Here is a 135,689-nt window from a genome sequence, read left to right on the forward strand (position 1 = left end):
CCTCGCGGGACTGGCGCCTGGAGCGTCCCCACTGCGCCCGCGTCCTCCATCACTAAAACAGGCACCTGGTCTGGTGTGTGGGAGAGGGGAGGGACTCCAGGTTCCCAGCGAGCGCCGAATCTCTCCAGTTCGGCTGAGGCTTTCTACTAGGCTGGGGTCCTGCCCCTCTTTCTCCCCCAGCAGGCTCAGCGACAAGAGCTGGTGCCTCCGGCCGCTTTAAAAAAAAATTTTTTTTTTTTAAATTTTCCCTTAATGCCCTTACCTCTAACTCGCACCTCACGGAAGCGAGGGTCTCCAGGAGACCTAGGGCTACCGCCCACAGGATCCGGGGACTTTCGCACCCGGCTCTGCAGCGCGGGTCTCGGGTACAGGCCCGGTCCGCGCGCGCCCCCTGCTGGGACCGCGTGCGGGACGCCGAGGCGGGGCAGTGGGGCGCTGAGCGTGGCCGCCGGGTTCCCGTGGGGCGCGCAGAGCCACGGTCCAGGAGTCTGCAACCTCGCACCCCATAGACTTCTCGGAGCCCCTGAATTCTCCCTGAGCCCTAGTCCTTTGCGGGATTCAGTGAGTTCAGTATATGGGAAACTTCCCATATACCTGTCCAGGTGGCAGGTGCGCCTGCCCTTCTAAACCTCACAGCTTCGTCAGGGGCCTATAAAATGTCCCAAACCTGATAAAGAAAATGTGTTGGCAGGCCGGCATCATGGCGGCTTGGGACGCCCGCATCACCTATCAGAGTGCCTGGCTCCTTCCAGTGCAGCTTCCTACATCCTGGAGGCAGAAGGAGGTGGCTCAGGTCCTTGGTCCTCACCCCCTCACCTGGGAGGTCAAATACAGCTCCCAGCTGCTGCCTGGCCCAGCCCTGGCTGCTGTGGGCATTTGGGGAGTGACCCTGTAGATGGAGGATCTCTGTGTCCTCTCTCTCTCTCTCTCTCTCTCTCTCTGCCTCTCCTTCTCTCTCTGTCACTCTGCCTTTCAAATACATACATACATACATACATACATCTTTAGAAGCAATGACTTGGAGCTGGCACTGTGGCATAGTGGATAAAGCCACTGCCTGCAGTGCCAGCATCCCACACGGGCACCAGTTCAAGTCCTGGCTGGCCCACTTGATTCAGCTCTCCACTGTGGCCTGGAAAAGCAGCAGAAGATGGTCCAAGTGCTTGGGACCCTGCACCTACGTGGGAGACCTGGAGGAAGTTCCTGGCTTTGGACTGGCACAGCTCCAGCCGTTGCAGCCAACTGGAGAGTGAACCAGAGGATGGAAGACCTCTCTCTCTCTCTCTCTCTCTCTCTCTCTCTCTCTCTCTCTCTCTGCCTCTCCTTCTCTCTCTGTGACTCCGACTTTCAAATACATAAATCTTTTAAAAAATAAAATAAAAGCAGTGAGCGCATGGACACAAAGCACTGGGCCTGGTGCCCAGTAAAGAGCTGTTGTTCTCCCGGTAATAACTGAATAGGATTGTCTGCTCGGATGGCCTTACCGAGTGTGGGGCAGCTCTGATGGCCAGGTCTGCCTGAGGCCGGCTCTGGGGGGAGGCCCTCGGCCCGTCCCACGCCCACCCAGAGCCCCCATCTCCAGCGGCAGCAGTCAGATTCCTGTCGTTATGACTTGGAAAGGCGTCCGGTTCAGATCCTAGTGCTGCTGGCTGGCAGCTGCAGGCGTGGGGGAAGGTTTTTAATTAGAACTGCATCCCGTGTAAGTATTTATTGGGCTCCGTGACTTTAATTATTTTCTAGGGAAAAACAAAAAACCCACACTTGCCTATGGGAAGATGGCTGGTTGCAGCCACCTGTGGCGGCGAGCTGACGGCAACAGCGGAGGGTTTCCTGAATGGCCCGGATGGAGTCGGCGTCATTAATAATTAATATTAATAATCCGGGACCCGGCCCACCACCTTCCTGCCAGCGCCGCCACAAAATCAGCTTAGCGCACTGGCGCATGCGTTCACGGCCATCGGAGTTCACGCCGGCTCTCCCAGCAGGGGCTCCTCTCCTGGGGCTGCCCTGCTCTGTGCTCGTCCTGCTGCAGAGGGGACGCCTGTCTGGGGGAGGCGCCACGCCCGCTCAGCTGGCCACCCCAGCTGGGGCTGGACCTGAGGCTGCCAGCCTGCCCGCTCCACGGCCGGCACAGCCAGGGCCTCCGCGCTTTCTGTCTCTCTCCAGTGCTGCCCTTAAGAAGCCTGTGGCCTCAGGCTGTGTCCTTGGTGGTGCCGTGGGAGGGCCTGGGCCACAGAGGGGTCAGCACGCTTGCTTTGACAGACGTGTGGGATGGGCAGACTGGATTCTCTCTCCTGCAGCCACATTCCCTTCACATCTTTGTTGGCACACTGGCTTGGGCCCCCACCTCTGAGCCCATCACTGGCCAAACAGATGCAATGGATGGACTTGGAGCAAGTGCACTTCCCTGGCCTCCCCACCAGTGAGAGGGGCAGGACGAGTGTGTGTTCACGGACATGAGTGACTGCAGTTACAAAGAACCACGTAAGATGCTTCCTTAAAAAAAAAGATTTGTTTATTTAATTAAAGGGCAGAGTGACAAAGAGAGAGAGGAAGAGACAGAGAAAGAGGGATCTTCCATCCACTGGTTCACTCCCCAGAGAGCCTCAGTGGCCCGGCTGGGCCAGGAATTCCAGCCCGGTCTCCCACATGGGTGGCAGGGCTCCAAGCACTTGGGCATCTTCCGCTGCTGCTTTCCCAGATGCGTTAGCAGGGAGCTGGATGGAAATGGAGCAGCCGGGACTTGAACCAGCACTCCCACATGGGATGCTGGCGTCACAGGCCGTGGCTTAACCCCCTACGCCAGCATGCTGGCTCCAGGCGCTTCCTCCTCTGGTGCCTCTGAGCAGCGTCCAGGCTGGGCTGGGCTGGGCTGGTGGGAGCAGGTTCAGGGCCTCTCTCTCTCTCTCTCTCTCTCTCGGGATGCTCTGCTTTCTCAGAATTCTTGAAAGGATACCAATCTGTTCTTGGAAATGGCGGTGCTGGCTCCGCCGCTATTTTGGGAGCAGCAGGGCTGCGCATGAGCAGGGGCCGTTGGTGAACTTGGAGCTGTTCCCTCGTGACTGCCGACAGGAGGCTGAGACAGGCCCTCCACCGCCCAGGCGGGGAACGGGAGCAAGCAGCCCACGGGGCCCTGGGCCTCTGTGGGGTCTCGGGCGGCCCCGTGCCCGCTCCCTCCTAAGTGTCCACTCTTGCTACGGCCGGGGACACACTGGATGCACCCAGAGCCGCTGCCCTCCGACAGCCCAGTCCTTGGGGTGCTGGGGCTGTAACAGGAGCCAGTGGCAAATCCACGGGGGCGGGGGTCCTGCAGGAGGTGTCCTGGCCGAGTGTGCAGCCACTCCCCCCACCTCTCTGCAGCCTGCCCTGTCTCGGAGCCCATCAGCACTTCAGGACCCCAGGAGCTAAGCCCCTGCCCCAAGCACTGTGCACTGCTCTGAGGGCCCTTGGCACAGCAGGAGTCCAGGGGGCAGCGTTAACAGAGAGTAGGGCACAGCAGGGGGACATCTGCACAGGAGGCCTGGAGGTCCGGCAGCCTACCCTGACTTCATTGGAGGTGGGGGGGGGGAGAAGAGGCCCGGGGAGAGGTCACAGCTGGGGAGCTGGGAGGCCAGGAATGGCCGTAGCCTAGCTGAGACCCTCCCAGGGCATGGAGGGGTCAAGGACCCCCTCCCTGGTGAGCTTGCTGGGGAGGAGCCCTGGAGACGCTCAGCCTCTCCAAGGGGGCAGTCAGATGTTTCCCCGGGTGACACAGGTGGCCCAGCATCAGGCCTCCCCTTGTGAACCCCTGGAGCTCGTGGGCCCCTGCCCCACAGCCGGGAGAGCGGAGGTTGTGCCCACACTTGGAGGCGGCACCTCCAGGCAGGCAGCCCGGGCTGCACCCCAGGTGGGCCTGCACCCATTGTCCGGGAACTTCCCACACTGCACCTGCTCTAGGGGCTCGGGTCTGCCACGGGCTTGTCCTGAGCCTACCAAGTCGCAGAGGGTCCCTCAGCACAGAGCCACCCCCGCCGCCGAGGCAGACCCCCGACCCCCCCCCACCCAGCGGAGAGGACGGGCTGGGAAGGGCACTGCTCGGCAGGGCTCAGCCGCGTCTCCCAGGCCTTATCTGCGCGCCCAGCTGGGGACTTGATGTATTTATTTGCTTCTGCCGGCCCCTCTGTGCGGCTCCACAAGTCTGCCGGGGCAGCAGCACAGGCAGCCCGGCGGGGACATGGAGGAGGGGCCGCCATAAATCCCTGTGTCCTCAGCAGCCAGGGGACAGAGGGGACAGAGGAGGAGGCTGGCGGGAACCAGGAGGAGGAGCTGGGGACAGGGCTGCCTGGACCCTGCCTGTCCTAGGAGGGAGAGGGGCAGGGCGGGCGGGAGACGCTCTGGAGTCGCCGCAGTGCCCGCTGCTCTGGGCGCCCGCTGGTTTGCTGAGGGGCAAAGTTCACACAGCAGAGCTGGGGTTTGCACCCTGGAGAGGGGGTGGGTTTCCCCCAAACCCTTATCTGCCACGCACACCCTCGGCGCCCTGCTCGCAAGCTGCCTCCAGGGGGCAGCACCACGGGCCCGGCAGAACTTCCTGGGAACTGGGTGGCCCCAGATGTCCCCGCCCCTGCCCCAGCCCGTCCCCTGCCCCCCCCCCCCCCCCCCGACAGTCTGCTCTGCGCGCAGCCCGAGCCGGCCCCGCGTGCGATTTCACAACCCTTCCTGTCGTGCCGGCGTTCCAGAAAATGTCTGCGGTTCCCCCACTGCTTTTGCCCTGCAGCGCGGGGTGCTTATCGTGTTTATCTGCCGGCGTGCGCTCCAGGCAGCTGGTCCTGCACAGAATTCCGTTGGGCTGAGTGGAGGAATTGATCTGAGCCGAGGAGGCCGGCGTCTCCCCCTCCAGCGACTGCACAGCTCGGAGGGTGGGTGGGTGGAGACCGCTCAGCTTCCTGGTTGTCCTGGCTCCAGGATGGGGTGGGGTCGGGGAAGATTCTAGACCCTTCTCTCCACCGGCGCCACGGGCAAGCGCTGGTCTTCCTCCCGACGGAGGGGGTGGCGCCCCACAGGCACTGCGTCATTGCAGGCCAATGGGACTTAGGGGTGCAGTGCCATCAGGAGAAATGGGGTCTCAAAAAGCTCCTTCGTGGCTGGCGCCGCGGCTCACTAGGCTAATCCTCCACCTGCGGTGCTGGCACCCCGGGTTCTAGTCCCGGTTGGGGCGCCAGATTCTGTCCCGGTTGCTCCTCTTCCAGGCCAGCTCTCTGCTATGGCCCGGGAAGGCAGTGGAGGATGGCCCAGGTCCTTGGGCCCTGCACCTGCATGGGAGACCAGGAGAAGCACCTGGCTCCTGGCTTCGAATCGGCGCAGCGCTGGCTGTAGCAGCCATTTGGGGGGTGAACCAACAGAAGACCTTTCTCTCTGTCTCTCTCTCTCACTGTCCGCTCTGCCTGTCAAAAAAAAAAAAAAAAAAAAAAAAAAAAAAAAGCTCCTTCCTGGGGCATAGCAATCTTGAAAAAATAGGTTGAGAAAGATCGCCCTGCAAGAAAGAATGAGGGTCACTTTAAGCATGGGCATGGGGGTCACTCTCGGGGAGTGCATCACCCGAGGGTGGCAGACAGGAGAGGGAGAGCAGGAGACCTGCGCACCCCGAGAGGCGTGGGCTGCCGTGACTCTGCCCCCTGACCTGGCCCCGCGCTCAGCCGTCCTGCCCTGTGGTCACCTGGGGAGCGAGGGCTCGGGCTCTGACCACTCGGGCAGCTCAGGAGGCTCAGCCAGGTCACCTGTGCCCAAGGTTGGCCAGCACCCAGCAGGGAGCCGGTTCTGCCGTGCTGGCTGGCAGCCTGAGCACCGGAGCTGGCGGCTGTCGCTCCCGCAGCGCCTCGCCCACTCCTCCAGGCCGCCAGTCTGGCTTCTCTGCGGCTGGTGCAGGCCCACAGCCTGCAGCCCGGCTCTCTGCTCCTGCTGGACGCCCGCCCCCGTCGGTCCCGACTGCGTTAACAGTCTCCGTTGCCAAGGGAACCCTGAACCTTGAGCCTCACCCTGACTTTACCCGGACTCCCAACCCCACCCCATCTGTACTCCGACTCTCACCTGGGCTCTCGCCTCGGCTCCCCCACCTGTGACCCTCACCCATTCCAGTCACGAGTGTCTCCACACCTGCGTCCCTCCCGAGCTCATGCCCACTACTTGTCCTAAGTGGATCTTAAAAGACTCCACTTATGGGGCTGGCGCCATGGCATAGTGGGTAAAGCCACCGCCTGCAGTGCTGGCATCCCATATGAGCGCTGGTTCTAGTCCCAGCTGCTCCTCTTCCGATCCAGCTCTCTGCTGTGGCCTGGGAAAGCAGTAGAAGATGGCCCAGGTGCTTGGGCCCCTGCACCCACATGGGAGACCTGGAAGAAGCTCCTGGCTCCTGGCTTTGGATTGATGCAATGCTGGCCATTGTGGCCATCTGGGGAGTGAACCAACGGATGGAAGACCTCTCTTTCTCTCTCTCTCTCTCTGCCTCTTTATAACTCTGCCTTTCAAATAAATAAATAAACCTTTAAAAAAAAAAAAAGACTCCACTTACAGGGTGGGCATTTGGCCTGGTGGTTAAAATGTCATGTGAGACTCCTATATTGGAGTCCGTGGGTTCGAGTCCCAGCTCTGCGTCTGCTCCAGCACCCTGGGAGGCAGCAGGTGATGGCCCAAGTACACGGGTTCCTACCACCCACGTGGGAGCCCCACGGTGGAGCTCCAGGCTCCTGGATGCAGCCTGGCTCGGCCCTGCCTGATGTGGACATTTGGGGACTGAACCAGCAAATGGGGCCTCACTGTCTGTGTCTCTGATTCTCAAACAAAATTGAAAAAAAAAAAAAAAAGAATCCCACTAAAACATCAGTCTGAGCAGCTGGTGGGGCAGTAGTAGCCACAGTGGCCCAGTGTGGCTACAGCGCCCCCTGCTGGCCATGTCTGGAGCAGCCCTCGAGGTAGGCAGAGGGGGGAAGGAACCCCTCAGAGGAGGGGTGGCAGAGGCTGGGAGCAGTCAGGCTGTGGGGAGGATGTGGGAATGGGGCCTGTGGGGCACAGAGCCAGGCTGGACTTGAAGTGTGAGAGCAGGTGGGGCTGGGAAGAAGATGCAGGCCGAGCCCCACTTGCCCGTGTTAGGAAGTCAGAAAGTTGCCAGGGGCCCAGTGAAAACGCACCCCTGGGAGGGAACACAGCAGCCACGGAGGCAGCCCAGTATCCTACACTGCAAGTCCTGCCCACATCCCGTAACCTTACGGGGGTCCCAGCCTCCCCCCAGGGGGAGCCCAGGAGAACCCTCTCTGCCCAGACCAGGTGGGCTACCCCGCCGGACAGCAGTGGGCAGTGAAACCTCAGGAGGAATCTCACGTGTTGCACCCCCAGCAAACCCTGTGTCCAGGAGAAGAGGGTGGGGAAGGAGAAACGGCGGAGAGACCCAGACCCCGTTCCCTTATAAGCCCTGGTCTGAATGCAGACTGCACGCTCAGCTCGTCCCGAGACACCGGCCTGTCCTGCCGGGTGCATTTCGGCCCCCAGCCCTTCCCCTAGCCGCCGGCCTGGCCCGGCACTGCCGCCATCAGACTGTGTGACCTTGCTGTCCCAGTCTGCCAGGCTGGGCGCCGTCTCAGATTCCGTCTGAGGGGAGGGGCCGCCCGTCCTGACAGATCCCTGGACACGAGATCCTATGCTTTTTTTTTTTTTTTTTGCTAAGACCTAACATCCGCTTATTTTTCCATAACGTACACTGTACATTTGTGTGGCTCCTTATAGGCTGCAAAGCAATCTTCCTACACGTCGTCTCCCTGGTTTGCAGAGGTCCTGTGCAGTTCTTGTGACCCGTATGAGCCCCCTTCACAGAGCCGAATTTGCCAGATCAGGACCACAGGCTGCTGAGTGAGGTCTGAACTCAGGCCCCTGGCTTCCAGCCCACCCCTGAGACCTCCTGGTTAGGGAGCGTGGAACCTGCAGATGAGGGACCCATGCTGTGGCGTAGCAGGTAAAGCCACTGCCTGTGATGCCAGCATCCCATGTGGGCGCCAGTTCGCGTCCCAGCTGATCCACTTCCAATCCTACTCCCTGCTCAGGGCCTGGGAAAGCAGCAGCAGATGGCCCAAGTGCTTGGGCCCCTACCACCCACATGGGAGACCCGGATGAAGCTCTGGGCTCCTGGCTTCAGCCTGGCTCCACACTGGCCATTGTGGCCATCTGGGGAGTGAACCAGTGGACGGAAGAGCTTTTTCTCTCTCTCACTCTGACCTTCTAACTATGTAAGCAAATCTTTAAAACAAACAAAAACTCCTGGAGACAAGGCACAGGTGGCACATGAGGTCTCTGACCCTTTGGTCAAAGGGCCGAGCTGAGGAGTGCAGGTGCCTTGGGCAGGTCAGTGGGGTGAAGGGTGGCGGCAGTGGGCAGTTCCATTAGCTGGCTGCCCACACAGGCCGGGGTGCAGTCCCCAGCACTGGTGCCACAGGAGTGCCTGCAGGTACCTACCTGGGAGGCTGCCTCTGTGACGTCCCACACGCGCATCACGCACCATCACCAGCGTCCCTGGCCTCCCTGTCTGCCGAACGTGGGACGCAGAAGAGGAGAGCCCCCTCCCGCACCAGGCAAGAGGCCTCTCGTTGGCTCCTGCGGGGTGGCCCGAGCAGAGTCTATGAGTGGAGCCTCAGAAATTCAACTAAAACGCACAGCTTTATTAACGCATAAAACCCATCACCAGCCTTGCCTGGGGACAGCCGGCATGGGGACAGTTCCTCAGGAGCCCCCAGTGGGTCCCCAGGGCACCTGCGGTGTGGGAGCGGAGGTTCCGGGCCCGCGGCACTGGGCTGTGTGTGCAGTGGGGGACATTTCCGGGTTGGTCCTTGGGGGAAGAGGGTGGAAGGCTCTGGGGGCCCAAGACTGAGGACGAAGCCTGGGTGTGTGGGGGGTGGGGAGGCATTTGTGTGGCTGGGACAAGGTGAGCAAGCTTCTCCCAGGAGCTCACAGTGGTGGTGGGGGAGCAGCGGCTCCCGTCTGCTGGATGGGTGCTCGAGGGGTTAGGAGATCTGGCCTCAGCCCGTCCAAGGCTGGGAGAACCCAGGCTCCGGGGGCAGGTGGCTGTGAAAGGCACTTTGGGTACACGTGGGACTGCAGGTGCTGCCCATGGGAGCAGCGAGCAGTCCCCTGGGGCGATGGCGTGGGGGTGGGAGAGGAGTGCAAGGACTCCTGTGGGAGTGGCAGGTGGGGCAGCCGGGGCCACTCAGAGCCCCCCTGGGGGGGTGGCCTTGGACCCTGCATTGTCAGGTGTTTAGGAAGGGGTCCCAGATTTTGGACCTAAGGACACCTGAGCCCTGGGGGCAGGGCGCTGGGAATGTGAGATGGGTGGGGCCTGGCCCAGGGAGTCTCCCCTTCTCTGGCCACCTCTGTCCCCATCGCCCACCGCCTCCTCTCAGCTCTGCTGGGCGGCGCCTTGTTCCAGGCTGTGGCCAGCGACAGAGGCAGACGTGCCCTCCGACAGGTGCTGGAAGTAGGCGCTCAGAGCCTGCAGCCTGGGAGTGGGCAGGGCCGGGGCCGGCGCCTCAGCTCGCAGGCCCAGGGAGCGGCAGTACTTCTCCAAGCCCTGCTGCGCGTCGCCGCGGTGCGCGCCCAGAAGCTCCTGGAAGCTTGCCTTGTGCAGGGCCAGCAAGCGGGCCTCGGCCCGGGACAGGACGGCCGCCTGCACCAGCGGCTGCAGGGAGGCAAAGCACTGGAGGCTACGGAAGGAGTGCACGTGCCGGGCCAGCTGCCGGCTGGGGGAGACCTCCAGCAGGAGGCACAGGTCACGCATGGCCAGCACGGCTGCCAGGGCGCTGCCCTCGCTCATGCTTCTCGCCAGGTAGGTCTCGGCCAGGCTCTTGAGCTTGAAGCTGCTGGCGCCGGGCACGAGTTCGCGCACGAGGGGCAGGAGAGCCAGGAAGCCCGACACGGCCTCCTGGAAGGCCCCCAGCTTGTTCATGTCTTCCAGGGCCCGGAGGAAGACGGGGAGGCTGGGGCCCCATAGCGAGTAGCAGGCCAGGACGGGGCGGCGCATGGCGCCCAGGAAGCCAAGGAAGTGCTGCAGCCCCACCTCCAGGGACACCGCCTTGGAGCAGACGCTGAAGGCTCCAGGCTGGATGAGCACCCGGAACTTGGTCTCGCGGTTCACGGCCGCCAGCTGGCTAATCTTCTGGGCTGGGCAGGAGAGAAGGGGAAGGTGAGGCCCCAGCTCAGGGGCGCCGCCCAGCGCGTGATCCCACCGCGGCGCCTGCTGGGAGGGACCAAATGCGGCCTGGATACCAGCTCTGACGGCCCTGGGGTAGGAAGAGGGCAGGGGCAGGCTGCCCCACCCAACAGACCCGTCAGCCTTCACCCAGCCACGCGGAGACCCCAGACTGCTCCTGCATGGCCCTCCGCACCCTGGCCTCCGGTCCCAGAGTCAGTAAGCTCAGGCCGCCAACCCTGCCGGGAATGGGAATGCCAGACCTGCCCGGACTGCGCCACCCACAGAGCCAGCGCTGAGGTCCGCGGAAGCGCCTGCCCCTTCTGTCCAGCGAGGCTACCCCTCATGTTGGACCTGCAGGGCTTGCGGCTCAGGGCGGGGCGTGGTGAGGCCACAGCAAGCTCGGGGAGGGGTGTCGTGGGGCCCTCCCACACCCGGGTGCAGGTCACAGACGGGACCCCAGGTGAGGGGGTGTCCCGCCCACTCAGCCAGAGCTCCGGCCATCCTGCCCCTGGCGGTGGCTCGGAGGCTAAGCTAGGAAGGGGCGGTCCCCGGAGAACGCACTTTCACTGTCGATCTTGAGGTCAAAGAAGACCAGGGGCCTGTCTTCTGCGTGGGGGTCAGCGAGGGTCACGTCCGGGGCCCGCGGGGAGCTGAGGCCCTCCAGCTGGAGGTCACTGGACTCGCTGCTGCTGTTGGCCTGCTTTCGGCGGGGCTGCAACACAGAACAACCAACGGGTCAGGGGGCGTGCCTGGGGCACACGGCACACGCGTGTGGGTGCGGGGCGTCGGGAGCCAGCTGGCACAGCAGGGGCCTCTGTGTGCCTGGGAGAGAGGGTACGTCCCTGGGTGCACGAGCCGGTGTGTCGCGTGTGAGGACTCGCGTGTAAGCCAGGCACGCACGCCTCCGAGTAGGGGTGAGGGGGGAGACGGTGCAGGTCGGTGCAGGTGTGGGTGTGCCTGTGCGTGCAATGAGGCGTGAACCTGTGTGGACACCTGCAGGCAGACGCGTGAGTGGACCTATGTAGCGAGCAGGTGCAAGGTCGAGGCTTGGGGACTGCTATGCTGAGTGGGGACCATGGGCAGAGCCTCCCATGGAGCCCCAGCCAGCAGCTTTCCTGGTCCCCAAAGCCAGCTCAGGCCCAGTGCCCTGCAGAAGCAGAGGCTGGGGGAGGACTTCCCGCACCCCCCATGCCACACCCAGGTGGGCACACAGGTCTCGGAGATGGTTGTATGGTCGCACCCTCGCCAGTCCAGTGTGACATTTCTTTCCCACAAAACGTCAGTGAAGTCACGACCGCCCCCAGTGAGCACAAAGTGGGGAGGGGGCCTCGCGGGAGCTGTTCATGGTCACGGACGGACGGACAGACAGACACTGCAGGTCTCTGCAGAGCTGCCCCGCCTCTATACACATGGAGCTAGCAAAGAGTCTGCCCAGGCCTTGCGTGTCCTTGTGCTTGGCTGGGCCATGCCGGCAGAGGCGGCCTGCACACATCTCACTCCCCAGGCTGGCGTGGCTGCCTCACCTTCCTGGCTTGTGTCCTACCCAACGGGGCCTTCTCAGGAGGCTCGGGCACCACTGCTGGCTGGGGGCGGCAGACTCCTCTGCTTCTATCCCCAGGCTCCCAATGCCTGTCCCAGTCGCCAGGCCCGGTGCGCTTGGCTCGGGCTGGGGTCCCTCCTGCCAACAGCCCCGGAGTGGCCTCCTCCGCCTGTCCATCCTTCCTTGTCTCCGTCCTCGCGCTTGCTCCAAGCGAAGCCTCTCCTGCAGGCCTTGTCCCTTCGGGGCCCCATCTCCTGCAGGCCTTGTCCCTTCGGGGCCCCGTCTCCTGCAGGCCTTGTCCCTTCGGGGCCCCGTGGCGGGTCTCACGCGCAGATCTGCCCCTGCCACGCGCTCTTCTCATCTTTGCGCTACGGCTCTTCATGGCAGCCACGAGAGCCTCATTTTCGGAGCCTGCCGTCGCCCCGCCTGGAAGTGACCTTGGTCCTGGAGCCGTGTCTCTGATGGGCCCCTTCTTTGGGTGGGGTGTGCGCCCCCTTCCCGTGGAGCTCAGCGCAGAAGGGGCTGGGGCCCTCCCTGACTCCTCTTCCTTCAGGCCTTCTCAGCGTGGGCCACCCCTTCTGTGAATGCAGCCAGTGGTACCCTCACAACACCCGGCCCCCATCCCCTACTCCCAGCAAGGCCCCAGGGGAGCCCTGAGGCATGGACACGAGACTTTACTCAAGGGGCCGGCACGGTGGCATAGCAGGTAAAACCGCTGCCTGCAGTGCCGGCATCCCATAGGGGTGCCAGTTCGAGACCTGGCTGCTCCACTACAGATCCAGCTCTCTGCTATGGCCTGGGAAAGCAGTAGAAGATGGCCCGAGTCCTTGGGCGCCTGCACCCACATGGGAGACCCGGAAGAGGCTCCTGGCTCCTGGCTTCAGATCGGTGCAGCTCCAGCCATTGCAGCCATTTGGGGAGTGACCCAGCGGATGGAAGACCTCTCTCTGTGTTTCTCTCTCTCTTTCTCTCTGCCTCTCCTTCTCTCTCTGTGTAACTCTTTCAAATAAATAAATAAATCTTAAAAAAAAAAAAAAAGACTTCACCCAAGGACAGTAGGCGCTTGGGCCATCTGGCACCTCCCACTCTACAGATTGAGGTCACCGGGTGTGGGCGGGGCACAGAGCCCGGTGGGCATAAAGGGCTGAGGTTTGCCTGGAAGGGCAGCGGAGTGGTGGTGCAGAGGGGCCAGCCCATGTGTGGGCAGGGGAAGGCTCTGTGGGCGGTACAGGGGGAGAGGCTGAGAGTTCAGCGAGAGAGGCCAGTGGGGTCATGAGCTGTAAGATGCGAGCAGGTGCAGGATTTTCTCCCACTCTATGGCCTGGGGATGCTGTGGGCAGGAAAAACAGCTCAGCCACGGCCCCCGGGTGCCTTCAAGTCAGCTGTGAGGGGACTTCCAAAACCTCGTGGGAAATGGAGTCCAGAGACACGAATTCGGGGCCGACGCCGCTGGCCTCTACGCCCAGTGTTTCAGCGCACACGTTTCCCACGCGCTCCCTGTGGTCCTCTCGTGCATCCATCACACTCTTCCTCCCCAGAGGTCTCATAGCCTCGGCAGGCCGCCAGTGCCCCTGTGCCGCTCTGTCACCTTCCAGAAGCCAAGAAGGCTTGTCTGGGGAGCCCCCCGCCGGCATTGTGGCCCGGATGCACACGTCAGCTCCAGTCCAGGCTGAGTCACCGACAAACGTTGTGCACAGGGACACCCCTGCACCCCCACTCTGGTTCGGTGGTCCAAATGCAAGGCACAAGCAACCTCAGAAACTCTCAGCCCAGCTCATGTGGAGTCTCCACAGGTGGGAGCCACAGCGCGGACTCTGACATCCCCTATGGACACTGGTTCGAGTCCCAGCTGCTCCACTTCCCACCCAGCTCCCTGCTAATGCGCCTGGGAAGGCAGCAGAAGGTGGCCCGAGTGCTTGGGCCCCTGCACCCATATGGGAGGCCTGGAAGAAGCTCCTGGGTCCTGGTTTCAGCCTGGCCCAGCCCTGCCCATTGTAGCCACTTAGGGAGTGAACCAGCAGATGGAAGATCTGTCTGTCTCTCTGTAACGCTGCTTTTTAAGTAAGCAGCCGAATCTTTAAAAAAAAAATGTACGAGGGGGAATCTCATCTTGTTTTTGTCTTTTAATGCTTTTTCTTAAAACACTGGGGCTGCTGTCACGGTTAATTTATCAGATATATACACCCAAAGACCACACAGACCAAAGTCGCGGGCTAGGGCTTGCTCTCCCACCCCCACCAGGCCCGCGCTCTCTGGCTTGTCTCCATCACCTGACATGTGTGTGTGCAGCTCCCACTGTGCCCTCTGCCGGCTCCCTGGATACTGCCGGCCTGGGGGCCCCGCCGGGCGCTGCCCTGCGACTGCGGTCATCCCAGCCTCTCTCTCCGCCCCTGCTTCCCAGCTCCCAACTTGGTGCCCAGATTCAGAGGGGTTGGACCACGGGTGCCTCCGCTGGCTAAAACAGGAGGGCGCTCCACCTGGGGCCGGGCCTCAGCTTCATGCCAATGGCGACAGTGGGGGGAAGAGGAAGAGACGGCGGGTCTGGGGCCCCCAGGGGGGCTGCGGGGAGGTCACTGGCAGGGGGGATACATGGATAAAGAGCAGAGGGCCCAGGACCAAAGCAGGAAGATCGGCAGCATTCGAGGGGCCACAGAGACCGAGCACGAGGAGGGGACCCCGAGCTGAGGTGCTGGTCGGAGTTCTAAGGATGGCCGGGACCCGGGGCGCCTGCCCGTGCTGCTGCCGCGCAGGGAACGTGCAGTGGAGCACACAGGAGGACTGCGCACGGGCTGCGTGCGGGGTGGGGGACGAGGAGTGAGGCTGGCGCAGGGCTGGGTGTTAAAGCAGGCAGATGCCCCCTCTGCCCTCCCAAAAGCAGTGGGCAGGGAGGTCTGCAGTCAGGTGTCAGCCACTCCCAGGCCATCGAGGGCCCCAGCTGATGGCGAGGGTGGGACCAGAGCGGGGAGTGAGCCGTGGACTCTCGGGTGTGTTTCTCGCAGCACAGCTCCACCTGCAGGTGGCAGCACAGAGCAGCTGGCCACCGATTCCCTGTGCCTGCCAGGGCCTCACCTGGAGACAGGTGGGCAGGGCCGGGGTGGTGCCGCTGGAGGGAGGCGCAGGAGGAGGGCTGAGCTCGGGAGGGGCTGCGGTCAGTCTCAGGGGGCGGCTCTGAGGCGGGTACTTCCTGGTGAGGGTGAGGCGCAGGGCGTGGCCACGGGGCTGGCAGCGGGCCTGGTCGGGACGGAGGGTGTTGAGGTCACCCAGGAAGGCAGGACCTGGGTGGGAGAAGCAGTCCAGGAAGGAGGCGGTGGGCACGGGTGACCTGGGGCACACCCGAGAGCGAGCCCCTCAAAGCACCAGGGTGTGACCCAGCAGCAGCACAGCAGGTGCAGAGGGCCCACCTGGCGCGGGAAGAGGGGACACAGCGCCCCCAGAGAGAAGCAGGTGTCGGTGCAGGGAGGGCTCAGAATGAGGATTCTCCAGGGTGACCATTCAACAAGTATTTATTGATGAGCCGTGGGCTGCCAGGTGGTGTGGGAGTCACGGGCCTTGTGCCAGGGCAGGGACGTGGGGCAGGGGGCAGCCAGGCTGCTGGTGGGGGCTTGGGCACAGTACAGTACCAAGGGCAGGGGTGCTTGCTTCTTGGACCAAGAGGCTAGGAAGCAGGGCCCTCAGTGTCCCCACCCAGCCCAGGGGTCTACGCAGCCAGAGGCCTTGACCAACAGGAGACAGGGACAGGAGTGTTTGATTGGAAGGTTCCAGGAGGGGCAGCACTTGGGGCGCTCAGAGGCCCATTTGAGAGGGGGGTCAGGGCCTGGGCTGCTGGGGGGTCGTGGGGAGAAGGGAACGCAACTGGGGAAACTTCCGGGGGGACCTGGACTTGGGTAACCCCCCAGAGTCGGGGCTGGAATCCTTAGGGGAATTCTGACAAGAGGCTGGGATGCTCCCCCTTGGAGCAGGCTTCTCCCTGGGCAGCCAAGGGAGGTGGGCAGACCATTTCCTGAACCCCTTGGCTAAGCGGGAAGAGCCCGGGGAGGGAGCGGCTGCGGGATCACCAGGCCCTGTGCACACAGGGGTGCGGACCGATAGCCCCTTCCAGGCCGACAGCAGGCTCCTGCGCTCGGGTGGGCAGGCGGGGTTACCTGGCAACGCCAGGGGTGGTGGCCTGATGAAGCGCCGTTCAAGTGGGCGGATACAATTGGGGGACACGTGGAGGCCAATGCCAGGGCCAAGGTGGAGGCGTGATAGGAAGCTGATCCCGCGGAGGCTGAGGCTGGCGGCGGCGGGTGGGCGGGGAGGCTCAGCTTCCTGGAGGGCAGCATGGCGAGGGGGAGCCCCCACCGGAGGATGGTGTGCGGCCAGGGCCGGCAGGGGGTGTGGCGTGGAGGTCCCCGGGGGCTCCAGGCCCTTTCCAACAAAGAACCCTAGCCTGAGGACTGGCCCAGGGCCACCCAGGCCCCTCAGAGTCCCACTCTGTGCCAGACATGGTGGCAGCCCAGGCTCCGGCTTCACAGTCCCGGGGACAGCAGGGTCACCGGCCGCCGGCGGTGCGATGGCTGGTCTGGGCCCTGGGCAGGGCTGCCGCGGGGGCCTCACACCCCTTCAGGGGCCCCCCCAGCTGCCATTTACCAGGGAGGGGGGTCTTGTCCAGCCTGCCTCGTAGCGGACGCAAGACGCTGCACAAGGAGGTGGCACAGAGCAGGCACGGCCTCCCAGCAAGGGCTTGCAAGGCGGCACCCACCAGCAATTCGGGAGGAACAGAGGCTGCCGGGTGACCCTGGGTGGTCGGGGAACTCCCCATGCACGAAGCGAGTCTGGGGGTCACCTGCCATGGCTGTGCCCCCTGGGACCTGGACCGGGGGAAGGCAGGAGCCCCAGGCCACTCACCAAGATCTCAGTGTCATCGGAGTCCTCTGAGCTGCTGATCACCACCACGCGCTCTTCTGAAGGGGGCAAGGAGCCAGCGTTAGGTTCTGCCAGGGCTGGCGGCACCCTCCCGGGCCAGGCCAGGGGGGCGAGAGTGCGCCCCGCGTGTGTGCGTGCCCGTGGAGACCACTGAGTCACATCGGCCTGTGCACACAGCGCCTCGTGTGGCTTCTCACGAGCGTGGTCTAAGGAGCCGTTGGTCCTGGGTTCACAACTGGCTCCCTGCGAGGGACGCCTGACCGCGCCCCCAAGCCCACTCCGGAACCTTCTGCAATCCTAAAGAACGAAGCACCCCAGGGGCCTGCAGTGCCAGCCTCTCACATGGGCGCCAGTTCAAGTCCTGGCTGCTCCTTTTCCAATCCAGCTCTCTGCTGTGGCCTGGGAAAGCAGTGGAGGATGGCCCAAGTGCTTGGGCCCCTGCACCCGCGTGGGAGACCCGGAAGAAGCTCCTGGCTCCTGGCTTCGGATCCTTGTGGCCATTTGGCGTGAACTAGCGGATGGAAGATCCTCTCTCTCTCTCTCTCCTTCTCTCTCTCTCTGCCTCTCTCCCTGTAACTCTGCCTTTCAAATAAATACATAAATCTTAAAAAAGAATGAAAAGGTCAGTGCCCCATCCCCACCCCCAGCCCTGTGCCCTGGGTGTGTAGAGTTAAAAGGAAGTCTCCCACAGGCTCCGGCCATGGCAGAGAGCGGAGGACCCGGAATTGGTGGGCATGACCTCAACTCCTGCCCAGGGACTCCGTCTCCCTGTATCCACTGGTGTCCAGCAAAGACAGCTCAGACCAAGGATATGCTCAGGTGGGCGGCTTTGCCGGAGGAGATAACGGGTAGGGACTTCATCCAAGTCCTCCCCGGGGGCAGGGGTCCAGGCACTGACCAATGTCTCCTGCGGGTCCCCGGGACAAGCTGTGTGTTTCAGCTCCTCAACCTCCCCACACTGGAATCGCCACCAACTGTGCCAAGTGTGATGGCCTGGCCAGCTGTGGGCCCTCCCCGCGCAGCTCTGTGTAGCTCAAAGCGGTCTGGTCCCATGAGGACCTCCCCCGCTGCCCTCCCCCCACTCACCTGCCTCCTCGGGGTCATCGCCAGCCACGTGGTTGCTGTTGGCCGGGTCGACCTCTTCTCCGACATTGGGGCTCCCGGGGCTGGGGGTCCCGTCCAGTTGGGGCGGTGACACTGCCTTGGAGGTGCTGGGTCTGGGCTGCTCCGGGGAGCTCTGGGCCGGCCTCTCCTTCTCCTCCGACTCCAGCTTGATGATCTTTTGCGGGCACTGGGTGTAGCAGGACTTCCTCTTCCGGCCCACGACGGTGCCCGAGTCCTCCTGCGCAGGGGCTGGGGTCAGGGGCCTGCGGCCACCTCTGCTTTTGCCCTCCCCCCCGGCTCTCCAGACAGGGGCTCTGGCTGCGGCCACCGCCAGCTGGCCTGTCGTGGTCTGGGAGCAGCTCCCACTCAAAGGAGGCCCTGAGGGTACAGGCCCAGGCAGGTGTGTAGCTGGCCAGGGCCTGGGTTCTGATCCCGCCCCCCGCCCCGCCTTGCTGCCTTGTCGGAGAGTGCCCTGGGCCTTGGGGGTGGGGGCGGGGCAGGGGAGGCCTCACCTCTGCACTGGAGGTGTCTCTGATGGAGAAGGCGTGCAGGGGCACAGGGTGGGCCCCGGGCACCGACTGCACCACGGCTATGGGCGGCGCCTGCATCTTCTGTGCCTGCTCGGGCTGCAGAGTTGGGAGACGCCGAGTCAGAAATGAGCTGCCCTCGGCCCCAGCACAGAGCAGGCTCCCTGCGCCCTCCCTGAACTCACCGTGGCCACCCTTCCACCTTGGCCCTGAGCAGCCGAGGGTCCCGGGACCATTTGGGCTCTTTGTGTCCTGGGAGGGCTCTGGGCCCACCAGGGATGCTGCGCTCACCGCTGAGTCCTGACCAGGAGGAAGCCCCCAGCGCCCCCCACCCCCCTAGTCAGACCTGGCCCCCTGGGAATTTCGCCCTGCCCCTGGCCAGCCGTTAGCCACGTGGGGCCTCAGTCGGCCTCTATAGATGCGGAGTGGCTCAGGCACCTCACACGGGCACGTGGACGACAGCGCTACCGTGGGCAAAGAAAGGCCACTCCGAGGGGTGGGTGTCCGGCCCCGCGTTCACCCGCTGGTCAAGACGCCTGCGCCCCCCAACAGAGAGCCTGGATTCAGTTCCTGCCTCTGGCCCCCGACTCCAGCTTCCTGCCCATGGGCACCCTGGGAGGCAGCAGCCATGGCTCAAGTGCCTGGGCCCTGCCACTCCTGGGGCCCGTGCACAGAGAGCAACACACACGGACAGCCTTGACCAGGCTGCGCTCGGGGAGAGCAGCCCTAACAAAGCCAGCTGGGGAGGCCAGGACAGCTCGGCCCCTGCAGGCAGGAAGCTGAGCTATGTGAGGGGTGCGTGGGGCCTGGCTTCTCGGGTGGGGGATTTCCTGGGAGGGGGTGGAAACATTCCAGAAGCACACAGATGGCATGGCTGTTCAGGCTTGTCAGTGCACGGTAAGTTTCAGGCTACATGGATTCCACCACCATTTTTTTTTTTAAGATTTTATTTATTTATCTGAGAGGTAGAGTTACAGACAGAGGGAGAGACAGGAGCAGCCAGGACTAGAACCGGCGCCCATAGGGGATGCCGGCGATGCAGGCGGAGGATTCACCTACTGTGCCACGGCACTGGCCCCACACCACACTTTTTTTTTTTTTTTTTTTTTTGACAGGCAGAGTGGACAGTGAGAGAGAGAGACAGAGAGAAAGGTCTTCCTTTTGCCGTTGGTTCACCCTCCAATGGCCGCCGCGGTAGGCGCGCTGCGGCCGGCACACCACGCTGATCCGAAGCCAGGAGCCAGGTGCTTCTCCCGGTCTCCCATGGGGTGCAGGGCCCAAGCACTTGGGCCATCCTCCACTGCACTCCCGGGCCACAGCAGAGAGCTGGCCTGGAAGAGGGGCAACCGGGACAGAATCCGGCACCCCAACCGGGACTAGAACCCGGTGTGCCGGCGCCGCAAGGCGGAGGATTAGCCTGTTGAGCCGCGGCGCCGGCCTCCCACACCACACTTTTCAAATTATAGAGGAAAACACAGGCAACCTGCTCTCATTATTGCCATCTGAGGCTCACAGAAAGGGGGCACCGTGGAGGTGACACATGGAATGGGGCTGGGGGGGCCCCCGGCCAGGTGAGGAGCCAGGGTTTCCTCACGGAAGCTCCCGTCCCTGTCAGCTTTCCTGGGTCCCTGCGCCTGTCCGCCTGACCCCAGGCCTCCGCAGGAAACTGCTGAGCGTGGGGGGCTGGTAAGTGGCGGGGGCTCCTGAGCCAGTGCCCCCTGCCAGCTGCCTGGGGTGGTGGTGGCTAGCTCGCGGCTGTTTTTTCTTTTTTCTTTTTTAAGATATTCTTTGTTTCTTTGCAAGTCAGAGTCACTGGCAGTGGGGAGAGGTCTTCCATCTGCTGCTTCACCCCCCAGAAGTCCCCAACAGTCAGCACCGGGCCAGGCCAAAGCCAGGAGTCAGGAGCTCCAGCAGGTCTCCCACGTGGGCTCAGGGGCCAAGCACTTGGGCCACCCTCCACTGCTTTCCCAGGCCACAGCAGAGATCTGGATGGGAAGTGGAGCAGCCGGGACAGGAACCAGCGCCCATACGGGATGGCAGCACCGCAGGTGGCGGCTTTACCGGCTGTGCCACAACACCAGCCACAACACCAGGCTGCTTTGTAGCTTTAAACAGTCTGTGTTAACGTCTGTCTCTCTGTTCCACTTCTGTGCCGCCACAACAGGCAGAGGGAGGCAGGGCAAGGAGACCACGAGCCGCTGCCTGTCCCCGCTCTCCTGGTGGGGGGACTCTCGGGGTCCTCCTGGGGGTCTGTCTGCCACCTTGGGCCCACAGTCCCAACACAAGCAACACCAAGCCAGCCCGTTCTAGCGGGTGGAGCCAGAACCCAACTTCCGCCTCCTAAGGCGGGCACGCAGCTCCTGCTGCCTGGGGCCGCCCGCCGGCCCGGCGCCTGCCTGCCTTGCCCGCCCTTGTGCTCACTCAGTCACCCGCATCCACCTGCAGGCGGCTGCTCCTTAGGGCAAAGCAAGAGGCCTTGCAAAGACAGCCCCGCCTGTCGCTGCCGGCTCGGCCTGCATCACATCCGCCAGAGGCCATCTCAGCCCACGCCCGCCCCCGAGACGGCCGCTCGCCCAACAGCAAGGGGGAAGACAGCTGAGCAGGGGCACCCAGGCCCGCCCCTCCTGTTACTGCTCCATGGCGCTTCCCGGCAAATCTGTCGACCTGAGCCTGCAGGGGCAGGGAGCCGGCACGTGACGCACACCACGCACTGGCCAAGAGCGATCCCAACACTGAGCCCCGACCAGACACAAGGCTGGAGGAGGGCCCAGGGCACTGCACGTGGGTATGGGACAACGAGAGTGGGTGCAAAACCAGGGAGGGAGAACCAGTTTCTGCCGTCTGCTTGCTCACAGGGACGTGAGGAGCTTCCAGAGGGCACAGAGAAAACGACTAAAGAGGGGAAGAGGGGCACGGGCACAAGTGGGGGCCGGGTGGGTGACACCCGGGGTCCGCGGTCTCATTGCTGACCACACGATCGTATCAAAAACAAAACAGGGAGCTGGCATCACAGCACAGAGGGCTGAACACCTGGCATCCCGTATGGGCGCTGGTTCGAGTCCCGGCTGCTCCTCTTCTGATCCAGCTCTCTGCTGTGGTCTGGGAAAGCAGTGGAGAGTGGCCCAAGTGCTTGGGCCCCTGCACCCATGTGGGAGACCCGGATGGAGCCCCTGGCTCCTGGCTTCAGCCTGGCCCAGCCCTGGCTGTTGTGGCCATTTGGGAAGTGAACCAGTGGATGGAAGACCTCTCTCTCTCTCTCTCTGTTGCTCTGCCTTTCAAATAAATCAATCTTTAAAATAAATACCTTAAAGAAGAAATAAAACGCCCTCTTTCCCTACTTTTGAAATGGTGCACACGGGGCTGCAGGACCAAGGTGCTCAAGGGTTTGCCTTTTGCCCCATCCCCAAGTAGCCAGGTGGGGCCAGGGTCCACCACAGCCCCCTCTGGGCCTCACTTCAGCCTCTGTGAAGGAGGCAGTTAGAGTCCACCCTCTCTGCTCGCTCTAAAACTTTCAGAGGCCAGGCGCTTCCTCCTCCAGGAAGCCTCTCCAGATTGCCTCAGCCGATAGCCATGCCCCTGATCCTGCCCGCCGACCAGAGGAACTGCCCTCCACGGAGGACTGGCCAGCCCCAGGCTGGCACGGCTAGCTCCGGTCCAGCCACCTGCTGTGCCTCCCTGCAGGCCTTCAGCAAACCTGAGTGCAAGGCTGGGAGGACCGAAGGCAATTTCCTGCACAGGGGACGAGTCCCAGGGACGCTGGGGCCTTCCCATCAGGTAGGGGTGTTTGTGTGGGGGCAGCTGAGATGCAGAGGCTTCCCGTGCCCGGAGGTGCAGGTGTGTGGGGCAGGGCAGCACCTCCAGACTCCGCAGAGGGAGGGGCAGGGGGCGGCCGGCCCCCGAGGCCCCGGAATCAGCCGGGAAGACTCCAGCCGCCGGGACGGAGACAGGACACCTGCCCCACTCTGAATGTCCCCAAGAGCCACGTGTGGGGGAAGAGGAGGAGGAGGCTCTGAGTCTGCGTAGGAGACCCTAGGAGAAGGCTCCCATGTGGAGGTGGGGCGTAGGGGGGCACCTGCCCCATGTGTCGGGGCGTGGCCCTGGCTACTTCCTGCTCCACCTGTTCTACACACACACAGCTCTCAATTCGTCGGGGGCCCAATCCCCCCTGATGCCACCCTGGCCACCAGGTGGGACCCACGGCAGCCCCAAGGGTCCCTGAGCAGCAGACCCCCATGTAAGGGCTTCCCGCACCACCCCTCCCACGCACAGCCCGGTGCAGCCCCTCTCTCCTTAGACATGGGGCCAGCAGCCTCCCGCCCGCCAGACCGCGGGCCCCTCACCAGGTCCACGTGCAGCAGGTCGCCGGGGGTACTGGCAGACGGCGGGCTGGCTCTCCTGGACAGAATTGTGTCTGGGGAACACAGAGAAGATGATGGGCAGGTGAGGGGCACCGCGGGCTGGGGCAGAGAGAACGTGTCTGATGCTCTTTCCAGACACTTATCCGTCTCCCCGGCGCCTCCACGGAGGCAAGCCCTCCCGACCGCAGTGGGCACGAGCGCAGGCAGAGGCAGAGGGAGCCGGCGTCAGAGGGCACCTGCCTGTGGCTTGGAACCCCCAGGGCACCCCTGCCCGTCTCCGGGCCGTCAGCAGGGCAGAGGGTGGGCGGCCCTGAAGCCGCTGGCTCTGCACTGCCCAGCAGCCGGTGGACAAAGCCCAACCACGATCCCTTGGGCTTCGGAAGAGTGAAGCCTGCTCCCCGCCACCGCCCAGCCACAACGCCAGGCAGCTGTCCAAACCCTGTGGGGTCACTTCCTGGACATGGGGTTGGCCACTCCCTGCCTGGGTGGTGGGGGCACAAGCCCACGTCCTCCTGTCGGCTCCGGCAGAAGAGAGCAAGCCCTGGTGCCCTGGCACCTGCCTGGGTGCCTCCAGAGCCCGCAGCCTCTCTTCTGTTCCCCTCCCCCAGCTGCTCGGGCTCAAGTCAAAGAGCCCTGGGACCCCTCGTGCAGTCCCCCTGCCCCCTGCCTCCCTCCCCACCGGAGTCTCAGGCTCACAGAGCTGCTGTGGCTCGGGTCTGCGCTGCACAGCCACGAGCTGCCACTTCCTCCCCAGAGCCTCGGCACCCAGCCTCCCAGGGAGATTTGCTCCGCTCCCTTCTGCCCTGACCCCGACCACAGGGGTCCTCGCTGCTCTTGCACACAGGGGGGCTGGCCCCTCAAGGGCTAACATGAGCCCGTGCCCCGACCAAACCCCAGGGAGCTGCGGCGAGGGTGGCCCTGGTGCTCACCTGTCGCCTGGGAGACGCGCGCGACGAGGTCCTGCAGGCGCACCTTGAACTCGTCAAAGCCCTCGGCGCGCACGGCGGCCTGCAGGCTCTGGGGCTCCTCCTGGCGCAGGCGGCAGAGAGCCTCGTGCAGGAAGCCATACATGTCCAGCACCTCCTGGTCCGAGGCGTAGCGCTTCATCCTCCGCACGAGCGCGCCGCCCGTGCGCATACGCTGCAGCACGGCTTCCAGGCGGCGCAGCCGGGCCGCCAGCTCCTCATAGTCGCGCTGGTAGCACGCGTGCACCTGCTGCAGCAGCTCGCTCTCCTGCGCCTGCACGTGTGCCACCACCTGGCGCACGCGCTCGCGGATCAGCTCCTCGGCGTCGGCGCGCTCGCGGCCCAGCTGCCCGATGGCCGAGCGCACCTGCGCGAGCGCCGCCCCGAAGGCGCCGCCGCGCTCCCGCAGCGCGCGCGCCGTGGCGTCCAGCTCCTCCTGTCGCTGCTGCACCTCGGCGCTCAGGTCGCACTTGAGTTCGCTGTGGCTGCTGTCCAGGAGCGCACACGAGCAGCACAGCGGCTTGCGGCAGCCCCGGCAGTAGATGCTGCGGGAGAACCGTCTGGGTTAGGGCTCGCCGGCCCCTTCCCGAACTGCCAGACCCCACCGGCGTTTGGTGCACCTGTTGGGACCCCCCACACCCCCCACATCCCATATCCGAGTGCCCGAGTTCCAGTCCCAACTCGGCTCCCATCCAGCCTCCTGCTGAGGCGCACCCTGGGAGGTCGCAGGGGCAGGCTCAGGTCCTCGGGTCCCTGCCACCCTCGGGGGTATCCGGGCAGTTTGCAGGCCTGGCTGTTTAGGGGCTTTTGGAAGCAGACGGAAGATTCCCCCCCCCCCCATCTGCCTGTCTGACCGCCATTCAAATGAAAAAAAAAATCCCCCATATAAAAGTGCCAGAGTTTGAGTCATAGGACATGTGCAGGGTCACGCTTTCCAACTCAGCGTTCATGGCGATGGGGACAGGGCCCAGACCACCACACGTAAAGCTACAGCGGCCTGTGGTTCCAACTGCAGAACACGGAGAGAATGCGTACGAAAGGAACTCGCGGAATGGACGTTTCCTTTATAAAATAAACTTATTTTTAAGGGTTTATTTGTTTGAAAGGCAGAGTAATAGAGGGAGAGAGGGAGTCTTCCATCTGCTGGTTCACTCCCCAGATGGCCTCAATGGCCAGGGCTGGCAGGCCAAAGCCGGGAGCCAGGAGCTTCCTCTGCGCTTCCCAGCCCCCTGGGGCCCCTCTCCCATCTTCACTCTCCCCCTACCCCACTCCCCACTGAAAAAAACCTCCAAAAATCATTTGTTCTCAAGAACAAAGTGTTTTTAAAAAACCAGGTTCATTGCAGCCTCAATAGGCTGGGAGTCTCCACGTGAACCAACACGCCAACCCCGCCCGCTGGTGAGGTGCAGGGACCCCAGAGCAGCCTGGCGCCCCCCAGCCCCCCGATAGTGAGGTGCAGGGACCCCAGAGCAGCCTGGCGCCCCCCAGCCCCCCTCTGACCACCGTCCATCATCCATGGGAACAGCCTGCTCCCCGCTCAGCAGAGCCGGGGCCCCGCCCTCCTTGCTGCACACCTCAGAGGGAGGGGGCATCTGGCCCGGACCCCTCCTCCCTCCTCTCCTGGGGGCTCTCGGCCTGCGGGGCTGGGGAGCCAGGTGGAAGCAGCTCCCGGGGACTGTGCTGTCACTGCCTGCAGGAGGTCACCGTGCGCTCCCTGGGGGCTGGGACACAGGCAGGCAGGCCCTGTGCGAGGACTGGCCTGTCCCCCTCGGCCCAGCCCCTCACAGCGCTCACCCCATCCCCATTCCCTGTCCCCTTCTCAGGCGGCTCAGGGCCACCTCTGCTTCTCTCAGGGGAAATCCTGCCTGTGGCATGGGGGATACAGCACCCCCTCCCTGCCCCGAGTGTCCCCCAGGAGCCCGGCGCACGGACACACTGCCCCCCCCCGCCCGATGTGACCAGTGCCCCCAGCTGATGCAGGAGTGGGGAAGGGTGGGCGGTGCAGACCACACAGGCGCCTCCTGGACTGCAGGGCCAGGGTCCCGGGTGACGGTCACTGCCACTCAGCTCTGGGTCCTCACAGCACTTGGGCGGAATCCCCACACAGACCCCACAGACCTGCCTCCTCCCAGACCCCAAATGCCGAGAGAGAGAGAAAGAGAGAGAGAGAGCGAGCGAGATGGAGAGAGAGAGGGAGATAGATGGAGAGAGAGAGGGGGAGAGAGAGACGGAGAGAGGGAGAGAGAGATGAGAGAGATGAGAGAGAGGGAGAGATAGAGAGACATGGAGAGAGAGGGAGAGGGAGAGAAAGAGAGGGAAAGGGAGAGGAAGAGGGAGAAGGAAAGGAGGACGGGGGGGAGAGAGAGAGAGAGAGAGAGAGAGAGAGATGGAGAGAGAGAGGGAGAGAGAGAGAGAGAGAGAGAGAGAGAGAGAGAGAGAGAGAGAGAGAGATGGAGATGGAGATGGAGAGAGAGACTCAGCCTGAAGCCAGGACGGCTGGGGTCTCTGTGGGAGCTGCACGGCCAAGCAGGCAGGGGACCCCGGGAAGCCCAGAGCAGCGAGCAGCAGAGGTCCTGCAGCCCCCACAGCCCCAGTGGGGAGGGCGGTGGGGCACGCGCAGGAGGAGCGCACCCTGCAGACCCTGGTGCTGGGTGGAGGCCTGGAGAGGGGCCCGAGCTGGCTTTGCCCAGGGTAGGGTGGGCTGGGGAGGGGGCTCCTCCCTGAATCCGTCTCCCCCATGACGAGCACCCTGTCCCCTGTGAGGGTGGACACGAGGGTGGACCCCGATATCCACAGAAAAAAGAGGGAGAGACGGCCACAGTTGTGACCTGGAGTTGTGACCACGGGCTGGCTCGTCCCTGCATGAAGACAACAGAACATTCCAGAACGCAGGATGCAGGCCACGTGTGGTTCCACCTTCCACGGGGGAATAAGTGCTCAGAGATGCGCTCTTAGCAAGCAACCGGGAAGAAAAATCAGAACACAGAGTAGGAAAAGACAGCGGCGGCAGCTGGTGTGCAGACTGGAGGGAGTGTCAAGGACCCGCTATGCCCGCCGTCACCCAGGGCACAGCCAGGGCCCAGTCGGGAGACAGAAACCACGCCAGGCCCTGCCCACGGCATCCATCATGCCGGCTGCTGGCCCAGCTCTGACCGTGGGAGGCACAGGCAGGGACGGAGGAGGGCTGAGGGAGGCCGGGGCATCCCGCCTGCCATGTGCCCTCACGGTACCCTCTGCGGTCCCAGCTGTCGCCTGGACCCTGACCCCAACACGGCCCACAGGAACCGCATACAAAGGCTGGCACGTGGCACGAAGACAGAGTGGGGGCCCGAGTCCCCACACACCCGGCTCCTCTACAAGCCCGAGCCAAGCCCGGCCGGAGGAGGCGCAGTGGTGAGCGGGATCCCCTCTCGGCCAGCATCCCGCCGGCTCAGGCCACTCTGCACCAGAGCTGCAGGAAGCTGACCCGCAGAGCACCGGGCACAGGGGGACGTGGGCGCTTCCACACTGCACAGGGGCTGGGACATTTCAGTGTCTTCCCTGAGTCTGGGCAGGCCCAGCGCCGTGGCACAGCAGGGAAAGCTGCCGTCTGCGCAGCAGCCCCCACGGGGCGCCGGTTCAAGTCCCGGCTGCTCCTCTTCTGACCAGCTCCCTGCTACGGCCGGGGAAAGCAGCAGAGGACGGCCCACGTGAAGGGTCCCTGCACCCGCGTGGGAGACCCGGAAGAAGCTCCCGGCCTCCTTGGCCTGGCCCAGCCCTGGCTGTTGCAGCCATCTGGGGAGTGAACCAGTGGCTGGTAGATCTCTCTCTTTCTCTCTCTCTAATAAATAAAAATAAATCCTTTACAATTTTTGAAAACAATTTAAACATGGCTAGCAAGCTAGAAATCAGAGTCTAAAAGATAAAGACGGACACATCTCACACCAGAGCCAAGGCCAGGAGGGTGACATGCACTAAGTGTTCTCGTTAAATCTGAGACCAGGACAATGGTTTCTGCTATCTTGTTACTCAGCATTGTTTAAAGACCCTTCTCATGGAATTAGAGGAAGAAACTTCAGAAACGAGTGACCTGTAGTTATTGAAAATATGGCTGTGTTCTCAGAAAGGCTAAGAAAAGAAAACGATGAGAACAGATCGTTTAAGGATGTGGCAGGTGTAAAAGACCAACATGAAGTTAACAGCTTTTCCATCTCCTAGTAGCGCTGGACAACAGAACGCCAGAGAGCGCTGCATGGTTACCATTGCTGACGGACAATTTACCCCCCGGCTGCATGGTCTAAAGCCGCTGTCGGGCTGGTGAGGTGGCATGAAGGGTTAACTGCCACCTGCAGAGCCAGCACCCCATGTGGGTACAGAGCCAGCACCCCACGTATGCTGGTTCAAGACCCGGCTGCTCCTCTCCCCATCCAGCTCCCTGCTCATGGACTGGGCAGAGCATCGGAAGACGGCCAGAGCGCTTGTGCCCCTGCCACCCACATGAGAGACCTGGAGAAGCTCTGGGCTCCTGGCTCCGGCCTGGCCCTGCCCTGGCCACTGTGGCCATCTGGGGAGTGAACCAGTGGATGGCGGACCCCTCTGCCTCTCTCCCTTCCTGTCTGTCACTCTGCCTTTCAGATAAATAAATAAATAAATGTTTTGCAAACAGAAACCAGCAGCACACCTATCTCAGTAGCCATGGGTCAGGAATCCGGGTGTTCTCTCCCAGGCTGTAGTCCCTGTGCCAGCCAAGGCTGTGACGCCATCGGCAGGCTTGGTGGCCGGGGTGGGGGGACTTCACTCCAAGTTCACTCAAAGGGCCGGGGATTCAGTAGCCGAGGCCTGGGGTCCTCACCCCCGGACTCCCCCAGGGCAGCGGAAACCTGGCCGCTGCTGTCACCAACGCAGCAGAGAAGCTGAGGCCCAGGTGGGTCTTCTGCACCTGCCCACCACTGCCAAGGTCCCTGGGCCCACCCAGCGCACCGCACGGGATGCCCAGGTGGGTCTTCTGCACCTGCCCACCACTGCCAAGGTCCCTGGGCCCACCCAGCGCATGGCACGGGACTACATGGGGGACTTCAGGAAGTTCCTGGAAACACGGAGTGGAAAGATGAGTTTGTTTTGGTGCAGAAATTCTGACACCGGGGTCTGCGTGGTGGCCCACGGTGTGAAGCCACCGCCCGCAAGGCCGGCGTCCCATATCTGAGCACAGGTTCGCGTCCCGGCTGCTCCACTCCTCATCCAGCTCCCTGCTGATGGCCTGGGAAAGCAGCAGTGGATGGCCCAAGTGCTTGGGCCCCTGCACCCAGGTGGGAGACCCAGATGAATCTCTTGGCTCCTGGCTTAGGCCTGGCCCAACCCTAGCCACTGTGGCCATTTGGAGAGTAAATCGGCAGATGGAAGATCCCTCTTTCTCTCTTTCTCTCTCTCGCTCTATCTCTCTCTCTCACCCTGCTTTTCAAATAAATATTTTTTAAAAAGTTACTTTACACAATCAGCTTAAAAATATAGAGGTGGGTGTCTGGTGCCACAGTCAAGACCCTACTTGGGACGCCCTCTTCCCCCGTCACAGTGCCTGGGTTCGAATCCTGGCTCTAGCTCTCATTCCAGCTCTCTGCTGAGCAATCAGAGAGACAGCAGATGGCCCAGGAGACTGGGCCCTGTCACCCACGCCAGAGACCTGGATGGAGCTCCAGGCTCCTGGCTTCCAGGCCCAGCCCTGGCTGTGTGAGCATTTTTGGGAAGTGTGTGTGTGTGTGTGTATGTGGGGATGGAAGATTGCTCTGTGTCTCTCTGCCTTTCAAATAAATAAATAAATCTTAAAAAAAAAAAAAAAAAAGACTACACCAGTGGCTCTCAGACATAAAAGCCACTGAGCCACATTCATGCAGAGTAGCAGGGGTCAGACCCCACCTGAGTGCGCGTGTCCCCTGTGAGGGAGGCAAGTGTGGGAGCTGGATGGAGCCCCACACAGCTACCAGGAGTGAGGACAGCGATGCACTAAGGTTGCACAGGGCCCAGCCCCAGCTGCTGTGGCCATTTGGGGAGTGAACAGGCAAATGGGAGAACCATCTCTCTCTGATCTCTGCCTTTAAAATAAATACATAAATAAATATTTTTTTAAATTAAAGAAAAGAAATCATAAAAATTTTTAAAGAAAAATTTAAGAAAAAAAGATAAAATCAATTTGAAGCCAGTCTGCTGTGGGTCTCTTGGCTGAAAAGCTAGGTGATGGAGGAGCTGGGAGGCTGAGCGGCCAGGAGGCTGAGGGGCCGGGAGGCTAGGGCCGGAGGCTGAGGGCTGGAACCTGAGGGCCGGGAGACTGAGGACCGGGAGGCTGAGGGCAGGGAGGCTGAGGGCTGGGAGGCTGAGGGGGCGGAGGCTGAGGGCTGGGAGGCTGAGGGGCCGGAGACCAGGGACCAGGAGGCTGAGGGCAGGGAGGCAGAGGGCAGGGAGGCTGAGGGCCGGAGGCTGAGTGGGGGGAGAGGCTGAGGGGGGGAGGCCGAGGGGGTGGAGGCTGAGGGCCGGAGGCTGAGAGCCGGGAGGCTGAGGGCCGGGAGGCTGGGGGGCCAGGAGGCTGAGGGCTGGAACCTGAGGGCCGGGAGACTGAGGGCCGGGAGGCTGGGGGGCCGGGAGGCTGAGAGCCGGGAGGCTGAGGACCGGAAGCTGAGGACCGGGAGGCGGAGGGCTGGGAGGCTGAGGGGCCGGGAGGTTGAGGGGGCAGAGGCTGAGGGCTGGGAGGCTGAGGGGCCGGAGACCAGAGACCGGGAGGCTGAGGGCAGGGAGGCTGAGGGCTGGGAGGCTGAGGGGGCGGAGGCTGAGTGGGGGGAGAGGCTGAGGGGGGGAGGCTGAGGGGGCGGAGGCTGAGGGCTGGGAGGCTGAGGGGCCGGAGACCAGGGACCAGGAGGCTGAGGGCAGGGAGGCAGAGGGCAGGGAGGCTGAGGGCCGGAGGCTGAGTGGGGGGAGAGGCTGAGGGGGGGAGGCCGAGGGGGTGGAGGCTGAGGGCCGGAGGCTGGGGGGGGAGGCCGAGGGGCCGGAAGCTGAGGACCGGGAGGCAGAGGAGATGGGAGGCCGGGGACCGGGAGGCTGAGAGCCGGGAGGCTGAGGACCGGAGGCTGAGGGCCGGGAGGCTGAGGACCAGAGGCTGAGGACCGGGAATCCAAGGGGCCGGAAGCTGAGGACCGGGAGGCAGAGGAGATGGGAGGCCGGGGACCGGGAGGCGGAGCAGTCGGTCAGCTCTGGGGTTTGGTGACAGAGTTGGGTGGCCGCGGGTGCAGGTGGAGGCCGACCTGGGTTTTGGTCCTGACTCGGGTGCGGGCATCGCCTGCCACAAAGCTGATAGAGAAGAGGGCAGCTCAGGAGCTCGTGGCCCGTGGAGCCAGTGTAGCTTCCATGGTAAACGTTTCCCATGAACGAGCGGCCCACGGGGACTGACGCTTACGTGTTTATTTCAACAGCAGCAGAGGGAGATCTCCCACCTGCTGGGCTCTCCCCAGAGGCCACGCGGTTGGGGCTGGATGGGCCGGAAGCCAGCAGCCAGGACTCCATCCAGGTCTCCCGTGGGTGACAGGGCCCAGGCACTTGAGCCACCACGGCTGCTCCCTGGGCCTGCGCGAGCAGGAAGCTGGAGTCAGGAGCAGAGCTGGGGTTTGAACCCAGGCGCTCTGATGTGGGACACGGGCGCCTTAATTACTAGACCAAATCCCACCCCCCCCACATTACTATTATTGTTTTAAAGATTTTTATTTTATTTTTTTTTAAATTATTTGAAAGGCAGAGTTATATAGAAAGGGGTATCTTCCATCTGCTGGTTCACTCCCCAAATGGCCTCAACAGCCGGAGATGGGCCAGGTCATAGCCAGCAGGCAGGGGCTTCTTCCAGGTCTCCCAAATGGGTGCAGGGTCAGAACTGGAGCAGCGAGGACTGGAACTGGCACCCGGGTGGGATGCCGGTGCCACCCCTTCTATTTATTTATTTATTTATTTGAAAGGAAGAGCATCAGAAAGAGTGGGAGTAGACGTGCTGTTCATTTCCCAATGCCTGCATCAGCCAGGACCGGGCTTGGAGCCTGGGACTCCATCCGGGTCTCCCACGTGGGAGCAGGGGCCCAGCCACTGGGCCATCCTCTGCTGCTTTCCCAGGCCACAGCAGAGAGCTGGATCAGAAGAGGAGCAACCGGGACTAGAACCGGTGCCCTCGTGGGACGCTGGCATCGGAGGCGGCAGCTTTACCTGCTACACCACGACACCATGTTTCTGTTCCAAGGAAATACAGCACAGGCCATAGAAATGCTAGATCGCACGGCATGTGCTTCTACTTTAATTGCACAGCTGTTTACTTATTTTCATTTTACTTGAGAGATAGACAGCTGGAGAGAGCTCTTTCCACTGCTAACCTCCCTCGAATGCCCACAGCAGCCAGGACGAAGCCAGGAGGCCAGAATTCAGTCCAGGCCTCCCCTGGGGGCGGCGGGGACCCACCCAGCTGAGCCATCACCTGCTGCTTCGGCAGCCGGAATTGGAAGCAGAGCAGGCAGGACTTGAACCAGCACCCTGGTTTGGGATGCAGAAGTCCCGAGTGGCGTCTTAGTCACTGCCCCTGCTGTCGGATCCCCGCCCCCCAAACAAATTGTTGCACCAAAATAAACTTATTTAATTCCATTTTCCCACAAACTCTCTGACGGCCCCCTGGGTATACTTGCTCTAAGACCCTAACTCTGTGGCTATCAGGAAAAATAGGAAAACCCATGCAGGCGGGCGGGCTCTGAGCATCCTCCATCCGCTGGCTCACTCCCCAAATGCCCACAACAGCTGCGGCTGTGCCAGGCCTGGGAGGGCCCACGGGGACGGCTGGCTAGACAGGAGATCAGGACCAAAGCTGCGGCGGGGTCCTAATTTTAAGACCCCTGGGCTGGCGCCGCGGCTCACTAGGCTAATCCTCCCCCTGCGGCGCCGGCACACCGGGTTCTAGTCCCAGTCGGGGCACCAGATTCTGTCCCGGTTGCCCCTCTTCCAGTCCAGCTCTCTGCTGTGGCCCGTGAGTGCAGTGGAGGATGGCCCAAGTGCTTGGGCCCTGCACCCGCATGGGAGACCAGGAGGAAGCACCTGGCTCCTGCCTTCGGATCGGCACAGCGCCGGTTGTAGCGGCCATTTGGGGGATGAACCAACGGAAGGAGGACCTTTCTCTCTGTCTCTCTCTCTCTCTCACTATCTAACTCTGCCTGTCAAAAAAAAAAAAAAAAAAGACCCCTGGCCCTGAATGGGGTCCCCCGGGGAACCTGCCCTCCCTCTGGAATGGACAGCAGGCCTGGAGCTGCCCAGCCTGAATCAGGCGCCCTGTCAGAGCCCCCAGCCGTCTGCTAAGACAGCCCAGACCCTGAATGGAGCGGAGTGACCCTCGAGGGGCGCCACCCAGGCCAGGAATGGCCTCCAGGGACATTCACTGAGCACCTGCTGTGTGCCTGGCACCTGGGGGCGGAGCCCGGTGACCCAGACACAGGAGCTGTCCCACGCGTGCCGCTGGGATACTCCACGGGAACCTGCTCCGCAAAGGGGCAGGACCGCCTCCGGACGGAGGGAGTAAAACAGCTCCGCTCTCCCCGCAGAGCAAGTGAGGAGGACCGCGGGGCGGGGGAAGAGGCAGCACACTCCATTCACAGCAGCAACTCACAAAACCTATGAAATACCGACACCGCCCCCACAAGCAAGCCGGGGGATTTCTAGGAAGGGAGCGATGAAGCCTGCCACACAGAAAAGTGTAGGAAAAGGGTCATTCCCTTCAGGTTAATGTCAGGATTTAAAGCAATTTGCATCAGATTATGATTTTTTTTTTTTATTCTTGGAACAAAGAGAAAGAGAGATCTTCATCCACTGGTTCACTCCACAGATGACCCCAATGGCCAGGGCTGGGCCAGGCCAAAGCCAGGAGCTAGGCGCTCCATTCAGTTCTCCTGCGTGGGTGCAGGGGCCCAAGCACTACTTAGGCCATCTTCCCTGCTTTTCCAGGTGTATCAGCAGGGAGCTGGATCAGAAGTGGAGCAGCCGGGACTTGAACCGGCACCCACATGGGAAGTGGCATCCCAGGCAGCTGCTTCACTCGCTGTGCCACAGCGCCAGCCCAGTGAATGAGATTTTGAAATATAACCAAGTCATTTTAAGTTGCATGCGAAAGAATAAACTGATCAGGGCTAGTGCTGTGGTGTAGTGGGTTCAGCAGCTGCCTGCAGTGCCGGCATCCCATATGGACGCCAGTTAAAGTCCCAGCTGCTCCACTTCCAATGCAGCTCTCTGCTATGGCCTGGGACAGCAGTGGAAGATGGCCCATGTTCTTGGGTCCCTGCACCTGCGTGGGAGACCTGGAAGAAGCTCCTGGCTCCTGGCTTCAGATCAGCGCAGCTCCAGCCATTGCAGCCAATTGAATAGTGAACCAGCGGAAGGAAGACCCCCGCCACCCCGCCTCTCCTTCTCTCTCTGTGTAACTCTTTCAAATAAAATAAATAAATCTTAATAAAAAGAAAAGAATAAACTGATCAAATGGAGAAAGGTTTCTTTGAAAAGTCAGCAAATACGGAAGGGAGAATTTCTCCTTGGCAGATGTCACATTACAGAGCAGCCACCATTGACAGTAGGGCTGAGGGGCCGGCAGTGGGCCCAAGCCCACCCTATTCCGAAGAGCTTCCGTAAACACGTGTATAAAATTATTTTCATAGAGCTTTGAACACATAGAATGGTTCTAGTCTTGGTTACTCATTCAATAGTTATTTAATAAATTGACCCTCCCCCCAATTGTAGAAATACTATTAGATTACTAAGCCAAAAACATCTAAAATGAGTAAATTATAAATTGCAATGCAAGTGGCGACAGCAAGAAGAAGAGGAAATGAGAAAGAAGAAAAAGGAGATGGAGGAGGAGGGGAGGAGGAGGAGGAGGAAGAGACAATTTCTTGCTGTGACCACGCCGGGCCCCAGAGGCACTGACACCCAGACGGTGTGGGCAACAAGTAAACTTCGAGAATAAGAACTCCCCTTAGGCATCAAGACAGAAAACGCCAATCGCTCTGGCCCAAGTCCGTCCCTCATGCTAGGAGATAGTGCCTGAAGTCTAGAAGGTTCTGAAGGGAAGAGGCGTGGCCCAGGAATACTGCCCTGCCCTGGGTCATCCCACTACGTGGGAGCAGCACCAACAGACTCACAGAACTGAGAACACGCGAGTCCTTCCTAGAAAACAAATCCTCTTATTGACGACAGAACTCAATCCAAACACAGACTTTGGCAAAAGTGATGTCCAAATCAAAGCAGCAGTGCTGGGCACCGGGACCGAAGCCAGGAGGGTGGAGGCCACGAGCCGAGGTTCACAGCGGGAGTCAGCTCCCCTCCTTCGAAACAGCTCTTCAATAAAAACAACCGACAACGATGCCCACCCCTCCGTGGGCAGTGAGAGAGAGAGAGAGAGAGAGAGATCTTCCACCTGCTGGTTCACTCCCCAAATGACTGCAACGGCCAGGGCTGGGCCAAGCCGAAGCCAGGAGCCAGGAGCTTCTGCGTCTCCCACGTGGGTGCAGGGGCCCAAGCACTTGGGCCGTCTTCTGTTGCTTCCAGGTGTGTTAGCTGGAAGCAGAGTGGGGAGGGGCACAGCAGGGACCCTCACACGGGATGCCAGCGTTACAAGCAGCGGCTTGGCCTGCAGCACCACGACCCCTCCCTCCTCCTCCTCCTCATGTCTTCGTCATTTTTGTTTTATACTTACTCCTGCAAGATACTGTAAGAGGAGGAAATGTTTCTTTGAGGTTTAACAAATCTCATTTCACTGTGGCTCCCTGTTCTTCCTTGAAAGTCAAGGACGATGACGTTTAACGAGCACAGCAGGTCTGCATTTGGTAAGAGGAAGCTAAGAGATGGGATACGCAGCAGCCCTTCTGTAATGCCAGCCGGATGCCTGGGCGTGGGGAGGGGGCAGGCTGCTCAGCTCCCACCATCGCTGCCTCATTTGCACAGGGGAACAGTTCTGGGATGCCCAGGACCTTTGGGGGAGGGGGCAGGAGCCCAGGCAGAACACGTGCTACCCAGGGTGGGATAATCCAACCCAGACAGGGCCCCCCCCCGGGGGCACTGACCTGCAAACTTGTGCCCTGCACCCGGGCCTCTGTCCAGCCACCCTCCACACGCCTGGACTGAGCGTCCATCTTTGCTTGCACCTGCTGTGGGGACGGGACCTGTTCCTGAGGTGCGGTAAAGGTCCTTGGCCCGTGACCTCCAGGGAGCATGTGACCCTGCGGCCCTCAGCCTGGGGCCCCGGGAGCTTCTCACTCCCTCACCCCCGGACTCGAGGCAGTGGCTGCTGGAGCGCTCCGATCACATGGGGACCGCGAGGGGAAAGCGCTGGTGCGCATGGAGCAGCCAGGTCGCAGAGAAAGTTCCCCCTGGCATCTCTGATCTGTCAGGCAAAGGCTGGCCTTGCTCCTACTTATTATGCAAGTCACCGTTTGTTTGGTTGGTTGGTTTTTCCTGAAGCCACCTAAAAACTTGTCACTAACGCACTGGATTTTTTGGTAGAAACTGACAGAAACAGAGCAGCATCTTCTAAGCAGAGCTCAAGTGTGGCCCCAGACCCAGGTTCCCCCCTCCCACTTACACTTCCCCTTCAAACAGCCACAGCACTGGATCTGAGGGTCCCTGCGTGGAGGCCAGCACCCCCCCACACACACATGTGCACACACATACACACACACACGCACCAGATTCACAGACAGAAACTCCCAGTGGGGCCAGACCTCAAGGCCAGCGAACCGTATGCACCTGCCAACAGCTGTCAGTCACAACACACACCATGGAGTCAATGCTGCGTGTCACGGCCTGAGTGGCTCTGTCACTCCAGCCTCTGGTCCTGGGGACTCCTCCCCCCAGATCGTGCCCTCAGCCCTTGGAAAACGTAGCAGGGAAGTCTTCTGTTCTGTCTATGCAGCTACCACTGGGCTCTTTCTGTCGCAGGCTTGGTGATGGCCCTGGGTGAACTCCCCTCTCCCCAGCCTGCCGTGCTGGATCCAGCACCCCGACCCCCACCTGCAGGCCGCACCTTCCCTCGGGGATGCAAAGCCCCCACGCTGTGGCGCTCCTCCAGGCTGGACAGGCCCAGGAGCTGTGAGGCCTGCGCCTCCTCCCTGCCTCTCCACCTCCGCGCCTTCTTGTAGGTCCCAGCCTCCCTACGGGGCCCCCTTTCCCCCACCCAGGTTCTCTGCTTCTGTTCCTGTGGGCCTGTTCCCAGTGTGCTGCTGGCAGATGCCCTCAGGCAAAAAGTAACAACAGAAAGGTGGGTCCCCTGCTCCCAAAGCCACCCACTGTGTCAGAGTCCCGGGGAGAGACGGGGACCTCATCGGTCTCACCCCTGCTGTAACACCCATCACTGGGTTTCCAGCAGAGCCCTTTCCCACTGGATTCTACGGTATGGGAACTGGGGCACGCAGGAGCAACTGAATGATGGAATGTTCTAGAAATCACTCCAAGCCCCCCCCCCCAACACACACAGCCCCTCCTCTCCATGGCCTTTCTTCTAACCCCTGTCCTAGGAAGGGTGGCAGTCTCTAGGGAGCTGCCTGCTCCACCAACCCGGGCTGCACAGGTGGCCCTGTCTGAGACCACAGCCTGTGTGCCCGCCCTCCCTCTTCTCTCTGCCCCTGCACAGCCAGCTGTGCACACCCTGCTGTGCCCCGTGCCGGGCAGTGCAGTGCAGAAGACGGTGGGCCTAGGGCGCGTGGAGCCGGGCCCATGGTATGGCGGTCAAGACGCAGCTCGGGATGCCCGCTTCCCATATCGCAGTGCCAGCGCCACTCCCCATCCCAGCTCCCTGCTAATGCACACCATGGGAAGCAGCAGGTGCCGGCTCAAGTCCTTGGGTCCCTGCCACCCATGTGCGAGACCCACTTGGAGTTCCAGGCTCCCAGCTTCAACCTCAACCCAGCCCCGGCTGTTGCAGGCATTTGGGGAGTGAACCAGCAGATGGAAGATCTCTGGCTGGCTGGCTCGCTCTCCTTCTCTCTGCTTTTCAAGTAAAACTGAAAAACAAAAATCCACGCACCCAGGGGCAGGTATCTGGCAGAGCGGTGAAGACGCCACACCTGGACTCCGGCTCCTGGCTCCAGCTCCCTGCTCGTGCGGGCCCAGGGAGGCAGCAGGGATGGCTCCAGGCACTGCCTTTTTGTCACCCACCTAGGCGACCTGGACTGAATTCCTGACTCTCGGCTTCAGCCCTGACCCAGCCCCAGCTGTGCTAGCATGTGGGGAATGAATGAGGGGATGGGAGCGCTCTCTTTCTCTGCCTTTCAAATAAACAAACCATCACACAAATAAAACCACACACACGGCAGCGAGCACAGAGACGCGGTTTTCCTCCACTGTGGAGCCTTCCATAACGTGGGTTGGGACCTCCCACACACAGCTGCACCCCCAAAGCCCCCAGGGCAGACGCCCCCAGGCTGCCTGCCCTCCGCCGCTCCCCGTGGGCGAGTTCTAAATCTACAGAGCACCAAGGGCAGCTGCACTGTTACTGACTCGTGACCAGAAGGAAGTGGAGGGTTATTTATGGGACAGAGGTTCTAGGCAGAAAACGAAACCCCAGTTTTTCTAGTAACCATGGGTGAACTGTGATGCAATGCGCAGCATAGTGAGTGGCCTGACTTTGGAGCGACACGGTCACTCACCCTGCCATGGCACGGGAATGCTGCCCTCTTGCTGGCTGGAGCAGCCATGCCCCCCGTGGCGGTGCAGGGGGGTCCAAATCATGCCGCTTGGGCGTGGACTATTTAGGGCCGGAGGCAAGTGCGAATCTGTCACGCACAAAGACGTCTTCTCAGAGCTTCCCTTGTTTGATGGAAAGCAGGAGAGAGACGGACAGAGCTCGCCCACCTGCTGGTTCACTTCCCCGAATGCCACAACAGCCAGGCCAAAGCCAAGGGCCCAGCGCTCCACTGGAGTCTCCCAGGGGTGTGGCAGGGACCCAAGGGCGTGAGCCATCCTCACCCACCCCCAAGGTGCACATCAGCAGGAAGTGGGAAACCAGAATGGAGCCTGACTCAGACCAGGCGAGGAGCCGAACGCCAGCCTCAGCAGCCGCGTTCTTAATGAGGTTTTGAAAACTGACCTGGGGAAATCAAGGGACATTATGCCTGAGAAACGTGAGCACCTCTCTCATGACAGACAGGGACGAAAGTCGCTTTTCCAACCACTCGTACCCAGTATTGTTCTTGAAGGTTTGGATCCCGGAACAAAGCTATACAAAGTGGCAACACGTATAAGCACCGGATTTCAGATGGTACAGCTGCTTACCCAGAAAATCTAAACAAACCTAGGGGCGACTTTAACTAGGACCAGGGACAGTGGTGGCGACTTTAACTAGGACCAGGGACAGTGGTGGCGACTTTAACTAGGACCAGGGACAGTGGTGGCACAGCGGCGAAGCTCTGCTTGCCATTTGAGTCCTGGCCGAGCCGCTTCCGATCAGCTCCCTACTAATACACCTGGGAAGGTAGTGGATATTCCAAGTCCCAGGGCCCCTGCCACTCTCGTGGGAGACCTGGATGGCGTTCCAGGCTCCAGGCTTTGGCCTGGCCCAGCCCAGGCTGCTGTAGCCTTTGGGGGATGAACCGGTGGATGGAAGATCTCTGTCTCTTCCTCCGTCTGGTGCTCTGCCTTCTAAATAAATAGATAAATCTTTTTTTTTTTTTCTTAAAGATTTATTTATTTATTTGAAAGTCAGAGTTACACAGAGAGAAGGAGGGGCAGAGAGAGAGAGAGAGAGAAAGAGAGAGAGAGAGAAAGAGAGAAGTCTTCCATCTGCTGGTTCACTCCCAATTGGCCAAAACGGCCAGAGCTGTGCCGATCCAAAGCCAGGAGCCAGGAGCTTCTTCTTGTCTCCCATGAGGGTGTAGGGGCTCACGGACTTGGGCCATCTTCTACTGCTTTCCCAGGCCATAGCAGAGAGCTGGATGGGAAGTGCAGAGGCCAGGACTTGAACCGGCGCCCACATGGGATGCCAGCACTGCAGGCTTTGCCCACTACACCACAGCACCAGCCCCTCTTTTATTTTTTAAAGAGAAAACTGTACTAGGACTAATAAGAATCTCAACAAGAGGGTGAATAACACGAACATACACAATTAGCTTTAGCGACTGCTCATGGTAATCACAAATCACCACTAAAAAGGTCCCATTCTCAATCATTTTGGGAGTTTAATATGAGTCCGAGACCCATCTGAATACAGCTACAAAATCCAAAAGATGGAACAAGAGATGAAACCAATTCTGCCAGATTTATTGCAATTTCAAACCAAAATCTCAATGAATATGCGAGTTTGTAAAACCCTCATCAATCATAGTAGTCAAAGAAAAGCAAACCTTTTTTTTTTTTTTTTTTTTTTTTGGAAGAATGGGGGACAGCTCCTGAAACCCTGGTAGCAGGACCGATTGGAGCAGGCGTGGGCAGCTCAGCGCAGACACACCCATGGCTGCACACACCAGGCAAAGGGCAAAGGTCAGCATCGGAACACACAGGTGCACAGAGTCAGCGCTACACTCACTCTTCGAAAGAAAAAGAAAAACAAACAAACCCAAGTGCAGCTCCTAGTAACCCACCAAGGAAGAGACACAACAGCCACTAAGCACCAAGCCCCTCAAAAGAAACGAAAGAAACCGCAATCAGTGACAGCAGGTGGTGACGGAGGGGGACGGAAGCGGGGACTCGGCCGCTGATGCAGAAGTCTCTCTGGAGGCAGAGCCCAGCCCCTGGCAGTCAGCAGGTGCACAGCTCTACACTGCGGGGCGAGGAGGAGCCCCGTCCCGTGCACACGGACCCCTCAGAGACTTCTCTCATCTGCATGCGTGAGGGGGGCTCTCCGAACGCGCCTGGGACACGGGCGTTAAAAAAGACACGCTTCTGTTGGCGCGAACATTTCGGGAGTCCTCGCACAGCCTTCTCACAGCCCCCATTTTCTGTGAACATGTTACAAATCTCTGGTCTCCACGGAAACTGAAATACTCAAACTCATCAGCACAGTTCCCCCAGCAGATGAGGGAAGCACAGAGACTCTGCACTCTCTCTCTCTCTCTCTCTTAAATAAATCTCATTGGCAATGCATAGGAATGGTTACATGCGTAAAAACAGAATGGAGCCTGCTGGTTAATACAATAGTTACGACCTGACTTGGTCGTCTTTGCTGCGGCGGTCTGCCCTGGCTGCCGGTGCTCCGGCTCTGACCGCTGCACCTGCTCCTGGAATCCAGCGCCTCTAGCAGTCTGGTGACAGGTGTCTCCCACTGGGGTCACCACCACGGACCCACCGACCTGCAGACCCCAGGTCCCCAGCAGCTCCTGCTCCCCCCACAGCACCCATGCCCGGCCTGGGCCACTCACCTGGTCAGCATGGGGGAGCGGTGGTTGGGGTTGGAGCAGAAGATGTTGTTGGACTTGCGTGTGCTCTCCAGGAACTCCAGCACCGACTGGCTGCGCAGCTCGGCCAGCGGCCGCGCCTCGTGCTTCAGGAACCACTGGTGCGCCTCGAAGCACTTGGAGCACAGCAGCTGCTCGCACTCGAAGCACCAGAAGTCGGCGGGCTCCTTGCAGCGCGTGCAGGCGGCCTGCATGTCCACCACCTGCCGGTGCACGGCCAGGCGCCGCTGCAGACTCTCGAAGAAGATGTTGTCCAGGACGGGCGCCCCGTCTGGGGCCCGGGGCCCCTGGCAGATGGGGCAGTGCAGGCCCGGCGCCTCCAGGCACCCCGAGCACAGCGTGTGCAGGCACGGCAGCAGCTTGGGGCACTTAGCTTGGGTGTGGCAGCCCTGGCAGTGCAGGAACTGGAAGTCTTCCTCCTCGGCCTGCCGGGGGAGGGAGGACAACAGGGAGGAGGTGAGGCCTGGAAAAGTCCCAGGAGTCCCCACTCTGCAGCCGCCCATCCGTCCCTGTGGCTGAGGGGGGGACCGGACCATCCCCTGCCACCCCGTCACTGCTCCACGCAGGACCCAAGTGCCCCATCTATTCAGCATGTGCTCACTGAGACGCAGCGGTAACCCGGGACGCATCTCTGCCTCCACGGAGCTCAGCCTAGATGGTAGGTGAGCCGGGCACCCCCTTCTACACAGATAGGGGGGTTCCCCCCAAAGCTGCTAAGCATTGAGCCACCTTAGCTCCCCTACTTCCCATCCCTAACTATCAAACCCTGAAAACAGAGACCCACCAGCCCCATGGGACGCCAGGGCATGCACACAGCAGCACCATCCCCAGCAGCCAGGTGTGCGAACCCAGGCCTCGCTCGACCCAGAGCGGGGGCAGTGCAATGCGTTCTGCACGTGAAGGGACTGTCCCTCACGCAGCCCCGGGCCAGAACGAACTCTGGACGCCTGAAGCTTGAAGACGTCACGCCAGACACGCAGAGAAACCCCCACACGGGCCCGCTTACAGAAACCGCCCAGACGGGCACGTTCACGGTGGGAAAGTGGGTTAGAGGTGACCCGGGAGCCAGGCACTACTGCATGCAGGGCACAGTTTCCCGGGTGACCACAAAGCTGGACTTTGGGGGCGGGGTGGCCGAGGGCGAAATGTGCTCACTTAGGAAAGAGTCACTGGTCACTTCTTCCTGATGTCTCTCTTGCCCAGCCCCGGAAGTACTTCATCTATTACCTGGCACTAGGCAGTGCTAACTAGTCGGTGCTAACGGTGCTAACTTAGTGCTAACTAGTACTGCTAAGCCACGGATTCTTAGCTGTAATAACGCAGGGTGGTGCAAGCCAACTACACAGTGCCTGTGGGTGTGTGGGGGAGGTCCGGCCAGGAGCTGGGGGGGGGGGGGGGCGCAGGCGGGAAGGGGGTTCCCAGCAGGTCACCCGGAGGCTTCCGGAAAGAGACCACAGAAGCGCACGGCCCCTGCCCAGACACCTGTTCCAGGCGCCCACCCGGCAGCTTCCACCTCCAACTTGGGAACTTGGGGTTGCTCGTCCCCTCCCTTTCCCACGCGGACCCCAGCCGAGAGGCCGGGCACCTCTTTCTGTGCCTGGCCCTTTGTCCTGGTGCACTCTTTGAGGTACTTGGCCAAGTCTCCCGTTACACCCCCCTCCTCCCACCTATCCCCCCTCCCCCCCATGTGAGCGCAGTACCTCTGCGGGGCTGGGGCTACGCGGGGCCCCTTCGGAGCTCAACCCCGGGGACGCCATGGTGGGGGTGCGGGTCGGGCCGACGTCGCGCTGGGGGCCCGGGGACCCGGCGGGCGCGGGATCCTCCTGCATGGGCCCGGCTCACTTTCGATTCTCCGTCCGCATCGGGGAAGGCGGGAGAAACGGCACGGGAGGCTGAGTCAGGCCAAAGGGGAGGCGCCGGCCAGGGCCCGCCTCTCGGGAGGAAGTGACTTGGGGCGCGGGGAGGGGGCGCGCCGACCCGGGGTCGCGATTGGGGCTGGGGGACTTTTCGCTTTGATCACAGCTCCTGCAGCTCTGGCCCAGCCCCAGCAGGGGGATCGGGGACACAGGGCAGCCAGGAGCTGACCATGTCCTCGGAGACCCCAGGCTGGAGCCCCGGCTGGGCTGGGGGGGGGGGGGGCGGTCACGGAGACTCAGGGCTCGGAGAGCTCCGAACGCCCTTTGATGTCGGTCTATGGGGTCCCGGCCTGCACTTCCTCTCGGCGCCCCCAGCTCTCCCGCCTTTGGCGTCTGGGATGCATCTCTGCCCCCTGTTTGATCCCGCGCCCCTGTAGCTGCCATCCCGGGAGCGGACCCGGCTGGGACAGAGGTGCTTCTCCCAGAAAGGACTCGGGCGTGAGACAGAGGGGTGGGCAGCAAGGCAGCAAGGCATCGGTCGGGACCGACAGGCCCCTCTGCAGATGGCGCCTGGCCGCTCGGACCACCGGGGCCAGCAAGGTCACACAGCCTGACGGAGGCCGTGCACCTGCCGGGCCAGGGGGAGGCTCAGGAGACGCTGAGCGGTCAGTGCTTGGAAGGGCATGGGGTCCAGATCTTCCTCCCCCCACTCTCTTCTCCTGCTCAGTGTAAAATAGTAAAATAGTGAAATTTCTCCCAAGCTTTCAGACTGGGCAAGAGAGGATTCTCCTAGGGCGTCTTCCTTAGGGGGCGAGGGGAGGCTGGGGCCACCTAGGAGTGGGCAGGACTCTGCAGTGTAGAATACTGAGGGAATACAAGGCCGCCGGAGCCTGCAGGTGCTGTCTTCCTTGGCCCCTCTGACACGCAGAGGCTAGTTTTTTTTATCTTCCTGCCCAAGTGGAGCACCCTATCACTGACCAATGAAAGAAAGGCCACACAGCAGCTGACCACAGGCTGCTCGGCCCCAGGACGCAGTGCCCCCACACCTGAGTGGCAGCCACCGGCTCCCTGCTCTGCACACAATGTCTACTTTGTTCCACCAGCCCCAGGCCAGCGACTGGCATTCTGTGCATGGAGCAAGGGGCTCTCAGTTCTGGGGTTCTACAGCAGCTCCTCCAGCCGGGACTTGTCTACGCCACCACCCACCCCGAGCCAGCCGGGCTGTGTGGACACCTCGAGGAGCGTCCATCTAAGGCCAAGTACCATCTAGGAGCAGGAGCTGGAGCCACAGGAGCAGGCCACACCCCCGCGGCCCGGCCGCAGTTCGGTCCTCCCAGCGCTGGGTGGCGCCGTGCGACGGCGGGAGCAGCCCGGGCTGCCTCCCCTCCGGCCACGGCCGGGGAGGCGCAAGGGAAGCCGGAAGCGGCGGCCGCAGGGGGCGGGGCCTGAGGGCTGGGGCCGGCGGTCAGCGGCGCCGGCCGCGCCCCCCTGTCAGGAGCCATGCTCGGCAGGTCTGGGTACCGGGCGCTGCCGCTCGGGGACTTTGACCGCTTCCAGCAGTCGAGCTTCGGCTTTCTGGGCTCGCAGAAGGGCTGCTGGTCCCCGGAGCGGGGCGGCGTGGGGCCGGGGGCTGGTGAGTGGCCGCCCACGCCCCAGCCCCCCGAAGGAGAGACCCCGCTGCCCCCAGAGCGTCGGCTCTTACCCGGGCCCGTCTTGCTGCAGAGCCCTTTGTGGCTCCCCGGGCCGCTGGGGCCGGGTGCCCGCCGCTCAGCCTGACCACAGCCCTGGGGCGGGGGGAGTGCGGCGCCCCCCGGGCCGTCCTGTGCTGACCACGGCCCCCGCGTGAGGACGCCTGCCCTGGCTGCCGTGCAGACCCCAGAGATCAGCGGCTGCCCGGGAGGGGGAAGGGCAGGAAGTGACCCCGTGCCGGAGGCCAGGGCTGGGCCGAGACCCCTGACTCCCAGAGCCTGGGCTTCTGGGATGGAACTGAAATGGCCCTTGGGGCATTCGAATAGAGCGAGGACCAGGAAGGGACAGGCGGCCCGACGGTTGTAGCCACAAGAGGCAGTGCTGCCCCGGCGCCCGGCTCTGAGCCCGCTGTGACAGGTGGACAGGTGGACAGTGATGCGCACTGGGCAAGGGGTTGGCCCCGCCGAGAAGGAGGTCTTGCCAGGGCTGCTGGGCTGGGCCTGGGCCTGGGGCTGGGCCTGGGCCTGGGGCTGGGGCTGGGCCTGGGCCTGGGCCTGGGCACAGGGGCCGGCCCGGGTGCCCTTGGCCGAGCGCTCCGTGACGGCCTCTTCCCTCGGCCCCAGACGCACCCCAGAGCTGGCCCTCCTGCGTCTGCCACGGCCTGGTCAGTTTCCTGGGCTTCCTGCTGCTGCTGCTCACCTTCCCCATCTCCGGCTGGTTCGCCCTGAAGGTGAGGCCCAGCCCCACCCCCCACGAGGCCAGGGTGTCCATCCGCGCCTCCAGGTGAGGACCTGGAGGCGCACTGGGAGCCAGGCAGAGGGAGAGACGAACCCTCCCAGGTCCCCGGGTCTGGACGCGAGCGGTGGAGTGAGAGGGACTGGCTGGCCGAGGCGAGGGCTGGGGGCTGGGAGTGCGTCCCTGGCCGGCCCTGGGCTGACCGCCTCCCACGCCGTGCGCGGCCGCCCTGCACAGATTGTGCCCACCTACGAGCGGATGGTGGTGTTCCGGCTGGGCCGCATCCGGACGCCCCAGGGGCCGGGCATGGTCCTGCTCCTGCCGTTCATCGACTCCTTCCAGAGGGTGGACCTGCGGACCCGCGCCTTCAGCGTCCCGCCCTGCAAGGTCAGGGGCTCCCCGGCCGCGTGGGTGGGGGGCCCGTGGTGTGAGAGTAGCCGCCAGCGCGCGGCGGGAGGAGGGTGCTCCCCAGAGGAGCTGGCCGTCAGGCGAGGGGGCGGGGGTCACGCAGGGTGGTCCCCGCGGCCCATCCCCTCCAGTGTCGCCTCCCATGTGGCCTCCCCCACAGCTGGCCTCCAAGGACGGGGCCGTGCTGTCCGTGGGGGCCGACGTGCAGTTCCGCATCTGGGACCCGGTGCTGTCGGTGATGACGGTGAGGGACCTGAACGCGGCCACGCGGCTGACGGCCCAGAGCGCCATGACCAAGGCCCTGCTCAAGCGGCCGCTGCGCGAGATCCAGACGGAGAAGCTCAAGATCAGCGACCAGCTCCTGGTAGGCCGTGCCCGCGTGCCGGCGTGTCACCGGAGCATGGCTGCCTGTGAGGAGTCGGGGTGGGGCCGAGGCGGGCGGGGCGGACCAATGGGCGGAAATCCCCAGGTCCCCGCGGCTCTCAGGGGCAGCCCCGGCCCCGCTGGGGTCCCTGTGGGGTCCCCGTGCTCACAGCCAGCACGGGCGTCTCTGTGTTCCGTCTGCTTGGTTTCATTTTTCTTTTTCCCACTTGAAAAGCAGACAGAGATCATCCACTTTCTGGCTCCCTCCCCAGACGTCCACAACAGCCAGGGCTCTGAAGCCGGGAGGCCAGGAGCTCCGTCCGGGTCTCCCACGCGGGTGGCGGGGCCCAGTCCTGAGCCCTCACCTGCTGCCTCCCTGCCTCACCTGCGGAGGAACCAGGACTTGAACCTAGGCACTCTGCGTCCCGAGCAGGGACTTATCCCGCCGCCCACGCAGAGCGAAGGTTCTGCTCCTCTCCATGTGTGTGGAGGCAGCGTTGGACTCCCCCGCGGTCACTGCCCGGCCCTGCTGCCCTGCTGCCCTCGGGGGCCCGGGCTCTCTTCCCACCTGTGCCCTCGCCCCCTCTGCCCCCTGGAGCCCTGCTGAGCTGAGCGCATCCCAGCCGCACAGCCCCTCACCCCCAGTTTGTCCTCCTTGGTCCCCATGCCCCCAGGGCTGCACGGCCACCTGGAGGGCCTCACTGCGGGGCCAGCTGGCCGTGTCCTCTCTCTGGGGCCTCAGAAGAGCAGAGACGGCCGAGCGCAGTCCTCCGGCCACCAGCCAAGTGGCTCAAGGCTCACTGGCTATCCGGGCTCTCCCGTGGGGCCATCCTGCTCTCTGGAGCGTCCCTGCTCCTGCCGGCATTACCCCTGCTGGGTGCTCAGCGCCCCAGTCCTGCCACAGCTGGGTCACCCCTGCCCTCCGCCTGGGTCCCGGCGGGAGTGTCTCACGGCAGGTGCAGCCCCGCCCTGGCCCCAGGTGCTGAGGAGAGCGCGGCTGAGTGGCTGCCTTCTCCCCACGCCCCCCAGCTGGAGATGAATGACGTGACCAGGGCCTGGGGCCTGGAGGTGGACCGTGTGGAGCTGGCGCTGGAGTCCGTGCTGCCGCCGCCCCAGGACGGCCCGGCCGCGCCCAGCCTGGACAGCACCCTCCAGCAGCTGGCCCTGCACATCCTGGGGGGAGGCGCCCCGCCCCCGGGGCCAGGTGAGGAGGTGGGGCAGGGGAGGGGAGGCACTGCGGGCACCCTGAGGTCCAGCAGGGGCCACTCTGCAGGGAGGAGCCGGCGGGAGCTGAGGCCACATGCAGAGGCCTTTGGCGGCCCCGTGGGAGGCAGCGACAGTCCCCACGGCGTAGCTGGAAGGAGCCTCATCTCCAGGGCTGGGATGGCCTAGCCATGGGGTTTGGGGTTTAGGCAGAAAAGTCAGGGGCAGTGGAGGAGGAAGAAGTCGACAGAGGCCTGAAGGGGGTGGAAGAGGAGGCTGCCCCCAAAGGTCCTGAGGCCACAGGGACCCTGACCTTGACTAGGCGTGACCCAGCGTTCCCTGCCTGGCTCCCCAGCAGACACCCTGGAGATGCTGAGTGAGGTGGAGCCGCCTGCCGCGCAGGCTGCAGCCGGGCCCAGCCCGAAGGAGCCTGTGGCCGAGGGGCTGCTCACTGCCCTGCAGCCCTTCCTGTCCGAGGCCCTGGTCAGCCAGGTCGGTGCCTGCTACCAGTTCAACATCGGCCTGCCCGGCGGCACCCAGAGCATCTACTTCCTGGACCTCAGCGCAGGTACAGCTGCCCTCCCCTGCCCCCACCACCATGTGGGGACCCAGCCCCTGCCCGCAGTTTGGGGTGAATCCAGGGCAGCCGGGCTCAGACCCCGCTCCCGAGCCTCGGTCTCCCCGTGGTCCGTGGGACGCTCACAGGCCGGGCCTCCCGTACCGAGAGCCCGCGACGTGCCGGCCTCGCACCCGCTGCTCCCCGTGAGCCTGTAGGGGGAGGATTGTCTTCCCGCCCACTCCAGCTAGGCAGGCCACGACACCGAGCGGTCACGCAGCCAACAGAACGCGAGCCCGGGGTGTTAGAGCGGTGCTGCCCCGTGGTGCCTACTCAGGCCCCGCCCTCCCCCGCAGGCCCAGGGAAGGTGGGGCGTGGTGTGCCCGAGAGCGTGCCCGACGTGGTGGTGGAGATGGCGGAGGCGGACCTGCGGGCCCTGCTGTGCAGGGAGCTGAGGCCCCTGGGGGCCTACATGAGCGGGCGGCTGAAGGTGAAAGGCGACCTGGCCGTGGCCATGAAGCTGGAGGCGGTGCTCAGGGCCCTGAAGTAGCACCGTGGCGGACACCCGTGGCCCAGGCTGGGCTGGCAGCAAGCCGGGGGCCTCTTGGAGGAAGCGGCAGCTTCGGCATGGGAGAAGCGAGGCCCAAGAAGCATCAGGGAGCCCGAGGCTGGGGCCCTTGGGTGGAGCCCATGCTTCTCACCGATGGTGGTTCTTGGGACCAGCTTTCGCCAGTGCCCAGCCCTGTGCTGGCTGTAGGGCCCAGCGGGAGAACCTGCATCTGACTGGACAGGCAGGTTGCACGGACACATGGTCAGGCCCTGTGCTCTGAGGAGTGCTGGGGGACGGGGAGGGCCCCTGCGGTCAGGCCCCGGCCGGTGGGGTGGCCCTGAGGCTCCTGGCCCCGTCCCCAGCCTTGCATGCTGGACAGGCTGGCCAGGGCAGCATGTGGGAGGGCCCTGGGTTCTTGGAAGCCCCAGACAAATAAATGTGGTGTTGACAGCGCGTGGGAGAGGAGGAGGAGGAGGTGGGAAGAGCAGGCTGTGGGGCCTGGGTGGGAGAGGAGGAGGAGGTGGGAAGAGCAGGCTGTGGGGCCTGGGGCAGGCCAGGGGTCCGCTGGTTTCAGCAGGGCAGGGGCAGGCCAGAGCTGGGCTCCCACAGGACCCGGCTCACATTCGGGAGAGGGCTCGGGGCGAGAACCAGCTTCACCTGCAGCTGTGCCTGGGCCAGCACAGGGGTGTGGGACAGCTGCCCATGACGCCTCCTTCCTGGAGAGACTTGGGGGGAACTCCACAGCCACGAAGAGGAGTCACCCCTCTGAGGAGCAGCCGGTGCCAGGCTCCCCACGGGTCCTCCCCCTCCGTCCCTGCGGGGCTGGAAATGCCCTGACCCTTCTGTAGGCCCTGTCCCTGGCCAGGCCGCAGCCCAGGTGCCTCTCTCCAGCCTAGCACAGGCCCTGCTGCCGTCATCAAGGCCCCCTGGCTCCCGGGCTGCTGCACCTGCCGCAGCCCTCCCGCAGCTTCTCCTGGGTGCCCTCTGCCCAGAGGCCTCGCTGCTGGCCACTGCGAGCACCATGCTTCAGCCCAGGATCCCCTCCAAGCTGCTCCACACCAGGCTCGGGGAGCCCCAGGCGCCCCCAGTGAGAGCTGGCGCCGAGGTCACGACCTGGGGGAGAGGGAACTCTGCATGGGGCTGGGAAGAGCAAAGCATGCTGGGGCTGTGGGTGGAGAGCAAGGCCTCAGCCAGCCACCCCCACCTGTGGAGCAGCGTGGTCACCTTGAGTCGCAGGGAGGGCGGGCCGTGCGCCTGTCACTCAGAAGGCAGCTGTAGGAGCCGGGGGCCTGCGCCCCAGCTGTGTGGAAAGGCACTCAGAGAGGAGGCCCTGCCAGGTCCAGCAGCGGGCAGCCAGGCCCCTCTGGGCGGGGGAGTGGACCAGAAATGTTGGGGGGAGGGGACAGCCTGCCTGTCAATAAACCAACTTTCAAAAGACATCAATACAAGAATACACACACACACACACACGTGCTTGGGAGGCCTCATGCCATTCAAGTTCTGGTTACTGTGCTCCCACTTCCAGCTGCCTGCTGATGTGTACCCCCCGGGAGGTAGCGGAGGGTGGCCCAAGCACTTGGGTCCCTGCCACCCACGTAGGAGACCTGGATGGAGTTCCTGGCTCCTGGCTTGGGGGGTGAGCCAGCAGGTGGAACATCTCTGTCTCTCTGCCTCTCAAATAATAAAACTTTTCTTAGAAAAAAGAAGTACTCATCATTATTGTGTGCTACATGTGTTCTTGTACTGGACTAGAGAGTTCCTACAGGTAACCGTGTTCGGGGCGGGGCTTGCTGGGTCCAGTCCTGGCTGCTCCAGCTCCCTGCTGATGCGCCTGGGAGGCATGAGGTGATGGCCCAGGTGCCTGGATCCCTGCCATGCGTGTGGGAGACCAGGATGGGGTTCCACTCCTGGCTTCCGCCTGGCCCAGCCCTGGCTATTGTAGCTATTTGGGGAGGGAACCAGCGGATGGAAGATCTCTCTCTCTCGCTCTCTCTCTCTCATTCTGTCCCTCTGCCTTTCAAATAAATGCCTCTTCAAAAATGATTTGGTAAATAATAATATAAATGCATTATTTTGATGTTTTAAAATGTTTGAATAGCTAATGCCTTGTTTAAAAAATTTAAAACTTTTTAAAAGATTTTATTTGACAGATGCAGGCAGTGAGAAGGGACTAGAGGTCTTCCATCCGCTGGTTTACTCCCCAAATGGGTGCAATGGCCAGAGCTGGGCCAATCTGAAGCCAGGAGCCTCTTCCAGGTCTCCCACATGGGTGCAGGGGCCCAAGCACTGCTTCCCCAGGCCACAGCAGAGAGCTGGATCGGAAGAGGAGTAGCCGGGATTAGAACTGGTGCCCATATGGAATGCCGGTGCCACCGGTGGAGGATTAACCTGTGCCCCAGCACCGGCCCCAAAGGCACACTATGGACACTGTCCCCATTCTCCTGACCTTATCTGTGGCTCCCACGCCTTCACAGGTGTCTCTTGCTGTTGGTGTCTTGGCTGCTTTTCAGGAAGTTTGTATAAAATAGATGTATTTAGTTTTTTGAGAGCCAGTGCTGTCTGTTGGTTCACTCTCCACATCCCCGCAACAGCCAAGGCTGGGCCCGGCACGGCTGAGAGCCCAGAACTCCATCCTGCTCTCGCACGTGGCTGGCGGGGACCCGAGGACTTGAGCCCTCGCCTGCTGCCTCCCGGGGTGTGCGTGGGCAGGAAGCTGGAGTCCTCAGTGGAGCTGGGACTTGAACCCAGGCCCTCCCGCATGGGATGTGAGCGGCCTGAACAGTGTCGCTCCTCTGCCAGAAACTCGATGCCCCCCACCGTACAGTGTACCAGACACAGGAAGATACATACACAGGGCTGCTTCAAAGCGTTCGTGGAAAGTTGAATGGAAAACTTTATTTTAATGAAAGTGCTTGGGTCTGTGCGGAGATCTTGCGTCACGCATCTTTCCCAGGAATAATTTTTAAAAGAGTGTCGATGTGTTTGAAAGGCAGAGTTACAGACACAGAGATCTTCCATCCACTGGGTCACCCCCAAAATGGCTGCGATGACTGGGGCTGGGCCAGGAGCCAGGGGCTTCCTCCAGGTCTCCCATGTGGGTGCAGGGGCCCAAGGACGTGGGCCATCTTCCGCTGCTTTCCCAGGCCACAGCAGGGAGCTGGATGGGAGGTGGAGCAGCCGGGACTGGAAGCAGCGCCCATGTGGGCTGCGGGCGCCGCAGGGCCATTTACACTTGGACAGTCCTGGAGCCCCTAAGAATTACACCGACTCCCCCTGCTCCGCAGAAGACGTACGCTAATTGTTTTTTGAAAAAAATTATTTACTTGAAAGGCAGAGTGACAGGGAAAGAGAGAGGTCTTCCACCTGCTGGGTCACTCCCCAAATGGCCGCAACAGCCAGGGCTGGGCCGGTTCCGGGGCTTCCAGGTGCCCACTCAGCCTGACTGCACTGTGGGGCAGGGGGCGCAGCCTGCAGCCTTACTGCTCAGGGCAGAGCAGCGGGGGCAGACGGAGCCCAAGAGGAGGGAGAGACAAGAAGAGAGGGGCGCCATCAGCTTCCCTGGGGCCGGAGCCCACAGCCCGGGCAGCACCAGCCCTGGTGTTGGACAGGAAATAGAGAAGCCTTGGGTGTGTTGAGGAGGGAGACGGAGACAGAAATGGGGTGGGGGGTAGAGCCAGAGGGGGGTGGGGTGGCGAAGGGCTCTGCCCCCACCCCATCCTTGGCACTGGGGTGAGGGGAGTGGCCCAGGAGAGTCCTGGGGCTCCCATACCACGGAGCCTGCCACGGTGTGGACAGTAGAGCCGTGGGCCACCCTGCAGGGGCCGAGGTCACGCCTGACGGGGGAGTGGGCGTGGCAGCAGCCCGGGGAGGGCACCCAGGGGTCTCAGACTCCCAGACCCGAAGGGACCTCAGCCCAGGCCTGGACTTGTGGCGCCATCTAGTGGTCACAGAGGGCATGGCTGTCCTGGAGGCAGAGATGAGGGGGGCGAGAGGAGGGAGGCCTTGCCGGGCCGCTGCCTGCGCCGCCCCCGGGCAGCCTGTTGAAGCCCGAGTGGGCTTGGTGGGAGCGGGAAGGAGACCTGGGGAGGGGGCGCTGACCGGTGTGGGCAAGAAGCTGCAGGCGCTCCAGCCAGGCTGTGGGAGGGCCGCCCGGGGATGGGCCTCCTCCGCAGGGCTCAGCGCAGGGAATTCCCGCGTCGGAGACGGCGCCGCGCGGTGCGGTAGCTGTGCCGTGGTCACTACCGGGCCACGAGCCACTTGCTTCCGGCCTAGCCCCCGCGGGCTCTCGGCCCTCGCCCTCAGCCGGATCCCGGCGTCATCCGCGCGAGGAGATGGCCGCACACAGCCCGAGTGACCGGAAAGCCGGCGGGCGACCCGCAGCACGGACTCGCGATGAACCGTCACCGAGTGAACCGCCCGGCAGCTTCCTGCCTTTTGGAGCCCAGACTTCTCCCAGGATTGGAACATTGACAGATGCCCTGGGCCCTGGGCACACCCCTGGGGGCCACCTCACCTGGAGGAGAAGTGGCCGGAAGCTGCCCGCCCGCGGGAGCGCAAGGACAGTGAGGAGGGCATCCAAGGAGTTCTGCCGCCCCGCCCCCTCCCCAGTGCGGCCCAGCCCCCACCCCCAGTGTGGTCCAGCCCCCTGCCCAGTGCAGTCCAGCCCCCACCCCCAGTGCGGCACAATCCCCTCCCCAGTGCGGCCCAACCTCCTCCCCAGTGCCGCCCCACCCCCTCCCCACTGCGGCCCAGCCCCCACCCCCAGTGCGGCCCAGCCCCCTCCCCCAGTGCCGCCCCGCCCCCTCCCCAGTGCGGCCCCGCCCCCTCCCCAGTGCCGCCCCGCCCCCTGCCCAGTGCCACCCCGCCCCCACCCCCAGTTCGGTCCAGTCCTCATCCCCAGTGCGGCACAGCCCCCTCCCCAGTGCGGCCCAGCCCCCTCCCCAGTGCCGCCCCGCCCCCACCCCCAGTGTGGCCCAGCCCCCTCCCCCAGTGCTGCCCGTCCCCTGCCCAGTGCTGCCCCGCCCCCACCCCAGCTGGCTTCTGCTGCTGTGGGGTTGGAGTGTTTGGTATTACAGTGGTCACCGGGCGTTGTGAAGAGATGTACAGAAAGCCAGTGTCCCACGGAGACCCAGAGCGACCTGCAAGCAAGCGGCGGCCTGTGGCCAAACACCGGCGTCCACGCAGCTGCCAGTGGTCACGCGCGGGCTGCTCTGCGCAGCTCTGGGCAGCGAGTCGGCCCCTGCGCTTAAGGAAACCACAGGCGTCCGAGCCTTAAGCTGCACGATGGTGCCACAGCGAGGGGCGTGCAGCGGGCAGCGAGTGTGAATGGCCGCGGTGCGTCCGTCTGCGGGATCCTCCCGCAATGGCTCAGCTCCCGGCCAGGGCCTCGCCGCCCACGCGCTCGGGGCTGGGGGCGGCGGCTCCGAGCTGTGGCCCGGGCAGAGCTGGGAGTGGGTCTGCTGGCTGTCACCCTGCGCAGGTGGAGGAGCTCTGTGTCTTTGTTCCTGGCTCCTGGCACAGAATTGCAGAAGCCTCCTCTGGTTTCCTGCGTGGTAGGCGTGTCTTTGCTCTCTCACAACAAGCCCCCATGGGCCCATCCCCCCCTGAGTTTATGCCGATGGGGTGGGTGCTAGCAGGACCAAGACGGCAGCGAGCCACAGGATGGGTGTCCAGTGTAGGGGTACGGACGCCCACGTCCTGAATCCCAGGACTCGGGTTTGCCCCTGGCTCCTGGCTCCACTCCCAGCCCCGGCTTCCCACCAGTGCTCCCTCAGAGGCAGCAGGGGGTGGCTTCAGTGGCCAGGGGCAGCAGGGGGTGGCTTCAGTGGCCGGGGGCAGCAGGGGGTGGCTTCGGTGGCCAGGGGCAGCAGGGGGTGGCTTCGGTGGCCGGGGGCAGCAGGGGGTGGCTTCGGTGGCCGGGGGCAGCAGGGGGTGGCTTCGGCGGCCGGGGGCAGCAGGGGGTGGCTTCGGCGGCCGGGGGCAGCAGGGGGTGGCTTCAGTGGCCGGGCCCCTGCTACCCACACGGGAGACCTGCATGGAGCTCCTGGCTTCTGCTCTGGGCCTGGCCCAGCCCTGGCTGTTGTGGGCATCTGGGGAGTGGACCAGCGGCTGGGAGGTCTCTGTCTCTGCCTTTCAGAAAGGGAGGGAGGGAGGGAGGAAGGAGGGAGGGAGAGTGGAGGGAGGGAGAGCGGAGGGAGGGAGAGCGGAGGGAGAGCTGGCTAGCGATTACACGGATTCGCTGCTTTGGTTGGCATCCCGGTGTCAAAAGCCCCTGTTTTTCTCAATAAATTGCTTTTTCTAGAAAAAAATGTTTGCTTATCTATTTGAAAGGCAAATCTGCGGGGGGGGGGGGGTCTTCCATCTGTTGATTCACCCCTCAAAAGCCGGCAGCAGCCAGGCTGGGCCAGGCTGAAGCCAGGAGCCAGGAGCTCCATCCAGGTCTCCCATGTGGGTGCTGGGACCCACTTTCTTCAGTCTGCACCTGTTGCCCCCCAGGGTCTGCGTTAGCGAGAGGCTGGAATTGGGAGTGGCCCAGGATGTGGACCTAGACGCCGCAGTGCAGAGCGACCGCTCTACACAGACCATGCGGATCCGGTCCGGTCGCTGCTTGTGCCAGCAACAAGCTGATTCCGAGAGAGAGAGAGAGAGAGAGAGAGAGAGAGAGAGAGAGAGAGAGAGAGGCATGTATTTTTTTATTTGAAAGGGAGAGCGACAGATCAGGAGGAAGTGCTTCATCCACTCTTCAAATGTCCACAACAGATGGGGCTGAGCCAGGAACTCCATCCAGGCTCGTGGGTGGGTGGCAGGGGCTAAGTCCGCGGGCCATCCTCCACTGGCTCCCAGGACACGAGCAGGGAGCTGGACGGGAAGCAGACTAACCCTAGTGGGCACTCTGATGTGGGATGTGGAGGGTTTGCTGGCTGTGCCACAACACTGAGCCCCGGGGGTGATGCGTCTGGACCCCCCCACCGCCGCAGCCTAGCCTCCCGCTCCCTGAGCCTCCAGCCTAGAGTTTCAGCCTCCCGGCCCCCAGCCTCCTGGCCCCCAGCCTCCCAGTCCTCAGCCTCCCGGCCCCCAGCCTCCCGGCCCCCAACCTCCCAGTCCTCAGCCTCCCGGCCCCCAGCCTCCCGGCCCCTCAGGCTCCCGGGCCCTCAGCCTCCCGGCCCCCAGCCTCCCGGCCCCCAGCCTCCCAGTCCTCAGCCTCCCCGCCCCCAGCCTCCCGGCCCCCAGCCTCCCAGTCCTCAGCCTCCCTGCCCCCAGCCTCCCGGCCCCCAGCCTCCCGGCCCCCAGCCTCCTGGCGCCCCCTGACATGGCGGCCCTCTGTGAGTGAGCCAGTAGATGGAAGATCTCTCTCTGTCTCTCTCCCCACCTGTCTCTGTAACTCAGCTTTTTCCATAAATAAACCTTTAATTGAAAAGAAAGCAAGCAAGCAAGCAAGCAAGCCCCAGTGTGGGTGAGGGTGGAGGCCGTTGGCCTGGGTCAGAGACTTTCCAGGGACGGGGCAGGGCTTTGCTGGGAGCGCCCCAGGGCTCAGACAGGCGGTCCCGGCTCCATCCCCGCCGGCCTGCTCGCCCCACCCAGCAACAGCAGAGCCTCCTCCCTTCTCCAGGGTGTGTGCAGCTTCCCCGGGACAAGCTGCGCTCTAGGCCCCGAATCAAATCTTCACGAATTGAAGAATCCTTGAAATCATGCAAAGTGTGTCCTCATCAGAATAGCATCAAACCATAAACCCATCTGGACGAATCCCCAAGTATTTTGGAAATCAAACAGCATGCTCTTCAGGACCTTACGCTTCCTGGAAGAAACCAGGGCAATTAGAACATCTCCGGGGCCGGCGCTGTGGCACAGCTGGTAAAGCCCTGGCCTGCAGCGCCAGCATCCCATATGGGCACCTGTTCGAGACCCAGCTGCTCCACTTCCGATCCAGCTCTCTGCTATGGCCTGGGAGAGCAGTAGAAGATGGCCCAAGTGCTTGGGCCCTTCACCCGCATGGGAGACCCAGTGGAGTTCCAGGCTCCCGGCTTCAGCCTGGCCAGCCCCGGCTGTTGGCGTATGGGGACTGAACCAAAGGGTGGAAGATTTCTCTTCTGTTGCTCCTTCCCCGTCACTTTGCCTCTCAAATACATAAATGCATCTTTAAAAAAAAATCACCAAGAAGGTAAATTTCAGATGTTCTTTCCATGAAAAATCGGGTATTTGAGAGGATGGATCTGCTTATTCTCCCAGTGGAATTATTTCACCTCCCACATGGGAGACCCAGAAGCAGCTCCTGGCTCCTGGCTTTGGCCTGGCTCAGCCCTGACCACTGCTGCCATCTGGGGAGTGAACCAGCGCATGGAAGACTCTCTCTCTCTCTCTCTCTCTCTGTAACTCTGCCTTGCAAATAAATAATCCACAAGGCTAAGTGAAAGAGGGCTACTCGCAGATGAGCCTGCTCCCACAGAGATCCGGGGAGGTGACTTGCTGCAGGGGGTGGGGTGCGGTTGCGTGCGGTTTGACCACAGAACGCATCCAACCGTCCACACAGAAAGGGCGAATCCTGCTGTGTGCAAGGCAGCCCCCGAGAGCCCACAGAGGACGGCCAGGAGGCCAGCGCTGTGAATCTGAAACCCAGGGTGGGCTGGGGCCGCTGGGGCCACAAAGGCGGTAACAGGGGCTTCTCCTGGAGCAACACCCCCTCCTGCTCCCCCTGGTGGCCGCCCCGTGCAGTGACAGGCAGAGAGGCCAGCTCCCTTCTGCGGGGTCGGGAGCCTGGGGGCCGGGCACCGTGGGATTTGCTTCTCCCGGGGTCTGCTTATTTACTTAGATGTTTCTGAGCCCTGCAGGGAGCAGCAAACTGTGACCTCCGAAAACAAAATGAGGCAGACGCCACAGCTTCTCCAAGAGGAAAAGGCCAATTACCAGCTGGCTAACCGCAAGTTCCCGGCACGCAGCAGGCCCCTGACCCTTGGCCTTTGTGTGTTTCGCAAGCCGCTGCACACTCCCACCCCCTCCCCGTGCCCCGTCCCTGTCTTCCTCTCTCTCTGCTCCCTCAGAGGGGCACGGAGACCCCCACGAAGTGGGCACACAGCTGCACCCGGCTGTAGGATTCCAGTTTTGCCCTGGATCAGACCTGGGGTGCAGGGGCCAGGCTGTCATGAGGGACTGGCCGGGGGGGGGGGTCCCTGAGCTGGTGACTATCTGGGACAGCCAGCAACGCCAGGTGTGGCTTTGTCAGGGTGTGTTCTCCCCATCCCCACCCCCTCTGTTCCAGGAAAGTTAAAATCACACAGCAACGACCTTTTCTTCAGTCTGGAAGAACCTACACTCGGCTTCATTAGAAATAACGGCTCTGGGGGCCGGCACTGTGGCGGAGCAGGTTAAGCCGCCACCTGTAGCACTGGCATCCCATATGGGTTACAGACACAGAGAGAGAGATGGAGAAAGAGAGAGAGACAGAGAGAGAGAGAGAGAGAGAGGTCTTCCATCCACTGCTTCACTCTGCAGAAGTGAGCTGATCCAAAGTGGCCATTGCTGGGCTGATCCGAAGCCAGGAGCCAGGAGCTTCCTCCGGGTCTCCCACATGGATGCAGGGGCCCAAGCACTTGGGCCATCTTCCGCCGCTTTCCCAGGTGCATTAGCAGGGAGCTAGATCGGAAGTGGGGCAGCCAGGACTCGAACTGGCGTCCATGTGGGATGCTGGTGTTGCCCATGGAGGCTTCACCCGCTGCACCACACACTGGCCCCATGTTTCTGCCTCTTAAATACCCAGGAGTCAGTGCTGCCCCACATCCCCGGTGTTTGCTGGGCTGGCCCTCTCCCGCCTGGAGCCAGAGGGGCAGGGGGCAGGCAGGGGGAGTCTGAGAGAGCCCCCATCCCATCCCGGCTCCAATCCTCACCCTTGCTCCTCCCGGAGAGGGCTATGGGGCCAGGCCACACTGTGAGCTGCACTGAGATGGGTCTGCCAGGTCCCCCACAGTGTGGCTGTCACCCCCTCTCTGGGTGGAAGCCTCCTCGGCCCCTTCCCAGAGCTCCCGTCCTAGAGGGTCCCGCCAGCGTGCGGGCCCTGGACCCGCATGTCAGGTGAGCAGGCTTGTGATGGGCGTCACCCTGTCCTGTTTCCCTGCCCAGCCCCGTAGCCACCTCTAACTCAACCTACGGCCTTGGTTTTCCCACCTAGCAGCTGGGTCCTGGACCCCACCCCATAGGGTGCTCTGAGCACGTGTCTGACCCCTGTCCACTCCTGGGGCACCTTGGGGCAAGGCAGTGGCAGAACGGGGACCCCCGGCCCCAGGCTTGAGCTCCGGCTGTCACTCAGCCCATCTGGTGGTGGTCCAGGTGGATAGCAGCAGGGGCAGCACCTGCCCCAGGTCCCCAATCCCCCTCCAGAGGGTGCTGGGTGAGGGGGCTGCAGCCTGAGCTGGTGAGAGGCCCACGGATCACTCCAACGGGCAGTTCAGAGCACGCGGAGCGGAACCGGCCCTGCCCCGAGCCCTGGTTACCCTCTCCCACCAGGTTGCCCTGAGGGGAGAGAGGGAGCTGGTGGGAGGCAGGTGGGTGCCAAGGCACCCTGAGGGCTTGCGAGTGAGGGTCCATCCTCCTCCCCCTCTTCCTGGCCCAGCCCAGAGCCCAGGACCCGGGACACCAAGGCAGGCGCAGGAGAGGGAACGCGGCAGCCCCAGGCGCCCTCCCTCTCCCACTCCCACCACCTGCCTTTGCTCCATGCTGTTCCCCCACCTCCCGGAAGGAGGCCCCCCAGGGGAGGCCCCCAGGGACACAACGCCCACCTAGCGTGTGCCATTCTGCAGCTCACACAGCAGCAAGGGAGCAGGTGGATGGCGGAGGGAGGGGCTGCGTGGGGGTCCAGGGGTGTAGTCAGTGGCAGGGGTGAGGCTGAGCAAGAGGGAGGGGGGGAAAAGTGCAGGGGCAAGGGCATGGGGGCTGTCCACCCCTCCTCAGAGCCAAGGCCATGGGGGCTGTCCATCCCTCCTCAGGGCCAAGGGCGGGGGGCTGTCCACCCTCCTCAGAGCCATGGGGGCTGTCCACCCCTCCTCAGAGCCATGGGGGCTGTCCACCCCTCCTCAGGGCCATGGGGGCTGTCCACCCCTCCTCAGAGCCATGGGGGCTGTCCACCCCTCCTCAGAGCCATGGGGGCTGTCCACTCCTCCTCAGAGCCATGGGGGCTGTCCACCCTCCTCAGAGCCATGGGGGCTGTCCACCCCTCCTCAGAGCCATGGGGGCTGTCCACTCCTCCTCAGAGCCATGGGGGCTGTCCACCCTCCTCAGAGCCATGGGGGCTGTCCACCCCTCCTCAGAGCCATGGGGGCTGTCCACCCTCCTCAGAGCCATGGGGGCTGTCCACCCCTCCTCAGAGCCATGGGGGCTGTCCACCCCTCCTCAGAGCCATGGGGGCTGTCCACCCCTCCTCAGGGCCATGGGGGCTGTCCACCCCTCCTCAGAGCCATGGGGGCTGTCCACCCCTCCTCAGGGGCAAGGGGGCTGTCCACCCCTCCTCAGAGCCATGGGGGCTGTCCACCCCTCCTCAGAGCCATGGGGGCTGTCCACCCCTCCTCAGGGCCATGGGGGCTGTCCACCCCTCCTCAGAGCCATGGGGGCTGTCCACCCCTCCTCAGAGCCATGGGGGCTGTCCACCCCTCCTCAGAGCCATGGGGGCTGTCCACCCCTCCTCAGGGCCATGGGGGCTGTCCACCCCTCCTCAGGGCCATGGGGGCTGTCCACCCCTCCTCAGAGCCATGGGGGCTGTCCACCCCTCCTCAGAGCCAAGGCCATGGTGGCTGTCCACCCCTCCTCAGGGCCATGGGGGCTGTCCACTCCTCCTCAGAGCCATGGGGGCTGTCCACCCTCCTCAGAGCCATGGGGGCTGTCCACCCCTCCTCAGAGCCATGGGGGCTGTCCACCCCTCCTCAGAGCCATGGGGGCTGTCCACCCTCCTCAGAGCCATGGGGGCTGTCCACTCCTCCTCAGAGCCATGGGGGCTGTCCACCCTCCTCAGAGCCATGGGGGCTGTCCACCCCTCCTCAGAGCCATGGGGGCTGTCCACCCCTCCTCAGAGCCATGGGGGCTGTCCACCCTCCTCAGGGCCATGGGGGCTGTCCACCCCTCCTCAGGGCCATGGGGGCTGTCCACTCCTCCTCAGGGCCATGGGGGCTGTCCACCCTCCTCAGAGCCATGGGGGCTGTCCACCCCTCCTCAGGGCCATGGGGGCTGTCCACCCCTCCTCAGAGCCATGGGGGCTGTCCACCCCTCCTCAGAGCCATGGGGGCTGTCCACCCTCCTCAGAGCCATGGGGGCTGTCCACCCCTCCTCAGGGCCATGGGGGCTGTCCACCCCTCCTCAGAGCCATGGGGGCTGTCCACTCCTCCTCAGGGCCATGGGGGCTGTCCACCCCTCCTCAGAGCCATGGGGGCTGTCCACCCCTCCTCAGAGCCATGGGGACTGTCCACCCTCCTCAGGGCCATGGGGGCTGTCCACCCCTCCTCAGAGCCATGGGGGCTGTCCACCCTCCTCAGAGCCATGGGGGCTGTCCACCCTCCTCAGGGCCATGGGGGCTGTCCACCCCTCCTCAGAGCCATGGGGGCTGTCCACCCCTCCTCAGAGCCATGGGGGCTGTCCACCCCTCCTCAGAGCCATGGGGGCTGTCCACTCCTCCTCAGAGCCATGGGGGCTGTCCACCCCTCCTCAGGGCCATGGGGGCTGTCCACCCTCCTCAGAGCCATGGGGGCTGTCCACCCCTCCTCAGGGGCAAGGGCGGGGGGCTGTCCACCCCTCCTCAGGGCCATGGGGGCTGTCCACCCCTCCTCAGAGCCATGGGGGCTGTCCACCCCTCCTCAGAGCCATGGGGGCTGTCCACCCCTCCTCAGAGCCATGGGGGCTGTCCACCCCTCCTCAGGGCCATGGGGGCTGTCCACCCTCCTCAGAGCCATGGGGGCTGTCCACCCCTCCTCAGGGCCATGGGGGCTGTCCACCCCTCCTCAGAGCCATGGGGGCTGTCCACTCCTCCTCAGGGCCATGGGGGCTGTCCACCCCTCCTCAGAGCCATGGGGGCTGTCCACCCCTCCTCAGAGCCATGGGGACTGTCCACCCTCCTCAGAGCCATGGGGGCTGTCCACCCCTCCTCAGAGCCATGGGGGCTGTCCACCCTCCTCAGAGCCATGGGGGCTGTCCACCCTCCTCAGGGCCATGGGGGCTGTCCACCCCTCCTCAGAGCCATGGGGGCTGTCCACCCCTCCTCAGAGCCATGGGGGCTGTCCACCCCTCCTCAGAGCCATGGGGGCTGTCCACTCCTCCTCAGAGCCATGGGGGCTGTCCACCCCTCCTCAGGGCCATGGGGGCTGTCCACCCTCCTCAGAGCCATGGGGGCTGTCCACCCCTCCTCAGGGGCAAGGGCGGGGGGCTGTCCACCCCTCCTCAGGGCCATGGGGGCTGTCCACCCCTCCTCAGAGCCATGGGGGCTGTCCACCCCTCCTCAGAGCCATGGGGGCTGTCCACCCCTCCTCAGAGCCATGGGGGCTGTCCACCCCTCCTCAGAGCCATGGGGGCTGTCCACCCTCCTCAGAGCCATGGGGGCTGTCCACCCTCCTCAGAGCCATGGGGGCTGTCCACTCCTCCTCAGAGCCATGGGGGCTGTCCACCCCTCCTCAGAGCCATGGGGGCTGTCCACCCCTCCTCAGGGGCAAGGGCGGGGGGCTGTCCACCCCTCCTCAGGGCCATGGGGGCTGTCCACCCTCCTCAGAGCCATGGGGGCTGTCCACTCCTCCTCAGAGCCATGGGGGCTGTCCACTCCTCCTCAGAGCCATGGGGGCTGTCCACCCTCCTCAGAGCCATGGGGGCTGTCCACCCTCCTCAGGGCCATGGGGGCTGTCCACCCTCCTCAGGGCCATGGGGGCTGTCCACCCCTCCTCAGAGCCATGGGGGCTGTCCACCCTCCTCAGGGCCATGGGGGCTGTCCACCCTCCTCAGGGCCATGGGGGCTGTCCACCCTCCTCAGGGCCATGGGGGCTGTCCACCCCTCCTCAGAGCCAGGGGGGCTGTCCACCCCTCCTGTCCTTTCCCAAAGCTGCCGTCTTAGTCCTGGGCCCCTGGAGGTGGCTGTGGAGCTACGGCCAAAGGTGAGGCGGGTCTCTGAGCCCACCAGGAAGCCTGGCTAACCCCGCCCACCTGGGGACCACGTGCAGGGCCACGGAATAGAAAACCCTCGTTTTATTCAGCACGAACCCGGGGCCCAAACATAAAAAAAAAATAAAAACAAAAACCAACAACCGACAAACGACGTGGCAGAGAGAAGGGCAGAACAGGGCCTGGCGGTCTGGGTGTGCCCGCGGCCTTGGCCCTCGGTGACCCTTTGCCCCTGCAGGAAGGGGCGCCCCCACCCCAGCGCCAGCTGCAGCCCGCTCGTGGGTTGGGGTCCGGGCCCCTCAGCGGACGCTGCCTGGGAGTAGGGCCTCCTGGGACGGGGAGAGATCGGCCTCCGTCCCTCTGAGATCAGGATCTGTGGAGACAAGATGCAGGTGGAGGGCAGGTCAAGGGCGGGCTGCGAGGTCAGGGTCGTAGACCTTCCTGGCCCTGCGTGGGGGCCCGGGCAGCGCTGCCATATAGGAGGGTGTCGGGGAGCCCCTGCTGCCCAGGGCAGGGTCCCCGCACGCCCGCCCAGCGCCGGCCCTCCACTGTGTCCTGGGCATTTCATGGCCCTGCAGCAGTCTGGAAATGCATTCTTCCTTATTATTATTATTTTTTTTTCCTTAAGCCTCCTTCTTCCTGCTCAGAAGCGCGATGGAAACCCACAGGCGTCAGTCGTTTCTGGGAACGCCGCGTCCGGCTTCCTGTGCACGCTGGCCCAGCCGGCCGCCTGCGGTCAGGGTCACGGGGCCGCTCTAATGAGACTCGGCCTTGCCAAGCACTTATGTAAAGAGCTCTGGGGGGGAGGGGTGCGGGGACGAGGAGGGGGCGGGGGGAGGCATCGCTGCTGCTCCTCCCTCCGCCCAAGCAAGCGGGCCTGGGGCCGCGGGGGACCCTGCTCACAGGAGCCCCCCTCCCGCCTTCCCAGGACCACTTCCTGGGAAGCCTCCCCCACCTGGGCATGGCGAATGTCTGACACGGGCTGCAGGCCTGTGGGGGATGGGGCGCGCTCTCTGTGCCCTGGACAACCCTGTCCGAGCCCCACTGGAGAACCACCAGCAGGAGGCCTGGGTGTGGGTTGCCAGGGTGCAGGATGGGAGCCCCCAAGAACACTGGGGATGGAGGGGAAGGCCAAGGGACAGTGGGGCTGCTCACCCATCCTGGGGACGCCCTGACCCTGACCCTGACCCTGGTCCCACACTGAGCCTGGCTCTCATCACAGGCATCACCTCTGTCCACTATAAGCATACACTCAGGAGTCCACGGTGGCCTCTGAGTCTGTCCCGCTTGTCCCCAGCTGTGCACCAGAGCTTGGAGCTCTCGGACGCCACTGCTCTGAATCGGCCAAGTGTGGCTTTCGTTTGATCAAACATCTGACATCCGCAGGGAGCAGCCTGGGCCTCCTGGAAGCTGGGGTCAGTGCGCACAGCGCTTGTGCGGGGAGCCGTGAGAGGGGCTGATGAGAGCCAGCTGGGGACGGTCGCTGAGCACGGCCAGCAGGGAGGGCTCATTCCAGCCAGAGCCACTTCCGGCCCCCCTGAGTCCCGCCATGAGCCCTCCACTGGGGGCAGCACAGACACAAGCTCTTTCTGCTGGGCCCTGGGGTGACCCGAAGCGCGGGTGTCTCCCGTACTGCTGCCGAGGCAGGGCGGGCACTGGGGCAGGAAGGGGCTGGGCAGGCTCTTACTGGACAATTTTGCAGTTTGTTGTGGAGACGTAGCGACCCGTGTAGTGGATGTTGCATCTCACCACGTTGTTGGTGAAATCCGACTCCAAGACCATGTACTTGGGGTTCACGTGCACCTGCAGAGAGAGGACAGGAGGGAGGAAGGGAAGGGGGACGGGTGAGGGGGCTGTATTTCACCTGCTCACCAGGGACATTGGCGGAGGGGCTGACGGCAGATGGACACTGAGTGGCGGGGCGGGAGGCGGGAGATGGAGAGGGTGCGGCTGAGACAGCCCCGCTCCGCCCTCTTCCGGGTGCTGGCAGAAGGGGTCCCGCCCCTACTGGGTGCCTGCAGGGAGGGGTTGAGGTTGCCTTTCCCAGGTGAGGCCACACTCACAGATGTGCTGTGTCTTTAGCTCACTCCTCAGCAAGGGAGGGCGGGACAAGGCGAGTCAGGGGGGCGGGAAGGGGCTCTCAGCCACGGGAGCCCTCAGCTGTGCAGGGGACCCTGTAGGAGTTGCGGCTGGCCCTCCCCTCCCCTCCTCCCCTAGATGGCACGAAACCCCCTCTGTCCGTGGACCACATGGCCTGTGGGGCCCCTGATCACAGGTCCTCTGTCACAACTGCTGATGGGCCCTAGGGGTCGTCATGGACACAAGGCAGCGCCCATCCCAGACTTCAGCTTCAGATGGACGCAGAGCTGGGTCCCCGGGGACCGCCTCTGGGCCAGGTGTGTGCGTGGGAGGGGGGCAGGGGTAGCCCAGACCAGGAGCCCCACCTTGAGGATGTAGTTCCCCGGCTGCACATCGGTGATGTCGATCCACTGGCAGTCGATGTCGGCGTTGTAGGTGTCGTAGCAGCCTGGGCTCAGGCCCTAGGAAAGGAGGAGGCGGCTGAGGGCTGCTCAGAGCCGCCCCCGAGGCCTGCCACAACCCTGCCCTGTCCGGGGCAGCTGCTGAGGGTGGCCACTGGACAGGAACCCCAGAGAGTGGAGGGCAAACTGGCCAGAGGGGCCGGAAGCAGCGCAGGGAGATGCTTGGGGGAGGCGGAGGGAGGAATGGGCAGCAGGCGGGCAGCGGGGGTCCTGGGCGGTCGGAGAGGCCATGCTTCCGACTGGACCTGGCTCCCCCAACTCACGCAGGTGTCTACCCCAAAGTCTTAGGTGTTTGGAGTTAAATGTTGAGGGTGGAGGGCTGATCTCTTTGCGGGGTGCAGCAGGGAGGTCTGTCGGCAGTGGAGGGGTCTCCCCAGAAGAGGGGGTTCAGCAGAGCCTGGCCCAGCTTCTCCCCGCTCGTTGCGGGCTTTTCCTCCATGCACCAGCCTCAATGACCGCCTGACTCTGAGCAGCGAGGAACCCCTCTTCCTTCCTACGTGTCTGCCCTGGCCATCTTGGTTAGAGTAAGGGGAGGCGACACAGTCCGAGACGCACCTGCGTCAGACAGACAGCTGGGCGTGTGCCACCCAGGCGCCAGCCCTAGGAGGGGACCTGGGCAGGACCTGGGCAGGACCTGGGCAGGACTTGGGTAGGACCTGTGTCCTGGGGAGAGGAGAGGGGGCCCTGCCTCTGACGGGAGCCGAGCAGTGAGCCCGCCTCAGCTGGCCTTGCCCCCCTGCCACCAGCTTGGGCCCGATCCTGGCACTCTGTGCTCTGGGCCGGTGGCGACAGCCCAACCTGCGTGTGGGAGGTGCACGCGTAGCGCTTGAGGTTGCCGAAGTCACAGGTGCTGTCTTCCAGGCAGAAGCTGGCCTTGTGGCCCTCGGCCACCTTCTTGCCCGTGGCAGCGTCCAGCAGGTCATAGTGGCTGAACTCGTCCATGCTGTGGTAGTGTCTGGGGGCAGAGGCGAGAGGAGAGGAGAGGAGAGGGAGGGCCTTGTCTCCCTCCCCCCCCAGCCCCCCTCCCCCGAGTCTGCTCCTGTCCCCTGAGACAAGCCCCAGGTGACCTCGCGGTGACCGCCAGGGCCTTTACGGTTGTCTGTCTGGCAGACAGCGTCTCTCGCTCCCTCCCCCCCCCCCCCCCCCGCCTGGGCCCTCTGAGCTTCCTCATCAGGTCCCTCCAGTGGGACCGCCCCCACCCCCACCCCACCCCCACCGGAGCTTTGGCTAAGGCTCCCCTGCAGACCTGCCCGGGGGGGGCCCCCCCGCAGCCAGCCACGGCTGCCGCACTCACTGGTGGCAGCTGTGCCACTCCCAGGTGTGCCGCGGGCGGTTGGGCAGGAAGTCCGCGGTGCCCTGGTTCTTCACGCGCTGGGGGAAGCGCAGCAGCACCCGCATGTCGTAGTCGGTGGCCTCGGGGGCGTAGGCTGTGCTGAGGGACGGGCGGGGAGACCCCAATGGGTCACAGACGCCCCCGCCCCGGCCCCCTCCCACCCCTCCTTCTTCCTCTCTCTCTCCTGGCCCGGCCCCGGCAGCTGCCAGGTGACCTCGCCAGGGCTGGCTCCTGGCAGGGAGGAGACACAGATCCAGGGGGCTCCACCATCCTGTGGAGGCTCTGCGAGGGCCCCCCAAGTCCCAGGGAAGGGGGTGGAGCCTCTGCACTGTCCTGGTTCCATTTGCCTTCCCACCCTCAGGTTCAAGCGAACACATTTAGCTCTTTCCCTAATCCACGTGTTGGCCCATGCAAACTCCAGGCCACTTCCAGCCTCCTCCTCCAGCGAGTCTGCCATGATTGCTCCACTGAGAGGCCTCTGACTGCCTGTGAACGCCAACAGCACAGCCTGCAGCATGCCGTGACGCCACGTGTGCCAGCGCCAGGCTGGGTGTCCCCAGTGCATGGCCCATGGCCAGTGGTCTGACCTGTTCGTTCACAGCACATCTGCTGAACCCCATGCACAGGCAAGTCCAGCCTCCGGCCTTTGGGGAGACACGGGGCACACAGTGCGCGCCCACCCGAGCAGCTGTGACGGGAGGGCTGACGGAGGCCCCTCCCTCCCCCGCAGACCGCGGACAGCTGTCCTGGCTGGCCTCAGGGGCGCGTCTCTGGCAGTCACGGAGGTCTGGGACGTGAGGTGGCCAGTGGAGGCTCAGCTCTGGGGAGGATGTCTGGACGGCAGGCAGGGGCTCCCGTCTGCCAGGCCGTGTCTGGGAATCCGTCTGGGTCTGGGCTGTGTCTGCTCGTGGCGCCCTGCCCGCTGCTCACCGTGGGAAAACGCCCTGCCGAGGAGCGGGACCCTGGCCACAGGGAGCGTGGCGTGAGCAGGCCCGCACGGGAGAGGACTGCGCTGGGTCTGCCACCCCCGTGCCACCCCCCTCCCCGGTCTGACCTCGCACAGCCTCTGGCCTGGGAACACTCATTCTGGCTCCTAGCCGCTGCTGCGGCTTGTCTCCGTCCTCAGGGGGCGAGTGAGGAGCCCTTATCTGCAGCCAGCCTAGGAGGTCCCGAGGGGGACAGGCAGGGCAGGCCGCCTCCACCTCCTCCCTCCCACCCTGGGCACGTGCGACGCCCCGGGGGGCCGCAGGTGACAGCTGAGGCTGGGGCAGGTCAGGACGGGGAAGGGGCAGGGCCCTGGAGCAGTGCGCGGCAGTAGCCCCCGCGGTGGCACCGTGCACCGTCGTCACCAGGAGGTAAACCAGCCCTGTTTAGTCCCGGATGCTGCTCTTTCTATAAGCCAGACTGGGCCGAGTTCCCTCCTGGTGAGTTCCCTGCCTTGTCCCTCACGGGCAGGGGTGTGTGGCCGCCATGCTGAGTGCCCGTGAACCAGAAGTTCTAGAAACAAGAAAATGTTGGGGCTCCAAAAGTTTCCTCGGTGTCGAAGTAAAGCAAAGAGGAAGTTCAAAGGCCAAAAACAAAGCAAGGAGGGCTGGCAGCGCCGTGGCACACCAGGCACCCCTAACTCCTAACCCCTAACAGGGGTTGGAGCCCTGGCTGCTGCACTTCCGATCCAGCTCCCTGCTAATGCACCTGGGAAAGCAGTGGACGATGGCCCGAGTCCCTGGGCCCCTGCCATCTCTATAGGAGACCTGGATGGCATTCCAGGCTCCTGGCTGCAGCCTGGTCCAGCCCTGGCTGTTCTGGCCATTTGGGGAGTGAACCAGCATGTGGAAGAACTCTCTCTCTCTCTCTCTAGCTCTGCCTTTAAAAAAATTTTAAAAAAAATTTAAAGCAAGTCATTGAGAAAAACAGGGGTTTTGTCCCTGGGATGCCAGGCACAGCAGCAAGCTGTGAGCACAGGGAGCCATCCCCCAAGGCACACACACGAGAGGACGTGGACGGAACACAAACCGAGCTGTACAGGAGGACGACCCTCCCAGGAACGAGGGTGGCCGGCAGCTCCCCATCCCTCATGGAGACTGGGTTGATGCAGACCGGTCAGCGTCCCCTCTGTCCTCCATCAGCCACGCCCATGCACCCCGCTGGGACCTGGCTGAAGCAGCTGGCCCCTGTGCATAGGGCTCCCAGGTCCCGCAGGGGCCTCCTCCTTAGGGGACCTCCCCAGGAGCAGCAGCTCAGGTGGGAAAGGCGTTAGCTCCTCCGAGTGGTGGGTGTCACCGCTTCCTTGGGTAGTTGCCAGTTGCCCCCAGGCCCTTGGGGGCAGGCCAGGGTCTCGCAGCTCGTGGGCAGCCTGGCTGGGGTGGGCTTACCTGGCCAGACACTTCTCTTCGGCGGCACAGCGCAGCGAGTACAGGTGGGCTCTCTGCACGTAAGTGGACGCCTGCACATAGCTGGGGTCGGGTACCAGGTCAGGGAGGCCTGCAGTGGGCGGGAGGTTGGGGGGAGGGAGCGGAGTCAGGCCGGCTGTGCCAGTGCCCGTGCCCAGAGACAGTCGCCCCCTGCCAGTGTCCTCGGGCCCTGCACCCCAGGAAGTGAGGCAGCCAGTGCTCTTGGTGGGGGTATGGAGTCCCGGAAACCCTCCGGGAGGGCTGGGGACATGAGCAAGCCAGAGAGGGCGGTGGAATGCGGGAGCAGAGGGAGGAGAGGGTATTCTTGGCAAGGGAGCAGCAGTGAACAAAGGCCTGGAGGCAGGACCCAGTGAACCCAGTCATTTCCTGTCGGAGCCACTCCCAGTGTCCCCAGCTCCCCCAGCCACCGAGAGAGCCCGGGACTGGCCTGGAGTGGGTCCCAGCAGGCTCCTGGGCAGCGCCAGGTGGAAGCTGGTTGGCGGGAGGGGTGGACCGGGCGGGCAGGGTCCTTGGCCGGCTGGGAGCGGGGCTCAGCCCTACCTTCCAGGGTGCCTTTCCAGCCAAGGCAGGCCCTCGTCCCCGTCCCCCAGGCGCATGGCACCACTTCTACTTCCAGCCACTGCTCACGCCCTCCCCTGGTGTCCAAGGTGCGGCCCCTGCAGAGCCCAGGACAAAGCACACAGGGCGGGCCTGCGGACGGCACCAGCTCTCGGCACCAGCTCTCGTGAACTCTCGGACCCAGCACGAGGCAGAGAGGGACAGGGGTCTGGGCGCCCCGCTGCTGGTGCGCGTGCGTCTCAGCCAGTTCCCTGGAATGAGTGGAAACGAGATGCAGGTGTGCTGACCGCAAGCTGAACAGGAAGCGGCCGGCTCGGGCGGGGGCGAGGAGTCCAGTCCGTCCTATCCGGGCTCAGCCACCCACCTCAGGGGGAGGGGCCTGGGGCGATGGCTGGGGGCTGCAGACTGCCCTGGGCCTCCTTCCTGTATGTAGGAGCCTCCCCCAGGCCCAGCAGAGGAGGGGCGCTTGGGCTTCCAGACCTGGAGAGACGCGCCTGCCCTTCCCCGTGCACACCCTGGGTGCCGGGCTCCGGCCCTGCCCTCCCTGGGGCTTGGGCCTCGTGGGGAGCTGGTCAGGCAGCCGGGCTGACCACACCTACTTGGAAGGCGAGGCAGCTTGGAGCACAGGGTGGGTGCCGATGAGGTGGCTCCTGGCTGCTGGGGAGCTGTTGGCCGGCCCAGGCCCCGTTACTCGAGCCCCCAGGAATGTTTGCAGTCCCTCCTAAGGGACCCTCAGGCCCCCAAACCAGCTGGGAGCCGCTGCTCAGGCTCTACTTCCCAGAAGCTTGGGGGAGGGGTGAGAAGAGAGGAGTGGTCCCCTTGCCTGTCCTCCAGGGCCTGGCTCGGCCCAGTGCGGGGGCGGGGCGGCTGGCCCGCAGCCTCACGGGACCCAAGAGTTCGGCACCAGACAGCCTGCCGCCCCGACCAGGCCCAGGGCCAATAAATCCTACACAGGGCTGCACACAGCCCTGTGGCCGACCCTCCCTCTGCAGGATCTGAGGGGCCCAGGGCAGCGAGGGCTGGCGCTGCTCCTGGCCCCACACTGAGCCCCGATCCTGGTCCCACACTGAGCCCTGATCCTGGTCCCACCCTGAGCCCTGATCCTGGATACACCCTGAGCCCTGACCCTGGTCCCACACTGAGCCCTGACCCTGGTCACACCCTGAGCCCTGACCCTGGTCCCACACTGAGCCCTGATCCTGGTCCCACCCTGAGCCCTGATCCTGGTCACACCCTGAGCCCTGACCCTGGTCCCACACTGAGCCCTGATCCTGGTCACACCCTGAGCCCTGACCCTGGTCCCACACTGAGCCCTGATCCTGGTCCCACCCTGAGCCCTGATCCTGGTCCCATACTGAGCCCTGACATTGGTCCCACCCTGAGCCCTGACCCTGGTCACACCCTGAGTCCCGATCCTGGTCACACACTGAGCCCTGATCCTGGTCACACCCTGAGCCCTGACACTGGTCCCACCCTGAGCCCTGACCCTGGTCACACCTTGAGCCCTGACCCTGGTCCCACCCTGAGCCCTGATCCTGGTCACACCCTGAGCCCTGACCCTGGTCACACCCTGAGCCCTGATCCTGGTCACACCCTGAGCCCTGACATTGGTCCCACCCTGAGCCCTGATCCTGGTCCCACACTGAGCCCTGATCCTGGTCCCACACTGAGCCCTGACCCTGGTCACACCCTGAGCCCTGATCCTGGTCACACCTTGAGCCCTGACACTGGTCCCACCCTGAGCCCTGACCCTGGTCACACCCTGAGCCCTGATCCTGGTCACACACTGAGCCCTGATCCTGGTCCCATACTGAGCCTTGATCCTGGTCACACCCTGAGCCCTGGTCACACAATGGACACTGAGCCTGGTCCCATACTGAGCCCTGATCCTGGTCAGAGACTTAGCTCTGATCCTGATCAAACATTGAACTCTGAGCCTGACACATCCTGAGCCCTGACCCTGATCATACCCCTAGCTGTGACCCTGGCCATAGTCATTGTTGTCCTCTTACTATTGGGGAACACCAGGCTGGGACAGGAAGTCTCCCTGGTGGACAGTGACACCCCAGGCCATGCTGGCATGCAGTGAGGCCTCACCATAGCCACCACATCTCCTCCCCTCCAGATGGGAGCCTCCCTAAGAGCAGAGCCTGGACGCCAGCAGCGTTTACTCCAGGGCTGACCCACTGGCTCAAGGCCCTCCCACTTCCTCAAGGACCACTGGCCCAATACCCACTGCCACGTACCGCCCCCTGCTGCCAAGACAGGAGGAAACGGAGGCCGGGAGAAGGCACTGAGTGTGCCCGCGGTCACCCCATGAGTCTGGGCAGCCCACAGAGCAGATCCGAGGCCCTCCCTATGCCCAATCTGGCCCCCACACACATGCACAGCCACTCTTCATTTTATAAATAAATGGCCTCTGCACAAATACACAGACTGTATCGGGTAAGCTGCGGGTGCACACAGCCGTGACTGCCTCCACCCTTACACTGTGAGTCACAGCCACCCCTCCCCCCCCAGGACCCCCAGGAGTCACCAGTGTGACTGAATGGCCACAGATGAACGACACCTCGCCTGACACCAGGGGGAGCCACTTGTGTGGCTGCCTGTGTTCCCCGTCTCTGCCTGTCCCCCCAGGTCCCTCCACCTCCCTCCTCAGGACCCCGCCGAGGCCCCAGGGCTCAGCAGCCCCTCCCCCGGCTGGCAGGTGCTCCAGGGAGCTGTGCTGTGCTCCCGGGTATATGCCCGTCCAGGGCTGAGTGAAGCTGGACTCAGCAGGGTGGGGGGCGGAGTGCATTGTGGAGGAAGGTCCTGGGGGGAGGGTCTTTCAGCACACGGATGGAGTCACCCAGCCCCCACCCCCGGGGGGCTGCCCATGCACACTCAGAAAGGACTGATTCCATCAGGGGACCTGGCCACCCAGGAAGTGAGCCAATCCCCAGCTCGGAGCAAAGTCACCATCCTCACACATCTGGCCAGGGCCCCCTCCCTGTCTCATTCATCTTTTGTTTGTTCATGTTTAACCTTCCTGCTCTCCCCGGGCTGTCAGATGTGGCCTTGAACCCGGACTGTGGAGGTGGGTGTGACTCCTGAAGTGGATGCCCACTCCTGCTCCTCTCCCTGACGCAGACGGCCCCCGCCCCTGCCCCAGCTGCTTGTCACCAAGGACTCCGGGGTGCTGGACAGCCCGGCCAGGGCTCCAGCCCAGCTCCCTCCCTGAGTTCTGGGTCACCTCCAACCATGCTCAGCTCCTCCCAAGCCCCAGCCGTCCAGGGAAGGGTGTGTGGGTGGCTTGGCTCGGGCTCCCCAGGGAGTGTCCCGTCCTCTGCTCCCGGGAGGAAAGCAGGAGCCTGGGTTCCTCTTCCGAGACCCTCCGAGTGGCCCTGGGCAGACCCAGCCCCTCTCCAGGCCTCACCACCTTCATCTGCCCACTTCCAATGGCTTCCCCTGCCCTGCACCCCGACCCTGCACTCATGGCCTGAAGTGCTGGCGACAGGCTGTACAGAGCCCGGGCCAGGAGGTCAAGGACACGGGGTCAGGTCCTCGGGTCGGCTGACCAACAGCGGATCAGCCCTCAAAGGCAGCCAGCATGGAGGGTCAGTGCTCCCACCACCACCCCAGATGCTCCAGGAGAGCCCCGGCAAAGGGGCCGCTGGGAGAAGCCCACCCAGTCCTTCCGCCCTGGGTTGGACCCACAGACGGTCCCTGGGTGTGAGCTGCGTGTACCCCTCCCTCCCTCAGCTCCCTGTCTCCGGGGAGGGGGGGTTCAGCCTGCTGCCTGGATCTGGAAGGTATGTATGTTGCCCACAAACTCTACTCTCCTGGGCTGGGGGCTACACATAGATAAACAAACAGGAGCCAAGCGGATGCTTCCGCTCAGCAGGTGGGTGGGTGGGTGCTCACCTGGGCATTCTGGAATAAAGATGAGCCCTGTCAGCACCAGCCAACGGTGCCACACCTGTTCCCGGGAGAGGGCAGCCCAGGCAAATGAGCTACGAGGGCACACAAGCTGGGCCCAGAACCTTCCATGGCTCCCAGCTGCCTCCAGAACCCAGCCCTGATGGCTCAGGATGAGGTGCTGAGGTGCTCTGGGGTCTCAACTTGGCCTCTCCAGGAGTCTGAACCCAAGGGTCAGTGGGCAGCTCCCCAGCAGCCCCTGGACCCACCCTTGCAGGGGCTGCTCCCCCCACTCCTGCGCTCCCTCGCCTGCCTCACTTCCCCACAGCGCCTACCGCCTGCTTCCACCTCCTCGCTGATGCCGCTCACCCACAAAGACCCACAGGGCAACGATTCTGTGCCCGTTCACCGCTGCGAGCTCTGTGCCAGAAAGCGCCCAGCACACAGGGAGCCACTGCACCTCGTGGAATGACTGCATTTCCTTATGGGGACAGGGCGGGCGCTGGTGTCCCTCTGCCTGTGCCCCGGTCTCACAGGATGAAGCAGGTGCGGGGGCCAGGGGCTGGTGAGCTGCACCTGAGCTGGGCTGAGCCTGCACCGGACTCGGGGCCTGGCACCTGCACAGCGAGGGCAGCGCACGCACGAACGCCCCACGCTGGGGTCTGGCGACGCGTTACCAGACCGAGGCTGCGCTTGATGCCAAAGGGCAAGAGGATTAGCTCTGGGCTTGGAAAAGCGGGGCTCCAGGTGGCCCACAAGCCGGGTCTTTGCCTCTCCACCCTGAGCCCTTCCTGGGCTGGCACTCCCTGTTCCTGGGTGGTCCTGCACACCCACTTCCCGGGGCACCCATCAGCAGGGGAGGGAGACCCAGGCCCAGCCCTCACCCCGTATCCTGGATCCCAACCCAAGCCCGTCAGCTCCAGCTGCCTGTGGTAACCAGGCGCTGGGTGAGCGCCAGAGGAGGGGTCAGTCTGGGCCTCCCCTTCCGGCCTCAGCAGCCCCACAGGAATGCCGGGCACAGGAACTGGAAGCAGGTGCGGCTGCCTCCCCCCTCTCCCTCCCTCGCCCGCGGGAGTTTTCCATGTGTTCTTGGCTCCGGGAAGCACAAGCACGGCACTGGCGGCTCCTGGGGAGGGGCCCTTTGAGAGCAGAGGACACCAGGGACCCAGGGTCAGGGGACTGGGAAGGGGGACGAAAGGCCTGAACTCCAGACCAAGTCCTCTGCAGCTGAGCACCACCCAAGGCACCAGTGACTGCCCCCTCCCCACTCCCCCAACCCCCAGACGCAAAAAGCCAACTTTCACTTTTGCCGGGGGATGGACACCCCAGAAAAATGAACACCATCCCAGGGGACAGCGCCTGTGTTTCAGACACCAGGGGACCCAGGCTCCTCTTTCTGCAGCCCTGACTCTCACGCGCAAGACCCCCAGCCCGGAGACTCCATTTCTTTCGGAAGAGCAGCCTGGCGGCTTCAGGGAGGAGGCCAAGCTGGGACTGGCTCCAGGGCCCATTGCCTAACCGGCCGGGGCTCAGTGTCTCCATCTGTACAATGGGTGACCGGGTCCCCACCTCAGGGCAAGGGAGTCTACCTGACAGCTCCAGGAACAGGGCCACACGGGGCTCCTCGCTGACACCACGCCGGGAGGGGCCGGGGGCGGGAGGCTGGCCTCAGGCTCCTGGGGTCTCTCCCACTCACTGTCCCACCCTGCTCTGTCACAGTCGGGGCCTGGACTACGTGTTAAATGAATGAATGACCACATGGATGAGGCTGATGCACAAAACATAAAAAAAAAAGGACTGCGTGGTTGTTCCGCACCCGGGAGGGAAGTGTGCAGCAGCCTAACCCTCCCCCGCTGCAGATGGGTAGCCCGGGCCCCGGGAGGCAGAGGCTGGGGAGTTAGGGGGGCTGTGCAGCCTGGGAGCTCCTTCTGGTGCAGGGAGCCAGGGCTGCTCTCAGGGACTGAGGCGTGATGGGGGACACCCCAGAAGCACAGTGGGTACAGGACGATGTAACCAACAGGCATAGGATGTGGGGTCCCAGCGCAGGAGGAAGGCAGTGCTGGGGCCCCCAGGGAGCCCCAACGTTTTCCCCAGCAGAGCCGAGAGCAACCTTCTGTCTGCTCCACAAGTAGGTTGGAGAGACTGGGCCAGAGGCCAGGCTGGGGGACGCAGCGGGGAGGCCAAGGCTGGCGCAGCCACCAGAGATGCCCCCGGAGGACAGCCACGGCCGGTGCACCGGCGGGGCTGTGAGGGGAAGGCCCTGGCTTCTGGGGCAGGGGTCGTCTGTCAGCTGCGGCTGCAGAGAAGATGCTGGGAGAGGAGAGGCCAGCAGCAGCACAGGGCAGGGGACGCGGCGGCCCCTCCCGGCCTCTCGGCCAGGATCTGCTGCCCGAGCTGGGCCTCTTTCTTGCCTTCTGTCTGGGATGTGTTTCAGAGTTGCAGACGGCAGCCTGGCATCACAGGATGCCCAGGAGGAGGGGAAGGCACCTGTGGGGCAGGCGTGGGCGGCGGTCACATGTGTTTGGTGTTGGGAGGCCGCGTCCACGCCCACGCTCGAGCAGGCTGCCAGCGCCCAGCCTCAGACCCCTGGGTGTGCGGCCAGCAGAGATGAAGTCAGTCTCTGAGAATCCGCCCTGGGCTCCCACACTCGGGCTGGGGGTCTGATCTCAAGTACAAGGCTTGGCCGTCTCTGCGCTGGGATTTTCCACGGTCCTGGGCTAGCAGGGTTGGGAGGGGGGAATTTGAGGAGATGCAGGGGCACCACTGCTCCCACTCTGCCCTCACCCCATGGCCTCCATAATTAGAGATGCTTGGAGAACCTTCTCCGGGAAGTCCCCCCTAAGCCCCTGCCCAGCACCCCTTTCCCCACCGTGCTCACCTACCCCAGCCTGCTTCCCTTGGGCCAGGCCTGGACTCCAGGCACCTGAGGCATGACTGACCACCTCTGGGGCAGAAGCGTCTTTGACCCCAACTGAGCTGGGGGGCTCAGGGGCAGCGGCGGATGTCCCCCTGAGCACCAAGCACCCCCCCACTCCCGCAGCATGACCTTGCCCTTCCACTCCCGCAACATGACCTTGCCCCTGACAACCAACTGGGCTTTCTCCAGCTCAGACAGGCAAAGAGGGACCTCGGAAAGCCCGCTGGCTCGGAGCCTGAATGTGAGGTCCAGGCCTGGCTCTGCCAGCACCGGACGCTGGCAGCGTTCGCTCCCTCCTCTGCCCAGAGGCGGGGCCCCTGCGGCCGGGCCTCCTGCAGCCAAGGGCTTGCATTCTAAGCAGCACAGTCCCAACAAAGCTGAGCCCCCTGGGGTGAAATGTGCTGCCTGCACGAGGGCTCTGAGCAGGTGAGGTACAGGTGCAGCACACCTGTGGCCACGGGCATCTCTGCCGGAGGGGCCACCGGCCCCATCCTGAGCTCCTAAGGTTCTCAAGTGGGACTCAGCACGAGTCCCTGGACAAGCCTCTCCCCCGGCCAGGGGTCCAGCAGCACCCTCAACAGCAGCCCAGCACCCAAGCCAGTGGGGCCAGAGACAAGGAGGAGAGCAGAGGATCATGGGAAGGAGAGCAGCCGGGCTGCACGTGCACCAGGAACTGCATGGAAAACCCAGACTGAAAAGCAGCCACCCCACAGGGACAGCAAGAAGGGGAGTCTGGGACAGCGGGGGATGGGCCGCCCACCCCACAGTGTCACGCACAGGCCTCCCCAAGACCAGGCCATCTGTGCACCCAGAGAAAGCTAAAGTGACTGTCCACCTGGCCTGTGACTCCCGCCACTCCTCTGGCTGGGTCAGGACTGGGGTGAGGGGAGTGAGGCCAGGGAGGCACCCGTCTCGGGAGCATCCAAAACACTGTGTAACCCAGAGAAGTGGTATTTAAGGCACCATTTAAATAAAAACCCAAAGAGCTGTGCTGCTGCCTGTGACACCAGCAGCCCATATGGACCCGGCTCCGTCCCAGCTGCTCCACTGCCCATCCAGCTCCCTGCTAACGCTCCTGGGGAAGCAGCGGAGGACGGACCAGGTGCTTGGGTCCCCGCACCCGCGTGGGAGATCCGGAAGAAGCTCCTGGCTTCCACCTGGCGCAGCCCTGGCCTTTGCAGCCGCCTGGGGAGTGAACAGATGGAAGAGCTCTCTCTCTCTCTCTCTCTGTGACTCTGCCTCTCAAATAAATAAATAAATCTTTTTTTTTAATCAAAAGGCATGCAAGATGTCGGTGATGAACAAAATACCCACAATTCAGACAAACACAGGATCCTTGTGGCTCAGTGTGCCTGGGTCTGATTGGATGGAACCTTTGGATGCTTTCCCTTGGTGGATTTCTTGATACTTTCTCCATGCAGGAAATGGTGCTTATCTTGATTACTGAGAGCCTGGGCATCTCCTTAAATCCTTACAGCCTAGGCCAACCGTCTGGCCTGGGAGGAAGCCCCCTCTCCTGCTCTTCCAGGGGAGGCACTCACAGATGCCCAGAGAGGGACCCCTCCCTGCCTCCCACGGGGAGCTGGCCGGGGCATCTCCTGGGCCCTTTCCTTTGTCCTCAGGGGACCTAAGTGCCAGATCTGGAAGGTACCTCCCCTCCCAGAGCCCAGCTGGTCCCCCCATCCCTGGGGTTCAATCCAGGCCACCCTGGCCACCGCCGGGGGGACTCCCCAGGCACGAGGAGGTGGAGAGGGAGGGCTGGGAGGTGAGCCCTGCAGAGGGTCCAGGCCCCGGTCAGTCGCGGGGCGGCGGGTACTCACCGCGCCCGTTGGAGCTGGGCCGGTACACGCTGCCCACGCTGAGGCGGCCTTGCTGCGCGCCGTTGCGCTCCGCACCGGGCGGCGGGGGCGCGTCCGAGCTCCGCACCGGCAGGTAGGGCGGCTCCAGCACGCGGAAGGGCGGCTGCGGCGGCTCCGGGGCGCGCGGCGGCGCATAGGCCTCAGGCGGCGCGTTCCCGTAGGAGGGGTACCAGCCGAGGCGGGGGTCGCCGCCGCCGGCTGGCGCCGCGTCGGGGCCGGGCCCGGGGTCGGGGTAGGCGGGCTCGAAGCCCCCGGCGCCCTCGCTGTACAGGCTGTGCGAGTAGCGGCGGTCCAGGCCGTCGGGGGGCTGCGGCTGCGGCTGCGGCGCGTACGGCCTCTCGGCGCCCGGGTGGAAGCCCTGCGCCGGGTACTCGGGCTGCTCCTCGCCGCCGCCGCCGCCGCCGTACTCCTCGTAGCGCGCCCGCGGCTGGAACGGGTAGAGCACCCCGGCCGAGGCCACGGCCGCCGCCCCTGCGCCCAGGCCGCCGCCCGCGCCGCGGTAGTACACGAAGCCCTGCTCGTAGGTCCGAGCCGCGGGGTCATAGTTCTCGTACTGGCTGACGTAGGGCGCTTGCGGGTAGGGGAACTGCTGCTGTGGGAAGGAGGGCGGCTGGCGGTAGGTGGTGGCGAAGGCCGAGGCCGAGACCGAGGAGGAGGCGGAGCCCCCGTGCCGTTGCTGGGAGACGGAGGTGCGGGCCCGGGCCATGCCCGTGCTGTCCCCGACGGCCACCTCGCGCCAGTTGTCGGGCACCTGGCCGAAGCCGAACGGGTGCCGCGCCTGGCCGCGCACGGTGTCCGAGCCCACGCGCCCGGGCAGGGGCAGGGGCAGGGAGGGCGCCTGGCGACGCCGGGGGCTCCCGTGGCTGCGCCGCGGCGGGGCCTGGGGCGCGCCGGCCAGCAGCACTCGGGAGCTACCCTGGGCGCTCCGAGGCCCCGCCGGCTCGTACTCGGAGCCCGAGTTGAGCAGGCTGTACACCTGCCCGTTGTTCTCCCATTGGATCAGCTGCCGCCAACGCGCCGGGTCCGAGCCCTGCCCGCGCACCAGCGCGCACAGGCAGGCGCCCCACACCAGGGCCCCCAGCTGCCAGCCGGCCGGGGTCAGAGCCATGGTGGCCCCGCGGAGGCCTGGTGCACCGGTCGGCTGTCTTGGAGCGCGCCCCCGCGCGCGCGCTTCTCTTCCCACGGACTCCTTGCCTGCCCCGGCTCTAGCTTTGTCCATTCTGGCCTTGTCCCGAGCGGGACGGCTCCTCCGATGACAGCATGTCGAGGCCAAGGGGTCAGGGCAGGGCAGGGGCGGTGCCCAGGGCACGCGCGCGCGCTCGCGGGCAGGGCCACCCGGGGGGCCTTACATGGCTAGCCCCGCAACTGGCTGGCCGCTGGACAGGCGCTTCCCCCCTCCGAATGAATAAGCAGCGGGCTGCGAGCTTGGGGAGGCTTCAGGTCGGCGGGTCCGCCTGCTGGGGCCTCCTCCGCGCGGCCCTATGGCCCGCCGGCTTTTAGCTATGTGGCCTGTCCCGCAGCTGCCCGCCTCCCTCCGTCCCCAGAGCTCCCAGCCTGCCCTCCTAAAGGAGAGGCAGGGAATAGGTCCGTGCCAGTGTGACCTTAGGCCGGGCAGGCAGAGCGGGGCTGGGGGGTGTCAGCTCTGCTCTGCCTGCCCCTCTCTCCTCTCCACTTGATTTGCTGGTTTCTTTTGGGGGCTGGAAGGAGCCCCTGACCCCTCCCCCCAAGTCTAGATGGCCCCACCCCCCACCCCAGGACCCCTCCTTCCTGTCGTCAGATGTCTGCAGGGCCCCAGGGGAGGCCCCCCTGTTCCTGAGCCTGAGTGCGGAAGATGTTTCCCGGGGTTCAGTCTTGGCAAACTTCCTGGCCTCACCTTCTCCCTCTGTAGAATGGGGTGGCTGGGTCCTGGGTGGGACAGAAGAGGAGTGTGAGATCATGGGAGAGAGCTGCTTCTCCCATGACCTCTGTGCCAGTGAGCAGAGCCGTGGCATAACCTGAGTGCACGCAAGGGTCGGTGAGACCCAGGGATCAGGACGGTCACCCAGGGCAGGGGGCTCAGGAGCCCTGCTCCTGTGCCATTAAGCTGCTGTGGGTGACCCCAGGGAAGCCCCTCTTCCCCTCTGCCGCCCAGTTGGCACCTCCAACGCTCGGAGGCCCTTCTGGGCTCCAAGAGGAGCCTTCCAGGAAGTGACCCTGGGCAGGATGCCACTCCGGCTTCGCCTGCGCTGCCCTCTGTAGCCTCGCTCCCAGCATCCATGGCAGAACTCCCCCTCGCTCATGCCCACAGACACGACCAGAAGGACCCCCCCAGACTCCTCTGTCTGGGGATGGGGCAGGCAGCCAGAGCAGGCTCTCCTCTGCCAAGGGCCCCCACCTGCCCCCATCCGTGCCAAGCAGGGGCTGCTCATCCATTGCATTTTTCCCTTCAGAGCGGAGATCTGATCCCACGTCTGGGGCTGGGGCGTGCGATCCCACGTCTGACTACCAGGGAGGTGGGGGAGGGGGTACCCGGCCAGCACCCGCCCAGCGCTGGTGGCTGATTTCCCCAAGTGAGACACTGAGGCAGGCTGGCCGAGGGCCGGGACCTAGAGGGTTAAGCCTTCCCTCCCTCCTGCGTGCCCCCTGCAGTGCTGGCCTCAGCTGCCTGGAATCCCTGGGGTCCTGCAGGGCAGCAGCGGGAGAGGAAGGGGGAGCAGGGGGAGGAGGGCACCCCCAGGCAGGAGTGTGTGCGGGAGAGCACAGAGGACGGCTTGGGGTCAGGGCCCCCGGGACCCCCTCCTGGAGCCGGGGGTGGGGCAGGCAGGGGCTGCCTCGGGATTTGGGTGGGGGCGATCAGGGCCCGGGCTTCTGCCTCGGAGCCAGCTCTTGGCCTGAAACCCGACCCGCCGGCTCCCGCCGCTCCTTCTTTCTTCTTAATAAGGTCGAATCCCAGTGAGTCAGAGGAGCCAAGTTTCCTGTTAGGCTGCGTTTGAATAAACTCTGCTCTGAACACAGCTCGGGCCAGGCCGGCACGCCTGCCAGCCACCCGTCCCTGCAGGGATGCCTAGAGCCAGCTCCTGGCCTGGCCCTGGCTGCTCCCCGGGAAGCCCCCCTCTGTGGCCTGGGGTGACAGTCCCTTTCTGGTGGCCTCGTGGGGGAGGGGGATGGGACAAGAGGACCAGGAGACCCGCGGCGGCTGTTTTCTCTTTCCTTTGGACTTGGGGGTGGTGGTGGTGTATCTGCCAAGGGTAGCCCCCGCCCCTCCTCCCTCACCATCTCCAGTCTTGATCCGGCGTCCTCTCGGCCCAGGGACCAGTCTCCTGCCCAGTCCCTTCCACTCCCTCCCTCCTGTCCTCCTGCTTCCAGGCAGGGCCACTTCCCCAAGGGGCTTGAACCCATACAGAAACCTAAAAGAGGTCAGGCCAGGCCTTGCAGGGGGTCTGTGGAGGAGGGGCACCCAGCTCCTTGCTGGGCCCTGTCCCTGCAGGCTGGGAACGACACCCACATCTTTAAGGGCCAGGCATGCGAGGGGAGGGAGGAGGGCGCCCTCCCAGCAGGAGGACGGGCAGAGCCAGGTAGGACTGCACAGCTTTCTTAAGCACCTACTGTGTGCTCCCCAGGGACCAGCCAGCAGCTGTGAGTCAGTGGGCAGGGTGGGAGGAGGGCAGATCTGAATGCTGCCGCCCCCCATCTCCCAGCCGTTGTCTCCCCCCTGCTCCCCAGGCTTGCTGGCCCACCCCTGGGAGGTGGGATGTGGAAGCCCCCAGCCCTGCCTCTGGAAAGTGGGCTGGAGGAAGTGCTGAGGCCTGGCGAGCTGGCATGGAAAGCGCTGACTTCGCAGGGAGAGGACCACCGGGCGGCCGCTGCCAGCTGGGCCCCCTGCCTGCCCCTCCCCCGCAGCCACATGTGGCGCAATGGCACGGGAGACCTCTGTCCCCAGAGCGGGGTGGGGGAGGGGACCTCACTCTCTGGTTTGGCTGGGACTCCTGGGAGAGGGGGAGGTGAGGTCAGGGCCTTGTCCTGGGCCGGTGGGGGTGGGGTAGAGGGAAGGAGCCCACCCCTCACTAAGACCGAGGGGGAACTTCTGGGCCCACTCTTCTCTTCCCATCCCTCCAGCCCCCCTTCTAGTGGAAATACCAGCCAGGGATGGGCAGGCCCTCCTCGGCCCCCCGCTGAGCCCCAGGCTCCCCAGGGTTTGGTGCATTCCTTGCACACACACCCCCCCCCCCAGGGCCAGCACCAGTGAGGGCGGACTGCCCACTTAGGAGGAAGGCAGGGACCTGGGGAGGGGTTGTACGGGGAGGGGTCTGCATCAGGGGACGGCCTGCAGTGTGCAGGGGTGGGGTGGGGGAGGGATTCCCCTGCTTGGGGGGGGGGGTGAGGAATCTGAAGCTGTTGGCTGGCAGCTGCTGGCGGGAAGGCCCTTAGCCCTCTGCCAGGGTGTGGGGGGGGGACAGGCCAGGAGCTGTGGAGACCACGCGGAGGGCCCCTAAGGCAGGAGGCCTGGAGAGGCTCCTCCCCTCTGGCCTTTCTTTCTGCCTCCGTTTCTCTGGGCGCTGTCTGGGTTTCTCCTGTTTCTGCAATGCCCTCCCCCCTCCCAGGGCTCGTTTTCTCCATCCCTGCCAGCCCTGTACCCGGTCCTGCAGGCTCTCTCTGCCTCTGCCTGCCCCTGCTCCCTCCTGGCCCTCTCACTTCACCCTGTTATTCCCTGTGTCAGCCCCGCAGTAGGACACCCCCTGAACTCTGACAGCCTCTTGTCAGGTCCCCAAAGAGCTCCCGGGCTGGCCCTGGGGGTGACACAGGTGGCAGAGCTGGGTGGTGGTCAGGACATCGCACTGGCTCTCTGGGGGGGTTTGTCTCCGTCTCCTGTGGCCCACCCATCTCTGTCCCCCTGTGGCTCTCCCCTCCCTCACCATCCGGGGATCCATGCAGGGGAACTGAAGAAGGGCAGGGGGTCTTCGGGGGGGTGGGCGAGGGCCCGGGGTCTGCTGGCAGTGCCCGCCTGGGCTCCCCAGAACCCGTGTCCCAGGCAACTTCTGAGTGACCCATCTGATGCTTGGGATTTGGGACTCAAAGTGTGTTTCTTTTGTTTTAATTAATCAACTTATTTGAAAGACACGCGCGCGCACACACACACACACACATCTCATCTACAGTTCACTCCCCAAATGCCTGCGGCAGCCAGGACTGGGCCTGCTGGAAGCCAGGAGCCCGGAGCTCCATCTGGGTCTCCCACGTGTGTAGCAGGTCCGCCCTGGGAGCAGAGGCACCTGGAGACTTCAGTGCTTAAAGCTAACTTTTTTTTTCTTTTTGACAGGCAGAGTGGACAGTGAGAGAGAGACAGAGAGAAAGGTCTTCCTTTTGCCGTTGGTTCACCCTCCAATGGCCGCTGCGGCCGGCGCACTGCGGCTGGCGCACCGTGCCGATCCGATGGCAGGAGCCAGGTGCTTCTCCTGGTCTCCCATGGGGTGCAGGGCCCAAGCACTTGGGCCATCCTCCACTGCACTCCCTGGCCACAGCAGAGAGCTGGCCTGGAAGAGGGGCAACCGGGACAGGATCGGTGCCCCGACCGGGACTAGAACCCAGGGTGCCAGCACCGCAAGGCGGAGGATTAGCCTAGTGAGCCGCGGCGCCGGCCTTAAAGCTAACTTTTGCAAAGCTTCTGCCCACCATGCACAAGGCCAAGGGCACACTGCCCGGTGTCCAGCCTGGTGCACGACCCTGGAGTGCGTGCCCGGCCTCAGTGGCCACCTGGGCCCACATGGGAAAGCTTCAGGGACAAACCCATAAAGGCCAGGCCCCGTGCAAAGCTGGCTTTCCTCTCGATTTTTTTTTTTTTTTTTGGACAGGCAGAGTGGACAGAGAGAGAGAGACAGAGAGAAAGGTCTTCCTTTGCCGTTGGTTCACCTTCCAATGGCCGCCGCGGTTGGCGCGCTGCGGCCAGCGCACCGCGCCGATCCGATGGCAGGAGCCAGGGGCTTCTCCTGGTCTCCCATGGGGTGCAGGGCCCAAGCACTTGGGCCATCCTCCACTGCACTCCCTGGCCACAGCAGAGAGCTGTCCTGGAAGAGGGGCAACCGGGACAGAATCCAGTGCCCCGACGGGGACTAGAACCCGGTGTGCCGGCGCCGCAAGGCGGAGGATTAGCCTAGTGAGCCGCGGCGCCGGCCTCCTCTCGATTTTTAAGGCAGAATTATATCGGCAGATCCCAGGTGAAGGTGTCGCTCGCTCTGAGGAATCCGTGTGGCCACCTGCACCGGTCCGTGTGCCGGCTTGGCTGCAGCCTGCGTGTGCCGGCTGCGTGACTCCCTGGACCTTCCCTTCTGGAAAATGGGAATAAGAAGGGGCCTGCGCTGTGGATAAAGCTGCTGCCTGCAGCACCCGCATCCCAGGTGGGCTCTGGTTCGTGTCCCGGCTGCTCCACTTCCCATCCAGCTCCCTGCTAATGCGCCTGGGAAAGCAGCAGAGGATGGCCCAAGTGCTTGGGCCCCTGCACCTGCATTGGAGACCTGGAAGAGGCTCCAGGCTCCTGGCTTTGGATCGGCCCAGCTCTGGCCATTGCGGCCATCTAGGGAGTGAACCAGCAGATGGAAGACCTCTCTCTCTGCCTCTGTAACTCTGCCTTTCAGATACATTGTTAGTGAAATGGTGCAGTCTACTCCTGGACACCATCCTAGGCTCTGGACCCCGCCGCCGTGGCTGGAAGCCAGGTGACCTCATGGCCCAACCACCAGTGTCAGCCCCACCCCCAGCCTAAAGAGATTCACTGCTCCTACTTCCCTGTCTGCCCCCCCCCCCCCCCCGCAAAGTTTTAAGAGGACCTGTTCCTGAACCTGTGGCGCTCTCTCTCTCTCTCTCTCTCTCTCATGCTTTTTCCCTCTTTTCCTTCTTCACCCTTCCCTCCGTCTGTCGGGTTTCCCCCAAAAACCCTTTCCCTTACTCTGGTGTTCGGTGTGTTTTGGTGGCCTTACATACATATACAAATATTTTTTTAAAGATTGGGTTGAAAGCAAGCAAACAGGGGTGCGAGTTGCATTTCCCTGATTCTGTGAGACTAAGGGACCGTCTCGCACCTGCTGCCCCCCCAGGCAGTCTTGCCTCTCCACAAGCCCCTCCTCAAAACAGGGGCCAGAACAGCCCTCTGAGACCCACGCCCCACTCGCCCCCTTCTGCTGCGGCTCCCCATCAGCTCAGAAGGGAAGCCGTGGGCTGGCCTCCCTCTGCCGGCTCCAGCACAGCACGGCTCTGCCCTGCACGGGCCCTGAGCGCTCCAGACCCTGCCCATCCTAGCGCGGCTTCCTGCCCCGCCCCGAGACCCCCGCCCCTCTCCTTAGCACCGTCCTGTACCTAGCTGAACGTTGGTCACCTCTGCCCAGCAGTAGTGGGCAAGCTCCCGGGGCGGGGGAGGGGGTGGGACCGGGACCTCTCTCGGCTCACGGCAGTGGTTGTCACGTGGATGGATGAAGGGTGTTTCCTGTTCCCCACTCCTGTCTGTAGGGTTCATCCTGATCGGTAGGATGTGATGCATTTAAGCCCCTTTGCACTCTTTGCTGGATCTTTTGCGAGCGAGTTTTCCTGTGCGAGCTATCTGCCCGTTCTTCCTTCCCGGGTGCTCCCAAGCTTCCTTGTGCACGAGTTTGCCTTCACCAAGAACATACGCGTTCATAGTCGCATTTTCTTCTGCGATTGCATTGTACTTGTTTGAAAAAGGATTTCTGTATTTATTTAAAAGGCAGGGAGAGAGAGAGAGGAGAGAGACAGAGAGAGAGAGAGAGAGAGAGAGAGAGAGATGGGGATTTTCCATCTGCTGGTCACTCCCCAAATGTCCCCAACAGCCAGGACTGGGCCAGGCCAACACCTGGAGCTAGGAATTTCATGTCCAGCTCTCCCATGTGGGCGGTGGGACCCCAAGCACTTGGGCCGTCATCTGCTGCCTCCCAGGGGCATAAGCTGAGCGCTGCATCAGAAGCAGGGTAGCCCTCGATCCCAGGCTCTCTGATGTAAGGTGGGGGCATGCCAGGTGGCAGCTTAACCTGCGGTGCCTCAACACCCACCCCGTCGCACCGATCCTCACGTGTGGTGACGGGTAAGACCATGACTCTGAGGCAAAGGAAGCGATTATCTCCACGGGAATCCCAAACGCACTCCTGACTTCCTAACGTCTCAGATCCTTGTGTGAGTGTCCCGAGTGACTTCTGCCTTTCAAACTCCTGTGCTTGGTTGGATCTCACCGTGGACAGACACGAGGGTGTGGACCGGCGTGTGGACACAGCCCTCACAGCCCTGGCCAGCTGTGCCACTGCCTGGAAGATCGGCGCCCGCTGGTGGCAGGACGGTGGGGACGGGGGCACAAGGGCAAGCACTGGGACCAGAGTGGACAGCACAGTGCTCGGGGTGTGTGCACCGGGAATCCCCCTGGGCCCTGCGATCGGGTTAATGGAGTGAGACCCAACCACTTTGCAGCGCTGAGGGTTTCCGGCCTAGAGCGCGCTGAGGGCTCCTTGGCTGTGGATCTTGGGTAGATTTTCTTCACAGATGAGCGGTTGAGTGTGTGGCACTTACTTCCACGACGCGCGGCAGTGGCGCCCGGGTCAGAGCTGCTGAACGGCTCCCGGCCGCACCACCTGCCAGCCCTCACTCTCTTTCACCTGGCGTGTTCAGAAAGTTCACGGAAAATGTTTGTGGGCTGGAGTTGTGGCATAGCGGGTAAAGCCGCCACCTGTGATGCCAGCATCCCCTAAGGGCGCTGGTTCAAGTCCTGGCGGCTCCTCTTCCGATCCAGCTCTCTGCTGTGGCCTGGGAAAGCAGCGGAAGATGGCCCAAGTGCTTGGGACCCTGCACCCCCGTAGGAGACCTGGCTAGAGTTCCTGGCGCCTGGCACTCTGGGGAGTGAACCAGCAGATAGAAGATCTCCCTCTTCTGTAGGTGTGACTTTCAAAAAATAAATAAATCTAAAAAAAGAAAAAATGTGTTTATAAAAAAAAACTATGCATGTATTTCAGAAAAATCTTTTAAGATTTATTTATTTGAAAGACAGCGGCCGGCGCCGTGGCTCAACAGGCTAATCCTCCACCTTGCGGCGCCGGCACACCGGGTTCTAGTCCCGGTCGGGGCACCGATCCTGTCCCGGTTGCCCCTCTTCCAGGCCAGCTCTCTGCTGTGGCCAGCGAGTGCAGTGGAGGATGGCCCAAGTGTTTGGGCCCTGCACCCCATGGGAGACCAGGAGAAGCACCTGGCTCCTGCCATCGGAGCAGCGCGGTGCGCCGGCCGCAGCGCGCTACCGTGGCGGCCATTAGAGGGTGAACCAACGGCAAAGGAAGACCTTTCTCTCTGTCTCTCTCTCTCTCACTGTCCACTCTGCCTGTCAAAAAAAAAAAAAAAGTGAAAGACAGCAACAGAGAGGTAGACACAGAGAGAGAGACAACAGGGGTAGGGGAGAGGGAGAGAGAGATAGCTTCCATCAACTGGTTCACCCCCCAAATGGCTGCAACAGTGAGAATTAGCGCAGACTGAAGCCGGGAGCCTGGGACTCCAACAGAGTCTCCCACCTGGGTGCAGGGGCCCAAGCACTTGGGCCATCCGCTGCTGCTTTCCCAGGCCATCAGCAGGGAGCTGGATGAGGAGTGGAGCAGCCGGGACGCGAACCTGTGCTCAGATATGGGACGCCGGCCTTGCGGGCGGTGGCTTCACACCGTGAGCCACCACGCAGACCCCGGTGTCAGAATTTCTGCACCAAAATGAACTCATCTTTCCACTCCGTGTTTCCAGGAACTTCCTGAAGTCCCCCATGTAGTCCCGTGCCATGCGCTGGGTGGGCCAGGGACCTTGGCAGTGGTGGGCGGGTGCAGAAGACCCAACTGGGCATCCCGTGCCGTGCGCTGGGTGGGCCCAGGGACCTTGGCAGTGGTGGGCGGGTGCAGAAGACCCACCTGGGCCTCAGCTTCTCTGCTGCGTTGGTGACAGCAGCGGCCAGGTTTCCGCTGCCCTGGGGGAGTCCGGGGGTGAGGACCCCAGGCCTCGGCTACTGAATCCCCGGCCCTTTGAGTGAACTTGGAGTGAGGGCCCCCCACCCCAGCCACCAAGCCTGCCGATGGCGTCACAGCCTTGGCTGGCACAGGGACTGCAGCCTGGGAGAGAACACCCGGATTCCTGACCCATGGCTACTGAGATAGGTGTGCTGCTGGTTTCTGTTTGCAAAGCATTTATTTATTTATTTATTTATCTGAAAGGCAGAGTGACAGACAGGAAGGGAGAGAGACAGAGGGGTCCGCCATCCACTGGTTCACTCCCCAGATGGCCACAGTGGCCAGGGCAGGGCCAGGCCGGAGCCAGGAGCCCAGAGCTTCTCCAGGTCTCTCATGTGAGTGGCAGGGGCACAAGCACTCGGGCCGTCTTCCGATGCTCTGCCCAGTCCATGAGCAGGGAGCTGGATGGGGAGAGGAGCAGCCGGGTCTTGAACCAGCATACGTGGGGTGCTGGCTCTGTACCCACATGGGGTGCTGGCTCTGCAGGTGGCAGTTAACCCTTCATGCCACCTCACCAGCCCGACAGCGGCTTTAGACCATGCAGCCGGGGGGTAAATTGTCCGTCAGCAATGGTAACCATGCAGCGCTCTCTGGCGTTCTGTTGTCCGGCGCTACTAGGAGGTGGAAAAGCTGTTAACTTCTCTGTTGGTCTTTTACACCTGCCACATCCTTAAACGATCTGTTCTCATCGTTTTCTTTTCTTAGCCTTTCTGAGAACACAGCCATATTTTCAATAATTACAGGTCACTCGTTTCTGAAGTTTCTTCCTCTAATTCCATGAGAAGGGCCTTTAACAATGCTGAGTAACAGGATAGCAGAAACCATCGTCCTGGTCTCAGATCTAACGAGAACACTTAGTGTACGTCACCCTCCTGGCCTTGGCTCTGGTGTGAGATGTATCCGTCTTTATCTTTTAGACTCTGGTTTCTAGCTTGCTAGCCATGTTTAAATTGTTTTCAAAAATTGTAAAGGATTTATTTTTATTTATTAGAGAGAGAAAAAGAGAGAGAGAGAGAGAGAGAGAGAGAGAGATCTACCAGCCACTGGTTCACTCCCCAGATGGCTGCAACAGCCAGGGCTGGGCCAAGCCAAGGAGGCCGGGAGCTTCTTCCGGGTCTCCCACGCGGGTGCAGGGACCCTTCACGTAGGCCGTCCTCTGCTGCTTTCCCCGGCCGTAGCAGGGAGCTGGTCAGAAGAGGAGCAGCCGGGACTTGAACCGGCGCCCCGTGGGGGCTGCTGCGCGGACGGCAGCTTTCCCTGCTGTGCCACGGCGCTGGGCCTGCCCAGACTCAGGGAAGACACTGAAATGTCCCAGCCCCTGTGCAGTGTGGAAGCGCCCACGTCCCCCTGTGCCCGGAGCTCCGCGGGTCAGCTTCCTGCAGCTCTGGTGCAGAGTGGCCTGAGCAGGCGGGACGCTGGCCGAGAGGGGATCCCGCTCACCACTGCGCCTCCTCCGGCCGGGCTTGGCTCGGGCTTGTAGAGGAGCCGGGTGTGTGGGGACTCGGGCCCCCACTCTGTCTTCGTGCCACGTGCCAGCCTTGGTATGCGGTTCCTGTGGGCCGTGTTGGGGTCAGGGTCCAGGCGACAGCTGGGACCGCAGAGGGTACCGTGAGGGCACAGGGCAGGCGGAATGCCCCGGCCTCCCTCAGCCCTCCTCCGTCCCTGCCTGTGCCTCCCACGGTCAGAGCTGGGCCAGCAGCCGGCATGATAGATGCCGTGGGCAGGGCCTGGCGTGGTTTCTGTCTCCCGACTGGGCCCTGGCTGTGCCCTAGGTGACGGCGGGCATAGCGGGTCCTTGACACTCCCTCCAGTCTGCACACCAGCTCCCGCCGCTGTCTTTTCCTGCTCTGTGTTCTGATTTTTCTTCCCGGTTGCTTGCTAAGAGCGCATCTCTGAGCACTTATTCCCCCGTGGAAGGTGGAACCACACGTGGCCTGCATCCTGCGTTCTGGAATGTTCTGTGGTCTTCATGCAGGGACGAGCCCGGCCCGTGGTCACAACTCCAGGTCACAACTGTGGCCGTCTCTCCCTCTTTTTTCTGTGGATATCGGGGTCCACCCTCGTGTCCACCCTCGCAGGGGGCGGGGTGCTCGTCATGGGGGAGACGGATTCAGGGAGGAGCCCCCTCCCCAGCCCACCCTACCCTGGGCAAAGCCAGCTCGGGCCCCTCTCCAGGCCTCCACCCAGCACCAGGGTCTGCAGGGTGCGCTCCTCCTCCCACTGGGGCTGTGGGGGCTGCAGGACCTCTGCTGCTCACTGCCCTGGGCTCCCCGGGGTCCCCCTGCCTGCTTGGCCGTGCGCCTCCCACAGAGACCCCAGCCTTCCGGGCTTCAGGCTGAGTCTCTCTCTCCATCTCCATCTCCATCTGTCTCTCTGTCTCTCTCTCTCTCCCTCTCTCTCTCCATCTCTCTCTCTCTCTCTCTCTCGGCATTTGGGGTCTGGGAGGAGGCAGGTCTGTGGGGTCTGTGTGGGGATTCCGCCCAAGTGCTGTGAGGACCCAGAGCTGAGTGGCAGTGACCGTCACCCGGGACCCTGGCCCTGTGTGGTCTGTGTGGTCTGCACCGCCCACCCTTCCCCACTCCTGCATCAGCTGGGGGCACTGGCCACATCGGGCGGGGGGGGGGGGCAGTGTGTCCGTGCGCCGGGCTCCTGGGGGACACTCGGGGCAGGGGGGGTGCTGTATCCCCCATGCCACAGGCAGGATTTCCCCTGAGAGAAGCAGAGGTGGCCCTGAGCCGCCTGAGAAGGGGACAGGGAATGGGGATGGGGTGAGCGCTGTGAGGGGCTGGGCCGAGGGGGACAGGCCAGTCCTCGCACACGGCCTGCCTGCCCGTGTCCCAGCCCCCAGGGAGCGCACGGTGACCTCCTGCAGGCAGTGACAGCACAGTCCCGGGAGCTGCTTCCACCTGGCTCCCCAGCCCCGCAGGCCGAGAGCCCCCAGGAGAGGAGGGAGGAGGGGTCCGGGCCAGATGCCCCCTCCCTCTAGGGCGTGGGCAAGGAGGGCGGGGCCCCGGCTCTGCTGAGCGGGGAGCAGGCTGTTCCTGTGGATGATGGACGGTGGTCAGCGAGGGGCAGGGGCCGTCATGCTACCCCTGGGGTCCCTGCACCTCACCAGCGGGCGGGGTTGGCGTGTTGGTTCACGTGGAGACTCCCAGCCTATTGAGGCTGCAATGAACTGGCATTTTGAAAACACTTTGTTCTTGAGAACAATTTTTAGAGGTTTTTTTTAGTGGGGGGGGGGGATGGAGATTAGGGAGGGGCCTTGGGGGCAGGGAGCACACTCCTGTCACTGCCTGCAGAGGACAGAGGCCCTAGGTGAACCGGTGTCGGCCACAATGACTACACGCCAACCAGAGTGGTTTTCTCCTTCCAGCATGCCCAGGTCCCAGCGTTCCAGGGCGGCGGCGGAGGTACTGGGAGGTGGCAGGTCTGGAGCGCCGAGCCACGTTCTGCCGGGGAGCCAGGTGTGAGGCTGACCGACTGCTGCCTGCTCCAGCCAAGGGGCTGTTTTCTAGGAGCTCCTGGGACAAGCTGAGGTGTCAGGAGGCCCCGGGGCCGTCAGACTCCGGAGCAGGGGGCCCCCGGCCCAGCTCAGCCGGCGGCACAGGCCTGGTCCTGGACGGAGGCTCTGACGCTGGGCCTCCGTCCACCCCACAGTGCCCCCAGCTCCCAGTGGGTCTGCTGAGACCATGTCCTGCCCTTTCCAAGGGCCTGGGACCAGGACACACAACCACACTTACAGTGCACCTGCTGTGTGTGTGCGCTCAGCCGCTGGGTCCCCCTCTCCTTTTGCAGAGAGGATGGGGGTGTCTAGGGACGCAGGGTGGGCGTCTTTCTCGGGGCACCCAGCTCTCCCAGCTCCAGGATGATGGGCGGGGCCTTGGTGACTCCGGAGCGGGTGGCCCAGCGGGAGCTGTGGTTCTATCACATGGACCTTCGGGTGCCCCAGCCAGAGTGAGGCACTCCCCGGTCCCCCCTCCAAGGGTCTCCAGGCTGCGGTGAGTGGTCACATCCTCAATCCTGCTGGCTCTGGGGACAGAATGGCCATGGTTCTCATCTATTCTCCCTTCACCTCCCCCTCCTCTTTTCCCACCCCTCCCTCGGGCCTCCCTCCTCCCTGCACTTCCCTGGGATCCCGCTGGGAGAGATGTGGCTGCAGGCTGCACTGTGGCCAGCAGAGGGCACCAAAGCCTCTCCACACATGGCGCAGGCCTGGTCCTGCGGGGAAGCTGGGCCGGGGCTGGGGCAGAGCTGTGTGGCCGCCCCTTCCTCCACTCCTCCGTCCTCAGCTCTGGCCCGCGCACACGCCCCGCTGTGTGTGGTGTGTGGTGGTTGTAGGCCGGTGGTGCTGTGGGTGTTATGTGTTTGTGGTGTGTGTCGTGTTGTGTCTGGTAGTGTACTGTGTTTGTGTGCATCACGCGTGTTGTGTGTGACACATTGTGCATGGTAGCATTTGTGCGTGCTGAGTTGTATGCTGTGTTTGTGTGGTAGTGTGTGTAGCGTGTGATCGGTGCCTCCTCACACGGGGCCCCAAGAAGGGCACAGAACAGAGAGGAGACATAATGCGAACCCGCAGCCAGACTGGGTTCGTTCAGAGAAAACACACCCGCAGAGGTCGACCACGCTCACAGCCCCAGTGGGCTGGGCCCTTTATATCTTAGGTGGGCTGGGGTGGGGGTGAGTGGCCCCATACTGGTTCTTCAGGTTTGGCCCCTGGCGTCCACACCTGGGGGGGTGCGGGGGTGGGGTGGGGACAACACAGGAGGTGAGACTGGACTGGTCTGAGAGACGCAGGGGCGGCCAGAACCCAGCAGGGCTGTGGCTGCTGTCCTGTCCGTCAGCCCTGACTCTGAGCATAGATAACCAGGAGATGGGGCGCCGGTTTCTTTCTGGCTACTTCCTGCTGACACGGGGCGTAGACGTGGGGCGAGGGTCTACACCCAGCAGTCTTGTGTTGTTCCCGCGTGACACTTGTGACATAGCCATCATTCGTTCCTGCAAGGACCTTTGGGATAAGCTAATCACACGTGGCAGAAAGAGGAGCGCTGTGGCTATGCGGATAAAAGGAGATCCTAGAGACACTGCCCATGGTGGGGAAGATGGCCGACATGAGGACAGAGCGGGAAACAGGAAGACAGGAGTCCTGCTGTGTGCCCGGTGGCCACAGGAAAGGACGTTCCCGTTCCTTAGTGTGTGCGTGCTGGCCAGGGGCTGTGGGATGGCGCTAGCCTGGCCGCGTCTAGTCCTGGGCTCATTTCCCCCTCTGCTTATGGAAACCCTGGCTGCTGTCAGAGGCTGGGCGAGGCCTGAGGCTGAGTTCTCCCAGCCGAGCAGGGGCGGAGCAGGGACCGGGATCCAGCCCCGGTTCCAGCGGGCGGCCTCCGAGGGGCGGCAGCACCAGCCCACAGAGCCCGCCTGCATTCGAGGTTTCGGGTGCACGGCCACCCAGACTCTAACTGCCTGGAGCACACGCATCTAACAAGCAGATGAGACTCCCAGGGTCCGAAACTAAGGACAGAGTCATTACTAGAGGACCTGAGACAGGCGCTGTCCAGGCCGGGAGGGGCAAACAGACACCGACAGGAGGGGCTTCAACATCAAGTGCGCACCCAGGCCGGCCAGGTATCGGTGAGGTCAGGCCTGTCTGTCTCCTCCCATGGGTACTGGATCATCATAAGGCAGGCGTGAACCTCCTGAGGGAAGGCACCCGTCGGCTTCCGGGACGTAGCTGGCCGGGGGGCAGAGCTGGCCGGCGCAGGAGGTGTGTATCACATAGGCGGCATCTCTAACAGCAAATTCACGGCTTTCCCGAGCGCAGGCTGACTTCCTGGTGGGCGTGGCTACTTTGGAAGCTGGGCCGAGGGAGGGGCTTTTTCAGCTTGGAGCCAACAAGGGCTGCAGTTCTGACGCAGGTGTAGCTCCGTGGCCGGTGGCCTGGCTCTTGGCAGAGAGACAGCTGCTTGCCCAATGCCCCGACTCCCCACATCAAAAACAGGTGCCACGGCCGGCACTGCGGCTCAATAGGCTAATCCTCCGCTTTGCGGCGCCGGCACACCGGGTTCTAGTCCCGGTCGGGGCACCGATCCTGTCCCGGTTGCCCCTCTTCCAGGCCAGCTCTCTACTGTGGCCAGGGAGTGCAGTGGAGGATGGCCCAGGTCCTTGGGCCCTGCACCCGCATGGGAGACCAGGAGAAGCACCTGGCTCCTGCCATCGGATCAGCGCGGTGCGCCAGCTGCAATGCGCCAGCCGCGGCGGCCATTGGAGGGTGAACCAATGGCAAAGGAAGACCTTTCTCTCTGTCTCTCTCTCTCACTGTCCACTCTGCCTGTCAAAAAAAAAATTAAAAAAAAAAAAAAACAGGTGCCCTTGGGGGTGGACTGGCCTTGTGGGGTCTCCTGGATGGCAGGTCACGCGTAAAGCAGCCATTAATTGGCTGCCACCTATCCCCACGTCGCTCCTCTTTCTCCTGGTCTCTGTTACGGTGGGACACAGAGGAAGCCTTTAGCAACGTCAGCCAAGGGGGCGCTAGTGCCGTCCCTGATCTTTGGTGGCCTGAGCTAGAAATCTGTGGTCTCAGGCACGTTATGACAATAGCCTTCCTGTGAGATAAGACGCCCATGAGGAGAGCGATGTAAGATCAAACATGCAGACCAGCTTACCCAAAGTGTTTTATGTAAGGTCTAAAGATCCAACTGTACATGCTGACGGAGAGTCCTACAGCCTGGAGTCAGCCCTGCATCTTAGAGGACAGAGGAGAAATGAGGAAGCGAGCCCGGCTTCCCAGGTTGCTGTCAAGTGTGTCCTTGTCCATCAGTATGTGTGTTCTGTGTTGCTTTGTGGTACTGTGCTCTAGGTAGATTGTGTTGTATGTGTTGCGTGTGGTAGTGTGTTGTATGTGCTCTATGTGACACGTGTCGCGCGCACGCGAGAGAGAGATGGCGGGGAGGAGCCCACGTGTCTGCCGCCTGGCCCACATGGGACAGACACAGAGAGGGGCTTCCTGCAGGAGACACCTGTGGGTACCACAGGCTGTGGGGGGGAGAAGAGGGCTCACCAAGGGGCACCTTCCAGGCCAGGGCGCCCCCTGCACCCACACCCTTGTTCTGCGGGTCCTTCTGAGTGCGGGGGCTGGGCCCTGCAGCCTGACCCCAGTGTCCGGGCAGCTGGGACAGCCACTCCTCGGGGCCCTGCCTGCAGCTGCCCGCTGCTGTGCACCCTGGGAGGCCAAGTGCTTGGGGCCCTGGCGCCCACGTGGGAGACCTGGGTGCTGTTCCGGGCTCCCGGCTGCCCCCAGCGGATGGGAGCTTCTCTCCTGTTCTCAGAACACCAGCTGCAGTTGCCGACGCTGCGCGGGGAACCCTCTCTCCACAGCCGTGTGCAGAATCAGGAGAACTTGTGGACAGCTTTGTCCGCACACCACAGAGAGGGCCCGGGGCTGCCGCTGGGGTCCCTGGCGTGAGGGCCGTGCCCACTGCAGCCAGGAAGAGCCGCTGAGCCGCCCTCCCGCCCTCTGTGTTCCGGGCCTCCCTCAGCAGGCGGATTTAAGACGGGAAAATTAAAAACTCGAGGGAGCCTAGGGAGGAAATTCCTTTCAGAAACAATCCAATCAGCTAGCATTTAATTGCCTGAATATGTTTCACCTAACTCGGAACCGCTCGCCCAGCGAGTCACTGCACAGTGCACTGTTGGAAGCAGCAGGATTTAGCGCCGTCCGAGGCCCGCAACTTCCGGTGGCTCCCGGCTACCTCGGGGGCGTCGCAGGCGGCTGGGCCCGGGCTTGCTCGGCCGCACCCCTCCGCCTCTGCCTTGTCTCACTCTCGGTCTCTGATCGCCGTTGCTTTGCTCTCCGGGGCAGTCGTGAAATAGAGGTCGTGGGGAAGGGGGTGCGGGCACTGTGGAGGGGGCCCGGGGTGCAGGTGACGGTGAGCGACCCCGGATGGTCCAAGAGTGAGGTGCCAGGCTCACGGATGAGCCCTGGTCTTGCAGGCATGAGCGGGTTCGTGCTGTTGGTTCTGTTCTTCCACGAGGCCTGTGCCCAAGGGTGAGGGTGACGGCATCCCCGGGAACGTGTGCGGAAGTGGGGAAGGGGCGGTCAGGGGGTCTGCGTGGAACGGGCCTCAGAGTGTCCCACCAGGGGATGCTCGCAGGGTGTGAATCCCCCTGGCACTCCAGCCACACCCACACGTGGGCCTGCGTGGTGCCCTGGGCCTCAGCGGGGAAGGGGCCGAAGGCAGAGGAGAGAGCTGGGGCGGGGAGGAAGAGGCAGAGACCCTACAGGGAACCTTGCAGAAGTGCGGAGCTGTTGGGAGCTCGCTGGGGCCGGGCGGCTGTGTATAGGGAGCTGGTTGTGGCGTGGCCCAGGGGGGCAGCAGGTGGCCCCCAGCCCGCCTGGCTCGGCCTGCAGGGCTCCTGGCTGACGCTCGCGCATCTGTCTTTCTCCTCGGGAGCCGTGGCTCACAGCCTGAGCCAGTTTATCTGTCAGGCTGGATGCAGACCCCACCGTGGGTGTCCAGGGGGAGGGTGGGGGCATGCAGCCTGGGGCGCAGGGGCAATGCAGGGTCAGGTGCACGCCGCAGGTTGGAGGAGTGCCCAGCGGGGGCGCCAGTGAGCAGGGCACGGAGGCTGTCCCTGTGCGGCCAGGGTCGGGGAGGGCTGGCCAAGGGCCTGCAGGGAGGAGGTGAGGCAGAAAGGCACAGGAACAGACGCCCGGGGCCTCCAAGGGGAGCCGGCCCTGCCCACACTGTGACTTCAGCCCCTGGGCCCCCGGTCTCTAGACGTGGAAGACAGGAGGGGATGATGTTTTAATGCCACCAGTATGCGGTGAGGAGCTCCCGCAGCCAGGGAATCTGAGGCCCCTGGGACAGAGACGCCGTGCTGCCCGCAGGCGGGGGTCCACGTGGGGAGAGCCTGCGGGAGCCAGGGGCCCAGGGGTGGACGAGCAGCTGACCTGCCCAGCAGGTGCACCTGGTTCCTAGGAGGCTCTGGGGCTGTGCTGGCCCCATAGAGCCGCCCCACATGGAGGAGAGAGCCCTCCACCTTCCCACCAGCCACTGCATGGGGCTTCCCAGTGCCTGGGACGGGGCCTTGGACTGGCCAAGGGCAGTTCACGGGGGGGGGGGGGGGGGGGACTGGGCTGTTAGCCCTCTGCAGGCTACGCGCTCCCTGGCTGCCGTGTGTGTGTGTGTGTGTATACATGTGTGGATTTCTGAGACAAGAAAGGGGTGTGGGCCCCACTGTAGCTGCCAAAGATGCCTGGGGGGGTGTCCCCATGGCTCCCCAGGTCCCAAGCTTCCCCCTAGGAAATCACAGCCCGAGTGGAAGGCTCAGGGCCTCTGAGAGCCGTGAACGCCAACAGATCCCTGGTCCCCCGCCCCCTTCCAGCCTCGAAGCTGCTCCGGCCGGCCAGCCGGTGCCTCCCCTGCAGCCCCTTCGCCCCGCCCGGTCTCTCCCAACAGGTGCCTCTGCCGCCAGGGCCCGCCTGGTCGGCCCTCCTGCGCCGCGCTTGCGAGCGGGGCGCGCCCTCTGCAGGACGTCAGGTGCAGTGCAGGCTCCTCCTCCCGCAGCCTAGGGGTAGAGCCCCGGGCGCCCCTGGCTCGGGCAGTATCTTCCCCCGGGCTGCAGCTCTTGGAGTGCGGTTTGCTGCATTGACCTTAAAACCACCACCCGATCCTGCCAGCCTCTCCCCGAAGCCGGGTGCCCAGCACTGAACTCGAGCCAAGGCTGGGGACAGCTGCCCCTTGGCCTGAGAGCTGACCCTTCCCTGACAGCCAGGCCTGGCTGAGGGGCAGAGGCCTCGCGTGGGGGCTGCCTTGTTTCCATAATAGTCGCATATATTTGCATCTCATTAGCTCGGACCACAGCAGCCGTGTGGGGGAGATCCCTGCAGGCCTCTGAATTCTCTAAGGAGGCTCTCTAATGTGCCCAGTGGGAGGGTTCCAAGGTGGGGAGGTGGGCTCTGGGGGCCTGGGGAGAGGGCAGGTGGTGCACAGCGGAGTGCCTGCTCCCTGGTGTGGCCACCTGTGCCCTCACTGCTGTGAGATGTGGTGAGTCCCTCCCCTTCCCCGGGGCCTTAGACCCCTGCTCCGTGGGCGACGGGGTCCTACTCAGCCTGGGGACTCCTCCCAGACCAGACTTCGGCATCACGGGGGAGCTCTGTGCAAACACCAGCGCCCTGGCCCAGCTCCCGGGGGCGACCGAGGGGCCTGGCGGCACTGGGCCTTGGTTGGTTTGCACAGCTCCGCTGTGACCAGTGAGCCTTGGCCTGCAAGCTGCTGCCCACCCCCGCCTCCCCCCGCCCCTGCCATGGGCCCCACCCCCACCCCAAGGCCTGGCGGGACCATTTGGAACTCAGGCTTTCCTTGGAGGTCTCAGACAGGAGCCTGCTGCCTCCAGGGTGGACAGCGCTGGCCCGAGCTGGACGCTCCCTTCCACCCGCTCGCACTCGCTCTACCCCGTCTTGCTGCCACTGGGGCTCGGCAGGGGGGTGAGCCCTGTCCAGCTGCAGCTGGCCTCCCCTCCAGGGCCCCTCCCGGCCCCAGAAGTCTCAGCCCACCCACAGAGCTGGGGGCCTGCCCTGAGGAGGACCAGTGGGAGTCGCCAGTGGGCCGTGCTGGGGATGCTGGATGCCAGGAGCAGGGAACGAGGTGCACGTGGCGGGTGGTGGTGGCATGGCTGTGCAGTGGGTAAAGCTGCCGCCTACCATATCAACAGCTAATATGGGGGCCGGTTTGTGTCCCGGCTGCTCCACTTCTGCTCCAGCTCCCTCCTAATGGCCTGGGAAAGCAGTGGAAGATGGCCCAAGTGCTTGGGCCCCTGCACCCATGTGGGAGAGCCAGAAGAAGCTTCTGGCTCCTGGCTTCTACCTGGCTCTGCCTTGGCTATTGTGGCCATTATGGGTTTGAACCGGCAGATGGAACCCCACCCCCCCGCCAGTAACTCTGCCATTTGAACAAACACATCTTAAAAAACAAAAGAAACCCCCTGGCCTAAGAATAAGGTGCTGCCCCGTGTGTGTAAGTGGACACAGCCTACTCGGGCGACAGTCCCGGTCATGGGCAAACCGACGAGGCTGGGATCTCAGGGCCTCCTCCCCCACGTCTCTCAGTGGACGTCACTGGATGACAAGGACTCTGGGCTCTGAGCGAGGGGACTCATGCCGGCTTCAGGTCACTCCCAGCGGTGTGGCTGGGGTGGGAGCCTGGCCCCTCTGATGTCACTTCTTCCCTGGCTCGCAGCGGGGGGACACGCGTGCGTGCACGTGCGTGTACATGTGTGTGTGTGTGTGTGCTGAGCAGCTGTGGGCACGAGCCATCCCAAGCCCTCTGCAGGGTCAGCCTGCATGTCCACCCATAGCACGCCCCTCCGGCAGCCGGGCAGCAGCTTGGGGCTGTGCCAGAGCCTGGGGAGACGGGCAGGTGGGAAGTGCCCCAGCCCCAGGGAGGGTGAAGATGCTGGCTTGGAGAGATCGTGAGTGTGGCAGGCACAGTTCAGTCCCGGGACGGGGCCGTGGGCTGAGAGCAGAAGCTGCCATTATGGAGGAGACTTGGAAATGGGGGGGGGGATGACCTGCTGACCAGGGGTTTGGGCTGTGCCCCTCCACAGAGCAGGGGGCAGCTCTAGGGGGACAATTGGTGCACTGGGAGTTGGGGGATCAGTGGGCGGGGCGTGGGGAGCCAGCCCCTCCTCTGGGGACCTGGGTCCCAGTGTGCATGAGTCCCAGGATGGCCTCCCCGGGAGTCTGGAAGGCCCCTAGGCACTTGCTCCCAGACAGGCACGTGCTGTAGCCCTGGAGCTCGGCGGGAGACGAGCTGCTGACCTCACAGCTGTGCTCCAGCCTCTGCCCGCCCCCAGCCCCTCAGCCTCCTGAGGGTCCTGCTCACCCGTCTCTCCCTCTCGTTCCACCCTCTCTCAGCCCTCACGTCACAAACCGCCACTCCGGGGGGCTTCTGTCCGGCTGTATTAAATACTCCCCCACCCCGCGCCCCATCGGCTGGGTCCTCTTCCTCGTGTCCCAGGAAGTGCCTCCGTCTGTCCTGGGGGCGCCCGTCCTCTGTGGACCCCAGCATCCTCAGAGAAGGAAGTCCTTCAACGGCTGGGGAACCTGGGCAAGAGAAGGGCTCCAGCAGGGGACAGACACCGGCCCGAGGCTCTCACTCCTCACCCCCTGGCCGGCCAGCAGCCAGCGATCTCCCGTGAGCCACTGCGGTGCAGGCAGGGGTGGAGGGGTAAGGGCCAGGTCTCGGGAAGTGCAGCCTGCCCAGGAGCCACTTGCACACAGCGGGGAGATCACACAGACCACCTTCCACAGGGTGGTGGCTGGGAGCCTGTGTCGGAAGTTGGGTGCACCTGCTGTGGGCTGGCTGGGGAGGTCAGGGAAGGCTTCTCAGAGGAGGAGCAGGAGGAAGAGGAAGGGGAGGAGGGGGGGAAGAGGAGGAGGGGAGGAGGAAGAGGAAGGGGAGGAGGGGGAAGGGGAGGGGGGAAGAGGAGGGGAGGAGGGGGAAGGGAGGAGACCTCCCTGGGCAACTCACGTCCTCCTGGATGAGCTCAGCGTAAACCATGCAGGCAGCCGAGATTAGCTCGTCGGCGTCCAGGTCCACGAGGCTGTTGCAGGCCTGGGCGGGAGAGGAGGGGACGGAGGCGAGTGAGGTCCACGCGCCCTCCTGTGCGCTCGGCAGCGGGCGGCCTCCAGGGCGTCCGTGTTCCGGGCAGGGCAAAGGTGGCCTGGGCTCCGGGGAGGCCTGGGTTCCACCCTGCGAGTGTCTCGAGGCTTCTAGGAGGACTTGGGGTGCCACTGGGGGCCACTGAAGACACCAAGGTGCTTTTCGGAGGTGTTGGAAGACGCTAAGCGTCCCCCACGGGAGGGTCCCAGGGCCGAGAGGTCAGACAGCCCCGGACCTGGGCTTCCCCGTGCCTCGGCGTGGGCGTGTGGGGAGGCTTGCACATGCGTGCTGTGTGGCCCGTGCTGGCCCCGCCAGGGCTGGGGGGGCACTCACCAGGAGGATGTCGGCCCCGCCCATGCTGTTCAGCAGCACCTGCTCTCGCACCATCTGCAGCATGCTGTAGGCCACCAGCACCTGGAAGTTCCTGCAGGGCTTCCCTGCCAGCAGCACCTGCAGGCACCTGTCTCAGCCTGGGCCCTGCGGCCGCAGACGGCGGGTACCCTGGGTGTGGAGAGCTATCCCCTGGCCCGTGCAGTGGCCCTCACTGCTCATCCATCCATCCATCACCCACCCACCCACCCATCCATCCGTCCATCACCCATCCACCCACCCACCCACTCACCCACTCACCCATCCGTCCATCAACCATCCACCCACCCACCCACTCACCCATCCGTCCAGTCCATCACCCATCCACCCACCCACTCACCCACCCATCCATCCGTCCATCACTTATCCATCCACCCCCCAGTCATTCAGGCAGGCAGGTGTGCGTTGGCTACTAGGGACCCAGACGGAGGGATGGGGCAGGTAGGAGCAGGACATAGAGGGACTGGGAAGCCGCCTGGAACCTTGGAGTGGAGATTTGGCAAAGCAAGGGCTGCTGGGAATTTAGCGATTCAGGACAGCACCAAGGCCTGAGGGTGGCCATGGTCTTGGGCTTGGAGACCAGAGGCCCAGTGGGTGAGGGTCGACGCGTGGGACACAGGGTGCTAGGTTAGCGCTGCGCTGGGTCGGGCAGGGGGCGAGCCGTGGTGCCGTGGTGCCGTGGGGACGGGCGGCGGGCCGCTGACTGCCCTGCAGGGCGCCCAGCCCGGGGGCCTTTGCAGGGACGAACCGACTGATAAACTGAGGTTCCGGCTGCTCCCGCCAGGGGGAGCAGGGTGGCCGGCCGAGCGAGAGCCGAGCTCCGGAGCTGCGTCCCGCCCAAGCCGGGGAGGATGGGAGAAGCCCGCCCCTGGACGGAGGGGCCTGTCCCGCGGGCCTCACCTCCCAGAGCCTCCAGACGTCGTCGAAGGACTTGAAGGCGCGCTGGAAGCAGAGGCAGAACCAGGGGAAGAGGGACTGCACGGCCCCGGCGCCCTTCCCCTCTGCGGGGAGGGAGGCAGAGGCCAGGGTCAGCGGAGGCCGAGTGTCGGCTCCCCTGTCCAGACGCACCCTGCTGCCCCGCTGCCCCCGCCCCCCGGAGGCGCGGGCGGCACTGACTCAGGTGCTCGGCGTACACGGGGTCCAGGAAGCCGATCAGCGCGCTCAGCATGTCCAGGTTCCGGCCGACCCCGACACTGATGACACAGCTGTGCTCCTGCGAAGGCCGGGCACCGGGTCCCCGCTCAGGCGCCAGCCCTGCACCCCCCGGCTCCCTCCCTGGCCCCAGGCCCCGGGCCCCACGTGTCTGTGCATGGCTGCGTGTGCGTGTGTGCACGGGGCTCTGTCTGTGACGCCGTGACCCCAGGGTGCACCCCGGGGGCTTCACAGACCTCACAGAAAGTGAGGGAGGGGCTGCCATGGAAAATGGAATTTAAAAATCGGTTTATTGTGGTGCAAGAAGTATTTTGTAATCAGTGCACAGCCATTGGCCATGGACTTTTTCAAGACCCCTGTGCGCATGATTTCAAATACTTCTTACACCCTAATAAATGCTGCTTTGAAAATACGGTGTTTAAAATGTTTAGTTGTCTGTTTTGTTTATTGGAAAATCAGAGAGAGAGAGAGAGAGCGCTTCTCCACCTGCTGGTTCACTCCCCTAATAACCACCATAGTCAGGGCTGGGCCAGGCTGAAGCTGGAAGCCGGGAACTCCATCCAGGTCTCCCATGTGGGTGGCAGGGCCAAGTACTTGAGCCATCATGGCTACCTCCCAGGGTGCAAGTCAGCAGGGAGCCAGACTGGGAGCAGAGGAGCCGGGACTCAAACTCCAGGATTCCGATGTGGGATGCCGGCATCCCGAGCGGCATCGTAACCACTTGGCCAAGTACTCACCCCGAGACTTCTCATTCCATTCCCATGAGCTTTATGAAGCACTCTCACGTGTGTGCATCTCTGGGTGCTTGTGTAGGTGTGTGTGTGAGGGTGTGTGAGGGTGTGTGCGTGTGAGGGTGTGTGCATGTGAGGGTGTGCATGTGATGGTGTGTGTCTATGTGTGTGCATGTGAGGGTGTGCATGCATGTGAGGGTGTGTATGCGTGTGTGGTGTGTGCATGTGAGGGTGTGCATGTGAGGGTGTGTGTGCGTGTGTGGGTGTGCATGTGAGGGTGTGTGTGCATGTGAGGGTGTGTGAGGGTGTGTGTGTATGTGAGGGTGTGTGTCCGTGTGTGTGCGTGTGAGGGTGTGTGCGTGTGAGGGTGTGAGGGTGTGTGCGTTTGTGTGTATGTGAGGGTGTGTGTGCATGTGAGGGTGTGAGCGTATGAGGGTGTGTGTGCATGTGAGGGTGTGTGTGCGTGTGAGGGTGTGTGCGTGTGAGGGTGTGAGCATGTGAGGGTGTGTGCGTTTGTGTGCATGTGAGGGTGTGTGTATGTGAGGGTGTGAGCGTGTGAGGGTGTGTGTGTATGTGTGCATGTGAGGGTGTGTGAGGGTGTGTGTATGTGTGCATGTGAGGGTGTGTGTGCATGTGAGGGTATGTGAGGGTGTGTGTGCGTGTGAGGGTGTGTGTCCGTGTGTGTGCATGTGAGGGTGTGTGTCCGTGTGTGTGTGAGGGTGTGTGTGCGTGTGAGGGTGTGTGTGCATGTGAGGGTGTGTGTGGCCGGGGCGCAGAGATGTCTCTCACGTGGCTCCCGATCATGAAAGCTCAGTTATCCCATGCACACCCTTTGGCCCGAGCCAATCAGGACAGGGAAAGGTGCAGCAAGAACATTTGGTGAAGACAGAGGGGTGAGGGGGGCTCTTGGCAGCCTCTGGGAGGTCATGAGGAAAGGCTGTCCAGGGAGGTTGCTCCAGGCAGCAGCGCCATCAAGCCCCCCAACCTGGGTGCCCCGTGGCCCCATGCGCTTGAAGCGCTGGCCCCATGACAGGAGCAGTGAGCGGCAGTTGCAGGGAGGAGGCCCTGAGTGCCAGGCGGGGTCACTGGATTTCCTTCCGGGGGCCCTGGGAGCGTGGCTGGGGAGGGGTGTTGGCAGCCGGTGCCACCGCAGCCTGGCCAGCGGCCCCCCACCCTCTTCCCGACCCAGGCCTGCTTCCTTCTTGGCACGCATCCCCTGGGCTTGGCGCTGCCCTCGCAGGTTGCTCTGTGGCTGCTTGGCGGCTGCAGGGAGTGGCTGGGGCTGCCCGGGGAGGATGGGAGGGTCCCTGAGCCCAGGGCCCCTGCTCACCGTCTTCTGCAGGAAGAATTGGAACAGCCAGAACGCCTCGTGGTCGTGCTCCACCATCAACTGGAAGAGCATGGCCATCTCGTGGAAGCCCCGCTGGTACTCTGTGGGGGCAGGCTGGTCAGGGGCACCTCGTGCAGGGGCTCCCCTGGCCGCGGGCACTCTGTGGGGGCAGGCTGGTCAGGGGGCACCTTCTGTCAGCAGGAGGGGCCAGGCAGTGCAGGGGCCGACCTGGCCGCTGGTCCACCTGGCCGCTGGCTCACCTACCTGTTGGCTCACCTGGACGCTGGCCCACCTGGCTACTGGCTCAGCTGGATGCTGGCCCACCTGCCTACTGGCTCAGCTGGATGCTGGCTCACCTGCCTACTGGCTCAGCTGGATGCTGGCTCACCTGGCTGCTGGCTCACTCACCTGTTGGCTCACCGCTGGCTCACCTGGCTGATGGCTCACCTAGCCGCTGGCTCACCTGGCTGCTGGCCCACCTGGCTGCTGGCTCACCTGGCTGCTGGCCCACCTGGCCTCTGGCTCACCTGGCTGCTGGCTCACTCACCTGTTGGCTCACCTGGCTGCTGGCTCACCTGGCTGCTGGCTCACCTGGCTGCTGGCCCACCTGGCCTCTGGCTCACCTGGCTGCTGGCTCACTCACCTGTTGGCTCACCGCTGGCTCACCTGGCTGATGGCTCACCTAGCCGCTGGCTCACCTGGCTGCTGGCCCACCTGGCTGCTGGCTCACCTGGCTGCTGGCCCACCTGGCCTCTGGCTCACCTGGCTGCTGGCTCACTCACCTGTTGGCTCACCTGGCTGCTGGCTCACCTGGCTGCTGGCCCACCTGGCCTCTGGCTCACCTGGCTGCTGGCTCACTCACCTGTTGGCTCACCTGGCTGCTGGCTCACTCACCTGTTGGCTCACCTGGCTGCTGGCTCACCTGCCTGATGGCTCACCTGGCCACTGGCTCACTCACCTGTTGGCACACCTGTGCTGGCCCACCTGGCCTCTGGCTCATCTGGCTGCTGGCCCACCTGCCTGCTGGCTCACTTGGCCACTGGCCCACCTGGCTGCTGGCCCACCCGCCCACTGGCTCACCTGCCTGGGTGTTGCAGACGTAGCCCAGCAGCAGGACCTTCTCCAGTCTCTTCTTGTCCACGAGGACGTTCCCCAGGGGGTCTTTGTCGTAGAGCTTCTTGATGTCGTACGCTGGGTTGGGAGTGAGAGACAGGCAGGCAGCCCCGGGTCACCGCAGCAGAGGGGCTGTGGCTGAGTGGGTCCCCTCCTCCTGGGGGGGCAGGCCTGGGGCCGGGGCTGGGACAGGCACACCGGCTCCCCCAGGCTCAGCCCCTCTCCACCCCCAAGCTGTGTCTCTTTGCACCCCCTAAATCTTTCCCTTAGCCAGGAATGCCCACCTCCCTGTCCAACTCAAACCCAGCCGAGTTCAAGGTCGTGTAGGGAGGAAGATGAGGGAGCAAGAGCAGCAGGTGGCCGGGGGACCCCACAGGGAGGCCCTGGTGGGTGGATTAGCCCAGGCTGGGCTGGCACGATTCAGGCCCACACCAAGACAACTTCCTTGGACATGTGCAGGAGGGGGCGGGGGCAGGGTGGCGCCGAGGCCTCCCCCTGCCCCTAGCCCCTGCCTCCCCCCTGCATGACCCCTCCACCTCTGCTCACCGATGGTATTCTGAGTGGGAGCAGGGTGGCGCCGAGGCCTCCCCCTTGCCTGCTGCCCCCCACCCCTCTGCTTACCAATGGTATTCTGAGTGGGAGCAGGGTGGCGCCAAGGCCTCCCCCTGCCTCCCCCTGCTGCCCCCCCACCTCTGCTCACTGATGGTATTCCGAGTGGGGCGGGGTGACGCCGAGGCCTTCCCCTGCCTCCCCCTGCTGCCCCCCCACCTCTGCTCACTGATGGTATTCCGAGTGGGGCGGGGTGACGCCGAGGCCTCCCCCTGCCTCCCCCTGCCTGCCCTCCCACCTCTGCTCACCGATGGTATTCTGAGTGGGAGCAGGGTGGCGCCGAGGCCTCCCCCTTGCCTGCTGCCCCCCACCCCTCTGCTTACCAATGGTATTCTGAGTGGGAGCAGGGTGGCGCCAAGGCCTCCCCCTGCCTCCCCCTGTTGTCCCCCCACCTCTGCTCACTGATGGTATTCTGAGTGGGAGCGGGGTGGCACCGAGGCCTCCCCCTGCCTCCCCCTGCTGCCCCCCCACCTCTGCTCACTGATGGTATTCCGAGTGAGGGCGGGGTGACGCCGAGGCCTCCCCCTGCCTCCCCCTGCCTGCCCTCCCACCTCTGCTCACCGATGGTATTCTGAGTGGGGGCGGGGTGGCACCGAGGCCTCCCCCTGCCTCCCCCTGCTGCCCCCCCACTTCTGCTCACCGATGGTATTCTGAGTGGGGGCGGGGTGGCACCGAGGCCTCCCCTGCCTCCCCCTGCGTCCCCCTGCCTGCCCTCCCACCTCTGCTCACCGATGGTATTCTGAGTGGGGGCGGGGTGGCACCGAGGCCTCCCCCTGCCTCCCCCTGCTGCCCCCCCACCTCTGCTCACCAATGGTATTCCGAGTGGGGGCGGGGTGGCACCGAGGCCTCCCCCTGCCTCCCCCTGCTGCCCCCCACCTCTGCTCACCGATGGTATTCCGAGTGGGGGCGGGGTAGTGCCGAGGCCTCCCCTGCCTCCCCCTGCGTCCCCCTGCCTGCCCGCCCGCCGCTGCTCACCGATGGTATTCCGAGTCTCTACGAAGTTCCGGTGCAGATTTTCCAACAGAGGCTGGAGCCTCTCGTACACCTGGCACAAGGCCTCGTAGTTTTTCCTGTGAGGACAGAACGCAGGCCGGACAAGTCGGGGAGCCCTGGAGCAGCGGCCACGTGCCAGGCCGTGCCCGCCCCACTGGCTGCCCCCGCCCGCACACACAGCCCCGTGCCCCGGCCCCAGGGTTTGCTAACCGGGTCTGTCCCCGGGGCCCGGCCTCGGGGATGCCCCGTGCCCTTCTTCAGACTCAGTGCCCTTGTCTGGAGAGTGGGCTTCACCCTGCACCTGCGGCTCAGAAGCCACGCCCTGGGGGAGGCGGAGTTCTGTGCTGTCCTCCTGCGCTGCATGGCGCCCTCCAGAAACCCAGCGCATGCCTGGGACTGCGGCCTTAGTGGGAAACGGGGTCGTGGCAGGGCGGTTGAGATGAGACCCTCTGGGGGCCGGCGCTGTGTGTGGGGTGGGCTGCAGCCACAGCCAAGGAGCGCCAGGGCCGCCAGGAGCAGGACGCTGCCGGGGGAGGGCAGGGGGTCCTCGCCGGAGCGTCAGGAAGGACGTGGGAGAATGAGCCCTGGAGCCTGCGTCGCCCGGCTCCTCGTGGGCTGAATGGGCGGCGGCTACAGCCAGGGCGGCTGAGCGCCCCGGCCCGGCTCACGGCCCTGCTGCTCGGGGTTGTTCCCTGGCTGGCCCTGCTGTGTGCACCTTTCCCACTCGCTGGCTCCCAGGCCCACACCTCTGATGGGGAGGAATCCACAGTGGGCCCTCTGGTGACAGAGGTCTGGAGAGGGTGGAGGTGGGGGTGGGGGGGCTCAGCCCCGACTGCTGCAGCCTGGGCGGGAGGAGGCGGGCTCCAATCTCCCACTGCCCACGCCCGCCGTGGGAGAGGTGCAAACCACGGGTCCTAAAGTCCCGTCCCTCCCCCGGGCACTGCCTTTGCCTCACTCGCACTTCCCGATCCAGCCGCCCCAGCCCCCAGTGAGATTCACACGGCTCCCATTTGACTGGGAGACGAGACAGCGGGAGGAGACTTCCTGGGCAAGTGTACACACGGCTAAATATGAAGCCAGCTCCCCAGGCCAAGGCTGTCCAAGTTCAAAGCCTGTGTGTGTGCGTGTGTGTTAGCTACTGAACACAGTGCTTTGTTGCCCTGGAGTCCACCTGGGAGGGCTGCCTGGAGGAAGTACCCTGTCCCATCCAGGCCTGGAAGGAAAGGCTGGGTTTGTGCCTGGCAGGTGGTGGGGGAGGCCATGTGGGTGGAGCGGAAAGTGCCAGCCAAGGGTGGGAGGTGTGCAAATGCAGGCGGGGTGCTCGCTGGGCAGGCCGCAGAGCCAAGAAGAAAAAGCACCAGCAGGAACCGGCTGTACATGCTGTGCGCAGGGCCAGGGTCAGGAGCTCCCTGAGGGGTGGGGAAGGGGGAGGGGTTCGCGTGGGGAGGGCAGCACCTGCCCCCCTCCAGGGGCCCCTACCTCCTCGTGCTGTCCACCGTGAGCCGCTCGTCCTGGGAGCTCTGCCACAAGTAGTAGCCCGTGAGAAACTTCCACGCCTCCGTCCTCACGAAGGGGTGCAGGCCCTGGCATGGGGGGCAGCGGGTCAGGAGGTGGGGCCCCGCCCGGCCCCTGTCCATCCATGCCCTCCGGGCCCGGGGCACCGCCACACGGGGCGGCGCGGGGTGACCGTACCCTCTCCAGGATGTTAACGCAAATGAAGTCCCGGGACTTGGCCAAGTGGCCGTTCTCATCGAAGAAGCTGTCCCATTCGGTCTTGTCGATGGGCGGCTTCCTCTTCACCTGTGAGGACAGGAAGGTGGGGCTTCGGAGTGAAGCTCCGGGGCTGGGCCCGCGGCTGCAGATCCGTCCTGCAAATTCCCGGCAGAGGCCCTGGCGCATGCTCGGCAGAGTCCCGACGAAGACCGGGGACACTCAGGCCAGCTGTGTGTCCAGACCCCTGCAGGGCTCTGGGCGCCATCTGCAGTTTCCTGGGGCCCAGGAATCGGCGTGGCGTCCACACACCCAGGGGATGCCACCTGCTGCAGGTTCAGACATAGCGCCCCTGGCTAGGAAGAGCGACCTGGCTGGGGTCTGCCGCCTCCTAGCCGGGCGCCTGCAAGAAGGCTCGGCACCTCCGGGCTGCAGTGTCCCGGTTTATTCGAGGAGGGTGCAGCATTGTGCATGACGGGTTTGTGAAGACGATGCATGGCACACGCCGAGGGACAGCTTGCTTTCTTGTTATTGGCTTCTGTAGGCTCAGAGCCGTGGAGAAAGATACACAGGAGATAATCCAGGCCCGGAGATCACGTGGAACAAAGCACGTGAGAGCTCAAGGAGAGGCGCCCACTGAGCCCTTGTGTATCACTCTCTTAATCACTAGGATGAATCTGACTTGAGGTTGGCCAGGCTCATGATAGGTCTTAGGATTTTAAAGAGATACTGCGTGGATCTGAGTCACTGGGTCTGGATCCACCTGCTCACGCTAGCATTACTGCCACCTGGTGGCAGCATACCGAAATTGCTGGCAGAAAGCATCTGCAAGGCCATTGAGTTCTGGCTTGCAGGGGAGGTAAAAGAGGGCTCTGGTGTCCCGGTCCTGATGTTGGTTGGCACGGATGGGAAGACAGGTGCAGCACCCACCCCAGCCCCTTTCCCGCCCAGCAGGCAGGGCCTGGAGGCCCCCAGAGCCGAGCGGGGCACTCACTAGGATGAAGGAAGCCGAGCGCCGGGCGGAGAGGCTGTTTTCTGGGGAGAGAGTGGTCATGGTCCCTGCAGGGTGTCTGTGAAGCAGCCTCCGGCCAGAGCCCACGTGGAGCCCTGGAGACGCTTAATTAGCGGGGACACTCCGTGCAAGGGGATGGGCTTTCTTCCCAAGAGGAACGGGGCCTCTCTGACCTCCCCCAGGGCACAGAGCCAGTCAGCTGCGCATCACAGGGCCCCCGGAGCCGTCGTCACAATGGCCCCGGAACACAAGAATGTGGTGTGAGACACACCTGGGAGCCACAGGCGCTAACCCCACTGGTCTCCCAGGGGTGGGATGTGCAACGGAGGGTGGGTCCTGAGGCTGTGGGGGTCTGTGTGGGCGGGGCGGGTCACGGTGGGCTTCTCCAGCTCCTCCTCCAAGCCCCTTTAGCCGCTGACTCTGCCAGACCAGAACCCAAACCTGGAGGAGCTGCAGAACCCCAGCTGCAGGCTCCTCGGCGGCCACTTTCAAAGCTGCAGCTCCGGGGTTGTGGGCTGGGGGGCCGGGGATGGGCTCTGGCTGTGGCTCCTCGGTGGGTTCGGGGTTTGATCCAGGCTCGGAGACCAGGTGTACTTATCGCTGAGCCCCGTCCCGGAATGGGAGACGTCCCCGTCACCTGGGTGGGAGGACAAGTGAGGGCCTCTCTCTTCTCTCTCTTCCTCCTGGATGGCGTGATGGGGCACGCCCACCTCCACCCCATGCCTGCCTGTGGCAGGTGCTCAGAGGCTGTGCCTCCTCTTGGCTCCGCCCTGCACGTCTCCACCTGAAGTGCGGCCCAGACTGCGATGTAGCCTTCCTCACTGGGAGCTGTTGTAATTAGAGGAGCCCAGATGGAATCAGGAGCTGGGGTTGGCATTTGAACTTGGACCTGAAATCCCCCGCCCAGCCACAGAGGCCCCAGCCCTGGAAGGGGAGCCCAGCCAGCCCCTGGCTCTCACGGCCGCGCCGTCAGGATGTGTCAGCATCCACCACACTGCAGATAACTGGGAATTCGCAGCAGTCTGTCCCTGGGAGGGGAGGGGGATCCCGCACGGCTTCTGGCGTGAACTTGGGAGAAGGTCAGCTCCGGGCCTGCCTCTGCCCTCTGCGTGGCCGTCCCGGGAATCGCCCGGCCGGTTCAGGGAGGCTCTCGGAGCAGCCACGTGGAGACGCGGTGCCCCCACCCCACACTGAGGGCTTGATGCGCACCCCTGCCACGCACGGATTCCTGCAAGAGATTACATGTGCCGTTTCTAAAAAATAATACATCACATAAAGTTTTAAAAAACCGAGTCCTTTAAAAAATTTATTTGAAAGGCAGAGAGAGAGAAAAAAAGAGAGAGGTCTTCCATCCAGTGGTTCACACTCCTCAGATGGCCACAATGGCCAGGGCTGGGCCAGGCCAAAACCCGGAGATTCTTCCAGGTCTCCCATGTGGGTGCAGGGGCCCAAGGACCTGGGCCATCCTCCACTGCTTTCCCAGGCCACAGCAGAGAGCTGGATCGGAAGAGGAGCAGCCGGCGCCACAGGCAGCCACTTTAGCTGCTGCGACCTCACAACGCCAGCCCCCAGAATCCCAGGTCTTTAAATACTGTTCTTGGGCTTTGCACTAAAGATGTTATGGGGTGGGGGAAGCCCCTGTCCCGCGGGTAGTGAGGGGGGAGGGGAGGGCAGCCGAGCAGGATGCCAGGGGGGGCGCTCACCCTCAGACACGGGGTGAGCTGTGGTGAGAAAGCCCAAGAGGCCCAGTCCAAACCCTGACCTTGCCACCCATGTGCAGTGTGACATCAGCCCCAGAGCCGGGGAAAGCTGTCGGGTGCACGCCTCTCTCCACACCTGCTCACAGGCGCGGCCTGGGCCCTGAGCCATTCCCATGGAAGGAGACTCCGGGCCCACGGCTTGCGTGGGGGGCGGGACTTAGCGTCCCGGGTGGGGATACCTTTTCCTGCTCAGGCTTTCGGCCAGCCTTTGCCCTGCCTATGTCCCCGCGTCACCCGGCACCTGGCACCTGGCCAGCCTCACCGTGAACCCCATTCCAGGTGAGGAGGGGGGAGGGGCTCCTTTCCGTGGAGACCCGTGCCCTGTGGCAGCTTCCAGATGGGACTCCCGGCCGGGGGCTCCAGCACCCACTGTGGACGCTGACCCCGCCCTGTCCCTCGTCTGCGAGGAAAGCACTGTGTCCCCAGGCTTGTGTGAGTGGTGCGTGGTGACATCTTGGCGACACCTGTAACCGTGCAGTTGCTGTCCCCTGTGGGGGGAGGGCTCCTCCTCAGGGGGCGTTAGCTTGATCCCATCCCTTACCCAAGCCTGAGCATCCGCACGGGCGCTCCAGGGAGAGGCCACAGCTCCCGGGACCCAAGGGCTGAGCAAGAGCCCACCACGGGTCCTGACGCGGGAGGAGCCCACTGCCGGGCAGCCAGTGCCAGCCTGGGGGCCCCCGCTGTGATGACGGGCGCGCCTCGGCACACAGATCACCGCGGGGTGCCAGACTGGCACCGAGGGGCCCGCTGCTTCCGCGAGGCAGGGGGGATCCTCCGGGTAGGAGGTCAGAGACCCCAGGAACTGGTCGTTTCCTGCTTGGGCTCCAGGGAGAGGAGGAGGCCAGAGTCAACCCCTAGGCGGCCCAGCCCTTCACGCCAACGCAGCACCCATGGCAGGGCTCCGTGCAGCCCCCCACAGGACCCCTGCTCACGCCGTCTCCACCTGGGCCAGCAACTCCTGATGTAAAGCACGCACAACGGAGTTTGCTTCCTTCCGAAGAGCCACGGAGCTTCGCTGCTAAAACTGCACGGACTGTCTCCTTTCCCCTCCTGCGGGAGAGCCAGGGTGAGTTCAGGTTTTAAACAAGACTTATGTATGTATGTATTTGAAAAGCAGAGTGACAGGGCAGAATGTGTAGGAGAGGGGGAGGGGGAGGGAGAGGAGGGAGAGGAAAGGAGGGGGAGGGAGAGGGAGGAGGGGAACAGAGGGGGAGGGTGGAGGGGGAGGAAGGGAGAGGGAGGGGGAGAGGGGAGGGAGAGGGAGGGGGAGGAGGGGGAGGGGGAGAGGGAGCTCTCCATCTGCTGGTTTCTCACCCCAAATGCAGCTGGGCCAGGCTGGAGCCAGGAGCCAGGAACTCTATCTGGGTCTCCCACGTGGGTGTCAGGGGCCCCAGTCCTAGGGCTATCCTATCCTCCAGCAGGAGCTGGATTGGAAGCAGAGCAGATGGGACTTGAACCGGCGCTCTGCTATGAAACGTGGGTGGCTCACCCCCTGCACCTCGACGCCCGCTGAGTGTATGTTGTTGCATTGGGTTTCCTGCCCTGGCACCTTGCAGCCTGGTGTCTCCCACAAGGCTGGAGACCAGCCAGAGGGGAGCGGGTCAGGGGCCAGGAGAGCAGAGACAGCTCTCTTCTGGGACCGCTGTCGACAGCCCCCACGGCCGCAGCAGGGGCCTGGCCGCCCTGGAAGTCCTGCGGGCTAGTTGGGGTGCCATGCTGCTCCCCGCCATGGCCTAGGTGAGCCCACCTTGCAGCCAGTGGTCTTGTTGCTAGAAGTCACCCACGGGAGCAACTCGGACAAGACAGGTGCCTGGCCGAGGGGGGCTGGGAGCTGCCACCCAGCTGGCCCCGCTCTGCCACCCAAGGCGCCCTGCTCATTGTCCTCCCTGCCGTCTGCCCCCCACCCCACCAAGCCCAGGGCCCTGAGGCGCGGGGCCGAGGCCAGGCCTGTCTTGCTGGCCACGCCCCCTGCTCACTGCACACCAGAGCCCCCTCTTTTCTCAGGACATCTCTGCCACAGCTGCCTTTTATTAGACACTTGTATACATCTGAAAATGCATTTATTAGACACTTGTTGTATACATCTGAAAATGCATTTATTAGACACTTGTTGTATACCTCTGAAAATGCATTTATTAGACACTTGTTGTATACATCTGAAAATGCATTTGAGAAACAACCGTGCACGGATTACAGGGATTCTTTTTTTTTTTTTTTTTTTTTGCTCCAAAATAAACTTATTTCACTTCCCGTGAACTTTCTGAACGCCCCCTACGTGCGTGCGAGCTTTGAACACACTGTGAACAGCAGCACTCAGAGACAGCTAAGCTCCTCGCCTGGGATCACCCAGCCAGGGCACTTTCCCTGCTCTGCCTGGCTCTCCCCCCGTCACACACCTGCCTGGCTCTCCCCCCTCACACACACCTGCCTGGCTCTCCCCCACCCCGTCACACACACCTGCCTGGCTCTCCCCCACCCCGTCACACACACCTGCCTGGCTCTCCCTCTGTCACACACACCTGCCTGGCTCTCCCTCTGTCACACACACCTGCCTGGCTCTCCCCCCTCACACGTACCTGCCTGGCTCTCCCCCCCCCCCCCCCCGTCACACACACCTGCCTGGCTCTCCCCTCTGTCACACACACCTGCCTGGCTCTCCCCCTGTCTTACGCCCCTGCCTGGCTCTCCCCCCTCACATGCACCTGCCTGCCCACCATGGGCCAGTGGACCCTGCTGGCTGGGGCAACTGTGCTCCCACACAGGGGGGAGTCGGTCACGACTCCCTCCATAGATTTTCTTTTTTTTTCTTTCTTTTTTTTTACAGGCAGAGTGGATAGTGAGAGAGAGAGAGAGACAGAGAGAAAGGTCTTCCTTTTTGCTGTTGGTTCACCCTCCAATGGCCGCTGCGGCCGGCGCATTGGGCTGATCCGAAGCCAGGAGCCAGGTGCTTCTCCTGATCTCCCACGCGGGTGCAGGGGCCCAAGGGCCTGGGCCATTCTCCACTGCCTTCCCGGGCCACAGCAGAGAGCTGGCCTGGAAGAGGGGCAACTGGGACATAATCTGGCGCCCCAACTGGGACTAGAACCCGGTGTGCGGGCGCCGCAAGGCAGAGGATTAGCCTGTTAAGCCACGGCGCCGGCCCACAGATTTTCAAAGAGGCTGTTTTTCAGCCTGAACCCTGAGGATGTGGGAGGGGGTCCTGGGAGGGGGCGCCTCGACCCAGATCACGAAGCACATGGCAGAGCGAGTTGGAGAGGAGACGGCGGGGACACTAGTGGAGAGCAGCGGAGTCGTGGCTGGTCACCGGCCCGGCCAAGGTGAATTTTTAATGAGAAAAGAATGCAGTTTCCTTGCATCTTCGATCGGAGAGAAGGAATGGGCAGGGCCTCCGGGCGCAGCAGGGAGCGGCCGCCAGTGCCCAGGGCTGCCTTGGACCCTCCCCCGAGCCCGTCCCCCAGCCTCCTCCTCCCGAGGGTGCCTGCAGAGCTGTCACCCTGGGGCCTCGCGTGCCCAGCAGCTGGGCTCCAGCAGCACCGGTGCGGGCGGAGGTCTGTAGGTGCCCCCACCCCCACTCCGCTGCAACTCCAAGCCCGGAGCGGGCGGCCCTGCACCAGGGTGGGGGCCTTCTCTGGGCCAGGGCGTGGTCATTCGCCCCTGCCTGCCTCCCTCGCACGTGGTCTGAGCTCCAGGGGCATGAAGCTGCTCCTGGGGGGGCGTGAGGCAGGGAGGCCGGCCTGCAGCTGCGTGGGCTGGGCTGGGGGATGAACCCCACTCTCTCTGTCTCGCATCGTCTGCAGGGTGAGCACAGGGCAGAGCAGGAGGCCCCCCAGGGCTCCGGATGATGGAGGGGACCCTCGGAGCTGGGCTGAGGGAGGCAACGGGGGGATCTGAAGATGACAGTGACCCCTTTCTAGTGCAAGAGACACAGAGGCGGTTCTGGACGTGGCCTGACCGGGCAGAGGCAGACACTGAATGACATCTCTTCTGCTTCGCTCCCTGATCTTCCAGCCTCGGCACCTGTTCTCCCTCTGCCCCCCGGGAGGCCCTGAGTGGGGGGGAGGGGTCTGCACTGGCTCCACAGGCAGTCCTGGTCGTGTTCTGAGGGCAGAACCAGGGGGCTTCGCACTGGGACTCCCCCAAGGTGAATGCCTGGATGCACCTCCCCCCCCTTGGGTCTCTGGGTCCTGCTCCAGGACAGGCAGAGGATCTGACTTCTTCAGCACCTGACACTCTTGTACCTGCCCGGGGTCAATATCTGACCCCAGCCAGAACTCTGCAGCCTGGTGCGGCCACCAACACGCAGCAGCCAGGAGCCCTAGGTCCCGGGACCACCGCCCAACTCCATGCCCCTGTCCCTGCAGGGGGCAGAGCAACCCCCCCCCCCCCGCCAGCTGTGGCCCTCCCTGCAGCCCCAGAGGCTGCCCCACACGCAAAGCAGCCCCAGCCCGGCGCAGGCAGCTCCCAACCCCAGAGTCGTCCACCGAGCGCCCGGGGACCACTTGCAGTAAGTCCTCATCACAGAGCGAGCGAGCGAGCAAGCGAGAGCCCGGTCAAGGTCATGCAGCAAATCAGAGGCGGACCTGGCACAAGAATCGCACGCCTGCCTCCAGGCCCAGCGTCTTTAGATCTTGGCAGAAGGTGAGGTTCAAAGCCAGACTTCGGAGCAAAGAGAGAGGGCACCCCGGGGCAGGGAATCCTTAGTGGTGGGGCCCTGGGCTCTGCGTCCCACCCCCGCACCGCCTTGCTTCTGAGGCTGGGCGAGGCTGGCTCCGCTCATACCCTGCGCCCCGGGGTGGGCAGGGGGCTGGAGGACGGGGCAGGGCCGGGCTACACTGCTCTGTCCTGGCCTCCCCGAGTCGGCAGCAGGCGGGAGCACGTGCTGCCAGGGCAGGCTGAGATAAGAAGCAGGCTTGTTCTGTCCACAGCTTCAAAGAGACCAGACGCCTGCCCTGTCATCTCGGCAGATCAAAGTCTGCGGGGGGAGGTTTGATGTGCCCGGGCTGCCCCCACTGCCGGCCGGCGGCGGCGAAGTCCGCCCCTCCGTCAGTCTCCATGTGCCGGGGCCTTCCTCCAAACCACAGGGACTCCTCAGACCCCAGGTCTCCACCAGGGTCCGGGGCAGCTCCCGGGAGCGGGGGGCGGGGGGGGGGGCTCTGATTCCCTGACATCACTTTCCCCAGGAGGCTCAGCCCGAGGCCGGGGGCCTGGAACAGATGAGAAATGGAGGCACAGACAGGTCCAGGGCCACAAGCCAGTGAACCCCACCCCCCCCCCATTTTTTTTTTGCCTTAAAACCTTTACATTCAGACAATCACACTGGGCCAAGACCTCCCCTGGCCAGAGAGCCCTAAGACCTCTGGGCTGACATTGACGTTCAAGTTCTGATGATCGGCACTCCTCTACTTCCTCCTTCCCCTCCCCCATGCACCAAGCGCATGGGCCCGTGTGGCATGCATCCAGTCAAACCCGCCCCCCACGCGAGCCCAGGCCTTGGCACTGGCCGAAGTGCTGCTCAGCACGCACACAGTTCGCTGGGCGCTGGCCAGGTCTGCACCGGCTACCGCAGTGGTGATTAACGCCATCCCAGAAGCCACTGGGGCACCGGTCCACGAGCCGGATGCTGTGCTTGGTGTTGACCGTGGCAATGGCAGCCTGGTCAGCCCGCGGTACAAGAGGCAGCAGCCGAGTGTTTGCCGTGGAGAGCACCGCGTGGTTGGCTGGCTCATGACGGCTCTCACGGATGGCTCGTTGTCTACCAGGAAGGCACAACCAGGGTGCTCCAGGGTGGTGAGGTCGGAGCGCAGCGCTCAGCCAGGGGCAGAGTTATCGGCAGCATCTTCCTTGCCCGGGATGAGCTGCAGGGTGCAGAAGAGCTGGCGGCAGGTGCCCCAGCGCGAACCTCGTCGACGGTGGGCTCCAGGCTGCCAGCACCGGTGGCACTACAGAAGGCGTTGACGGCGTCGTCTGCTCCCGAAGTGCTGTGGCCATTGGCGTCCGGAGCTCCCAGCGGGCACTGCGGCCTGGACAGCAGCCTGGTCAATGCGGATGGGGATGTACTCACCATGGTGGCTTCATTAGGAGTAGGTGACCGGAGCTGACCGCGGGTCCCAGCTACTGTCCCCAACAAGCCGAGAGTCCAGGGAAGTAACACAGGCCACAGCCCCTCTGTGGACTTCAGTGCCCTTGGTTCAGCAAGCCCTCGGTGGTGGGGACCAGGGCCTCCCACTCGAGCTGCCCGTGTGACTGGCACGCGTGGGTCCCAGGAAGACTGGAGGCAGCCTCTGCAGAAGAGGGAGGGAGGGTCTCGGTGCAGAAACCTTGAGAAACCTGGTGCAAAATCAGTGCATATTTGGGCCGCCCCTTCCGCTCACACGCTCTCATGCACACAGACACACACATGTGCACACAGACACACGTGTGCACACGCACGCACACATGCCCAACTCCAGCCCCGTCTCTTTGCTCTGCGCTGTGTGTGGAAGTCCTTCAGTGGGTGCCCCTGTAACCATGCCTTTGGCCCCTCCCCCGAGGCGCCAAACCCCCGAGAGGCTGTGTGGCCTCAGCGGTTAGGGAAGGAGGCTCCTGGCCCCCAACCCACAGAGCAGTTAGCAGGGCGCGGTTTAACTCCAGTATCTGGGGAAGATTTCCAGATCTCTCTCTCTTATTCAACTCTAGCTTATTTTTATTATGGTCAGAGGACAAATGTGGTCATTTTAAATTCTGATTTTTTTTTTTTGACAGGCAGAGTGGACAGTGAGAGAGAGAGACAGAGAGAAAGGTCTTCCTTTGCCGTTGGTTCAGCCTCCAATGGCCGCCACGGTTGGTGCGCTGCGGCCGGCGCACCGCGCTGATCCGATGGCAGGAGCCAGGTGCTTATCCTGGTCTCCCATGGGGTGCAGGGCCCAAACACTTGGGCCATCCTCCACTGCACTCCCTGGCCACAGCAGAGAGCTGGCCTGGAAGAGGGGCAGCCGGGACAGAACCGGCGCCCCGACCGGGACTAGAACCCGGTGTGCCGGCGCCGCAAGGTGGAGGATTAGCCTGTTGAGCCACGGCGCCGGCCTAAATTCTGATTTTTTAAAAAAGATTTATTTATATTTATTTGAAAGAGTTACAGAGACAGAGGGAGAGAGAGAGAGAGGTCCACCACCTGCTGTTCTCTCCCCAGATGGCTGCAATGACCAGGGCTGAGCAAGGCCAAACCAGGAGCCAGGAGAGCTTCTTCCAGGTCTCCTACGTGGGTCCAGGGGCCCAAGCACTTGGGCCATCTTCCACTGCTTTCCCAGGTGCATTAGCAGGGAGCTGGATTGGAAGAGGAGCAGCCAGGACACGAACAGGCATCCATATGGGATGCTGGCATTGCAGGCGGTGGCTTTACCCGTTACGCCACAGCGCCGGCCCCTTCAATTTTAATTTCTGATGACCCGGAAGTTGGTCTGCACTGGAGCAGCTTGATAATAATGTGCTTTCTGCCGTCGCTGGCAGTGTGCTTCGGATGCCGGGTCTTCCGCAGCCACACTGGCTTCCTCTCGACCGGCCATCAGCCGGCAGGAGTGAGCGTTCGCCTGCACTGGTCGCTGTATTTCTCCGTTTTTCTTTCCATGATGTCGATCTTTTTTGCTGGGGGTGCTTTGCTAGTGTTGAGGACATACTCCTTTAAATTGCTACATTTCCTGGAGGAATTGGTTCTTTTATCTTCATGTACTATTCCTCTGGATATAAACTTCCTTATTCAGGAATCTACTTTGGCTGAATTTTGACATAGCCACTCCAGTGTTTTTTTAAAATAATGTTTCATTATTATTTTACTTTCAGTCTGACTACATAATCATATATATATATATATATTTTAGACAGGCAGAGTGGACAGTGAGAAAGAGAGACAGAGAGAAAGGTCTTCCTTTGCCGTTGGTTCACCCTCCAATGGCCGCCGCGGCCGGCGCGCTGCGGCCGGTGCACCGCGCTGATCCGATGGCAGGAGCCAGGTGCTTCTCCTGGTCTCCCATGGGGTGCAGGGCCCAAGCACTTGGACCATCCTCCACTGCACTCCCTGGCCACAGCAGAGAGCTGGCCTGGAAGAGGGGCAACCGGGACAGAATCCGGAGCCCCGACCGGGACTAGAACCCGGTGTGCCGGCGCCACAAGGTGGAGGATTAGCCTGTTGAGTCACGGCGCCGGCCATAATCATATATTTTTAAAATATTTTATTTTTAAACATTTTAAATTAATATTTTAAAATATTTTATTTATTTGAAAGAGTAAGAGAGAGAGAGAGATCTTCCATCCACTGGTTCACTCTCAAAAGAGCTGCAATGGCCGGGGCTGGACCAGGACGAAGCCAGGAGCCAGGAGCTTCTTCTGGGTCTCCCACATGGGTGCAGGGGCCCAGGCACTTGGATCCTCTTCCAGTGCTTTCCCAGGTGCATCGCAGGGAGCTGGATCAGAAGTGGAGCAGCTGGGACTAGAACCGGTGCCCGCGTGGGATGCTGTAGTGGCTCAGGTGGCGGCTTCATCCACCACACCGGCCCGGCACCGCGATACTTTCGACACTGTGACAGTCACAGCATTAGGCTGCCAGCAGTGTCCCGAGGACCTGATGAAAAGCTTTTGCTTGTTCAATCAGACATTTCAGTGGCATAGGAAACTAAACACTGTAGATGTTTCAGTGCAGCTGAACTTGTTTAAGCAAATTTAATTAAGTTGTAAGCGGCACTGATTACTTGGAGGAGTTTAGCTTTCACACCTTGAGTTCATCCACGTTTGATTGACAAAAGCGAAACGGTCGTGTCCTGTGTGATTACATCTGTAAGTGGAACTCAGCATCCCTAGATAAGGAGTTTTTAAATACGCATCCTTCGTCAGTGACCATTGCTTGTTAAAGAGAACTATGGCGGTGCCTACCTCCCGCCACCCCATGGTCAGGAGCGCCCTCGCCCGCGCCCAGGCAGCGCCCCTGCGCTGGGGGAGGGGCACATCTCTTCTCACCTGCAGGCCGTGGGTGGTGCGGACTGCAGGAGACCAAGCTCTGGGGGCCGGACTCCCTCCAGCCCCCACTTCCCTCAGCAGCAAAGCCTGACCAGAAGAGGATCCACTGCAAGCGTCAGTTTGGACGACTGAGCGTGTGAACCGCAAGCGCCGAGCGCAGACAGCTGTGGCCGGATCAGCAGAAGCAGAGCGGGGCGCCCGAGACCCCTGCTCTCGCTGGAGGGGGTGCCCTCTGGGTCAGTTCCCAGGGGTGCCAGGTCGTGGCCATGGCCAGGGCCAGCAGCCAGACCCTCACCCCGTCCCTCCCTGTGCGGCTGCTTCCTCCCTGGCTCAGCCATTCCGGGCTGTGCAGCACAGATGCCCGGTGGGGCCGGCAGTGGCACAGAGAGGCTGAGCGTTGTCCTTGGAGAGAGGGGTGTTCAGGCCCAGCACTGCCACTTCCCACTGGGTGGTTTGAAAAAAAAAAAGTCCAGACCCTGCCAGCCCCGACGTGGCCCGGACACCATGGGCGTGGCCCTGGGGGCAGCTTGATGGACAGACGCAGGAGGCAGGAGACGTGGGCAGAGCAGGACTCCCAACCTCTTCCCCTGCTGGCAGGAAGCGGCACTCCTCGGGCTCCCTCCCTCAGCTTCTGCCCTGGTAGAAGCAGGCACACGGTTGCCCACGGCTCGTGTCTGGGTTGCCTGCTCGGCTCGTGTCTGGGTCGCCTGCTCGTCAGCTCTGTGTTCCGTCCTTCCAGGCAAAACCAGAAGGGAGCCGCCCGGGCCTCCGCGTGGCCCCTACCGCCTGCTGTCGGCTGCCTGGGGCTGGGCTTCTATGCTTGGGGCTGTCCCCAGCAGCGGGGTGCCAATGCCTCGGGGATCCTGTGACCCCCGACCCACCAGGCCCACGCTGGCTGCAGTAGCAACAACCTCCTGGGAGGCCCAGCGGAAGCCCCTCTGCCCCTTCCTCCAGGAAGCCCTCCCTGGCTCCCCCAGTCCACACCACCCTCTGCCCTCCCTGGGAGACTCAGCCCTACATACCAGTCCTGCTCACGCCCTGTGCTGCTCTGGCCCCTTCCTGTTTTCTGGGGCGGGGGGCTCCACCACCGAGATAGGGGCTTCTGAAAGGCAGGCCCAGGAGTGCCACCCTCTCCACCTCTCTGACCCCTGCCCCGGGTGGGCCTAGCAGGTTCGGAGATGGCTGGGCCTGGGGGTCAGGAGTCACAGGGTGAGGGGGCAGAGGCCCTGGGCCCCTGCAAGGCCTGGGAGGCAAAGAGCCCAAAGGAGCAGCATGGGGTCCCCAGGGAGGCCCGGCCCAGGTGACCTCGTCTCTGGCCTCAGCCACCTGTGAGCACGGAACAGATCTTTCCCGGGCCCATGGCCATCTGATGGGGCATGGTCTGTCCACCTTTGACTCTGACAGTCACGGGGCTGGGGTGGGAACGGGGCAGGGACCGCCGCCGCCTTCCACGGTGCCTTCATGTCTGTGTCAGCCCTCAGCCTCGGCGCTGGGCGATGCCTGGTCACCCCGCGTCCCCCCGCCCTACACCCGGAACCCCTGCCCCTCCTTGTTCCTGGGTGTCCCAGTGCCGTGTGAGCGACCCATGAGCCTGGAGGCGCAGCTGGAGGGAGCAGCAGCCAGGGTGCGGCCAGAGGGTCCCCCAGACCCCTGCCTCCCCTCCCGCACTGGGTCCCGGCAGCTTTGCAGCTGTGCGGAGGCCGGGCTAGCTCCGGCTCTGAGCCCTGCATTCCTCGTCGTCCATTCCCTCTCTTCTCACCTGACCCAGGGTGCCCAGGGGGAGGAGAACACGGCCGGGCAGCGCTCTGTGCCCCGGGAGAGGGGCCTGTGTGTGCACACGTGTGTGCATGTGTGACAAGAACAAGCGGCCTTGGCTGCGAGGGGCTGGCCGCTGGGGGTGTCTTGGGGAGAGGGAAGGAGGCTGGGGGTTTTTGGGAGCTGCGTCCCTGAGTAGTGGGTGGGGTGGGGACTGAGGCTATGGGAGGCGGCTCCGGGCGAGTGGAGCTGGCAGAGGAGGCGGAGGGGGTGGATTGGGGCTCTGTGGGCTTGGTCACCTGGAAGCGTGGCATCCGAGGCAGAGACGTCGCAGGCCCAGGCCTCAGGAACAGCAGCTGGGGGGCTGGGGTCCCCCGGAGAGCAGGGATCTCTCGCTGGGAACCTTTGGCGCCTGCCCCCTCTGTGGCCTGCCTTCCCCAGGGCCCTCTCTCGCCCCCATTGACCCGGAATGCATCCCTGGCTGTGCCCACCAGGCCCAGAGCCAGGATCCCTCTGCTGGGCCGAGGGCCAAGCCAGGCCCTGGGCTTGGCGCAGCGTGCTGGCGCCTGCAGGGCTGGCTCCGGCTCTCCTGCAAGCTGGCCAGGGCAGCGAGGCCTGCGGTTCTCACATTCAACATTCTCTGAGCAGGACCCAGACCCTGTGCCCGTGCTGCCCGCCTGTCACTCACTGGCCGGGGCTGTGTGCTCCAGCCCGAGCAATCCGGGGCCTTCATTTCCTCAGCTACGGAGCAGGATTCAAGAGGCTGATCGGGGTATGAGCTCACACACCTGCAAATCCTCATAGCACCCCGTGCAGCGTGGAAACCGATCTGAAATGAACTTGAGAGACAGAGAAAAGAGAGAGAGAGAGCCCACGTTCCTAACTGACGGTTCACTTCCCCAGATGCAGTGGCCAAGACTGGAGCAGGCTGCAGCCAGGAGCCAGGAGCTCCATCAGGGTCTCCTACGTGGGTGGCAGGGACCCAAGCACTTGAAGTGTCACCGCGGCCTGCCAGGGTCTGCATTAGCTGGAAGCCGGAGTTGAGGAGCAGAGCCAGGGCTGGGATCCAGGGACTCTGATGGGGACCCCGGCACCCTGAACACCATCTCAGCCTCTAGGCCAGGCGCCTGCTCCACGAGGCACTAATTCATCAAAAGCAAATCGCTGGATTACGTACATCACACACACTCGGGCTGCCGGGAGGGTCCCAGAGGGGAAGGACCCCAGCAGGTGCACAGGGGCCCACACTGGGTGCTAAAGCACAGGTCAGACGGAATCCAGCACAGGGGCTGGGACAGGAGGTGGGGGAGGGATGGGGGCTCAGGGAGGAGGGGGCAGAGTCAGGAAGGAGGGGGCGGAGTCAGGAAGGAGGGGGGGAGTCAGGAAGGAGGGGGCAGAGTCAGTGTGGGGGACCTCAGCTTTGCAAGGCTGAGGGGCCGGGCGCGAGATGGCATCATGACAGCCCCGAGCGGGTGCCTGCCCTGGGTGCTCGGCAGGGGCCTCTCCTCTGTGACTCCTGAGTGTCTCGAGGGACAGGGACCATGGCCTGCTGGTCCGCCCTGGCGTCCCCAACCTGCTTCCCGCGGTTGCTCTCTGGCTCCCAGTCTTAGCCCGCACTTAAGTCCCTTGGAAGGCGAACACACCCCGTCCCCTCCCCCACGAGGCAGTGGGGGCCGCAGCCTGCTCCTTCCTCATCCCACTGACCTCAAATCCAACCCACCCCACAGCTGCGGACCGCGGTAAGCCCAACTGTGGATGCCGGAGTCCTGTAAATAGGGCCGCTCTGGGCTGGCGCTGTGGCCTAACAGGTTCGGCCACCACCTGCGGTGCCAGCATCCCATATGGGCACTGATTCGAGTCCCAGCAGCTCTGCTTCCAATCCAGCTCCCTGCTAATGCACCTGGGAAGGCAGAGGAGGACGACCCAAGTGCTTGGGCCCTGCAGCCACATGGAAGAAGCTCCTGGCTTTGGCCTGCCCCAGCCTTGGCCATTGTGGCCATCCGGGGAGTGAATCAGCAGATGGAAGATACCTCTCTCTCTCTCCCCAACCCCTCCCTCCTCTGCAACTCTGCCTTTCAAATAAAAAACAAGTCCTAGGCTGCAGGGCCCAGGCCAGGTCTCTGGGCTGGGCTGGACGGCAGCATGGCCCTGGCCTCTGCTGCCTCCGACCCCCCAGAAGCACCAAGCCTCCCCTTTGCGGTGGGAACTGGGATCCCAGAGTGGGGGAGGGGGAGAGAGAAGCCCCAGCTCCTAAAGGCAGGGAAGGGGGCGGAGCTGGCATGTGGCTCCTCCCCTGGCTGTGTGGAGGAGAGGAGGGCAGGGCACGCCCCCGGCTGCTCTTCCCCCGGAGCCCAGGCCGCCCGGTGCAGGCTGGAGTGTGTGTCTGGGAAGTGGTCTGAGAGCACAGCTCTAGAATGCGATCCCACCACAGCGACGGGGGCAGACGGAGGGACGGAGAGACGAACAGAAATGCACACACAGGCAGAAAAACCCAGAGACCTCGCAGCAGGGAGTCGGCAGGAGAACAGAGCAGGGACAGAGGCAACGAGGGAGGACCGGGCCCCACCAGCCCCGGAACAGCAGCTGCCTGCCCTGAGCTGGCCTCTCACTGACGCCGAACCCAGGGCATGCTGGGCCAAGGGGGAGCAGAGGAGGCCCGGCTCTGGGGGGTCCGCATGCCCGGGGGAGGGCGGTGGGGGTCAGGGCTCCCCTGGGAGGTGTTGGGAGGAGTGGACCATCTTTGTGTTGATTTATTTATTTGAAAGGCACACACACACACACACAATCTCCCTCAAATGCCCACAACAGCTGGAGTTGGCGGTGCCAAAGCCAGGAGCCGGGAACTCCATCTGGGCCTCCCACATGGGTGGCAGGGGCCCAGAGGTTGGCTCTTACCCGGGCCTCCCACATGGGTGGCAGGGGCCCAGATGTGGGCTCTTACCCGGGCCTCCCACATGGGTGGCAGGGGCCCAGATGTGGGCTCTTACCCGGGCCTCCCACATGGGTGGCAGGGGCCCAGATGTGGGCTCTTACCCGGGCCTCCCACATGGGTGGCAGGGGCCCAGAGGTTGGCTCTTACCCGGCCTCCCACATGGGTGGCAGGGGCCCAGATGTGGGCTCTTACCCGGCCTCCCACATGGGTGGCAGGGGCCCAGATGTGGGCTCTTACCCGGCCTCCCACATGGGTGGCAGGGGCCCAGATGTGGGCTCTTACCCGGGCCTCCCACATGGGTGGCAGGGGCCCAGATGTGGGCTCTTACCCGGCCTCCCACATGGGTGGCAGGGGCCCAGATGTGGGCTCTTACCCGGGCCTCCCACATGGGTGGCAGGGGCCCAGATGTGGGCTCTTACCCGGCCTCCCACATGGGTGGCAGGGGCCCAGATGTGGGCTCTTACCCGGGCCTCCCACATGGGTGGCAGGGGCCCAGATGTGGGCTCTTACCCGGGCCTCCCACATGGGTGGCAGGGGCCCAGATGTTGGCTCTTACCCGGGCCTCCCACATGGGTGGCAGGGGCCCAGATGTTGGCTCTTACCCGGGCCTCCCACATGGGTGGCAGGGGCCCAGATGTGGGCTCTTACCCGGGCCTCCCACATGGGTGGCAGGGGCCCAGATGTGGGCTCTTACCCGGCCTCCCACATGGGTGGCAGGGGCCCAGATGTGGGCTCTTACCCGGGCCTCCCACATGGGTGGCAGGGGCCCAGATGTGGGCTCTTACCCGGCCTCCCACATGGGTGGCAGGGGCCCAGATGTGGGCTCTTACCCGGGCCTCCCACATGGGTGGCAGGGGCCCAGATGTTGGCTCTTACCCGGGCCTCCCACATGGGTGGCAGGGGCCCAGATGTGGGCTCTTACCCGGCCTCCCACATGGGTGGCAGGGGCCCAGATGTGGGCTCTTACCCGGGCCTCCCACATGGGTGGCAGGGGCCCAGATGTTGGCTCTTACCCGGGCCTCCCACATGGGTGGCAGGGGCCCAGAGGTTGGCTCTTACCCGGGCCTCCCACATGGGTGGCAGGGGCCCAGATGTGGGCTCTTACCCGGCCTCCCACATGGGTGGCAGGGGCCCAGATGTGGGCTCTTACCCGGGCCTCCCACATGGGTGGCAGGGGCCCAGAGGTTGGCTCTTACCCGGGCCTCCCACATGGGTGGCAGGGGCCCAGATGTGGGCTCTTACCCGGCCTCCCACATGGGTGGCAGGGGCCCAGATGTGGGCTCTTACCCGGCCTCCCACATGGGTGGCAGGGGCCCAGATGTGGGCTCTTACCCGGCCTCCCACATGGGTGGCAGGGGCCCAGATGTGGGCTCTTACCCGGCCTCCCACATGGGTGGCAGGGGCCCAGATGTGGGCTCTTACCCGGCCTCCCACATGGGTGGCAGGGGCCCAGATGTGGGCTCTTACCCGGGCCTCCCACATGGGTGGCAGGGGCCCAGATGTTGGCTCTTACCCGCTGCCTCCCAAGATGCAGGAAGCTGGAATTGGGAATGGGGCTGGAACTCCAAACCGGGAATTCACCCAGGCATCTTAACCCCCGTGCCAAACACGGGCACCTAAACTCACCCCTTAACTTTTTTTTTTAAGATTTATTTATTTATTTGAAAGATTACAGAGAGGAGAGGCAGAGAGAGGCAGAGAGAGAGAGGTCTTCCATCCGCTGGTTCACTCCCCAGATGGTTGCCACGGCTGGAGCTGCGCCGATCCGAAGCCAGGAGCCAGCAGCTTCCTCTGGATCTCCCACATGGGTGCAGGGACCCAAGGACCAGAGAGCTGGATCAGAAGTGGAGCAGCCGGGAGTAGAACCGGCGCTCATGTGGGATGCTGGCTCTTCAGGCCAGGGCGTTAACCCGCTGCGCCACAGCGCTGGCCCCACCCCTTAACTTCTAAAGTCCCCTTGTACCTTCCTAAAACACAACAGACAAGTGGCCTGCTCACGCAGCGTCTGGCCAAGGTCGGGTCTCTGCCCTGGGAGACGGGGCTCATCTGTTGCGCACGAGGAGGGGCTGGTGCTGGTGCCTGCAGGGAACACACTCTGCTCCATCCAGGACTGAGGGAGGCCAAATGAGATAAAAGGAAAACACCCACCATGTCCTACAGTCCACGGGGAGCTTGCGATGGAGCCAAGACTTCTCCCAGTGCAAGGAAACAAGCGAGGGCACCCACGCCACTCCCCCGGCCACGCCCAGGACAATTCAAAACTTTTCCAGGAGACTCGGACCCCCCTCCGTGCTTGGGACACTCGGTGCTGCCCTAATGTCGCAGCAGCAACTGGCACATCCTTAGAAAGCGTCCCCAGGCTCACAAGAAGGGGGAACGGACACTCGTGGGGCTCGCTTCTGTGCACCGGGCTCAGCTCTGCAGGGGCCGGAGTGTTGACCCCGCGGTCAGAGCTGTCGGAGGAGCAGCCTCTTTCAGGAGAGCCGGGCACCCGGAGCTGCCAGCAGCTCTCCTCTTCGGTCTCGGTGGGCCTGGGTCCGAGAGACCAGGCAGTGAGCAGGGGTCGCAGGGCCTCATCCCACAGCGCTGGGACGGCTGCACTTTGGATTCCAGACACGGCTGCTATCTATGCCGAAGACTCAGCGAGGCCTGGACTTGGGGGAGGGGAGGCAGCAGGACTGGGCGGTGGGGAGCTGGGCAGCAGTGCACTCAGGGGGAGGCTTCTGTCCGGTCCACAGCGGCTCTGGAGCTGAGCTGACCCTTCCGGCTTGTCCAGCGTCGGGGTGGAGCAGGGTGGGGTTTTCACCCAGCAGGGGAGGACTGCTCTGGGGAGGGGCTGGCACCCGGGCCAGGGCTGCTGTCTCAGGGTAGCCAGTCCCTGGGGGCTGAGCCATGAGGGCTGTCACCCCCCTGCCGTCCCTCATCCCTCAGGGGGGCCAGGTGAGAAGGGGGAGGTACAGCACGGCATCCATGGCAAGGCTTCTCGGGGACACTGGGGACAGGATGGGGGGTGGTCCTGGGCTCGGGGAGGGGCTGGCTGGTGGCGCTGGAGGCATTCACATGCTGGCGGTAGCAGGCAGAGAGGCACATACAGCGGCTTCCGGCTGCTCCGGGGCTGTGCCAGCTCTCCGGGTAGATTAACTCAGAGAAGGGAGCCAGTGAGGTGGGAGCGTCAAGGAAAGATCAGTGAGCACAGGAGACAAAAGACCGAGACGAGCCCGAGGAGCAGGGTCCTGTGCTCCTGTGACGTCCTCTGCAGGACCCTGACCTGGGGGAGGGGACGCATCGGGGCACACCCACGGTGGGGACCTCTCCCTGGGCTAAGGGGCCACCCAGGAAAGCAGCATCGCCCTCTCTTGCCAACACGGCCCCTCCCTCCCCGCCCCAGATCTGTCCAGGGTGCTGAATTCCAGGGGACTCGTTCCAGCCTCATGTTGGGAGGCCCCAGTCTTCAGGGTCCCCATTCTCCTCGGCTAGAAGCTAGCAAGATGAGCCCCTTGGCAGAAGGCCTGAGAGGGCGCCTCCCCCAGCCCCCCACCCCTGCCCCCAGCCACAAAGGCTCTGGCTCGCCTGCCCAAAGCTCAGGGCACATGGCAGCTGCACCCCTGGTGCCGGCGCAGGGCACCGTGTGCACGACTGAAGGGGGCGGTGGGATCGCGCAGCACCTTGGCTGTGGTGGTGTTGATGGGGATTTAAACTCAGGATAAACAGAGCCACACACGCACACACACAAGGAGGAGCCCACACGAGAAGTGGGAGACGCTGAGTAAGGGCGGCAGCAGGATTGTGTTGAGTTAATTTCAGCCTCCTAGTTTTAAAAAGAGATCTTGGAGGCCGGCGCTGTGGCTCAATAGGCTAATCCTCCACCTGTGGCGCCGGCACCCCGGGGTTCTAGTCCCGGTCGGGGTGCCAGATTCTGTCCTGGTTGCTCCTCTTCCAGGCCAGCTCTCTGCTGTGGCCTGGGAGTGCAGTGGAGGATGGCCCAAGTCCTTGGGCCCTGCACCCGCATGGGAGAGCAGGAGAAGCACCTGGCTCCTGGCTTCGGATCAGCACGATGCACCAGCCGCAGCGGCCATTGGAGGGTGAACCAACGGCAAAAGGAAGACCTTTCTCTCTGTCTCTGTCTCTGTCTCTCTGTCTCTGTCTCTCTCTCTTACTCTGCTCTTCAAGTAAAAATGAAATGAATCTTGTTTTTAAAAAAATTATTTGAGAGGCAGAGTTACAAGCAGAGAGAGGAAGACACACACACACACACACAGAGATCTTCATTCCGTTGGTTCACTCCCAAATGGCTGAAACCGCCAGGGCTGGGCCAATCTGAAGCCAGGAGCCTGGAGCTTCTTCCAGGCCCCCGACATGGGTGCAGCACTTGGGCCGTCTTCTGCTGTCTTCCCAGGCCATCAGCAGGGACTGAATCAGAAGTGGAGCAGCCGGGCCTCAAACCGGAGCCCGAATGGGATGCCGACACTGCAGGTGGAGGCTCAACCTACTCTGCCACAGCACCGGCCCCTGAAACAGAGCTGGGAAAAAGGAAAAGGAAGGGATTCTGCAAAGGGCCAAAGAAACCCAGAGCATCTGGTCTCCCGTCAGGGCTGGCCCTGGTCTCCCGTCAGGGCTGGCCCTGGTCTCCCAGTCAGGGCCGGCCCTGGCCTGTGGTGCTGACCTGGGGATGGACCAGCAGCCGAAAGCAAGAGCAGCTGGCTCATAGCGGCCGCGCCTCTGAGCACTGAGCGCAGGGCCGTGCTCACACGACGCTGGCGGCTCCCCAGCCTCCCACCCTCCCCCTCTGCTTCCTCCTGGCCCAGACCTTCCTGGAGCAAACCCCTGCCAAACCATGCCAGAGCAGTGCGGGAGCTGCCAGTCCCTTCTGGTCCCAAAGGAAGAGACACGAGCCACCCGCCGTGTGGGGGAGGCTGGAGCAGAGCAGGGCTGAGGGGCACCGTGCACAGGCAGCCTGGGTGGTGTCGGCTCCAAGGGCTGGGCCTGCAGCCCCCCTCTACCCCCACCCCGCCGCCCCAGGCAACCCCTGCCAAGGAGCGCAGAGCCCGGAGACCAGCCTGTCTCGTGGATCCAGAGCTTCTCGGCACACTGAGGCCCTGGCACGGTTTCTGTGCAAGCCTCCAAAGGGTTAATTCCTAGGCCTTAATGCAGCAGAGCAGCCGGGGCCGGGCCAGGCCAAGGCCAGGAGCCAGGAGCGTCATCCAGGTCTCCCACGTGGGTGCAGGGGCCCGAGCACGTGGACCATCTTCCGCTGCTTTTCCCAGGCGCGTTAGCAGGGAGCAGGATCAGAAGTGGAGCAGCCAGGACAGGAACTGGTGCCCACATGGGACGCGTGGCTTCACAGAGGAAGCCGCAATGCCTCCCGGAGCCGATCCTTACGCAAGCCGCCGTTTGAGACCTGTTGCTGCGAATCGTGTCCGTCTCTCCTCTCAAGCATGCTCTAGGGAAGCCGGGTTTTCCTATAAACCACCTCAAAACACAGTTAGGAGCTGGCACCGTGGCTCACTAGGCTAATCCTCTGCCTGTGGCGCCGGCACCCCGGGTTCTAGTCCCAGTTGGGGCGCCGGATTCTGTCCCGGTTGCTCCTCTTCCAGTCTAGCTCTTTGCTGTGGCCCGGGAAGGCAGTGGAGGATGGCCCAATTACATGGGAAGCACCTGGCTCCTGGCTTCAGATCGGCATAGTGCGCTGGCCATAGGAGCCATTTGGGGGTGAACCAACGGAAGGAAGACCTTTCTCTCTGTCTCTCTCTCTCACTGCCTATCTCTGCCTGTCAAAAAAAAAAAAAGAAGAAGAAGAAGAAAGAAAAGACAAGAAAATTCACCATTGTCAAGAAACTTTGAAAACTATGGCAAGCATAAGAAAAATCATCTAGGAACGGTGACTTTAAACATTATTCAATAAACCACAAGGACGATCCTCCAAACGTCCAGTAGAAAACGCTCCTCTCGTTTGCCACGACTTCCCCTGACAGGTGGGCGTGCAGGGTTCTGGTTCGCTGTCCTGCTTTTTGAGATTCCTGAGACAAAGGCACCCTGCACCAGAGCACCAGGCACCTGTGGGCGTGGATGGAGGAGCTACGAAGACGCCGAAGGCGCCCCCGATGCCCATTCAGTGACCAAAGCAGCAGGGCTGCGTGCTCACCCCTCCGGGGGCCTGGGCTTGGTGCCCAGCGCTGGCCTCTGGCTCAGCCTCCTGCTAGCGGGAGGCAGCAGCCACGGCGTCCCTGCCACCCACGGGGGACGCCGGCACTGGAGTCTCAGCTCCCAGCCTCAGCCCCAGCCAAGCTCTGCAAGCGCTCGGGAAGGGAACCAGCAGAGGGACGAGCCCTCTGTCTCTCACATAAATGAATACATTTTTAAAATTGCATTTAAGTTACACAAGTTTCATGTATTTCATATAGACTGATCTAGGAACATAGTGATACTTCCCGCTCTCCCACCAAAAATAAATACATTTTAAAAGAAAGGAGCAGAATGGATTGTAGGGGAGACTAACCTGCAGAAATGCAGGAGAGGTGTGACTGTACCAGGCGCTTCAAACATTCATGGGAAAAATAGAATTGAGAGATCAATTTATTTCAGTGCAAAAGAAAATGGTGAGATCTATGGGTACATAGATCTTCTGAAAGCCCTGGGAAATGTGTGTTAGCAAAAATGCGCTGGAGTTTGAAATATTTTAGCACCAAAATAATGGCATCGTGCCCCACCCCCCAACCAGGGAGTGATTGACAGGGGGGTGGTGAGCCGGCCAGGAGGAGCCTCCCCCGGGACTCAGGTAGTGCCCCACCCCCCCATGCTCAGCGTCCAGAACCAAGGCGTGTCCTGGGAGTGGCAGTGCCAGCGCCTCCGCTGGGTCTCCCCCTGCACAGAGAGCAGGTGCAGGCCTGCCCCACATGCACACCTCACCTCCAGGAGGGCTGCAGGCCAGCCAGGGCCTCCCCGGGCCAGCCCCACACAGGCGCTCATTACCCCAGTCTGGTTGCAGCTCCCGTGGCCCAGGGAACCCAGCCCCAGAAGTGAAAGCTCAGAGGCCGGGGCCACGGGCCGGAGCCCCTGCAGAGCTGTGTGTCCATGTGGGGAAGGCACACACTGGCCCACGGGGACTGGGCCTCTGCAGGGACCAGCTCCTGACCTTGGCTCTGTCCTGAAGCTCAGGAAACCTCTGAGTATCCATTCCCACCTCTCCTCACCCACGTACCCTCGCCCTGAGCCCACCCAGAAGGCAGGCCCCTCTCCTAACCTCCCAGGACCATCCTTCTCACCCTGCGAGGGTCAAGTTCAAGCCCGCCTCCTCCAGGCAGCCTGCATTGACTGCTCCAGCCGGCCCTGCATTCCCCAGCTCCCCTGTGCCACGGGAGATGACACGCAAGTGTTACTTTTCGTGGTTCCAGTTCCCAAGGAAATGACAAACTTCTTCAAGTAGTGCCTTGAGCTTCTCCGTGGGCCCTGCCCGTCACCGAGTTCTGGATGCTCGGTCCCCAGGCACCCAATAGCTAGCCGCCTGGCACCGCAAGTCTCGTCTCTTGCTGCCAACCTGGGAACTCGCCCAACCTCCAGCGCCACTTTCCCAGCCTGGCCCAGTGACCAGCACGGAGGACTGCCACGGAATGTGGAGGACAGGGCCACGGGGGCCGGAGGACACGGCCGGTGCCATCTCGTGCAGAGTTCCAGACCAGCACGCCTGCCCAGCTCTGATGGGCGCTCACTAGGGGCCAGGGTTGCCCTGCTTCAAGACCACTGGAGAGTCCAGGGCCTGGCAGCCCAGCTGCGTCCCCTGTGCGTCCAGGGAATGGCCACACAGAGGAGTGGTCCCTTGGGGATGTCCCCGTAGGGCCCAGGTGTAGTGACATTCATGCTCCCATCCTCTCTCTTCACCCAGGGCATGGCCGGATTCCCGCCCCCAGCTCTGACAGGCAGGTGAGAACCCTCTGTCCCCTAGCCAGACAAAAGCTACCTCTCCCTTTGCTGACGGAGCCATTCCTGATTCCCACGGAGCCCTGAGAAGCCAGGCTGCCCCGGGCCCTGTGTCTGAGCCTGCCCAGCAGCTCCCACGCGGGGCTGTGCCAGCTCACACACAGGGACACTAGTGTAGCAGTCCAGGTGCCCAGGCCCCTTCCCCAGCGCCTGGCTCCCATCCCCGCTCTGCTCTCGCGCCCAGCACCCTGCTGACATGCCCTGGGAGGCAGCAGTGGTAGCTCAAGAGCCCGTGTCCCCGCCACCCATGTGGGAGACCCGGACGGAATTCCCAGCTCCCGGTTTGGCCTGACCCAGCCCAGCTGCTGAGGGCATTCAGGGGATGAACCAGTGGGTAGAATAAACGTCATATGTTGACTCCCCGTTTTTCACAAACCTTTTGAGGTCCCACCATGCGCCATGGAGAAAGGTCACAGGGTCCCAGTGGGGTCCCAGTCCCACCGCCCTCCTCTGTCCCTGGCCTCGGGCTCTGTCCCCGCGGCCCAGTTTGCTCGCTGTCCTCCACAGAGCTTGGCTGCTTCTCACGCGTCCCCTTGGCCGGCTGCGCCATGGCCAGGACAGGGTCCTCCCGTGACCTTCTTGCCTCAGTCGCATTTCCGGTTTTGTCACTCTGATTTCCTTCAGCAGCTGAGCGTGCCCCCACCAGGGCCTGCGGGGTCCCCGCCCTTCCAGGCCACTCAGCCGTCCAGGCTCCGTCGCTCGGGGCTGGCGAATTGCCATCCCCACCTTCCTCCCCAGCCACACAGCCTTGGCTGCCGCCCAGGGCCCTAATCTGGGACGTCCCCATGGCCAGGTCCTCCAGCCGCCCGCCCGCGGGCTTCAGGGTGACCCGGGCTCATCTCCAGAACGCTGCGGGAAGCGTGGCGTCCACCAGCCCGCCCCGCGCCGGGCACCTGCTCCACTGGCCTCGAGCCCGGCTGCAGCCCTTTCCGAAGTTGCAGAGAGAACCGGGTCCTGTTCACCGCCCGGGGTCTCTTCCCTCGTCCCCAGCCCATGTTGGCTGGACTTTCTCTCCCCATCAAATCGGAGCCCAGACCCAGGTCCCAGCCAGAGCTATGGTCCTTGTCACAGGCTGAGCCCCAGCCCATGGCCAAGTCCCCTCCACGACACTGCTCCAGCCTGACCCTGGTCCCACACTGAACCTCCACCTGCTCCCGACAAAAGCCCTGGCCCGGGCCAGTGCGGGCCTCTGCCCCCGTCCTAAGCCCACCCTCACTCTGCACAGAGGTGGGGGCAGAGAGACGAGAGCCTTGAGCCTGGCCCTGCTCCCCAGCTGCAGGCAAACGAGAGGTACCGTGGGGACTGTGAACACAGCATGGCCTCCTGGGGCGGGGCCGCGGGCAGCGGAGAGGGGTGCGCGCCAGAGCAGGACTGCTGGGACCTCACGGCAGGATCAGAACTCCCAACCGCGTCCCTGAGCCGTCAGCCCCCGGGCCTGCCTGGGATGCCCTCTGTTACACCCCTGCGTGTTTCCAGTCCCGGAGTAGCACCTGCTTCCCGTGCTCTGCCTGGACTCACGTTCATTTACGTCTGCTTGGCCAGAACCTGGCGCCACAATACCGAGGGAAGCCAGGACCTGCAGGCTCGGGAGTGAGAGGCCGCAGGCTACAGCGCAGGTGATCTGTCCACCAAAGAGGGAGGGAGGGAGGGAGAGAGGACTTGGAAGGACACTCGCACCTGCCTGGGAAGCTCTGATAAACCTCCCTATCCTAGCTCTTCCCAGCCAAGACCCACCAGGAACCACCTCCTCCAGGAAGCCCTCACCGGCCCCCAAAGATGGACTGAAGGGCCTCCTTGAGGCCCCCTCAACCCCTCTGCTTCCCTCCCCACCCTCCCGACCCAGGCTGTGGGCAGCCGGTTGGGAATGCAGGCCCCCGGGCCCTGCTCTGAACCTGCCTGCAGGGTGGCAGTTCAACGAGCTCCCTGGGGACTCCGGTGCTTGTCCAAGCTCGGGGCACCCCACAGCCGCAGGGCCGAGCGTGCAGACTGGAACCCCTGTCTCTGGGCTGCTTCTGGGGCAGGGCTGCCAGACGTGGCCAGTAACACCCCCTGCAGAGGAACAGTCAGCCTTTTATTTTAAATATGATGATGTCCAGTGCGATATGACACAACGGGAGGATTTGTTGCTTCTCTGAAATTCACGTGTAATCTCTATTTTAATCGCTGTTTTATCTGCAGCTCCATTGCAGCCCCTGCTCGGCGCCGGAGCCGCAGCCCACGCGCTCCACCTGTGCACCTGCTGGTGGACGGCGAGGGAGCCAGGGTGTGGGTCACCCTCTCCCCCTGCTGCCCCGGCTGCTGAGCCTTGGTGCTGTCACCGCCAAGATGGCCCCAAACTCACCCAGGCTGCATCCTGGAGCGTCTGGGTGTGTGGCGGTCATTCCTCTGCGTGGCTCCGATCGATCCGGATTTGGCCGCAGCCACCGGTGCCCTGGGAACACGGCCGTTCCCAAGAGTGTGAGTGTCCTGGCATCTGCTCACAGCTGCCCTGCCCCCGTCCTGCCTCCCTGGCCTACAGGCAGGCAGCTGCCCATAGACCCAGCCCTACACAGCTCTGAGGGAAGAAGGATGGGGACAGGGACAGGAGTAGCCTCGCC

At 63.4% G+C, this 135,689-nt stretch overlaps 4 protein-coding genes across 14 annotated transcripts; 1 reads left to right on the plus strand and 3 right to left on the minus strand.

The window, feature by feature from the left end:
- Positions 1–8,664: 8,664 nt before the first annotated feature.
- On the minus strand, positions 8,665–42,883 carry PML (PML nuclear body scaffold). 3 transcript variants are annotated; one of them, XM_062206480.1, is made up of 9 exons: positions 42,715–42,883; positions 40,979–41,439; positions 23,568–24,148; positions 22,621–22,691; positions 18,266–18,379; positions 17,736–17,991; positions 16,632–16,687; positions 10,766–10,916; positions 8,665–10,173 (listed from the first exon to the last, which is right to left on the minus strand). In XM_062206480.1, exons 1-9 carry the CDS (start codon positions 42,841–42,843, stop codon positions 9,413–9,415), a joined length of 2,580 nt encoding a protein of 859 aa, XP_062062464.1. In that variant the 5' UTR covers positions 42,844–42,883; the 3' UTR covers positions 8,665–9,412. The 3 variants fall into 3 exon arrangements, with proteins under 3 accessions (XP_062062464.1, XP_062062466.1, XP_062062465.1); XM_062206482.1 differs by having other exon boundaries at positions 10,075–10,168; XM_062206481.1 differs by lacking the exons at positions 8,665–10,173; positions 10,766–10,916 and adding an exon at positions 13,857–16,151.
- STOML1 (stomatin like 1) lies at positions 41,651–48,869 on the plus strand. 8 transcript variants are annotated; one of them, XM_062206488.1, is made up of 7 exons: positions 41,651–41,672; positions 45,183–45,289; positions 45,532–45,681; positions 45,863–46,066; positions 47,095–47,269; positions 47,624–47,836; positions 48,181–48,869. In XM_062206488.1, exons 3-7 carry the CDS (start codon positions 45,553–45,555, stop codon positions 48,372–48,374), a joined length of 915 nt encoding a protein of 304 aa, XP_062062472.1. In that variant the 5' UTR covers positions 41,651–41,672; positions 45,183–45,289; positions 45,532–45,552; the 3' UTR covers positions 48,375–48,869. The 8 variants fall into 8 exon arrangements, with proteins under 8 accessions (XP_062062472.1, XP_062062467.1, XP_062062468.1 ...); XM_062206483.1 differs by lacking the exon at positions 41,651–41,672 and adding an exon at positions 43,181–43,342; XM_062206484.1 differs by lacking the exon at positions 41,651–41,672 and adding an exon at positions 43,181–43,342 and having other exon boundaries at positions 47,627–47,836.
- Positions 48,870–62,555: 13,686 nt separating this feature from the next.
- Positions 62,556–79,413, minus strand: LOXL1 (lysyl oxidase like 1). Of its 2 annotated transcripts, XM_062206492.1 has the most exons (7): positions 77,966–79,411; positions 68,735–68,843; positions 66,324–66,461; positions 65,828–65,984; positions 64,934–65,029; positions 64,177–64,292; positions 62,556–62,862 (listed from the first exon to the last, which is right to left on the minus strand). In XM_062206492.1, exons 1-7 carry the CDS (start codon positions 79,221–79,223, stop codon positions 62,856–62,858), a joined length of 1,881 nt encoding a protein of 626 aa, XP_062062476.1. In that variant the 5' UTR covers positions 79,224–79,411; the 3' UTR covers positions 62,556–62,855. The 2 variants fall into 2 exon arrangements, with proteins under 2 accessions (XP_062062476.1, XP_062062477.1); XM_062206493.1 differs by lacking the exon at positions 62,556–62,862 and having other exon boundaries at positions 64,173–64,292; positions 77,966–79,413.
- Positions 79,414–99,969: 20,556 nt separating this feature from the next.
- On the minus strand, positions 99,970–109,728 carry TBC1D21 (TBC1 domain family member 21). Its single transcript, XM_062204879.1, has 11 exons — positions 109,669–109,728; positions 108,657–108,764; positions 108,444–108,547; positions 106,947–107,041; positions 105,330–105,440; positions 104,250–104,350; positions 102,153–102,249; positions 101,937–102,037; positions 101,001–101,117; positions 100,536–100,619; positions 99,970–100,108 (listed from the first exon to the last, which is right to left on the minus strand). The coding sequence occupies exons 1-11, from the start codon at positions 109,726–109,728 to the stop codon at positions 100,076–100,078; spliced, it is 1,011 nt and encodes a 336-aa protein (XP_062060863.1). The 3' UTR covers positions 99,970–100,075.
- Positions 109,729–135,689: the final 25,961 nt, after the last annotated feature.

This window comes from Lepus europaeus, chromosome 11 (genome assembly GCF_033115175.1).
Source record: "Lepus europaeus isolate LE1 chromosome 11, mLepTim1.pri, whole genome shotgun sequence".
NCBI classification, from domain to species: Eukaryota; Metazoa; Chordata; class Mammalia; order Lagomorpha; family Leporidae; genus Lepus; species Lepus europaeus.

Bases quoted from the DNA above. Each gene is read 5' to 3' on its own strand.
- PML (XM_062206480.1), bottom strand. From the start codon at position 42,843: ATGCAGGAGGATCCCGCGCCCGCCGGGTCCCCGGGCCCCCAGCGCGAC. The intron at 41,440-42,714 runs GTACTGCGCTCA...CTCCCCCGGCAG, and splicing joins GTAGCCCCAGCCCCGCAGAG to GCCGAGGAGGAAGACTTCCA. The intron at 16,688-17,735 runs GTGAGTGGGGGG...TGCCCCCTTCAG, and splicing joins CGATGACCCCGAGGAGGCAG to AAGAGCGCGTGGTGGTGATC.
- STOML1 (XM_062206483.1), top strand. From the start codon at position 43,198: ATGTCGGTCTATGGGGTCCCGGCCTGCACTTCCTCTCGGCGCCCCCAG. The intron at 47,270-47,623 runs GTGAGGAGGTGG...CTGGCTCCCCAG, and splicing joins CGCCCCGCCCCCGGGGCCAG to CAGACACCCTGGAGATGCTG. The intron at 47,837-48,180 runs GTACAGCTGCCC...CCTCCCCCGCAG, and splicing joins CTTCCTGGACCTCAGCGCAG to GCCCAGGGAAGGTGGGGCGT.
- LOXL1 (XM_062206492.1), bottom strand. From the start codon at position 79,223: ATGGACAAAGCTAGAGCCGGGGCAGGCAAGGAGTCCGTGGGAAGAGAA. The intron at 68,844-77,965 runs GTGAGTACCCGC...CGCCCACTGCAG, and splicing joins GCCCAGCTCCAACGGGCGCG to GCCTCCCTGACCTGGTACCC. The intron at 66,462-68,734 runs GTAAGCCCACCC...CCCGTCCCTCAG, and splicing joins GAAGAGAAGTGTCTGGCCAG to CACAGCCTACGCCCCCGAGG.
- TBC1D21 (XM_062204879.1), bottom strand. From the start codon at position 109,728: ATGACCACTCTCTCCCCAGAAAACAGCCTCTCCGCCCGGCGCTCGGCT. The intron at 104,351-105,329 runs GTGAGCCAGTGG...CTGCCCCCACAG, and splicing joins CGTCTGCAACACCCAGGCAG to AGTACCAGCGGGGCTTCCAC. The intron at 100,620-101,000 runs GTGAGTGCCCCC...TCTCCCGCCCAG, and splicing joins GCGGGGCCGACATCCTCCTG to GCCTGCAACAGCCTCGTGGA.